A 138671-nucleotide genomic window follows, 5' to 3' on the forward strand; every position below is an offset into this window, starting at 1 on the left:
CGTCTCCCCAGGTGCAAAAACTAAAAGCAGGTTGCCTGTGCCCTCCACCGGCCGCCCACCTTAACTGTTGATCCCTTTTAGGGATCACGGGAGTCATTTAGTCCCAGGGGCTGGGGCCTTCACCCAAACCCCGCCCTTTCTCAAGATGGGCGGCTGTGAGAGTATAAAACTTATAGGGGTGCTCAATCAAGCATAAGGAAGTCAAAAATCTGAATGTTCCCTGCTCTATGTCCACACCAGGGCTGCCGACATAACAAAACCATGTTGTCTCGGTAAGTGAACAGTGACGGTTCTCTGAACAGCACGTTATCTGTAACCAGGTCAACGAGCAGATTGTGGGGTTTATGAAGCAGGCAAACCATAATTAAATCAAGTGGGGGGGTTGCGTTTCTTTGTCCTGATGGGTATTATTCACCTGAACAGGGGAGCATTGATATGCCTTTCATGGCTTCTAAATTTAAATCATTTAAAAATTGTTTTTTTTGGCTAAAAGTTATGATAATAGTACTATTGTTTTGAAGTATTTTACAATCATTAAAAAGTGTGTGTTAATTCAAAATAAGTTCAACTGATATTTTTGCATCATATTATAGGAAAGATTTGTACAGGCCGCTAACAAGTTTGTCAATAATTTTCATTGCAATGGAAGTGAATATCCTCTCAATAAATATGTATGTTATACATGTATGGTTTGTGAATGCTTATGGTTAATGAATTAATTTTTTGATCATCGTTATTTTGCATTATAATTAGGATAATATCCATTCTTTTCATGCTGTCATTAATGTAATGCATTTCAAAACATTTATTAAATTTGTAATATAAATTTATCCATTTTTGATCCCACTTTTTCATTATAGGGTTGCAGTGTAACGTGTCACATAAATCAGTCAAGATGTTGTAATTGGATTTTTTTATATATTTATGTTGTCAATGAAGGAATAAAAAAGTCTTTAAATGTCTCACTGGTAATATTTTTAAAGCAAGAAACAAGAATAATTACAGCCATTATTTGCCTCATTAAATAAATGCAGCTTTGCCAACATTCAAAAGTGTTTTAAAAATATATTGCCTTTAGCATTTTAGTGACTGCGCTCCCTTTGCCTTCCAGAAACGTTTTGATATTTTCAGCAGTGATGTGTTTGGCAGCGGTTACGGCAGCTGCTCCTGTTGAAGGTAGGAAAGTGTTCAGTCATAAATGGTTGCGCTTTCCATGAATCTGCATGTTCCTCTGCGTTCTTTGTGAGCAGCAGGCAAGGAAGAGCATCTAATCTCAGGGATCCTTCTCAAACGTTTATTAACGTGAAGGCTTCTGTTCCATCTAATCGGCTTAATAAGGGCATTGACTGAATTGTGACTATGATTTGAAATATTTGAATGTGTTAATGAAAAGATAAGTTGTTTTCTCTTTTGTCACACATGTTAAACTGTAACACTTTGGTCTATAAAATATGTTGTTAAATAGCCATTTTTAATTAATGTATTCTTGTCTTGAAAAATAGACAAAAGATTGACTTGTTACCTATAGTTATGTAATTAAGTTAATGAAATACTTGGGAGCTACTTAGCTGTAATTTTTCCAAAATTCACTTTGAATGATTGTCTATAGTGTTTAGAGGATTTGTATCTTGCAAAGTAACTGAGGCTGGCTGGAATGTGGCCCAGTCTGAATGATTGCCTGGGCTGGGACCAAGGAAGCCTTTAGAGAAACGTTCTGTGTGGGGCTCACACTTCACGGACAAGGGCGAGGGGCTATCAGTGTCCCCAGCAAGTTCCAGTTTCTCCCCATCACTAGTGTTCCAGAGACCACATTGTTATACATCAAAATGCAATGAAAAGGTTGATTAACGATGGAAACAAAAAACTTCCTGGCACGGGACATGATTTTTCTAGCCTTATGTTTTATTTTCAGAGAAAGAAGCGGAGGAATCTGATATTGAACGAGAAGAGGGTGAAGAAGAGCTGTCTGAAGAGGAGGAAGGTAGGTGGAAAGTGTCCCACCCTGGGCTGCTGAGGTCTCAGCAGATCTAGACCACGGGCTGCGGTGGCTGGACCAGGCACCTGGATGTCAGTTTCTCGAGCGAAATGTAGCCAAACTAAACAAACGATTGCCTGGACTGACTCATGTTGACTGAAACATGGATAATGGACTTTTCAACATATGCAGCTTGTGCACATCGCTGCAAATATAAACAGGTCTGTAAAATATAATAAAATGATAGGAGTCAAATAGATATTATAAAATAAATATAACAAAATTTAAACAATTTGTAATTTGATTTGAATTTTTTAACGATGCATGATTTTGACTTTATGTTGAACAATGGATTAAATGCAACTTTACTATCAATAATATATTTTAAACTAAGTGTTTAAATACCATTTAAAATAGACCACACATTCAGATCCTGATCCAATACTCCTGCAGGGTGATTATACATTAACTGCTATTAAATTCTTTTTTGTGCCACACGCACATAATTTTAAAATTGACAGCAAATAAAGTAATAGTCGAAAAAGGTAATGGAATAACACGTCAGTTTGTTTTTTGAGTTATAACCCAGCAGTCTTACAAACTGCCAACACTTCTCCTCTACGCCTTTGCAACACGATCTTCAGGAAGAAGGAAACATGTGAACAGTTTATGAACTGTTATCAATTTCCTTTTTTTTCAGATGATGATGACTCCAATATTCAGGATATGAATATGGGTGAGAAGTTAATAACTTGCCACCAATATAAAGATGCTCTCCTTCTTTTAGCTATTCAAACAATGAAGCAATTGAGGTTTTTTAATGCCTCTTAGCAATGTAATCACTCATTTTTATTGAGAAAAATGAGCCCTGACTGAAAAACTTTACTTCAGATCACTCTGTTTTTCATTTTTTGGTTTATTTCATTATTGCATAGAATACCAATACCAAATATATTACTGCATTCAGAATTTATTGGACATAGAAAGAAATGGGAGACAATTCTATGCAAGCGTAGAATTGTGTCAGCAACACAACACTAATCGTAAAAACATTTCCATTGAATAAGAAGATACATAAAATAACTTTAAAAAGATGATAAAACAACAAACACATACTATAATTTTATAATATTTTACTCTAAATGTTTTAACTATTTTAATTTCAATTTTAACGTTTAATTTAATCAGGTTTTAAAATAAATTGATGGCAAAAATTTGGTTAGCCATGGACACAAATGCATGTGTTCCAGGAGAAACTTGCTTGGTTAATGAGATTGGAGGGAAACAATTGAGAAATAGTTGAAGATCCATATTTGACAAGTAGATGATGCCTCATTAACATGTAGATTAAGCAATTTGCTGGACAGTAGCACTTTTATTATGGTGTGATGTGTGACAGGTCTGCACAATGTCACAGAAAAAGCTTGATACGGTTTTTACAAACTCCGCATTTCCATCCAGTCTTTGAATTCCTGCAAGTTTCAAGTGTTATTTAAATGAGAATTAATCAATAATCCCATTCAGTACATGCCAAAAACATGACTAAAGGAACACTTTATAATGTGCATGAAAAATGATTTATTTTAATGTAAACAATGCATAAATACATACATAATTACATGTGTTAATGTAAATGAAGTAAAGCTTTATATTAAAAAACGAAATGCACTGGGAAACCACAGTAACTTCAAAGACTGGTAGCATGTGTTACAAACATTTATTGCCTTTTAAAAACAACAAAAGTTTTGTCGTTGTTTTCCGAAGAAAAGCACATAACTTACTGATGTTTGCGTGGCGACATGCCCCCCCCCCACAGGACATTCAATAAAATAGCCATTTGGTGCTGTGGGACATTATGGAAGAGATTAATAAATAAATAAATAAAAATCTTTCTCTCAGGAATTGGAGGTCGGCAACCTTCCACGGCATCAAAAGATCGGGGTAAGTTAAAGCTAATCCACTCTTAGCCTGAACAGGTCTTTTATTCACTGCAGCACAGGTCTTAATTGTAATGAAGGGCTCACAGTGTGCAGCTGAAGCTGGTGAAATTCAAGGTGGTAAGATTAACTTGGATTTTACTTTGGTAAACAAAAAAACCTCTCACACTGGAACCATTGTATAAAAGACGTGGTATGAGTGACCAGCTTACTGCTCTACAGAATCTAATTGTAAAGGGATAATTCCGATATACTTCTATGATGACTTTTCAAAGATCACGTATGTGGCAATATGAATCCTCATTTCTGAGAAATCCTGCATTTCTTTCAAGATCCATCTGGTCCACAAGAAGCCTCATTGGAAGGTGACCCTATAAACGGTAATAGTGGGACCTTCTGAAATTTTACTCTATGCCAAATGAATTCGTATGACGCATCACTGCCAGTCTATCACCTTCAATTTCATGCGAGCATAAGTTTCAGAAAGGTGTCGCTGTCTTTCTTTTGCAGGACAGAAACTGATTGGATCTAGACCGTCACATGGGGGCAGCCATGACGGTGAGTGTCAGAGACCTGTGACCTGTGGAGAAAGCAGATTGCCTTGAACAATTAGATAAGCATTGTCTCTCCCCACCAGTATCCGTCATGGACTCAGCTGTGGAGGAAGGAAATGGTAAAAAAATATTGTGCACACCTGTGCGGTATCCTACTCAAAAATCACACACACTCACGCACCTCGAGTGCTGATTCACCATTGAGCTTTCTAATCAGATACCTGCTCTCCACTCTGCGCTGTGTCTCTGCCGCAGGTGACAATGGGGCGGACGCACTAGCTCTGGATGCCGGCACTGCTTTTGACGGTGAGAAGGCCGGTCTCTCTCGATCCGTTGTGTCTCCCGTTCCCTCAGTTTTTCACAGTTTTCCAACATGCTGGTGTCATTGTTGCCAGGCGCGGTTGAACATGCCAGTATGGCCACTCAGCTGGAGCCCCCAGGTACCCCCCCCCAACATGCCACACCAAGCAGTAAGACCTACAACACCCACAGCTAGGGGACGGCCATACTTTCACAATAACGTGATTCATTGCCAAGTCTTAGCCATACATCTCCTCACATAATCAGGATAGCACTTTATTCACACTATTTTCCAAAGCTGAGGATTTTGCCACTTCTTTGCCAAACACCAGTGGTGTGATTTCCATCCATTCAGGAGGTGAACCAGGACATATTCCCAGCATGATGTCTGAGGTCCACATGTTAGCAGAAGGTGAGCGAAACTGCCCGAAAAGTCGTCCCTCTGCAGTAGCCGCAGTACCAGTCAAAAGTTTGGACACACAAGCCGCCTACAAAAGACAGTGACAGTGTTGCACCCCGTGATTTGGCCAGAGAGTGAAGTAAAGTGCTCAGCATATGTGACACCTCCTTCAGGACAGCTGGAAAAGCATCCCAGGAGGCCACCTCATAAACTTGTCACATAGGAGACAGTAGGGTCAGCCGGTCCCTGGAGTAATTGGGGTTAAGGGCCTTGCTCAAGGGCCTGATCATGAGATCACTCTGCCAACCCAGGGCTTTGAACCGGCAACCTTCTGTGTCCCATCCCACAGAGCTGTGTCCCAATAAATAATTTACTTTTTTTGGTCAGTGCACTATTGCACACATGTTATTTTATAGTTTTGGTGTCTTAATAATTGTTCTACAATGTAGGGAATAATACAAATAAACCTTTCTATTGGTAGGTGTGTCCAAACTTTTCACTGGTACTGGAGGTTACTGCTGTGTTGTGTTTTCCCTAAGAGCTGGGACCAGCAGGCCAATTTAAATCCCGGCAGTGAACCATTGAACCAGTAACACAACAAATCATATTCACTAGGCAGTCAAAGAAAATTATGGTTAAAGGATCTCATTGTTGGTGTTAAACTAAGATATTACACCTGTCAAAGTTTGCCAGCTTAGCCATTTCAAAACCTCCCCTAAAATCACCCAAATACCATCCTATACACCCATGCCTTTTTTGACTTGACCACTATGCAATCTTGTTTAGCTAATCAATACTTCATTGAGTTACAAATTTAGTCAATTAATTAAGTGAGCTAGCGGAGAAAACACATGGAATGGCTGAGGTGCCCCTGAGGAGAGGTTTGGGAACCAAAGCCGTGTTCATCTAGCCATCCAACAAGATTTCAGTAAGTTTTTGAAGAAAGGAAGAAATTATTGGTAATCGATTCACGTAAGGGGCAGAGTGGTGGCTCTGAGGCTAGGGCTCTGTGCCGGCACTTGGAAGGTTGCTGGTTTGAATGCCAGGAGTGATTCTACTCCATTGGGCCTTTGAGCAAAGCCCTTCACCTGCAATTGCTCTATCCTGAATGTGACGTTAGCCTACCAGCCCTGCAAGCAGGTCCTCCAACTTCCAGGGGAAACGGGGGGGGGGCAGTAGGATTGGAAAGCACTGGAAACTTCACACTGTTCCATTCCATTGAAAGTAGTGTGGTGCTGAGGTATTACCTACCGCACGGCTGCGCTCAGGTTCCCATCCCTGAGGTGGTTCCTCATTTCCTGGGTGCAGCAACGTGTCGTCATCGGCATGCGCTCCTTCCCTCATTCATGCAGCGTGAAAACTCTGGTGTTGATGCATTCTGTGGTTACTGACAGCATGTTTTGCATTCTGTTGAATTCCAGGGCCTCATCAAATGACACACCAAGCTGAGATATACTCCGCCGGTAGGTACAGAAGCTTCCAATGTTCGTTTTAGGCCAAAGCACAACAGTGACACTCACGCAAATGTTACTGTACACATACAGATATTGAAAGGACAGCATGATTTAGCTCAGATCGAATAAAACACGCACTAGGGTGACCTCAAGTGAGAAATCACAGTATGATTTCATTCAGATCAAATAAAACATGCACTCGGATGACCTCATCTGAGAAGTCACTGAAAAGACTGTTCTGTCTGAAAAGCCGGTCTCATCTTTTAGGGAGTGGACCCCCTTTGGGCTCCAGCTCTCATGGGGATCTTACAGGTGGGATCATTTATTAATGCTTGTCAGATATAGTGTTGTGTCATGGTAACAAGCCTCTTAAAGGGGAAGGCTGCGATGTGCGTGTACCTCCTGCACCGTACTGTTCACCTTCTCAGATTTTTAAGGATCTATTCGTTTGTATTAGGTGGATTGTGATATTTGCCTTATGTTATTGACGTGCCACTTTGCACAGGTGCGGAGGCGAACGGTTCGGAAGGCCCAGAAACGGAGTCCAATGGTAAGGTGGCACCGGGAGGGCGGTAAAAGTGCCCACGCCCCCCCTCGTGCTGCCGCTTCGACGATGTCACCTAAGCGGCACTCGGGTTTCACTGACACTTTGTCGTTTCACAGGAAACAACCATAAGCTGCTGGTAGGGGGGTCGTTGGCTGGACACGCAGGTAAGACATGGGGGGGGGGGGGGGCTTTGCACATTTGACATTTACATTTATCTGTTTACCGGATGCTTTTCTCCAATGTGAGGTGCAAGTGAAGCAGACAGAACAAGCAGTGTTGCCCATTTCAGGTCCAGAAGTTACACATCCAGACCAAGATTATGTTACTACCAACCAGTTGAGTAATCTGTGACTGTGACTCTTTATGCTCAACTGGTTGGTTGGAACAAAATCTTGGTCTCGGTTTGTAGCTTCTGGACCGGAAATGGGCAACACTGAGTACAGGCATACTGCCGTCAAGGAGCCAGCTTAGCTACAAGTGCTACAAGGCTGATCGACCAGAAACAAGTGCAAGATCGTTGTGGTGGAAAGAAATATATGAGCATTGCTAAAAACCTCGCATCAGGAATGCTATACACACAAATATAACCCAAGAGGGACTCCATTCAGAAATCAAGTCTGTGTGCAATATACAGCTAGAAAGAGCATCCTGTAGTCAAGCAAACCGCTTCATTTGACTGGTGGGCATATTGGAGTTTGGGCAATGTCAACGATGAATGGCTGATCTGGTTTTCTGTGTCTGTACAGTCTCTGATCTTCCCCTGGCTGATACCTTCTATGGCGGATATCCAGGTACAGCAGAGACACCTCGGCCCGGGAACACAATCAGAACCATGCACACACGCCCCCAGAAGATCGAATGCATTCCATATGTGCCGGCTTCCGTGAGACAAAAACATCTGGCTGTCGTTTTCATCGGGGGGCCTCTGACAAATGAGAGATAATCGCTTCTTTAAAGAAAAAAAAAGAATACACGAGAATTACGATGCACTTTACGGTTAGGTTAGCAGGATTCTGACATGCTCTAATTGCATGATAGAATTCTGGGCGTTAGCTTATGCTAACCACTACAACGAGTCAGTTGAATGACGTTAGTATTAATATAGCGAGGCGGCTTAACTGGCACATAGCTAAACGGATAAGCAAGGTAGTTCAGCATCTAAACATCTGCTTGTGTTGGATCCTGTGGGCCTCCCAGAACTAGGCGTGATTTCTGTGTTTCTGCACACCTGCCACATATTTCATACCATCACCTCTTCATACCATCTTATGATTACTCAGGCGAGGCATCTGTTATGAGACATACTGGAGCGGTAATTGGATCTAACTTAAAACAATGTCCTAATATGTTTCAGATATAACAGACCATTATATTTCTGACCCCAATATGGACTTGTCAGGTAGGTCCTGCTTAAATTAAAAAAGGGTTATAGTTCCTGCTAACTTGACCATGTGTCAGAATAATACTTTTTCATAATTAAATCCAGGACGAACGTAAATGCCCGAAATCTTAATCTTTTTGAACGTATGGTACTTTTATAGATTGAAAGCATGAATGATGTTGAGTGATTGATCTCCTCATATGCCCATAGATTACGATTTGATATTTTTTCCCGTAAGCTGGTAATTATCTCTGGTCTGCGAGACTAAATAGTTGAGCTGCTATCTCAAGGCTGTTGTCCGCGTGTAAGGAAATTTGGTTTTAATCAGGCCGCTATTTCTCGCTGGTCTTTAATTCCAGTCCTTGGCCTCACTCCAGGAGAGCCCGCTGGTAGCAATGCTCAGTCACATGCTGCAGGTACTTGCTGGCACTGCACTCTCCACTAGGAGCCGTAAATCTCCCTGCCTCCTCTCCATGTGTCGTCTCTCACAGGCTTGACTTGCTGTACCGCACCTGCGAGACCGTTTTCAGACTTGTAATCATGACAGAGATTTCAGAGCGCCGGGCTAAATTTACGGCCGTTTTTTGGGCCAAGGTATCATTACATCCATGTGTTCCACAAAGCCTTGAACCCCGAGTATCAGTTTGCATGTCTGTGCTTATAAAGGAGATTGAATGAAGATTTTATCCTGAAGGTCATTCTGACTCTTTTCCCTTCACACGTTTCAGGTGGTTTCACTGGGAATGACGCCCTCACTGAAAGACTGGGTCAGTTGCTACCTCCGAGACTTATGTTCACTGATGTAGGACAATATGCACAGGAGAGTCTAACTGAGTTGGAGAACATGTCACCACCTTCAAGGGACACATAATGAGAAAGACTGTTAGAATCTCTTGCCATCATATTTGTTTATATCATTGTAAATTCAGATAGATCAACTTAAGCCAGGATATGTTCATTATACATATGAGATTGAATACAAAAGATGCCTAATTAATTATGTGCACCATAGTGATTCACATTAGAATCATCCTAAGATTGTATTTCTGCCAGTAAAGAGATTTAGAAGTAAAAAATATCAGTCTATAAGAACAAATTGGTATTTTGTTCTAAAAAGATTCCAGAAGCCATTTTGCACATTTTATCACATTTTTCCAAGAAACAAAGCAGTTATTTTTAATTTACTGCTGAACCGTCAAACCTTGGAGAGAATTCCATGGAAATATGAAACATCTTATTTCTTGAATCTCGTTTTTTTTTGTCAATAACAGGACTTGCTGGAGACCTGGGCATTCCACAGATGGCCTCTACAGGTTTACTGCATATTTACCTATACAATGACTGACCTATAAATTTGCGAGTTATGCCTTACAAGGTTGTATATATACGGCAAATTCTCACTCCTGTCTGTATCTACAGCCCATCCATCAGAAGGTGAGCACACACCTGTGAATGTTTGGCACATTTATTTATGCAGATTGTTTATTATTTTTTTTACATCTAATCACTATTGTTATCTAATTATTTATATGATTTTCATAATGCTTAACAGTTGCAGTGTTACACAATTCTCTCTGATAAATGCATATATAGAAAGAGTTATTTTCAAAGACTCATTTTCAAGCAAGCACGGGACTGGTCTCTGCAGGGGCCCCATAAGGGGCAGGGGGGGGGGGGGTAGGGGTGGGGGATTAGGACGATTCGAAGGGCCCCTGAGTGACAGGGGCCCTAAAAAATTGGAACATAACTGGATTGGTGTGGATTGGGGGGCCCTATATGATATGCTTGTATGGGGCCCAGAATGTCGACCCCTGGTTTTCTGAAACATTATTGTGATCTTTTCATTATCTGTATCTTTGTCTTCAAATATAAATATTTCTGTCCAGCAGATCCCAAGTTAAGAACGTCCGTTAACAGACAACTAAAATCTGTCATATTAAAAATCTGAGTTAAATACATTGGTTCATAATAAGAATACACATTGTACTTTGTGACAGTCATGACAACATTGCATGGTTTCTGTGGTTCGTCAGCTCAAGGTGCAGTACAGTATTTTTCCAACTTAAATACAAACTCTACTTAAAGACAGGCATGGGGAGTGAATCTCCTTTGTCGCTTGGGAACTGCCTGTAACTACATTTTACAGAAATGATCCACAGAAACACCCAGTGCTTTCTTCCACCCCTCTGTCACCAGGCTCCAGAATTCCAGGCAGTTTTAGTGACCATTTCCACTCCATTAGTTATACTGGTAAGGAGGATATTTCAAATCCGCGGCTTTAGACGATACGTTGCACCTTCTGATCGGATGTCTTCAATTAAAGAAATTCTTGCTTATATTTGTTTCTTGGTAACTTAGACGGTGGGGATCACGCTGCTGTGACTGGTGTCCATGGTGCCACGACAGGTAAATAAGCACCGACTGACTGGATAATCCTCAGTGTGACTTGTGCTGCATCCCTCTCCAGGAAAAACAGCCCGAAGGTGCTATTATCCATCCTTCTTCCAACCTCTTATCCGGTGCCTGTCCCAGGCAGAGGTGGACATTTCAGGTCCGGAAAGTAAAAATCCAGACCAGGATTTTGTTTCAACCAACCTGCTGAGTATAAAGATTCACAGCCATATTTACTCAGCTGGTTGGTTGAAACAAAATCCTGGTTTGGATTTTTACTTTCTGGACCTGAAATGTCCACCTCTGGTCCCAGGCAGCACAGGGCACAAACCCTTCTCCCCACACAGAATTCCAGTCCATCACAGGGCACAAACCCTTCTCCCCACACAGAATTCCAGTCCATCACAGGGCACAAACCCCTCTCCCCACACAGAATTCCAGTCCATCACAGGGCACACTCATGCACACATGGAAAAATTGCACTCTATAGGAAATTTAAAAGCATCAGTTTGGAATGTAGGAGAATGCCTGCATACCCCCACACACTCCAGCCCCACCCACAGAGGTGTGAGGAAATCACAGTTATTCACGCAGAAAGAGCTTTTCAGCATAATAAGACTAGAAATCACAAAAAAAGAGAACCTCACCCAATTCCTAGGCAGTACCACTAGATGTTAATGGTGACTTCTTCGTTGACTGAAGTGTTAGGAATACTCTATTATTATAATTATTATTGTTGTTGTTGTTGTTGTTTTAAAGATCCGCATGCAGAAATGGCCATGATATCACATACCGAATATCTGAGTACACATGATCCAGGTACGTTCATGTAAAGTCAACAAAACAAAAAATATAAGATTATATAATTTCCTTGACTCCTGGAGTCACTGTATCAAATCATGGCAAAAAATAAGGCGTTGAAAATGGACTGTTCTAAATAGTTCCAATTTAAAAAGACATTGTGTTTAAATTGTAGAGGGTGGCTCTGATGTAGTGCATATAGAGTCATCAAATCCCAATGGTAAGTGATGACTGATATCCCTATTTCAGTTCTGTTTTTAAAATACCGAGGAACTGCTGATGGACATTATTACCAACATATACAAACAGTTATCAAATGGTACCAAACTTGCTCTCGAAACATCAACTTGTTTTTTTCATTAGGAAATGGTCGCCAAAGACCGATCACAGAGATGCACAATAGAGGTAATCGGTTATTTTTTTAGCATAGCTGAAGAAACTTTGTTATTCCACATCAGCTAATATATTCTGTTTCACCATTTACAGGAGATCAGCCTTTCACTGACCATCATGACAGAATAAGTAAGACAAGGGTTCATATTAATAATAATAATAATTATTATTATTATTATTAACAATCTATCAACACTGTCGTGAATAAGCAGATGTCTGAGAAGTGTGGTACTATTTCCACACAGTTTTCTTTAAACCCAGGCATTAATTCAGGGTTACAAACTGAGTCTAATCATAATAATGGTGTCGTATTGTGAAATTTATGCCTTATTATTATGTGGAAAAAGTTACCATGGATCCTGCATGGCCACTTCTGGCTGCGTTAAAAAAGTCAGCGATGGAAAATCTGCAGGCTTCCATCACCCCAAAAGACATCAAAAAGGGGAAGAATCTTTAACTATTCCAAAAACTATCCATCATTGCCCCCCCCCCCATGCACACAGGTGACCTGCACAGCGCTTCACATCTCAGTTCAGCAGGTGAGTTGAGTGGCTGCTGTGACATTTTCTGAAACACCTCCCGCGACGATGTACTTGACGGTGTTGTTACAGCGGGGGCTGTCTTGCTGCGTATACGCCAGTACTGTGTTTATTTTGCTTTGTTGAGAGAACAGAGCTTTCGTAACACAGAGGCCTTCTGTTCACCACTCACAGGTGGAGGGAGTCCGCACGTCAATCCTCACACGGGCACCGATGGTCAGTCTTAAAACATAAAAGTATATTCAAGTAAATTTAAACAATAAGACCTGAAGTTCCCTTAATTTCTATCAAATGTATGCATGCAGCATGCGCGCCTGTCCAGTAACACGTGTCGCTGTTTCCTGGGTTTGGCAGTGGCCCCGATCGCAGGAGAGATGAGTTCACTGAATGCACTTTCTCACATGGACCATTCAGGTAGCATCACTTCTTTCACGGTGACACCAAGCATGTGCTTCGGTTAAAATATCCAAGAAGCGATTTCTCGTCCCCAGTAGTCACTACACTTGTTACACCCATTTCTTTATACTCAACAGAACCGTTTATATTCCCCTGACTGTGACTCCCAATCTTACTGCCCTTGCTGACTGACATAGAAAAGTGTCCTGTTTCAATAGGTTTGAGTGGAGAACCTGTGACCAGTTCCCACCTACAGCTGGAAGTAACTGGTAAGAGACAATGATATGGAGTTTGAGGATACTCCAGGGAAACTAGCTGGCACATTCATTTCTGATGATTTAGTCTTTACATGAACCTTCTATTTTGAAGAAGGTTGGCCTCAAAACATTTAATAAGTTTTGCAAACATGCATATAATAATATATATTTTTACTAGTCTGAGTTTGGTTTCTCCCGGAGTTCATTGAGCAAGCCTGATGTGTCCTTTTAAATGTGTAACTCTCTCCCGCCAAATAAATGTTTGGCTTTTACACTGTAGCTCCAGGCTCTGCATTCAGCTCCAGCACACCAGATATAGGTATGTATCCATAAATTTCCTCACCCCCGGAGGTGATTTTCCAGTGTGCTGTTTATGGCGTTTGGACAAAGTTGCAAGGAGATAAAGGACAAAAGCCAGCCAGCTTTTTTTATGCAAGTGCGTTGCTAGGAGAGTTTATTAGGATCACTTTCCACTCCACAAATGTGTCCTGAGCGATGAGAATAGCTCTCAGAAGAAGCCATTGCACAATACAGAATATTATCCTGCCTCAAACTCAAGAAGGAATTACAGACATTCGAACTGAAGATTTTTAGCCAAACATCCCACCAATCAGGCAGCACCCTGTGACCCCGCCCCCCACTCTTCCTCCCTAGCCTTCAGTGGAGAACCCGTGACCAGCAACCAAATAAATTCCACAGGTCAGTGGGCCTTTCATACATCTATCGACCTATTCATCTTCCAATCACTTATCCTGCTCAGGGTCACATGGGGGCCTGGAGCCAATCCTAGGCAGCACAGGGTACATGGCTGGGGTGCACCCTGGATGGGATGCCAGTATATCACAGGGCACATACCCACGCAACATGGGGAGACACATAAACTTCAGGAAAACAGAGCGGAGGTGGGATTCAAAGCCCAAACCCTGGACATGTGATGCCACAGCGCCTCCCTGTGGGCCTTTCAAGGTCCAGCCACAGGCCTAGACCATGGTGCCAAAGACTGGCCAGCGGCCAACACACAGTGAGAAGGGAGGAAGGTTTATGAATGAAATAGGCCTTACAGGTACTACACCAGCAAAGCTTTAGCGCATACACCATTTACCCAGCAAAGGGTTACACCACTTAGTGTCTTTCTAGAAACATTGTTCATTCTGGATTCATATTCATTGTCATAGATTTTACTGTCCATGCATTCATTCATGTTCAGTGTTTACTATGGTTAAGCAATGGTTACCGTAATTAAGACTGATTCGCGTTCAAGCAAAGGGCATCGATTATGCCTTAATGGTCCAGGGTATTTGTGGTTTGTGAGGTCCACGCTGTCATCTTCCTGACTTAGGGGGGGCAGAGCTGCACGGTGTGCTCTTTCAGACTGGATCCCCAGGTGGGTTCGCCCCTACATGGTCGCTACACCTCAGCTTCTCAGCACTCACAGCCATGCTCATGCCTCATGGTAGGGGGGCGGGGGGCGGGGGCGTCCATCTCACTGTTCTGAGTGTGGTGTTTCAGTTACAGGGAACCCGCTTAAAATCTCCCCCCACACGGACACCGTTGACGGGGGTGAGTCCCATCACCAGGACTCCTTGGCCGCTGGCCTCTATCTGTCCTGTGTATGTCCACCTAAAGGGGTTTGGTCGCTATGCTCTTTGGGCGTCAACCCAATGCTCAATGCTGATGCCGTCATAATTCCTAACCGTTCTTTCTGTTCTGTTATAGTTTCTGCTGATCCCCGAGGAACCAATGAAGGTTTCAGTAAGTCTGAACAACCACGTCCCACACACTTCAGGAGTTACTACACAAATAACAGAAATACTAACAAAGGAGAGAGGAATCAGGTCACACTTTACTTGAGGGGACATGAATAATATAGTAGTACATGCTTCACTTAATGCTTACTTAACCAGTAACTAAGTGTTAGTTACTAATCCCATGTTCATTCATCATTAATAAATCATGACAGTTCATTTATTTCATTCAGGCACCATACTAGTTAACAGTCAATTAATTAGTTAATAATGGTAAGACTTCACTTGAGGGGGCAAAAATTACTCAACCCATTTACTACTCAAGAACAAATCATGAACTAATATAGGTTTCTCCATGAAATACATGAACTGTCCTGATTGAATAATGATGAATGAACATGGGTTCAGTACTTAAACACTTAGCTACTGGTTAATTAATGAATTTAGTAAATGTGTACTACTACATTATTCATGTCCCCTCAAGTAAAGTTAGCGGGAATCAGTATAAAACCCAGCAACATGTTTATTTCTTGCTATTATGTTTGGCATATAAGCTTTTTTAACAGATGCATTTGATCACAGAGTATCTCTGCTTCAGTAGGTCATCAAGACACTACGATGCAGACCCAATCAGCTGGTAAGTTTAATGGCAGTTTAACGGCAAAATCAAGTCCCTGGTCACGTGACTGATGCTTTAGCCCACAGAGGGCTCTGATCATCCCCCCTGCCCGAGCAGTTGATCAATAGCTCTTCGTTTTTTCTCTGTTTTGCCTGCTTTTTTCAGTTCCCGCAGGTGAACAGTACATCACTTCTGGTCAGGGTCCTCAAGGTGAGATCTCTCGTTTTTTAGGCTTGTGTAGCTACACTGAAACCACTCCTCTCCAGACAGGCCACATGACTTGCTCCCTCCCAGCTCTCAGCACATTCAAAAATGAACCAAACAATTAAGAGCACTGAATACTTGGTTCAGGTCTGTTTGGAGACTGGCTGCACGATATTACATTGTGATTTTATGGCACATGCGCAAAAATCACCAGGCCTTCATATGACGGGTGTAAACATTTGTCCAGTCGCTGAATGAGTTAGTAATCTGTATAAATTCAGCATATACTTATGTTAAATAAACATGTCGGACTTAAAGCTGCAAAAAGTACCACCACACCACCGATGTCCTTTTACCTTGTTTATCCACAATATTTAATGTTCATCAGATGTTCTGGCTGCTGATCTGTCCCTTTCTTCACCGCCACTTCAGTGCTCATCCCTTCCATGATTTACCAAAACAGTCATGTGTGATGTGCTCCGCTAACTGAAGTTAATAAACATAAGGATACGCCGAATTTATACAGATTACTAACTTTTGGGTGTCACAATACACATCTGATTAATATTTTAGGCATACTACTAATCCATACTACTAATCCATACTACTAAACCAAATTGTGGGTGTAAGTAAACATTCGTATAGTGCTGAAAAGCCGATGTCTAGACAAATGTTTATGCCCGTCATCTAAAGCCCTGGTGATTATTGCGCATTCGCCATATCGCAATGTGATATACCCCTAGTTATGAGTTGGTAGGGAGCAATGATGTAGACCAGGAGTAGGTAAACCTGATCATGGAGGGCCGGTATCCAGCAGGCTTTCTGTCCTACCGGATGAGTCACTATCTGCCTGAGATCAGGTGTGGCTCATCAGAGACCAGGTAGGATGGAAAACCTGCTGGATGCTGTTACTCCGGGATCAGGGCCTGCCAAGCTCTACTGCAGACTGTCTGCGGCTCCCTGAGGGCTGGTTAGAGAAATGCTGACATGAAACACTAAGACGCCCATTACATGAAACCGAATAGTGTAATTAAAAGCATAAGGGGATTAAAAAACAAAGCATTTTAATTAGTCAAAAATATAGTCAGAGCTGTTGCAGTTTCTCCAATAAATATGGCTGTCGTCTTGATCTGATTCTGCCTGGGTTTTGTGCTGTGAAACTTGCCAGATGTTTGACATATCAGGTGGAGACTGAACCATGCTAAGGTACAGTATGAATTACAGTGTGTTGCAGCGAGTGCTGGCCCTCACTCCCTGTATTTCACATGCCTTTCGGCTGAAAGAACGAAACGTGAGGCCGCCGTTTCTGTAACCACCCACAGGTGCAGAAAATGTGGAACTGGAGGATACCTGCTGACTTGCACATCAAGCCTCGTGTCAAGATCATACGCTACAGATTCCAATGCAAGGAAGAGTGGATGAACAGAGACCCCCTACACTAGCGACGAGCATTTATGTCCGTTCTGCCGTTTAAACACTAAGATAAAGAGCAAGTTCACTAATACATCTGTCCATGCCTACCCTGCAGTTTACTTTTGTCTTACATTGAAGATTTTGGGGATTCAGAGGGGAGATTGCTTTCTTAAGAATGCAGAATGGAAGGTATTGTCATCCTTTCTGACAATTTTGTGCAAAAATGTTTTTACAGTGCCTGCAGATACTGCATTTCTTTTGCTTTTAAAAAAATATTTGAGAAACATTCATTACTGGTGTGACCAAGAGTTAATTGCCAAATGAGTCATTTTAAAATATGCTTTAATTAATCATCTGTCTACACCCTCAACCTCCACACACATCCTGTTCTCCATCTCATGAGGGCTCAGCTTTGTCATGTTGTTGGGATTTTAATTCAGTGCCGTTATTCCATGTGGGTCTTACGAGTAGTAGCTGGTCAAATTAGTCAGTGGGAGGGCTTGCTACATCTCTCCCGTCCCCAGTGCCTCAAACCAATTAGATATTATCCGGTTGCTCATACATAGATGGTGCCTCAAGTAAACGGCATTGTGCCCTTATGTCTCTGGGCCTTTGGGCTTGATACCGGCCCGACGTGCGAGCATCCTCCCGTAGCCTGCAGACATGCCGAGAGGCTAAACAGGTGTGTCAACTTGTGATGATGTCATTCCAGAGAGAGGCTCCAAGCTCACCTTAACTCTGAAGGGGTTGCACAGTTCTGAGAAATGAATGAACAAATGACATGAGCTTGTTACACGTGAAACCATGGTAACAGGTTCATTAAGGTGCATCAATGAATCGCTTAACCTTTAGGTGACCTCCATTTATGACAACAGAAGTAGTAATGGTGGGGTTTTTGATCCGTATGTCACAGAAGTAATGTAAAATACCAGTTACATTACTGCTTGTTTGTGATTTTTGGATACAGAATTGACTTGACACATTTCCTCTGGAATGACTACAATTAAAACTTCAACCACTGTAAGGGGTCAGACAAACCCCGGCGTTAGGTGCTTTCAACTTGCGTGTTTGCCATATTTATACTGTACTGCTACTTTTCAAGTGTTGTTGGCCGTTACAGCTGTACACGTTCTGTTCTTACATGTTTGCATGTAATTTTCACTGAATAAATATACCATACAGTACAGAGGTTTGGTGATTTCAGTCGGGCGACTCCATCCTGTCACACGAGTCTATAGCTGGTGTCTTACAGACATATCGGTGACACAGAACGCTTTTTTGGAACTAACATATCCCTGACTGGGGCGGCATTGTGGTGCAGTGGTTAGCACTGCTGCCTCACACCTCTGGGACCTGGGTTCGAGCCTCCGCCTGGGTTACGTGTGTGGAGTTTGCATGTTCTCCCCATGTCGTCGTGGGGTTTCCTCTGGGTACTCCGGTTTCCCCCCACAGTCCAAAGACATGCTGAGGCTTATTCCCTGCCTCATGCCCTTAGCTTCCAGGATAGGACCCAAACCCCCTATAACCCAGAAGGATAAGCGGTTTGGAAGACGGATATTCCTCAGAATGTCTTTTGAACAAATGGCAACCTTGTCAGTGTATAGAGCAATTTATTAACCAATAACCACAAACATATTTCTAAGTGTTAAGCAAGCATTACTCTCCGGGTGGCGCTGTTAGCCAGTAAAATGAGCATTCAGAGTCCTTCTATCAGAGACTTCTCTTCACTGACATAACACACAGGAAAGGCAGCCGTCCCACTCTCTGTTTGAATCCTTAAACAGGAACAGGTGAAAGAGAGGACACAAAGGTTATCAAGAAAATTCTGAGGACATTATAATTAATTTATGGTCAAATGAACACTTTTACAAATAGTGGCTGGGCTAAACCGTGAATGTATATATTTTTAAATTCAGAACTAATAACTTAAAAACATAAATACAAGATTGACTATATCAATATATACTTAGTGGCCACATTATTAGGTATAACTAATGCAATCAGCCTGGTCTTCCAAACAGCAATTGTCACTGGGTACACACACCACAGAGACAGGGACAAGATTTCACTTACTGACAATGACAACCACCATGATGCCGGATATAAGTGATTCTGAAAGTGGTGAGACTTGGTGGCAGACAGGGTGATTTTACAATTAATCTGAGTGCACAACTCATCAGTCCTTAAAGTGGTTCTGGACTCAAATGAGGGTCCGTTAACCAGACTACATAGGGGTGCCTAATAAAGTGGCCAATAAAGCGTTACTTAAAATACAGATTTGCTCTATTACACTATTTTAAAACATCGCTCGTGCCTGTATATAGTGATTACAATTCTGTCCATGAGTGAAAGTTTAATTTGAATAGGAACGCTGGGGAAAAGCACAGATAATTATGAAAAGAAAAACAGAATAATCTGCTTAATACTTAATATTGAAAACACTTCAAAAGCAAACACAGCTGTTAGGAATCTCAGCTGGACATACTGGAGGAAGGGGAATCTTAAAGGTGAAATGTTTGTGTTTTTGCTGTGCCAACAGAAACAAGAATATAAGAAAATTGGTGAAATAAAACAGCTCTTACTGACTAGTAAAAAGACCTAAACAGTTGTTCTTGCTTATAGAATTTGTCAGTAAGTCTGTCCACACTCCTTCCATTTGATGTCATTCTACATGAACATTTTGAACAAATTTACCCGACTCCTCACCGCAAGCCAGTCCCGATGCTTACTTTTGAAATATGCAGACCATAATATTTAAAAGTCGGAGGCTCTTTTAGGTTTCCTGGAAAATTGGGCCACAGTCAATTCTACTCAAGCAGATTTAAACAGCCAGTTTATGGAATCAATTGTCAGTCCGGGAATAATTTTACCGTGGTACACATGGAATTCACTTCATTCACTTTCACTCCATCTGATAGGTAACTGCCAGCACAAATATTTCAGATGTTCTGTTTAATAGGCATAACAATGACAGCAGAATAAATTCAGTATTCAGGGAGTGCATTTCAGCAGTTGTAGTAATCCCCCCCCCAAAGGTCATCTTCAAAACATTCACGCAGGAAATTTGTTCGCTTAAAAATAATTCCCTAGTACTGCTGAAAAAGCCAACCGTAAATGAGTCAAATCCAAAAAAAAGAATGAAATGCTCAACAAAAACGCTTAAGTATATTAAACAATATTTATGTAAAAATCAAAAATACATTAATATTATTAACACATTGTAAATATACAAGCAGCACTGGATAAAAGGGAAAAAAAAAAAACATGAACCACAAAGAACCGGTATATATACAGTGGTACCTCAGAACTCTAACTTAATCCGTTCAGAACTCTGGTTCAAATCCTAAAAAGTTCGAGCCATTAAGAAAAATCGAATTTTCCCCATAAGAAATAATGGAAAACCAATTAATTGGTTCCTGGCCCCAAAAAATAATTACACCTAAATATGTTTTTTTTTTTTTTGCATTTAAACACAAAATGAACCGGATAAAACAAGACGACCATTTTTTTCTTAATGGCTTCCAAAACGATAAAGAATGTATCCCAACACTACCCCTGTCCTGCCCTGATCGTCCGCTCCTTCCGTGTGCCATGCCCCCTCGATAACCCCGTGTGGAATCCCCGTGTGATCAGCTGTTTCTCGTTGTTGTCATTAGTCCTCTGTATTTAGTCTGCGTTTCAGTTTGTTTCCCCAGTCCAGTCATTGTAATGTCATTGTGTTGTTCTGCCTGTTCTGAATTAAACCCTGCGTTTCCCGATCGCTTGAGTCCTGTCCCAGCATCCCCAGTCCCGGCTCAGCAGATTGTGACATCATCAAGCCATGCCCCAACACTAGACTATGCCATGCGGTCCATTGTATATTTTTATTATTAGTCTGTATTCGTTAATTTGTTTGTAAATCGCAAACTTTTAGGTTTTAACTACTGCGTAACTTTTTGGTGAGCAATGGCTACCAAAATGATATAAAGTACAGTGTATTACCTAATATTTCCAATAAAAAAAGCACTATCACCAACAAACAATGCTATTACAGTGAATGCGATGCTGAGACTGAAGCGTTACCCTTTATTTCCGCAGAGAGACGTGCCGCGTGACTCATTTCCCCGCACATACAAGTTATCTTAGGTCAGCGTTCACGGTTCCACTTCTGGATTCAGATCGAGTTCTAGGTCATTTTTTTTCGGAACTGGTTGGTTCGACTTCTAAGAAATGAGTTCTAGAACTGAGGTACCACTGTATTTGCCAAGAGTTATATTGAAACTATTTCAATACAATCATGTTTACTTGAAACTTAATATAAACCAAGTCTTGCCCACATGCGTAATGAGATACTCATACAAGTGTTTCCACACAATGACATTTATTGGATGGCTAATTTTGTTATTGGAAAGTTAAGTGTATATATATCAGTGATTTATCAGCAAGTGTGGGAACACACGCGTGTGCACACACATGCGCACACACACACGCGCAGACATAGCAGCAGTCACACGTCCCAGAATTCCAGGGGGCCGGGAGTAAGAATGTTTAAAATCAAAGCCCTCAAGTCGGGATTAGCCTGTTTGCAGAAAGCAAATGCACACACCCCAGCGAACAAGTGAGAATAAATGAGGAAGGGAGGACCCTGTGAAATCCACGGCGGCCGGGGGGAGACTGGTCACCACGAGCCCCCATTACCACAGAGCGTGCATCACTCACCAAGTTGGCGGTCAAGAAACGAGGGAAAGGAAGGATGACCTATACTCGCTTTAAAAAAGTAATGTATAAATGTATGGTATATAACAAATATATACAGAGCTCTGCGTTCAAGGGGACCCCAAACTTTTTAAAAAACCACGCTCCCTTTATACTCTTTGCAGTTCATCGATCACGGTACGGTTTAGCTTACAAAAATAGTACTCTTTAAACACTCCGTCTGTGACATTATATCTAAAATAAATACATTTATTAGGCTAACTGAGCCATCACTAGAAACGTGTTCGTATACCTCTGTGCACAGATGCTTGAGAACTGAACTGGGAGACTATGCAGAGGAAAGGATTATTCGGCACGCTACGCTAAGAGTCCGCGTGTTGTCTCTGTCTCCTTAATCCCAAATGCAATACCTTTTCTTGGTATTTAAACATATGCAAAACAAATAACGATGATGACCCATCCTTGCATAAAATGGGTCCAAGTCGTACTGTACCTATGCTTCTCCGTCGCCCGTAGCAACTGTAACCCAGCAGGAAGGGAAAGCAAACTAGCCACTGTGTCCGGATATTTCGGAAGGATTATGACCGGAGAGGGCTTGGAAACTACGGCTGCAGTCTAGCGGGCTTAGCGCGGCACAAAGACTCAGAACCCGAAGTGTGTGTTAAGTAAGCGGTTGTGGTTTTTTAGGTGTCCCCCAAAAGGAGCCTCAGCAGAACCAGGCAGGCAGCCCCTCCTTTAACACCCGTGTTCGACTTCCTGTCCCCCATTTCGCCGGCACGGCAATGACGATCAGAACCGGCTGGGTGCGTCCACACGCCCGACACACCGACGCCCCACCTAGGACAGCTGGGTGTCTTCGGTGACGTTGCTCTGGTAGTCGGAGGAGAGCAGGGAGCTGGCGGGGTCCTCGGCATCACTGCCGAAGTAGGAATCCCCTTCCAGCTCCAGGAGAATGGGCAAGTCCTCGCCGGCGTTGTCGACGCTGACCGGGTCCGCCAGGAGCACAGGCTGGGCGGTATACTGGACCAGCTGCTTCCCTGCACCACCCAGGGAACACAAGCACCCCTCACTCTCAGCAGCTACACGTTGCCATGGTTACAGGTAACCCCTATTGGGGGTGCCCTGGACTGCCAGAAATAGCCAACTGTACTTACATCATGTAGTACTCTGTGCGACCCAGAACACAACTTATAGACAAATCTAGAGCCAGAATGAGTTTAGCTCTAATCCAAGGGGATTTAGTGTCCGGTCATTTTCATTACAAGAGAATCCAAAAGACACCTAATCTACGGCAGAGGTACACATTTCAGGTCCAGAAAGTAAAAATCCAGACCAAAATTTACTCTGTGACTGTGACTCTTTATACTCAACTGGTTGGTTGAAACAAAATCTTGGTCTGGATTTTTATTCTGTGGACCTGAAGTGTCCACCTCTGCCCAAGAGTGTACATGGGTTGGCCACTGGGTTTTTTCCCTTACCAGCATCACTGGGACTGGTACTGGTCTCAGCTGCCTTTTGATCTTGAACCAGCAAGTCCTGAATCTTTGGGGGGGGGAAGGGTAGAGGGGAAAAGGATCAAGAGTTCAAAAAAGTATACACAACAAAGCGTTGACTGAAAGATTATTAGATGCAGGTTAGTCAAACACACTCACGCTTGCAAGACTTGAATCCAGATCTGGTAGGCTGAATTCTGTGTTAGACAGTGAAGTGCTGAAGATCTGGAAAAACCCACAATGTTAAATGATAATTGGGGGAAAAACTACAGCAGCGTTTCTCAACCTGGTCCTCAGGGACTCCCAGGACTCCCTGGAGCAAAAATGTGGACTGTCTGGCAGGGAGCAAAAATGTGGACTGTCTGGCAGGGAGCAAAAATGTGGACTGTCTGGCAGGGAGCAAAAATGTGGACTGTCTGGCAGGGAGCAAAAATGTGGACACTTTTTAGTTTTTTTTAATGCAGTCGCAGATTTTTGTAAAAATTAATTTCCCTTTAATTTCCCAGGACTCCCTGGAGCAAAAACGTGGACTGTCTGGCAGGGAGCAAAAACGTGGACTGTCTGGCAGGGAGCAAAAATGTGGACTGTCTGGCAGGGAGCAAAAATGTGGACTGTCTGGCAGGGAGCAAAAATGTGGACTGTCTGGCAGGGAGCAAAAATGTGGACTGTCTGGCAGGGAGCAAAAATGTGGACTGTCTGGCAGGGAGCAAAAATGTGGACTGTCTGGGGGTCCCTGGGGATCAGGTTAGGAAACAGTGAACTACAGGATAACAATGACATACTATGGCTGCTGAAAAGGATCAAAAGGCACCTACGTCAAAAAGTGGAGATGGGTCGAAATTGATGGACTGTCCATTCAAGATTGCCTGAAGGTTCTCCAAGCCAGTGTCGATGGATTCCAAATGGTCGGCAAGCTCACTCCTGATGGGTTTACAGGGGAGTACAAAACCATTAACGGGTTTAAATAATCAATAAATCAACAGTAAAAAAAAATTAAAAATCCACAAAATAATCCACGTTTAAACGATAGTGTTTCTATAAATAGCCACATGGGATGGCATAGCAAATACAGACATGTGTACCGGGACCCAGCTGGACCTGAGAGACCAGGCTTATCTCTGACAGACCTTCACAACATAGGAAGCCAGGAGTCGTGACAAAACCTTTATACACCTCTATCTCAGCCCCAACATCTTACCAACAATGCTTTAGCGCACAAAAATGTAATCTGTTAATGCATACAGACGTATGAACATTCCCAGACTAGCCTCTGACTTGAAAACACTAATAAAAGAAATCACATTTTTAAGGAGAGAATGCCACATTATAGCTGGCTCCTCCTTCTCCTTTCCCTGCCCGAATCCAGATCTGCTGACCCAGCTGTGTACTCAGCTGTGCCAAGCCCTCCTAACAGACGCCAAGTACACATCCCACAGTGGGGGTCACGTTTCATGCTCAAACGGGGGAGCCAGGGATGACTGTAGCACTCGAGCTTCCCCCAGTGCACGCGGCTTCGCCAGCGACAGGTGGCGATAGAAACAATGTGCTGATTATTCTGCGGTCAGCCCCCAACCCCCTCCCCCCCCCGCCCCCAATGGCCCAGCTAAACGCGGCACTGCTAACAAACTGGAATTCCCGCATGCCTTTAGGGGCGGAGCCAAAATGCAACTCCCCAGCCAATCAGATTCTTCGGACACCCCGGCGAATCACTCGCAATGGCGGTGTGACAATGACAACCGTAGACCTCGAGTGTGTCTCTGAACGGGCTCAAAGGTTGGGGCGGGTTCCATCTACCATATTAGCTAAAGACGGCCTTGCCAGGACAGGCGTGATGACACCGCGGGGGACAAGTGCCGCGTGTGCTGTGAGGGGCGGTACGAACACAGAAAATGCTGACCCCGGAGGCGCTCTGGGATGAGGGGAAGGACTTGGGATAACACAAGAGATTCCCAACATCTGTGGGGATCTGAAAGACAGAACAACAAAGCAGCGGTTCACAGATTCGACAGGACTGTGGGGCAGCTGCACAGCTGACAAACAGAGAAGCAAGGCCCCTCCCCTCCCCCCCCCCCGGGCACGCTCAGATGCACAGCGGGCCGCGACGGGTCACGGAACAAAAGGCGTCCCAGTCCAAAAGGTGGGCGGGCCAACATCTCGCCTCAGCTAGTCTCTGATCTGGGAACAACCAGTTGCGTGTTCCGGGTGGGAATCGAACATGCCTCTGGACCTTTGGGATTGAAGCTGCCCATCACTGTACACAACACAACAAGCCTACAACTGCAGGGAAGCGATACACTGCTGAAATCGGACCATGGCCCAGTCAAGCCGGAACACATACAACGGACCTGTCGCGTCATGGGCCGGATTACATAAATAAAAACAGTTTGGAGGACTGATTTAAAAACACTGTACAAATAGCACCTACGGAACACGCAAGATCCCAAAGCCATTAGCGGTGTTTTCTGGTAATACTTCAAGTGTTCCTTAAATGTGGTGTAATACTTCCATGCGAACCGTAGAGGGCACTAATCATTATCTGGAGCATTGCCACTGCGGGATAACGCAACCAGTTGTGGCACCTGCTGGACAAAAAAAATGCTTTACGAAAGGCACATTATACAAGAAACCGAATTAATAAAAGAAATAAGCAAAAATGATGTTTATTTTTGCCCTGTCATGGGTTATTCCCCGCTGTGTGACTGTTGTTTCCGGGATAGACTCTGGATCCTTGCAACCCTGCACAGGGTAAGTGGGTATGGGAGATGAATGAATGAACGGATGTTTATTTTTGAAAATTAGTTGGCAAGGAGATTCAGCAGTGAATAGGCAGGTTTGATCCCTTGGGTGTCAATGATGGAAAGCACATTCCTGGTGTGACAAAATGAGATTTACCCAAAAACTATTTTACTTGTTGATGCCTATCACGAAGGGGAAAAAAAATCCTAAAGATTGATAAAATAATAAAAGTCACACACAGGCTAGACAGGGGGCGCTGTGACTTGCGGCTCTTGATTTCTGGCCCGGGGCCTAGGTGTTTGCGGTATGGGGGTCTGGTATTCCATCCAGAGTGTCCAAAGCTGGTTAGGATAGACTCCAGACTCACCGCAACCGTGCTGGATATAGGGCTGACGGAGATGGATGGACGATGGATGGATGGATGATTTATATACTGTGAGGAAGATAAACCTGCTATGGGTGCCCTCAGTCCAACACCGACCCGTCACCCTGTCTCAACACACAGCCGCATCCGACTAAAAAGCCCCGTGTTTGGGTAATACGCATTGTAAAGTGATTAAAACCCGGCAAACTGACTGGCTGACGACAGATAATCTGCTTCCAAACAACGGACCGGCTCCCTGCTTCAGGCGGGGACCAAGCAAAGGAGCAGATGTCCTGGATAGGCTGGCTGAGACCACCAAGGGTAGAGAGAGTGGCGCGCCTGGTACAACTGCAGGCCGGGGGGGGGGGTGTGTGTGTGGGGGCGAGGCTCTTACTTGTCTAGGCGGGCCACACTCAGACACTTGGGCCCCTGCAGCTCAATGGGGGCCGGAGCTGGCGCGGGGGTGGGGGTAGGGGTCGGCGTTGGGGTTGGGATGGGCTCATTGTCCTGCAGGATGGAGTTGATGAAGGTGGTGGGGGACAGAGGGGTGTCCGCAGGAACGCAGACCCCCACCTCGCCCACCGGCTCCTCCTCGGGGCTGCAGGCAGGACTGCCGGGCTCTTCCTTAATGTGCACCAGCGGACTCATCCTGTAGGGGGCGACCAGGGACACATGCTTCATTGCTCACCCTTACCTGCTAAACTTCCTTAATGATGACCCTGATCACAGAGCTGACGCTTACTGCGTTCACCAGCCGGATTACAAAATACCCCAGCATGCACACACGGCACCGACCTCTCCTCCGTCCACTCATCAGCGATCTCACTGGGGCTGGACTGTGACATGTCAGTAACATCAGAGATGATTGGGCCTGATTTCATAGGATCATCCGACGAGAAGAGGTTTGCCGCCCCGAATGTTGTGGGTGCCTGCAACATGCAATTAACAACAACATCATGATTAAGGTCAGGAAACGGCAGTTAGCCTCTCAACAAACAGGCACACTCTGGACACCTAAAATAAAGATAGCGGCCCTACCGAGAAAGCTGAGGTGCCCTGCATGTGCTCCAGCGAGTACTGCCGGCTGAACTTGGGCATGGAGTGGGTTGAGCTGCTGTCGTTCAGCATTAGGGGGCTGCCGAGAGAGCAGGGGCACGTCAAACCCAAAGCCAGCCAGCTCCAGGGCTCGGGAAAGGCCCCGGGGACGGAGAACGGTGGGGACTTACATCTTCCTCTTCATGCCCAAGACTCTGTTGGACTGAACCAGCGTAATCAGGAACTGGATGAGCTGTGGGGACATGAGGGCGGCGGAGAGACGGACGTTGAGTCACGGGGCGGCCAAGCCTGACGCCGCTGACAAACTACGGAGCAGGACTGTAATCACGGCACAGCTGCAACCATCGCCCATCCATGCTGCTAGCTGCTAGAGCCTCACTGCTCCGTGGTTCTGTGTCTGACTGACGGGCGTTTTGCCCTCGGTTTACCTTGTTGACGACTTTCTGCTGCTGGGAGTGTTTCTGCCGAAGGGTGGCCACCTCCCTCCAGAGAGCTTCGTTCTCCCTACGGAAAAACAGGGTGGACGTCAAGCAGCCGAAACGCCGGGAAACTTACGGTACAGGCAACAGCGTGAAGCTCTAACTTCAGAAGCACAGGATACAAGCAAAGTCGTTTTAGGACAATAATGCTGCTCACTGTTCCAGCAGCCAATGATTTTACACGTTTGTGACTTACCACACGCCAACAAGGACGGCTGCCATTGGCTATAGGCTGCAGAGGCCCAAGAACTTGTTAAGCCCATATTAGAGGCCTTCCTTACTGTTCTTTTAGTAGATCATGGACAAGACCTCCAACATGTCACCAGGAAAGTGAAGGATCAATTTATCTGCTGGTTTAGCATTTAGCATCACCTGTCCCTATGGGCCGTTACTCTCCACCTTTGGATCACTACCAACATAGCTACATGCAAAAAGCTAAACTGTAAAGCTAAGGTCATACTTAAAGGCATCGAGTGTTGAGTAAAAAAAAAAAAAAGAAAGATCTTTTTTCCTTACCTCCAAGCCATTGAAATTTACCAGTTTAATTTCAGCATTTGCTAATCATAAACATGCACTTCCTACATGGCCCTCTAGGGGGTGCTAAGCACAACCATGCCGCTGCAACCCCTTCGCAATTTGAGGAATTCTAACAAGGCTGATAAAATGTCCCCGGCTTTTACGGTACAGGAAAACAGGGCACGAAAGATTTGAGGGATACTTCAGAACGTTTATTTTGCTAAGTTAATGGCTATCGAAAGATCTTAGCGGCCTTTATTTATTCAGCCTTTTAGTGTGGCCTTGAAAGCGCTGCCTTCCACCTGGCCCTCTTAAAGTCAGTCCCTGGGTCCTTTTAAAGCTGCCTGCTGTGGGCTCACAGGCCGTGCCGTCCTCCGACACACACGGCTTGCATTAAAAACGGGCCCGGACGGCACCGATGCAGGCGGACGAGGCCTCCCTCCTCGCCGCATGACGACAGGCACCTTTAAAAACAGCCTTTGCCTTCTCATGACATCCTGTCAGTAGTCTGTAGCTTTTTTTCCCCCCATCTGCCTTCCCTTCAGAATTATAGTTTTCCTGTCAATCAAACCACCCAATGAGTTGCATGTGTGAGTCGGGAATAAAACTAAATTCAAATTGATACCATGTGCAACCATTATGAGGAAAAAAATAATTGGTTTACAATAATATAGGTCTTTTCAATATGTGGGACAGAGCTTTTAAATAGCCTGGCCTCCAAATTGTACCCTAATCCTCTACTGAGCCCGCGTCTTCTTAACCATGAAGACACGCGGCTGTGGGTCAAAGGTCATTTGGTGTGTAAAATGGCGTTCAGTCAGGCCAAAGTCGGACAGAACTCCAACTCAATACTGCTACAAAGAAAACAGCGAAGGGAAAGCCAGGCTCATTTAGTCTGTACACTCCTCTAACCTGTCAATAATTCACACCAGTAAACAATTGTAAATATTTTATGTGATGCTGTGCTTCCATTTAGTTCAGAATCAATTTTTGGAAAAATACAGAGAAGCTACCGGGAGGTGTGCATTTGTTAAGATAGGGTGACCAGATAATCCATGTCAGGGAGGGGACTTTGAGCTGGGACAGGGTTTCTAAACTACCATTTCAATTATGAGGACCTGGATTTCACTTAAGCACTGAGTTCTTGCTGTGTGCTGATTGGTCAGTCTCCTATAATCGTGCATGTGTCACTAATGCTAATGTGAAACAGCTGGATGAGTCTTTCAATCAAGAAAACACACCAGTCAAAGCACAAGAAGAGTTGAACTATTTAGCCAAGCACAGGAGACTTTCAATTTGAAAGTAGTTTGTAAAACCTGAAGTAGCTCAAAGTGTCCTCCCTGACATGGATTATCTGGTCACCCTAGTTAAGATGGCAAATTTCAAACAGGCAAAATGTATTTTCTGTAGATTATAAAGAAGCTGAAACGGCTGGCGCCGTATTGCCTCCTCAAGATGGCTGGTAGTAACACGACCGGGGGTTTGCAAACAGTCACTGATTGATCACTAATCGACAAGAGAGGCAGATCTGCCAATGGCTAACGGTTTTATAGCTAGTAGGCAGTGAATGAGGAATGAGGAATGAGCAGAGGTGAGAGTGGGGGGGGGCTGCCTCAGATGGGCCATCCTACATCTTTCTTTACTGACCTCATCAGGTGGCTCTGGTCTTTCCCGTAAAAGTGGTCCGAGAGCCGTGGGCGACCACTAATAGCTCCTCAGACTGTCAACTCTTGCCTGACCCCGTGGTGGGGAAAAGGGGGGGTAGCCTGGGGGTGTTTATGGGGACAGGTGCGGATTCCGAGGCAGCCGGATGGTTGCCCCCCCCCTCCCTTTGGTATCACGTTCCCACCTCCCACGTGGGGGTGCATCCGGCTGCGCCGAGCTCGCTGACCCCTCGCCACGATGTTCAGAAGCGACTGATGCTCGAGTCCCAGGGCTCGCCATGTCCAAGCCATGAATCTGCTCGCGTTACTGTTGATGAGCCTAAAGTCCGACGGGTCCGACTAAGTGATACAGCCAAATGGAGTACAGAGAATGAAGGGGGATCGATGGGATTAAGCAGAGAAGCGGCTCTGCGGTGTGGCGTTAAATATGCTCATATAGACACGTTTCCTGACATGCAAATCACGGCTGGTACATCACCATCATCACAATTGCTCTCACGATTACTAGACTTTAAGAACATAGTTATTTTTTATTGTATCCGTCAATTGTTTGAAAACTACTTTAATAATGACAAATCTGGCATGAAGATCCAAAAACACAAATGACAAATCAGAAGAGGGTTATAATGTGTTTATTTCTGACCGAACGAGGGGTCGTGTGCGAGATGCACGCGGACGAGCTCGCTGATGACCTAAGTGACCCTGACGTCATTTTCCACAGCGTTTCCCCTCAGCCAGACACCCGGCGTGTCAGAGGCATGCCGAGCATGCAAGAGGACAAAACCCACACAGCAAAACAAAGAACCGCCGCGGTTACGAGGGTGACATCATCCGCACGCCGGCTCTTCCGGACGCCCTGTCTGACTCGGGCCTCAGGGGCGGCGCTAACGAGGTGGGAGCTGACACAGGCACGCTGACGACGCAAGAGCAGCTGGACACTGCTGGGAGCACTAAAACGCCCGTCCTTTGTAGCGCAGCGAATAACTGCTGCCAGGGCTAAACGCTACTGCTAAACGCAGAGTCACCGAACCCCGAAACGCGTGCAACTCACGCAGACGCCCTGCTGCATGGATGTTTGCGCTGGTTTCAAAAGGCAGATGTTCAGCAGGGTTTTTAACTTCACCAACAGAACTGCGGATAATGATACTTTATGTGCCAGATGGACATGCATATAGGAATTCTTCAGATTTCACATATCCCATACTACTGTTGAGAGAGCAAACCTTGGGGTCAGAGCGGAGGGTCGGCCATTTTTCCAGCACCTCTGGAACAGTTTCTGGGATTAAGGTCCCAATGGTGAAATGATTGTTCTATCAGCCATGGGAATCGAACCGGCAACCTTCTGAACACACTCACAGTCTCCTACGCACCGTCCGCAGCTGTAGGCCAGTTGCGAGCGAGTCGCGGTCACGGCACTCAGACAGAAACACGCTTACCGACACAAACAAACCATCCATCAAATGAAACGTAACGAAATACTGTCTGAGCAGCTGGCACAATAACCTGCCAACACCACCAGAAAAATCAACTTCCAGCTTAAATCGATTTTGAAACTGCGGCCTGGACCCCCAGCTGGCCAGCCCCACCCCGCCCTGGGAATTCCGGGTCTGGCCACTCGCTTTAAATAAACGGCTTACGTGGCTTTAACGCGGCAGACAGCGGCTCCCCTGGGAGGTGTCCTTACGTCTGTCATTGCTATTTCTGCCGCGTGACAAGGGGGACGAGCCGAAAACACAGAACAAGACCATATCTTAAGCACAGGCCTGGAGCGACTCGCTGGGGAAGCCCTCGCGATATGGGAATCCAGCGTCCATCACCCTGCTCCAACAAAATAATCTACTGGGAAGCCATTAAAGAGTTACCGGGTGGGTGAAACTATTACATAGTTACTGGGTGGGTGAAACCATTGAACAGTTACCAGGGGGGGGGGGGGGGGTGGGTGAAGCCATGAAAAGGTCACCACCAGGTGGGTGAAACCATTAAATGGTTACTGGCTGGATGAAACCATTACATAGTTACTGGGGGAGGGGGGTGAAGTCATTAAACGATTACCGGGTGGGTGAAACCATTAAATGGTTACGGGGGGGAGCAACTTACTGTTTCATGGTGATGATCTTGGAGTCAATGGTCTCCTGCTTTTCCCTCATGACCTGCACGTCACTCAGCAGCTTGGACACATCCTCCTGGCTCATCTTAAGGTCCTCGTGCTTAATATTAGACACCTGGGGGGAAAGGCCAGGAAGATGTTTGAAACCATGACAAGCCTGTCCTGGATCCGGCGCATGATACGGAAAAACTGCACGCAGCGTTTCGTTACGGGGCCAGTGGGTCGACCAGCTGGGAGCTGCCACGGCGCTCTCTCATTCCCGTATGGCCCAAGTGTCTAGATGGCAAAACCGTCCAATGAAAGCTGACGCAACATGCACTTCAGTGGCGGCGCCGTCCGGCGTCATGTCAGCGGGACATGCAAGCCGGCGCTGTCTTTAACCACGTCTGATGGAGAACCTGCACAGCCCAGAGTGACCCGCACGGCATCCACGTCCATCCCTCCCCTTCCCCCGGTGAGGATATCGAGCGTGGGAGTTTTGGTCAGCGATAGCAGCACACGTGACAGGTTTCAGCATGGTTCACGTTGACCCCTCCCCTAAGAGTTCGGCGCAATGGAGCGGGACGCCAAGCGTGGCGACGCTCAAACGCCTGCAGATGTGTCACAGAGTATCGCTGATGTATGTGGTATTAAAACCATGAGAGGTAGGTTCAGCCAATCAATGCCTCCAACGCAAAATTAATTCAAGGACGACTCCAAATGAAGAAAATGAGGGAAAACGCAGCAGAAACTACATGAGTTGACGCGGCCCAACCCACATTCAAGCCCACTTTTCTCAGCAGCCTGTTGACATAGCCTGCATATCGGCCATCCATGTGACCAGTGCCCACAGTTCAGGGCCTACATGGCCTGGGGATGCACTTTCTCGTCTCCGCCACTCTTAAACAGCGGGAGGCTTGACGGATTGGCACTCACGTTGGTAACCTTCCTCTTGATGTTCTCCAGCAGGTGCTCCTGGCCCCGGATGAAGTAAGGATGCTGGAATTCCGTGTCGTCCTTCTCTGGCTTTACCAGACCCCCCTGCTCGATGTGAACCACTTTGCGGAAGCCGTCTGTTGGAGGGGGGGGGGTAGGGGGGGGCAGCGAAAGCAGTTTTAAACCTGCTCACTGGCTCGGGCCGTATCAATGCTTCCATTTATGATAAATCATCCGGTTTAATCCGCCCGCGTTTAGACTTTAAATGGAATGCCTCAACAATGGAACAAATCAGGAAGAATGAGAGAGACAGAATTTGACAAGGACTCACACATATTAAGCTGCCGCACAAAGCTCGCCATGTTGTTATGCTTGAAGTACTTAGGAAGGACTTCCTTGGAGAATCTTCCTTGATCAAACACATGGAAGCTGTTACCATTCTGCAAAGAGGAAAACGTAAGATTTAGATAAATACAACCACAACAGAGCACGATAAAACTCTCCGACTTCGAAAGACTCCATGATTGTCCTCATGTTACATGGAATACATGATTGTATTAGGACAAAAATATAAGGGACATAAATGAAGTTTTTAATATCCCAAACAGAAAGGCTTACTGAGTAGACCCACAGCTATACTACAATTATCTCCTACAAACTTTGTTAAAATAGCAGACGTGGCCTGATGCAGCATATTTCTGAGTTTTACATGCAAACAATCCTGAAATACCGATTTGCCATTACAAAACCTTCAGCTTCAGTGTGAATTCGTTTTCGCAGGAAATACCACAGTTCAAGTCCCATGGAGTCTGATGCGTCGAATAGCTGTTTTACTGGACGGCCACTATGTTTGTGCGGAAAAGCACTGTTCACCATAACTGATGAACTGAAGCTAAGAAGTTTATCCTTCCTTTACAACAGTATACATCACTGACAGTAATCGATGCAATATTCTCAGCTGCCAGTGATCCCACTATAATTAGGTGTTTTAATTAACACCAATCCATCTTTCTGGAAGTCAGCACATTAAGGCTAAAACAGCTTTCGTCGTCATAACAAAGAGGCCAAGTCACAAGAGCAGGAGCAGAGCTGTCATATCAACACCAAATGTTCCAAAAGCCTACAAATTCACTTCGCCAAAATGGGTTAACGTGCAGGGAAGCTAAATGTTACAGTACAATGTTAACCTGCTGTTTAGCGAGTTACACTGTGGAGTGTGACCTGCAGGATGGAATACAAAATGTCCACAAATATGGCCCTCCATTCCAAATACATGCCTTGTTTTCAGTTCTCTCAGGTAGTTAGTTTAATAATGGCTGATTCTGATTGGCCAGAGACTTCACACCCAGCTCACAGGTAAAGGAAGGCTTGAGAACCTTGAGTGCTTGGACTTTGAGGATCGTTATTTGAACAGCCCTAATATATATGAATAAAACTGTAAACCTGGGTGAGGGTACTGCAGAGGTAAAAGTGATGCCTCATCCCTCCGGCGTTAGGGATTCAAATCCCACCTATATAAAGATGTATAAATTGCATGTCTTCTCCATCTCATGTTTGTTTCCTCCGAAAGACAGTAAGGCAAACTGGGGTTGTGAATCTCCATAATGTGCTTTGTGAGGGACTGATACCGCAGCCTGAGTTCTCTCACATGAGCCTATGCAAGACATGTGACTAGAACGTAGCTGGGAACACTTCAGAGAGTGGCTCAGTGGATAGCAGTCTAGCCATATGCCTCCAGGGTAGGGGGTTCGAATCCTGTTTCTGTGTGGAAGTCAAAAGTTTTCCCCTTTCCAATGACCTGAAATTAGGCTGACTGATGAATCTCTGCCCTATGCTGGCTGGGATTGGCTCCTTTTCCCAGATAAGCAGCGGGAAGGTGGATTCAAGATGTTTTACAAAAGACTAACCCTAGAGTTAACCACTAAAACCAAAACAAATTCTTAAAGCAAGAAAGCTTGAGACTCAAAAACATGTTGTGTTGCCATAAGGTTTTGCCTCACATCTCTGGAACTCGGGTTCGAGCCTCTGCCTGGGTTACATGTGTGTGGAGTTTGCATGTTCTCCCCATGTCCCCATGTAATCTCTGCTTATATTTTTCTATGTTTTATATTCTACGCACCATGGGGAGGGCTGGGTGAAATGGCATTTCGATGCACGGTATACCATGTATATTGCTGTATTGACAATAAATCCCTCTTGAATCTTGAATCTTGAATGTCGTCGTGGGGTTTCCTCCAGGTACTCCGGCTTCCCCCCACAGTCCAAAGACATGCTGAGACTAAATTGGAGTTACTAAATTGCCCATAGGTGAGCATGTGTGAGTGTGCCCTGCGATGGGCGGGCTGGCGGGCTGCCCCCCCCCCCCCCATCCTGGGTTGTTCCCTGCCTCGTGGCTCCAGCCCCCCCGCAACCCAGAAGGATAAGTGGGTTGGAAAATGGATGGATGGTAGCACTGACTTCATTACTTCCCACTATGGATGCTCTGCACCTTACGGTTGCCACTGCTAGCAGACAATGTGTAACTGTGCAGGCTGCGGGTCAGAGGAGGACTGGTCTGTATAAACAAGCAGAAGCACAAGGAAGGGTCAAGGGTGATGTAAAAAGTCACTGTCACATCAGCCAGGGAACCAGAATAGAGTTTTCGGAGACCCCTTTCTAAAAATGACCTCTTCAAGCCAGTGGTTAGGGGCGCTGCTTCCGCGGCATATCACGTGCATTCTGTTAGCCTGTATCGTATCCCCCAATGTTAGAGACAGCTGTTTAACTAAAAAGGAAACAGCTAGTTTAAGGTGTCATAACTTTAGGCGAAATTATGGTAATTCTAGCTGACGTTAAACTAGACCGTGACGCACTTGGTTTGACCAGGTTAATAAGATACACGTATGACTTCTTTTGACGACTCTCACACTGCTTGGAGATAATAAATTAAGCCATACTGGCATTTTTATCCGAACATGTAAAAGTGTCCAGTCACCATGTTCCCCATGAAAAACTAGCGATGTCACACCTCCTTTTGGCCTTGACGCAAACAAGTGCTTCCTTAAACTGCCACCAACTTAAAATACTATTTACTACGTTTTAAACGGGTAACTGGGGGGATAAATAAACATAATTATGGCACACGAAGAGCTTGCAGTAGTCAGTGTCTGGGTCAGCGGCACATATATTTCCGTGTCGCCGTTCGGGCTGTTTGATCATTTTCTCCAAATTGGTGATTTTTAAATAAAAGTAGCCGGACTGTTTAGGCAGGGGGGTTGGGTCAGGACGTGGGTCTCCATCTCGCTTACCGGACTCCAGCAGATGAGCGGGTCGGTGTCCGGATCCTCCACCAAAGTCCAAAGTTTGGTGAGAAAGGCAGGGACATTGCTGCCACTGAGCAGAACCGTACCGGCACCGCCTGCGAGGTACTCCATGCCCGCACGACGCAGATAATGTCAGGGCGCTTCAAAAGCTGCGCGCTGCTATAAGAACGACAAGCAAAGCCGGAGTAGAAAGGAGCAAAATTCAGCAAAACATCCGCACGCCCGGTACTTCAGCCTAAAGCGATCAGCCAGCTAGCATAGGCTATAAAGCGTACGATGCTGCGACCCTGCGCCGTAAAGTTGCCCACTTTCCACTTTTACACAAATTCCTCGGGTCAATCGATCCAGCGACTTTCATCTGGCAAACGGCGAACAGTGGAAAATTCCATCGAAACGACAGTCTTACAAACTGCGTAGAAACGACACAGCCAGCAGCTTCATGGCGGTCGCCATTTTGTGACATCACTACTGGAAAACGAAATGTATTTCATTAATAGTCACAAAAATACAATATAAATAAGACATAAGCAGAGAGACACAATCAATTTATTTTATGTCAATGATATTCTAATTAAAATACATTTTAAAACAATAACAGCAGTTTATTTCTCTTCTGAACTTTGACCCTTACCCAGGCTCCAAAAGCAAAAAATAGTTTTCGTTTAAACAATACGATATTGAAGTATTACCAAAAAAATGGTACAACGTTATCGAGTGTTGTATTGTCCGCTGGTAATTTGTAGCTAAAATAAATACGTAGTGCGTTCATATGCTAAACTTTGACCTTTGCCATTTGACCCGCTGCGGCGCCCACGTGGTTAGCGGTCCCTACAGCATGCCTGCATCGCGGTCTAGAGTCACAGAAGGTACTGTGATGGACACAAAAGAGAAAAGTGGCAAAAAAAGAGTTGCCGAAGAGGACGATGATCAGGTACGACTTTATGTTAAGTATGCTTATGATTTTATATCGATACTGGTTGCCTATGTAATTATTTTTTCAGTTATGGACAGTTAAGCAGTTAGCTACCCAGCTAACTGGTGCGCACACCACTGCTTATATATGCTTATTTACTGCTACAGGCATTTAAAACAAAGCATTTAATGTAATCTAATGTAATGTATATGTGTAGGCTTACATCTGGTATACAGAAGCAAAGGACTAAATCGTAGCGTAAACCGGATTTATAAAGCTTGATGTCTGCTGTCTCTTTTAAGAATACAGTATTTGTGTTTTCCAGCTGTCTCTCTTCAAAATCGAAAAAGATGGATTCCCTAAAAAGTTGGAGAAAGAAGATAATGATGACGACTTGTCTGACAGTGAAGAGAGTGTGTTTTCAGGGTTGGAGGACTCTGGAAGTGACAGCGATGATGATGATGATGATGATGATGATGATGATGATGATGATGATGGTGGTGTTGGTGGTGATGATGACGACGACGACGACGATGATGATGATGATGATGATGGTACAGTAGAGGAGACAAAGGACGCTGATGAGGAATCCCTTGGTAAAGATAACGAAGAAGCCACTATCTTAAAAACATCAACAGAACAGCCCTTCAGTGAAAAGAGAGAAGCCAAACGACAGGTAAATTCAGGAAAATTCTGTCTACATAAGTTTGTAATAATGGCACTTTTGTGTTGCTTTTTTGGAACGTGTTATTCACATTTATAGTAGTACCTTTAGGTACATTTTTTTTCTGTTAACCAGGAAGCAGGTTTTGAACATACAGTGTAGTACAGGAGTGTCAGACTCCAGTCCTGGGGGGCCAGAGCCCCACACATTTTTGGGTTTCCCCTCATTTAACACACCTGATTCACCTCCTTGTGCTAATTACCACACAGCTTTTGGGCTGAATCATTTGTAGTGGAACATGGAAAGAACTAAGCTGCACAGGGCTCCGGCCCCCTAGGACTGAAGTTCGACACCCCTGGTCTAACACCATGTTTGTGTATTAGACCTCATATATGTTTTTTTTTTCTTTTTAATTTAAGTATAGTTTATGCGATAATCCATTATATTCAAAATCTGCCATTTCTGATGTATTTGGATTTCATTGTAATGAGTAAATGGGCATACTGCTTAATTTTATTAATGAAAGGTAAACATGTTAACAAATATTGCAACATAGATATGTCTAGTAGCCGCCTTAAGGTATGACAGTTTTGTGCATTACATTTATTTATTGAAAGTACATCTAAAGTATGAATTACGTAATATATGTATGTTAGTATTGTAAAAGATCTGGTGTTCCTTAAATGCAGCAGCTTTTAAGCACATAACTGACAGACTTAAAGCCTTTCCTCCTGGACTTTAACATGCCCTGGTGCTGTGTTGGCACTGTGCCTCATGCCCACAGGGATAGGGGTCTGAATTCTTCCCCCACTCTCTTTCCTCTGGGTAGTCTGGTTTTCTTCCGCAGTACACATTTGCAGTTAGGTTAATTGGCATTTCTTAATTTCCCAAAATGCATGATTGTGTGTGTTTTCTTATATATGGATGGAGCAGGATCCCATCTAGGCTTGAGCCCTGTGCTGCCTGGGATAGGGTCCAGGCCCCCCTGCAGCCTTGGCCAGGATAACTGTTTGGAGGGTGGTATAATATGGTATGGTATAGTATAACATGGCATGGTATAATATGGGATGGTATAGTATAGTATGGGATGGGATGGTATAATCTGGAATTGTATGGTATGGGATAGTATAGTATGGGATGGTATAGTATAACATGGCATGGTATAATATGGGATGGTATAGTATAGTATGGGATGGTATAGTATAACATGGCATGGTATAATATGGGATGGTATAGTATAGTATGGGATGGGATGGTATAATATGGAATTGGATGGGATAGTATAGTATGGGATGGGATGGTATAGTATAATATGGTATGGTATAGTGTAGTATGGAATGGGATGGTAGAATATGGAATTGTATGTTATGGTATAGGATGGTATGGTATGGGATGGTATCTCTGCTTCTATCACTCTGTCATCATCTTCATCATCCTCCAGCTGAGGCTGCATGACAATGGAAAAAAACACATTTCCAATACATTTTTGTGATACTGTAATATTTATAAAACAAAAGGAGCTGAAAATTGACCAGAAATAAACTTTAGTGAAATAGACCTTATTATATACCGATAGTCTGTCAGATAAGTCACTCGTTGTGCCAACAGCCACAAAGCAGTGCTGGCAAATCACTTGCTTCTGTGTGAGATTTTCGTTCGAATCCAAAATATTTCCCTGCAGCGGAAGACGAATGTCTTTCGGTGACCAGTCCTTGTTCCTCACTAATTTTGTTAAATTTCTCACATGTGCCACTGTCTGGGAGTGAGTCTGACCGCAAGGACAAAAATTATTATGATTGGCTCAGAGAGCATATGCAGAACTTATGCAAAAGCAGCGGAAGCAACCTTCAGACTGATTTATTAAGATATGCTACATAATCTTGAAATGGAACAATCCTTAAAATTGCAAAGCTTGCTTGTTTTTTATGACAGTAAAAATGTTTTAGCATAATTTATTGATTGTCTCATCACAGCTGACTATCACAGTCCTTGCAATGTAACGGTTGCATCTGCATAACATTGATGTCGATATTAAAATTACACACGATGCAGCTCTAATTGATACAAAATGTTGTATCAAAACTAAAAAAGCGGTAGATTGACAAACCCCTGTGCAGTCAGAGCCTTTGGCGTGTGGTTTTGACAGATTGTCAGTTTAATTTATACAGTCGCATTTTTTTGTGGTTGCACCCTTTATCTTTTTTTTTTGTATGCTTCACCTCTTCTAGCTTTTATTAAAATTGAGCTCTTAGTCAAACCACGTCTCTGTGCCCACTATCGCCCCCCTGTGGTCAGAGTTCTGGATGAGCCCAGGTGCAGGTTGGAAGATGTTTGTTTGCTGGAAAATCAATTATTTTATAAGTAATAACCTACTTTACCAAGCCTTGATATTGATACGCATGCTTCTTTTGACATTGAACAGACACTTTGCATTTTGAAGACGCAGTGAATCAGAGAAATACTTTGAAAGCATGTGTACCTCAGTAGAGGATACCTGGAATTTTCAGTTTCTATGTTTTTTCTTTTTTGCCTGCTTAAAGCTGCCTTTCCTTTGAGTGGATATAAATTATTTTTGGCAGTATTGGTTCCCTTGATGAATGGTCTGTTAAACGTATTCTTATACATGACTGTTTTCAAATACCTCTAAGACATGTACGCAGGGGTCTGTGCCGTAACATGGAAGCTGAAAACACTGCTGGAGTATTTTAAAATATAATATTTTACAGTTTCCCTGTCACATTCGCCAGGATTAGGAGCCTAAGATCCCCGCAAATGTGATAATTTGTCACTCGTACTTGGGCCCATTATTAAACATGTAAAATGAAAGGCACTGAAAAGTTACTTTGAGAAACACGACATTCCACGGTGACAAATATGACTAATGCATGACTGAGGCTGCTTGTCACGACAGAGATGGGATTTTGTGTGTGTGTGTATATACATATATACCAAAAAATAACTTTCAGTGTTAAAGATACAGTATGCACTTATACTAACAAATAACACTAATTTATGAATTGTATGATTTTATGAGATCCAAATCATTTTCAGTATTTGTATGTTTATGGTTACGTTTGCTTTCTGGAGTCAGGCACGTCTGTGAGTTCCTGTGATCTTTTGGCAAGTTTCAAAAATATCCCCATTTAATTGTTCATGGCCAGCTTATGAATAACCAAAATGGCGAATGCAAAATTGGCAAATCTGGAGGGGTGAGTGTGCTTGCTGGGTGGGCTTCTCTCTTCCTCTCTGGCCACGACCTGCTGGGATACTGGACAATGTCCTCTGTCCTGCTAGGTGTCCCTGTTCAGGCCCGGCTTCCAGTATCTGTCCAGAATAAGTTTCTCATTTGCCAGTTACTGGTATTAAAAAGAGATAATGACAATTTCTAAAACAGGAAAGGGCTGGATGTGTAGGATTAGGTGGATTTTGGCGGAACGTCATGTTTATCCTATTGAAAAGTCCTGGAACTAATTTGGGGCCTTGAAACCCCAATGCCGATGAGCCTTCGTTTGGGGGATGCGTTGTCACCCCCCCGCTGGTGTTGAATTTGCTCAGCTCCATCTTTTTTTTTTTTTTTTAAATCCGTGGGCTCAGCTGGCGAGGTTCTCCGGCCTGTCAGGCACCCGGCGGCTGGCTTTATGGGCCCTCTGGGAGGCCCCGCGGCCGCGTCCCAGCTCTGCTCCAGGACCATGAGTGGGCGGGGGGCTCAGGTTACCGGTGCTGGCTGTGTCTGTGACACGCGAGCGCCCACGCAGGAAGGCCGTCCTGCAGACATGTCTGATCCACTTCCACCAGCGAAGGGGCCTGGTTCCCGGCCCATTAGCTGTGCGAGAGGCCAGACCAGGCAGGGCCCGTTAGCCGTGCGGGGGGTAGGGCACGGCCCTCGGCCCCTATGCCGTGTACGGGCTCGGCCCTCGGCCCCTATGCCGTGTACGGGCTCGGCCCTCGGCCCCTATGCCGTGTACGGGCTCGGCCCTCGGCCCCTATGCCGTGTACGGGCTCGGCCCTCGGCCCCTATGCCGTGTACGGGCTCGGCCCTCTGCCCCTATGCCGTGTACGGGCACGGCCCTCGGCCCCTATGCCGTGTACGGGCTCGGGCTCGGCCCTCGGCCCCTATGCCGTGTACGGGCTCAGCCCTCGGCCTGTTAGTTGTGCAGAGGTATATTCGCCAAATTCAGCCCAAACCCGCCCACTTACTCAGGACCTGGACCTGTGTTTTCCTTTCCCAAGCGAAGCATAAGTTATAAGCCAGTAGCTTTGAGCGGAAAACCTTGTTCCTGTGTGCGGTTTCTCACGTGCGCGCCCAGGTGATGTCCACAGGCTTGTAGCGGGGTGGGTGTACGCCGAATGAGGCTGCTGGGATTCCTGAGCTGAACGTTAAAATGAACGTCAGAACGTTATAATGATGTTAATGTTAAAATGAATAAATGCAAAGTCAGGAAACACCACCTGACTAAATGCAGTCTCCCTATTTTTTTTGAGGATCTGTTGGCTTGTCATTCATCACTGGGGGCTGTTTGGGGGGGGGGGGGGTGGCGGCCTGTCCCGGCTGGAAGTTTAGCAGAGCTCTTACTTTCCATGCTTTTGGCTGGTTGCACATCATCTGGACAAGTCATCTGGCCCCAGGTTTTTATTTATTTTTATTTTTTTACTGTAAACAGATTGAGCCTCTTATCATCCCTAGACCTCCTCTGTAACACCACTTAAGGTTGCTGTCCTCCTGCTGGGCCCTGTGGAGTTTTACGCACTACGTATAAGTCCAGACGGTGCACAAGGGCCCCCTCCCATCCCCGAGCCATGGGGTGGGGGGTGGTTATCAAATGAGTACTCTGCGAAAGTCCTCAGAGCACTGGGGGATGAGGGGGGGGGGGGGCTCCGCTTTGAGTCGGGGGATGTTGCTCGAGCCCGCCGTGATGTCGGATTAACTAGACATCAGGGAGGAAGTGTTTCGGTTTGTACTCGACTCCAGGATCCGCTCTACCACGGGAGACGCGTAAATCAGCGCAGGTTGACTCACCTGCCTCTGAAGATTGGTCGGGGGGTGGGGGCTCATTTTAAACTCCCACCACCACCCGCTCGCCTGTCAGAGATGCGGTCATGTGACTCTCGGCTGGCTGAGCAGTGACTTGTTGTAGGGATTCATTCTTCTGTGCCTGGATGCCTTTAGGAAAATGACAGGTTTTTAGTGAATTGTGTTTGTCTGCAAGTGTAAATCACATCAGGAGGCCCACATACGCCGAAAGGAACAGATGAACCTCTGTAATTGCACAGCGGCCTAGAAATCTGGCTGTGCCTCAAAATGCAAAGCACGTCCTTGAAATGAGGCCATACTGGCAGCTTAATAAGGCCGGCACAGCTCCGAAATGGGTCATTCTCATCATCCCTGCATTTGTATTTTGCTTTTTTTTTTGTTTTTTTAATTGACCTTGATTTTTCGCAACAGGGTGAAAAAGCATCCGATGGAGGAAACGCTGTGAGGAAGGCAAGGGCTTCGCGAGCGAGAGGAACGGGGAGCGGAAAGTTGGAGCAAGCCCCCGGGCTGGGGGGGCAGTCCAGCGGGGCCCCCCCTCAGGGGGACGAGTATGAGCAGGACACTTCAGATGAGGAGGTGAGGATCCGGTGGGCTGGGGTGGGGGGCTGTTCGCTGGAAGCAATAACTAAACAAAACGGCATGTTTAAAAACAGGTTTGATTTGTCAGTGAAGAGCCAGTATAGGAATTTTCCTCTATGGTTTATAAAGTTAGGATTATGGCTGCATAGCATAGAGATAAATTGGCATCTATAGTGATCGTACTTAAATGTCATGACGATCTCGTAATTTTATGAAACTGAAATCCATATTCAGAGTTGCAAATGTGTACCTATGCCTGCTGCCTACGTTTCATGAGAGCAATTCTCATTTTGCAATTACGAATTAGCGTAATTAGCGAGTTTACCTCGTTCAGCTTACGCTTATGAATCATAGTTCATGCATTTACAACTTCAGTACTAAATTTGCGAATTGCTAGTTACTTGGGAGAAGTTGCTTGTCAGTGACCAATGGATTTTGACAAAGGTTGCAAACTCGTTGGCAATTTCTGATAAGTATAAACCAAATGGAGTGCTCCAGAGAGCTGAGGGGGCGGGGCTAAAAGCAGAAATTACCTTAATGAGAAGCTACAAATTAAGGTTCAGTGGAGAAGTGCAGCATATGTCCGGCAAGCCTTCCAGATATGGAATAAAAATGTTATGAATGAATATAATGGTTTATTACAATGAAAACAATATATAAAATTAACGATTAGAGTAACTGGTTATCTAAATACATTGGTTTCAGTGATATGCCAACAAAATGCACTGCTATTGGATTACATTGACAGTGACGTGATTAGTAAGCACACATTAGCAGCTGATTATCCAAGCTGTAAACTGTAAACCTAGAGTGTGACACGTGCAGTGTGCAGTGAATGTGTGAATCGCTGACGTTTCACTGCCTGGGTTGTATGATGTGGTTGCTACACACATTCAGAAAATAAGAATAATAATAATAATAATAATAATAATAATAATAATAATAATAATAATAATAATAATAATAATAATAATAAGAAGAAGAAGAAGAAAGTAATAATGTGATCAGCATCAGTTTCACTGATTTATTAATTCAGTATCAGGAATATTACATACAAATGTATCACTTATTGGTATAGATTAGGGCTGGGCGATATATTGATATTATATTATATGTGCACAATAATCATCAGAAACATTCGGCCTGTCTTCTGGAGCCCTTGTGATTATCGCGCATGCGCGATATATTATCGATACGATATCGGCCGGCCCTAGAATCGATCAAACTTTTCATGTCAATGCACCACTAGTTTTGGCCCCACGTTTGGTAGACTGTGTTTTTATCCTTGCCCGGTGTTTCCCGTAAGTTCATGAATAGATCAGTTTTAATGTCGTATATTTCCTTTGCTCGATTTGTGTGCACTGCTTTGATTGAATGGAGGTCTACATCTTTCAAAAAAAAAAAAACCTCCCCATAAAATATGTGGTTTGGGATTCCGCTGTAGGCTCTTTTTATTGTTTTTGGCTGTCTGCTCCCAAAGTGGACACCCCCTGCGGCGGCTGACGTCCGGGCATCTCCAGACCGTGTGGACGGTTTAACTTGTTCTCTCCTCACTGTTTAATTTACCGGGTCCGTGGAGAGCGGCTGACCTCGCCTCGCCTCGCCTCGCCTCTCCGCGCCGTCTGCATGATTCCCAGTCTCTGCCAACTTGCCTCGGATGAGGAGCATTTCATGACAATGTTTTGTGGGCAGCGGTGCTGGTTGGGAGGGTCGGACCAGCTCCAGCGTAGTCACGTTATGGACATGAGCTGTGAACTCTCTGTCGGGCGGAACTCCTCATATGTATGTTCATGAGGAGAACCTACGTCTTGTTAGCTCCTGGGCCTCTGTTTGGCTCCTTCACAACCGGTGAGGCGACGGTGCTGGATTTGTACTGGGCCTCGAGGGCTTCGAGCCCCCGGCCGCCGCCCCCCCACCCAGGCAAACGAAGGCCGACAGGCTTTCTCCCAGGAGAAACGTCTAATGTGCTCCTGACATGGAAAGATTAGCCTTCCCAAACCGCTCCCGTCAAAAATGTTTCTGGAAAAGGTTGCCAGCAGCCTCTCTAATGCATGTTCCCCCCATTCGCTTAGCATTTCAGGACTTCTCTGCAGGGCTTATTTGGTAAAATCCCCTTCCCCCTACTTTTCAGTGGAGTGTTTATTTTTTTTGTCAAAACTGTTTGAGGCGATTGAGGTGAGAGGAAACTAGGATCATTTGTCATCCGTGGTGTCAGACTCCTTGGCGATCTCTCCTCCCAGCAATATTAAATGTTTTTGTTCAGGAAGAGGCCCTATTAGAAACCTTAGAGTCTGGGGGCCCTTGCGTGCTCAGGGTACGCCCCGGTGTGCTGCTGTAGCTGCGGTGGTCCGTGGCCTGGTCCGGCTTGGCGTGTTCCAGACGAGCCCCCCCTGCCCCAGGACAGCAGATTGAATTGCTCCGGAGCCGTGAGCAGCCCTCGGCACACGCTGTCTACAAACAAAACCTCGCAGAGTTTCAAATGAGTATTTTTTATAATTTTTTTTTTTTATACATTTTGGTAATAAAGGGCTATTTCCTGCGCGCGGACTGAAAGGGAATACGTAAGCCGGCAGAACATCTCGCCGGGAGGAAGAGGTTTCTCCCCGCAATGGCTTTTCCATGTGGAGTGTGAAATGAATGAAGACACATTGTGGAATAGAAATCCCGCCCCCCCCACCCCGGCTTCCTGCCCCACGCGGCTACCGCTGCAAGGCCCAACGGCACGGGGGGACTGAATTCAGTAGCCCCGCGGTGGGAGAGGCGCGGGCGGGCCGGCCGGGGGGGCCTGGTGGCGGTGTGCTTAGCGAGCTGGCTCAGAATGCAGGGGGGGCGGATGCAAGCTCCCTCCAATTAGTCACTCGCCTGCTCGGTCCAGACAAGCCTTGGAGAAGCCAGAGGTGCTGGATCGGCTTCATTTAGGGGGGTCGTGTTTAGAACCCCCCCCAGGTCCGGACGGGCACTGCTGTTGTCCTGTATTTGGGATTTCCCGTACCCCAAGACACTTGGGTCCAGAGGTGTACACTACCCTTCGAAGTGGTTCGATAACCCTATAGAGGGGAACATGAAGCATTAACATAAATGGAAACCGTGTAAATAGCCACTTATTTCGACATGTAAAATGTGTGAGTATATATTTATACTGTGGATGTGTAAAATCAGATGACTTTTATTTGTGCAGTGAAATGCCTATAGAGGGCAGGCTACTATGTTTATAAAAACCCTGTGTATTTGAGAAGTACATCGTGATCCATGGGCTGGTTGTGCTCGAGGCCTCCTGGTTTGTTTTTGAATTCTCCTTGACTGTCGCTGTTTTGGTAGGTTTAATATCCTGTAGGCCTCGAACCCGGGAAGCCTGGGTGGCTGCCGTTGGCCTCTTGGCCCGGCTCAGACCCTGCCAGTCATGCAGAGTGACGTGTGTGTCCTTTTTGGTCAGACACACGCTGCTCATCGCTGATCTGCTTCTCCGAGGCCTCTTCAGCGTTTCCCTTGGTGTTCCCTCGGAGTTCCCTCTGCACACGGACCCGGGCCAGTAACAGAAGCCCGCGACGGCCCCCTCGCGCATCGCCGTGGCGACGTGCGCCGCGTTTTCCGACGGCAGCTGATTTATGGTCTGGATTTTTGGAAAGGAGGGAAAAAATAGCGATTAAAATGAAAGGGAATCTGCCGGTTCCAGGGGGAAACCCTACGCTGGCGCGTAAACGAGCCCGGGCTGAAGCACGCGGAGGTGCGAAAGGCGAGACACGCAGGCATTTAAATCAAATGGAGGCGAGGAGGAAGGAGCCGGGGGCAGCGGGGGCGCCGGGGTCTTCTGGGGCGCAGTGCTGGGCTCAGTTTGTGCGGGGAGAGAATGCCACTAATTCCTGGTAGCGCTGTTTGCGGGTGATTCCCCCCTCCCCCCCATGGTGGCAGGGTTGACCTGGTGTCGGTTGTGTCCAGAAGTGCCAGTCCTCTTCCCAGTTGGGGGTGTTTTGTTTTCAGTCCTGAATTATTGCAGGTCAGTGAGTGCATCTATTTCCATTTTCTTTTTTCCGTTCAGAATGTGTTGTGTGTGTGTGTGTGTGTGTGTGTGTGTGTGTGTGCGTGTGTGTGTGTGCGTGTGTGTATGTATATGAAACGCCGTGATAGCCATTATGTGTGTGCTTGTGTGTGTGTGTGAGTGAATGAGCTTTCAGCAAGAGGCCTGAATTCTGTTCATGTTGTGCCCCCCTAAACCTGAGCACGGCCTGGGAATGTCGGACTGTCGAATTAAGCAAAGGGGGTGTCTGTTGATAAGATGGGGCTCCCCTGTTCTGTGAGGTAAGCTCTCCCCCCACTGACCTCCATCCACCCCCCACCCCCCCACCCGGCCTGAACGCAGCACACGTCTGGTGCATGTGTGTATGTGTATTTCATTGTATTATATTTTATTTATTTTCTTTAAGGAATCGGTAATCCCAGAGTTTAATTTCGTGATTGGGAGAGCTCCAGGTGCTGGCGGGGTAATGATCTCCAGATGGGATCTAGAACGATCCCAAATTTCCAGTGCCGGCTGAGGGCAATAAAACGGGGGATTTTCACAGTTCCGCAGACACCCCTGCACTCCATCCTTGCAGGGTAATGGGAGTGAGAGCGACCGCAGTGCTATACTTTATGTTTTTATTAAAGGCCCAGATTGACAGCAGCAAAGGATTTTTCCAGCATTAAAATCCAGGCCCGGCCGGCGGGGACAGAACTTGCCGGGCCCCCTCTCCGGGGATTTCCCCTCTCTCCTGCTCTCCTCCCTCGGCCTGTGTCTCTTCCAGCGCTCCAGTCAGCTGCGGTGCAGGATCGTGAGCCCCGTGCGCCCCATCGAAAGCCAGACCCCCCCAGACCGGCCACCGCCGGGCCTTTTCTTCCTGCCTTGAGATCGAATCAATTAGGGTAACGGGGGGCCACTGGTTTCAATGAGACGAGGGAGCGGAAATCAAAGTCATTACCAGGCAGGGGGGGGGGGGATCCATGTGCGCAAGACTTCCATTGGCAGCTCCGAGAGGCGGGAGTACGGGGAGGGCAGGGGGCAGGCAATCACAGCCTCCATAGGCAATTATGGGAAGGTAGATTCTGTATGGGACTGCAGACAGAACTGAGCAATCTGCCAGAAGCGCCCCCCCCCCCCAAGATGCAGTGAGCCATCCTGTGCCCCGCCATGTCAGCCATATTGAAGGGGCTCACGCTACCGAGCAGGAAGTAGTCGGCTCCCGTCAGCCCTCAGCGGGCACTAAAGCTTCCTCCATGGAGACCTGCGCACCTCCTTCACCCAAGACGTCGCCTGCTTCTGATTTGGGCCCCGCACCCTTTTCCCGTAGACAGACTTCGAGGTTCGCGTCCTGCTTTATTCCTTTTTGCCTCGAGCCCATTTGGCTTAAATAGATTTTCACAAGGTAGGGAGATGAAAGACGTAAATGATTCATATATTTCTCGCTGAGCTCGACGTGGCAGGTTTTTTTAAAAAAAAAAAAAAAAAAGGTCTTAAAGAAAGGATTTTGTGAAATATGCCAGGAAACCGGGCAGTATTTGGTTTGGAGCCCTCGGACAGTAAAGCCTCAGCCTGGATCGCCATGTCCGCCTGCGTTTGAGGCCTTTTAATTTTTTTTAGTGGGGCGTCTAAATGAATGATTTTCTGGCTCGAGTAAGAGTGCAGTTGTTCCGATCGACGCCACGACCCTCGTTAAGCTCGACGGCTCGGCTGCCTTTTCACCGTCTCCCCAGGAGGACGGCCCCGCTAATGGCCCATTTTTGCCGCCCCCCCCCGACCTCGGCACCTCGCCCGCACTCGTCATCACTTGACCGTCTCTCCTTGCACTTCCAGATGCTTCCGGCTACCACCCGGCCCACGTGTATGGATCCAGCTGTCGACGGAGTCTGTGCAGGCTCATTAGCTTTCCCAATCTGACGTTCTCACCTGTACCCTAGTGTTTTTGTGGGCCACGACTCTCATCTCGGTTCACCAACATTTTCCTGCTGTTGGCAGATCCGGAATGAGCCGCCAGAAACTGCACAGTAATCCGCACCTTCCCGTGCCTGACCGTCAGCTGTGCGTGCTCGGAGCTGCCGCTCAAGCCCCTTCTCCCCCACCGAGCCCGCAGGTCGGCTGAAATCAATACCGGTCTTTCGGAATTGACAGTTCGGTAGTGAATTAGGTGGGATTTTGGCTTGTCACGGGGCTGTCAGCAGGAAATCTCCGTTTAGGAGTAGATTTAAATATCGCCCGCTCATGTTTTTCCAACTTGCCGAATGTTGACATAGAATTTTCACCCGGGCCGGACTCATCGCGTGCCGCTCCGGCTGTGTGAGCGGGACCCTGGGCCATGGTGCTTGGGACCCTCACAGGTGCGCGGAGGCGGGGGGAGGGAGGTGAGACGGACTGCCAAAGCAGCCACCTGTCGTTCTGTACTTTTTAGGACTTCCTTTCATCCGGTGTTCAGCTCCCAGCCGGATCGGCGCTGCCAGGAGGCCTGATTGAAACCAACTGCGGGTGGGGGGGCCGCTCTGAGCGGGAGGCGGCTTCCCAGGCGAGATCCTGGGGGGAAGGGGGGGGGGGGTAGCCGTCTGGCCCCTGCTAGATGCACTCGTCCGCTTCACTCTTCACTTTCAGTGAGGATCGTGCTGTGATTTATACTTCCAAAAAACAGGCATGGGGGGTACTATGCATGACGCAGAGACGATCAGTCTTCCCTATGCCAGCGTCCGTAAAGTCTGCCCATGTCACCCTCACGTGACAGATGGCAGCCTGCCCGACTTCTGGCAGACCCCGTGCTTCATTTCGGCTGCGCCGCCGTCGAGACGCTTTCCGGAGTCGCCAGGCAGGCGGGCTTTCACGGCCGTGGGCCGAAACCGCACTCTCCTCTGCCGTCATAAAGGGCTTGGGCGCAGGAAGCTTCGAGGCATCGTTAGACGTTTAATTTTCAATAAATAACGACCTCTATGAATGATATGCCGGATGCTTGGCCAGGTGGAAAATCATTCAGACCTGGACGGCCAGCAGGCAATTTCCACATGCGTCCGCAAAGGTGGAGCCCCCTGTGTGGGATTTCCGGAATTACTTATTTATCGGGTCAAGCAACAGACGACAAGCAGGGCTAAAAATGCTCAAAAAGCCACATAACGAGCTTTTACAGGACCGGTTTTGCCGTCTCAGAAACGATGAACAGATTTACTTTTATGGCCCGTGGGACTTTGTCACAGAATAAGACATTTGACATAAAACGTGGAGCTTTTTCTTTAATAAAATTCTTATGGCATCTTGCCGTGATGCCGCGAGCAGCTCAAGGTGACGGCACTCGTGTAGTTGGCCCTTCGTTTTGGGAACCTCACGGGCCGGTAACATGGGTCACGCCACAACATCCCCAAACAGGAAATGACTGGAGAGATGAGCCTTCAGAGGCCAAAGCAGCCAACGCAGCACAGGTTTCTGTCCCCCTCCCCAATCCCTGAACATCAGTAGCCGTCTACATACCATTTCCCGGGCCTTCAGCTCATCGTCGTTCCAGCATGGCCCCCAGTCAGAGCCGGCCGTTGGGCGGTTTGCACCGTTGGTGATGACCAGCGAGGGCTGACAGGTGCAGGCTGGCACAGCATTTAACTACAGGGAGGGTGGGGGTTGCCTGATGTTTTTCTTGGAATGTAGGTCGTTAAAATCCCCCCGTTAGAAGGACCACAAAACCCCAACAGCTGGCAGGGCAGTGCAGGGAGGAATGAAGCAGCAGGAGGAGGAGGAGAGGAAGAGCTGCTTTCCTGTGTATATCTGGCTTGGAGCTGTCGTTAAACTGAACAATGACGGCGAGGCGCGCTGACCTGTACTCTCTAGGGGTGATTTACAGATACGTACAGAGAGAGCGGGGCACGCTGAGCCTCAGAATGGCTTACTGCCCTCTACTCTCTCTCGGGGTGATTTACAGATACGTACAGAGAGAACGGGGCACGCTGAGCCTCAGAATGGCTTACTGCCCTCTACTCTCTCTCGGGGTGATTTACAGATACGTACAGAGAGAGCGGGGCACCCTGAGCCTCAGAATGGCTTACTGCCCTCTACTCTCTCTCGGGGTGATTTACAGATACGTACAGAGAGAGCGGGGCACGCTGAGCCTCAGAATGGCTTACTGCCCTCTACTCTCTCTCGGGGTGATTTACAGATACGTACAGAGAGAGCGGGGCACCCTGAGCCTCAGAATGGCTTACTGCCCTCTACTCTCTCTCGGGGTGATTTACAGATACGTACAGAGAGAGCGGGGCACCCTGAGCCTCAGAATGGCTTACTGCCCTCTACTCTCTCTCTCAGGGTGATTTACAGATACGTACAGAGAGAGCGGGGCACGCTGAGCCTCAGAATGGCTTACTGCCCTCTACTCTCTCTCTCGGGGTGATTTACAGATACGTACAGAGAGAACGGGGCACGCTGAGCCTCAGAATGGCTTACTGCCCTCTACTCTCTCTCGGGGTGATTTACAGATACGTACAGAGAGAGCGGGGCACCCTGAGCCTCAGAATGGCTTACTGCCCTCTACTCTCTCTCGAGGTGATTTACAGATACGTACATAGAGAGCGGGGCATGCTGAGCCTCAGAATGGCTTACTGCCCTCTACTCTCTCGTGTGATTTACAGATACGTACATAGAGAGCGGGGCATGCTGAGCCTCAGAATGGCTTACTGCCCTCTACTCTCTCGTGTGATTTACAGATACGTACAGAGAGAACGGGGCATGCTGAGCCTCAGAATGGCTTACTGCCCTTTACTGTCTCTCGACGGTGATTTACAGATACGTACAGAGAGAGCGGGGCACGCTGAGCCTCAGAATGGCTTACTGCCCTCTACTCTCTCTCGGGGTGATTTACAGATACGTACAGAGAGAGTGGGGCACGCTGAGCCTCAGAATGGCTTACTGCCCTCTACTCTCTCTCGGGATGATTTACAGATACGTACAGAGAGAGTGGGGCACGCTGAGCCTCAGAATGGCTTACTGCTCTCTACTCTCTCTCTGGGTGATTGGGGTTTATTTGCCTTTTTTGCCATTAAGTACAGTCTTTAGCTTTGATTTAATCCCCCTAAAAATGCATGTTTTATTTGCATGTGTTTAGCCAGTCCTGGTTTTCCTTTTGTTTCATTTCCATGACTTTTGTAGCCAAATAATTTTGACCTCATTAGTCAAATTCAAACAAAAACAATTTACTGGTAAAATTGAAGTGAATTTCGAGTGTACCATCTTAAAGAGGCCCATGGACCCAGTGTCCCAGTGGATGTGGCGTGGTCTGTCACGGCCCCACGCAGGACTTGGGTAGTTCTGTAGTCATTCTTCTGCTCTGTTCTTGGATGCACACGACCTCTGGGGGGTGCTGTGAGGCTGCTGTTTTGCATGCTCTATTGGAGGCACCCCAGCTGATCTGAAGGGGGGGGGCACACAGCCCTCCAGGGATTCAGTCAGTCAGGGTGCATCCTGGTGATGGGGGGGTAACCACATGGGGGTGCCGTAGTCAGGTTACACAGTAAATGGCAAAATTTTAATTTACCTACACAGCTTTCAATTTATATTTGAGATTAAGTATTGTTAAACATGTTTTAATGCCAACACACTGGTGTGATTTGCTCAGTAAGTTGCCATGTGTCTCTGTGTGTATGAACTTTATTCATTTTATTGTGACAGGTTACAATTCCATGTTTCCACCAAGGGCCAGACTTGTAATGCATTAACATCAGTATCACAGATATTTCTCTGTTTGTGATGCCGCCGTCTCTCTCTTCAGGGAGGCCAAAGCCCAGCCTGGGGTCTTTGTTAGAATTCTGCACCACTGCAAAGGAGATTGTAGTCAGACTTGGTTTCCTGTCGATTTTGAGCCATAAAAGGTGTTTAAACCCCATTTATTGCCTCTGCAGGTATTTTATTTTTTTGCCCACGTTATGTTTTTATAAGTGGTGAATCTGGGGAAGTGCCAGAACGTCCGATGTTAAACCGGCGCAGTGTGGGACTCGGTTACGTAGCTCTGGCCTGCTCACCGTGCAACTGGCCAGGCCCAGAGGAAGCTGATGGGTCTGGCTGTATTTGCCCACTATACCGTGGCATTGTGCAGTATACGGGGGCATTGTGTAACCCCAGGGGGGAGGGGAGGGGGGGGCGGCGCACAGCACCTGGATGTAACCGTGGCAGCCGGCTGGTACACTGGCCCGCGCTGCGCCTGAGCAGCAGACCTGCCCCCACCCCTGGCAGCTGTCCGCACACTTGTTTCTGACAGATACCGTGGGACCGGGGAGAGGAAAGGTGGTTTAAACGGCCAAATCATATAGTTCACAGTTCGCAGAACATATATTGGGCAAGATATCAGCAACCGAAACCAGATGTCTGTGCTGAAACGTGCAGCGTCTGCGATGAGTCTGCACACATGTGAGGCCAGGGAAATGGCCGGGAGGAGCTCCGGCCGCCGTCAGTGCTGGGGGGGCAAAACGGCATTTAATGCGCATCATTAATGCACAACACAGCAGCAAAATTTTTCCCCTTATAGATGCTGCTGGATTTGATTAGTGTGGCCCTTTCTTGCGGTCGTTGATCATTTGGGAAGGTGAAGAGTAGCTGAGTAGGGAAGGGAGGTTGAGGTGTGATTTGCGTCCCCCTCCCCCGCCCCCCGAAAAGGAAAAGTGGACGCGGAGTGCAGCATTCCTGAGGTGCGCCTGTTTCCTCTACAGCCAGACTGACAGTCTGGCGATGGGCTGTCAGCCAGTGGTCCTACCTGCAGATGCAATCTACCCCCCCCCCCCAGCCCACCCCAGACACACAGCTGGCCGTTTTAAAGGCCCAGTTGGGCTGGACCCGGGCCGCCTCGCCCTCTGCCCGGACCCGGACCCGTTCCCCAAAGCCCATCCTGCCAAGCCGCCTGTCGGTTGGCAGTTTGTGGACGAAGGTTCGTTTGACTCCGGATGGTTTATCGCGTTCAGCCAAATGTGTAATTCTGCAAGCCGCAGGCTTACAGGATCACAAGTAAGGGAGAAATTATCGGAATCCAAACTAAGTGGCCTCACCCAGCCTGTTAGACGAAGCCGCGATGATGTACGGTTTGTTTTACACATTATCGGGAGGGACGTTTGTCAGACGGTCTGTTAAATGATCTCAGATGACACGTTTCATTTGCATGATATGTATCGCAGGTTATCCTCTGTGTTACCATTATTTTTCACAGGCTGCAGTGTAATATTTCATTGACATTACTATTTTCCATCCTCTTTCTGTGAGCTTCCTTTTGTGAGCGTGCGTGTTTTTTGTTTTTCTTTTTTGGGTCATGCAAATGGCGGTCAGCGAAGGGGCTGTTAGGGGCCGAATTTGAAAGGCAAAGATGCCACCTGCTTTGTTTGCCGGTCGCCGACACTCCCCAGTGGGAGCTGTGTGGAATGTGAGGTGGACCTGTAGTCCGGCTCAGGTGGATCCGGCCTGTCCTCCCGGCCGGAGACCTGCGGGGTCAGGAGGGCGGCGTTCCGAGCCCGGCGGGCCCCGAAGAGTCCCCGGATAAGCGCTTAAGCAGCAGCCTCCGTGCATCGTAATCCGGAGCTGGCTATGCGCTGCGTTACCGCGCTTTAGTGTTTTTCCACTCTGGATATCTCCGCGCTCGTCCTTTTTAACCTCGTGTAATGTCGCAAGCGGGAGTGCGGAGAGAGACGTCCGCTGTCAGGCGCAGGCGCCGCAAAACTGTGAAATACACTTGCTTTTATTTAGATATTGTTGCATGACACAGGCAATAAATATGTCAAAATGGAACGGCTCTGACCGCGAGCACCGGCGGTAATGGAAATAAAAAAGGCCGCGGGTCTCGTCACGGTTCTGTTTCTCATTTGGAGACGGGGGGGGGGGGGGGGGGTGGCGTGTTGCGTGGCCCCTCGAATCGCTGCGGCGACCAGCTAGGCCGAACGTTACGGTGGGAGAGGGCTCGGAAAACAGAAGGTTCTCCTCCGGCTGGGAGAACAGTTTCTCATCCTCCTGTCACGTCTGCGCACGTTTATCTGGAAAGCTTCTGGCCTGATGTTCTGGCAAAAACAGGGTGGGAATAAGACAATCGGGCAGACATGGGAACAACGACGGATCGACTTGATTCCTCGGGGGACGGCAGAGATATTGCATCTTTATTTTGATCAGTACAAACCCATTAATACCGGATAACAGGATTTTAGTTGTCATTTGCCGGGAAACACAGGAAGCAATGCTGTGTGGCAGGGTTGCTGGGGTGGGGGCTTTCGTGTCCCACTTGGTCTGCCTGCGAGCGCGTCCCCAAGACCTCCTGCTGGCCGTCACACTCGGTGCGGTGCAGATTCCTCCATGTGGAAGCACCGTCCTGCATCCATTTGTTTATTTTGCATTTTACCTCTAGTGCTCGGTTCCCAAAGTTCCCGGTTCCGAGGCGTTTCCACTCACGTCCGTGGAAGGAACCTTTTCTGGAGTTCATGGATCAAACTGAAGCCTTCGATTCACTGTCTTTTCACATTTACTTGATAAACACTGGAAGACAGGGTGAAGCTGTGGGGGGGGGGGGGGACTTCTTTAATAATACACCAACGTACGAATGTTAACAGGATCTGGCGGTCCACAGCTGTCTCTCAGTCCGGGAAGTCCGATGTGCAGGCCATCCACAGGCTGATTGCTTCGCTACACCATTGCGTTCAGGAGTTTGTAATATGTATTTAAATATTTATATATTTATATTTGCATATATACAACCGGTGGGCGTCTGTGCGCCTCCTCCACAGTGCCGGCGTCCTGATGCAGTCCCTCGCTGGCTGGCCGTGTGTCTCGTCATTAACTCCTCAGCGCTGTTCTCCGTTCTCTGTCTTTGCTCTGGAAGAGAGGGAGAGGAGTTAAGCGGCGAAGCCTGAAGCAGCACGGCAGGTCCGTTAGGGATTCGCCTCGTGTCGCTTCCATTTTGGAAACGGGTGTCTGTGAGGCTATGAAACACCATCCACCGTTTTTTTTTTCGTTTCTCCCACCCCGTGTTTATTCCCTCCCTCTTTCTGTGTTGGGTCTCGTCTCCAGCGCTTGCCCCGGTTGCGGCCCCGCCCACCTGTCCTCACCTCTCCCCGTCTCACGGCACACCTGCTGTGGCGGCAGCGGCCGCTGGAATGCCCCGGGTCCTAGAGCCATGGCGTTTAATGTCAACACGCGCCACGTTGGCCAGATCTCGCCATGAGACTAATCACACATGTAGGGAAACCACCAAGGCTTGTGCCAGGACTATGTCTACAGTTCTTTTTATATTATATATATATATATATATATATATATATATATATATATATATATATATATAGTGTGTTGATATATGAATATATATAAAGGTATTTGAGAGCTCAAAAAAACTGTCTACAAAACAATTCAGAAATCTTTTTCTACTCTTTCCTTTTTACATTCTCCCTTTTGTTTATAAATAATGTCCAGAATTACTATCGCCAGATGTTGATTTGTTGATTTCCGCCCCCATCCGCCCCCCCTCCCCCCCCCCCCCAACACCACCTTCAGGTGTCACCCAAGACTTTTTAACACAAATATTTAGTTTTTGTCTTTCCTGACAGGTAACGTTGGCAGATTGGTAAATGATTGCACTGAGAGAGCCTGTCAGCTGTTCCTACTTTGTGTATCTGGGGGGTGGGGGAGAGACCTTGGTTTTTTGGGCGTGTAACTTTAGCCACAGCCCGGGGGTGTTATTTAAAGCAGCTCCTGGTCGCAGCCCGGTTCCAACACGGTCATGACCCCCCCACACCGAGCCATTTTCTCATGTTCGAAAAGCAGTCGGCACCAGTGTCACCAGAAGAGATTTTGAGACGGAGCCCATTTTGCTATGCAAATGGGTCACCATTTCGATGTTCAATTTCCATATCTGCAAGCTAATCTTGGGTGTTGTGGGACGGCCCGAAGTTCTAGCATAGCCACGCATGGGGTACTTTTTTACCCCCCCGGATGGGGGCGGATGGGTTATATTCTCATTGAATGTTTACAGCAGCGCTAACTGGCCGTGCGCCGATATTGTGAGCGCCCATAGCCTCCCTCTGCCCCGTCACCAGTCTCCGGCACTTCCAGTGTGCGTGACAGCCTGGGGTGGCCCATCACCTGTCAGGAGCCGTTAACAGGAAGGAATGCAGCCCATGCGCTGGAGCGTGGCGGCACTCGCAGCTGCGCATCTCCCCGCAGTCAGATGCGGGGAGAATGCAACTCCGTCTTCCTTCCAGAAGATTCCGTGACGGAGAGCAGTCAAACTTTGTGTCGGCCCGAGATGCTCTTGCCTGAAGTGCCTGGGTTGCATGGCGATTATTGTTTGGGGGGGAAAACAAAACTCTGCCAGACCTGACCGACCCCAGGAGAAAGAGCGGGTTTATCGCTATCCACCACATGAGTGCAGAGTTAACGGCTAGAGGTGACCCTGGTGTGAAATATGGTATCTAAGCAAATATTTATATTCGACTTTTGATCGACTTCAGCATCTGTTTTTATTTAGGTTTTTCTGTTTTATTTCAGGGAATGTATAAAAATTAGTCTTGGCTTTCTGCTACTTTTCATAGAGTAATGAGTGTTAAATAGGAAGGGGGGAGGGAGTGCGGTTTAAAGTGGGGAGGGGGGGGTTTCAGCTTTTAACCCCAACATCAAAGAGAGCCCAATCTGTTTCACATATCATCCAAACAAAAAAAAAAGTATAGACAAGGACGTAATATGGGAGGAAAAAACACTTAAAAGGCCATTATCTCGTTTTGGGGGAGGGGGGTTATGGATGGCGTCCAGCTATAGGGAATATTGTCCATCGATATACCGGTTTTTAATCATGTGGCTTTGAGCATGGCCACATCTCTACGTGCCTGAAATAAGGCGACTGCTTCGATCCACCAGACTGGATTTCTGTTATCAGAGCGCGATGATGCTCCCATTAGCCGTAAGGACTCCCATACGGAGACGGGCTGGTGGGCCTGGCCAGGCGCCTTCACAGGGGAAGGGACAGGCCATCCGGCCCGCATCAGGCACACGTCAAGCCCCACGCGCGACTGGCTGAAGGATACGGCATGATGCGAGTGATTGGTCAGCGTGTGGGTGTGGAAATAGTTTGGAACCAGCTTGAATGAACTCACCATCAATCCCATCAGCGCCTTTGATATCTGACACGTTGCTATTGAAGTCAAACCGATTTGTTACCCAGCGTCTGCAACTGGATTTTTCAGTGGGACGATATAGCACCCCAATAAACGGCCTTCGCGGCCGTTAGTTTGCCGTGTTTAATCTGGATATGGTCACCGATGGACAGCCCGTTAGGTTTTACATGAACATACAGGCCAACAGCATCACGCAGCCGCTATTTCACATGCAAATCTGACGGTGCCTGATGTGTTTGACCAGGATTTGTGTGTGTGAGAATTGCGTTTAGTTTGGGGGACAGGAGGTACTGGGGATTAGAGTGTTGTGGTCTATATGCAGTAGCTGGGATTAGATCTTGGATCGAGCCGCACAATCTTCCCAGGATGAGGTGTTTATATCCCTTCTACTTAGGCAACACTTCGCATTTAGAAAACCCTGAAACCGTCACTGCACCTCTGGTATTTTAGTGAAAAATATACACATCTATTTTGAGCATGTGCTTTTATTTAATTTTTTATTTTTGGCGGATTTCTTTCGGAACTGGAAAATTAAAGAGAATTTAAGATTTCTAACCAGTCGAATTTGTCTTATTCTGTCAGATGAGTTGTACGGCTTAAACGTGCTTATTATTATTATTTTTTATAGGAACATTTGAAGTTTAACGGAAAAAAGTTCAGATTGCGGTTATGAATAGTCAGAGAGCAAATCTCTCCTAGCTGACTTTAAACGCTTCAAGCATATGGTGCGTTTCAAATTTAACCCCCCCCCCCCCCCTTCCCTCCACCACCCTTAGCTTGTAAATTTAAATTGCACTTGGGTCTCTGTTTTGGGAGCCTGTATTTTGTGCTCTTCTCAGTGCAGAGCACGATCCGTCATTTTTAGTTTTTACGCTGCTTCTCCCGTTACACGCGTGGACGGGGCTCTGGCTCCCGAAATCCTGCGTCTGATGCTTCCCCCGTTTATTACGGTGATTCTATATTTTGATACGAGGTACAAAGTGTACTGAAAAGTATAACACACCTTGGGCTGGCTTGTCTTATCTTGTAAACAAGAGCGGGGTCCTGTCCCCGGCTGTCCCCGATTCAAGCAGGCCACGCTGGAGCTCTCTGTGCCCAATAACAGTGCATCTGAGCTGGACAGACCAACCCCGTTCCCGTCCGCGTTCCCTGTTTTGCCTCTCCACAGCGCCACGGGGAACGTTTCAGTTTCCAATATGTTTGTGCAGTTTTCGATTGCATGTTTTTTTTTTATTATATATATAATTTTTTAATTTTTTTATTTAGCTTTACAGGCTAAAACGAGAGGTTAAGATGACCGGATTTGGACTTGGTTCAGCTTTCACAGGTGACTAAGTTGTGTGACACACTCCCGGGCGCGTGGCGTGTTAAATTTGGCAGGATAGACATTTATTTTCAGGAGTGTTAAACACTTTTTTTCCCCCCTACGCTGGGACTTTGGCAAAAATAAGTTTGTGAGTTTTTTTTTTTTTTTTTTTTTACCCCGCATGGAAAATTTTGACACAGCAGCACGGTTCCCTTGAATGTGATGGCGAAGGAGCGCGGTGTTCTGGTGCTGACCGGCACGCAACGGAGCCGGGGGTGGGGGGGGGACTCACCATCTTCCGCTGGTTGCTCAGGCAGAAGGTGCAGATTTGCTTGGGCTGGGAGATGTCGGCGTCCCGCGCCGGGGAGCCGTGGTGGTAGTAGGAGGAGGAGGTATGGCAGGGCTGCCCGTCTCCACACGCCTCGCCCACCAGCAGCACGTTGCCCAGGTGTGAGATGTAGCTAGATGCCAGGCGCAGCGTCTCGATCTTGGAGAGCTTGCGGTCGGCCGGCTCGGTGGGGATGAGCGTGCGCAGGGCACTGAAGGCCGTGTTCACGCTGTTGGTGCGATCGCGCTCGCGGGCGTTGGCCGCGTTCCGTTGCCGGCCTTCGCCCAGCTGCATCTGTGGCACCACCAGCCGGCTCGCTGCCGACTTCCTCTTCCTGCCCACCTTGAGCTCGTACCCGGAGCCATCCATCCGGAAGGACTTGTCGTCGGAACCCGAGCTCTCGCTGCCGTTCTCCTCGTCCTCGGAGAGCATGTTGATCTCGGCGTAAAGGAAGCGGCCCGGTGCCGGGCGCACCATGGCGAAGGACATCTCCGCGGCTAGCCGGCTGTTGCGCGGCGGGGCGGCTCTCACGCAGCGTTATCAGTTAGGAAATAACAGTAGCCCCCCCTACTCCGGGGCCGGCGGGGCACCGCGTGGCGGACGGATGGGACACAAGGGCTCCGCGAGCTACTCCTGCGACCTCACAGCTTTCCCGCTGCTCATGACTGGGCGGTAAATCTCCCGTGAGACACAGCTCTTTTCTTTCTCTCCTCCTGTAAAAGTGGCAGTCTGGCAGGAGGGTGGGGGGGGGGTGCCGGGGGGCCGGCTCTCTCGGGGTCTGCCTGCCGTCTCTGTTCCCCTCACTCTGCCTCCTGCCTGCCGCTCGGAAACACGTGTGATTTCTGTCCGGGGCTCTCAGTTTGGTTAGACTTTATAGCCGGTGGGAGGGTCCGTCGCCTCCCCCCCCCCGCCCCATTTACAGCATATGCAAATCCCAGAGCTGCCTGGCTCAGCCGGAGTGGATCCACTCTCTTACTATCGGTTCTCTTTTAACCCATTAAGTGCCGGCTGTCCTGCGGAGAGGATCCAGTCTGAGTTTAAGGGAGTTTTTACTTAGAGCTGCTTATTTTGGATTCTGTCTTCCTTCTGATACCTCGGCGCTTTTTATAACCACTTCAACGCTCGCCAGCATCCTTTGGGTCCCCCAGAGTGGCTGATAGCCTCTCTCCCCCTACCCAGTGGGAAAGCTGCTTCCCCCGAAATACTGACAGACACACACCTCCCAGGGATTCCCGTGATGTCACTCAACCTCGAAGAGGGAAATCTTACACGTTCACGGCATCAGCTTTCGTTTGGTATCCTAACGCAATGATAATTGAACAGCTGTAAGAAATAGATCTGATAAAGAACCTTTAACTGTTACTGATGTTTCATCATGAAGGCGCACGTGAGATTTTTAGTTTGCCCATTATCCATCTCATATCTGCCTTTAGTCATTCTTCTGTGAAGCTACGATCCTGCAGTCCGCTTGCAGAAGTCATAACCGAGACTCATCTTGCCGTGAGATCATTTTAGGTCATCTTTGAAAGTCGCCTGTTTAAAAACATGCAATCCCTGGTCCTGTATCAGTTTATGCATTTAGTTCCCTTAAACTGATTTTAATTTTCTGGAGAAGTTCAGATGTGGGGAAAAAATCTGCATGACACAGCAGAACGCATCAATTTATTGCTGACACGATTTGGCATATAAAGTTTTTATTTTAATTTTTTTTTAATATGTATTCTGCCTGGATTCATTGGAAAATCTGAAATTATTTAGTGGCTGCCCTTTTTTTCCAGATCCTTTTATTATTATATGAATATCTGACATGTAAGGTCAGCGTCCGTCTGCCGGCTTAATGACGCGGGCTTCTCCAGCCACGCTCGTCCCGTTCCTCTGCAAATGACAGCTTTCGCTTCAATTAATGACGAGTGAACTCCCTCAGCTGTAAATCAGCTTAAAGCACAGCTGCGCCCCCCCCCCCCGCTGGGTGCTCGATGGGTCAGCGCGAGCCTCCGGGCCGGATCGGCACCTCTCATGTGCGAACAGAGGTGTTTGGAGCACGTGGAGCCCCCAGTTTGGTGCGGTTGATTGGGCCGGTTTGCGGTGCCTGGTGTGTCCCTTCCATCAGACCAGCTGGGCCTCCGCTGGCTTCTTCCCTTGCGGTGGGAGGGGCTGGTTACTGGCAGTGGGCAGTAATATTTATGGGGGTGGGTGTTCCGCGCTGCGTCTCTTCTGAGGTTCGGCTTAGCAAATAAAATATAACATATTTCATTTTTTTATAATTTTATTTAACGCACCGCTAGTTACCGGTTCGTCCTCAAACTTGCACCATCATAACTCCACCACCCCCCCCCCCCCCCCCCGTGCTCAGTAAAAATTTAACCTTTTCACATGTAGTTAATCTTTGTCTTTGATTTGTTTATTTGAATTCCAGAATGTATTCGAATGGGATTCAGATTTGGCCATTGTTTTGGACGTGTCAGATTTTATTTACCAATATCAATGAAGACATAAATGTAAATCCGTCTGTTTCTCCCACTGACAAGTGTTTTAACACTCTTTATTCAAAATAAAAGTAATGCAGGATAAAAAAAAATTAACTACATTGTGAACTGTGGCAGTTTATTAGGAATGATGTTTAGTTTAATTCCAAATAAAAGGCATAAAGATTAAAGGGTCATTTTATTACACACAATAAATCATTTGTTGAGTTTTAAATACAATAGTAGTGAAATGTTTTCCTCATGTAGAAATACGTCCGGTTATCTTGTTCCATATATATCCTTTTTTTTTTTCTTTCTTTCAGACCAACTGGAAGGAAATCTAAAGTTGTCTGGGTTCCTTTTCCCTGTGAAACCAATTTCAGGCCTGAATTGTTTTTACCACTTGCTGTCGCTGTGCTGCTCTCCATGGACCCCGAGTATCAATTTGCTGTGACGCGGAAATATCGACCATCTTTTATTCGATGCTCAAATCTTGAGGTATATAAAGTAGTCTCACTTTCAGATTTAACTCTGTTTGCAACCCTTCTCTTGATGGAATGCCTTCACAGGATTGGGAAGAGGGCGGGTTTTTAGCGAGTCAGCGTACGCTGACCGAAAGAATTTTTTACAAACAAAATAATTGGGTCTGGAACATTTTAGCATTCAAGCTAAAAGATGGTTAATAAAATAAAAATCCCGGGCTGAATTAATCCACACTTGCTGAGAATTAGGGAGAGGGTGAAATCTGCATATAACTCTAATTTATAACTTTAAATATGAAACTTTCCATTTTCTTAACATTAAAAAAAAGAAAAACGCAGCTGTTGTCTGTAACCTTTCAGTGGCGACCGATTCGTAAAATGACATCTTCCATTAAGCGCGTTTTAAGAGTCACAGTGCCGCCTTTAGATGTAACGTTTTGTTACCTCATAAATGCTGACATTTCGGAGTAACAAATGACAATGCTTATTATCTCTGTCTTAGTAGGCTGCCCCCCCCCCCCACACACACAGTCTGCCATCTGATTATAATCACTTTGCCGCTCTGACATTTAATCCATACGGCCCGCGGTTTAAAAAACAAAAGGCCGAAGCCAGGCGTGGGTCAGAGAGCTGACAGGATATGATCCCCAGCACCAGAGCGGCCAGCGACTGAATAACGCTCACTGGCCTGCCGTGCTGTCCGGGGGGGGGGGGGGGGGGCTGCAGAGGTGTCTGGAAGTGTCCCCCCACTCCTAATTCAAAGCAGACATAGGAGGAGTGCGCCTGGGAATTGCAACCTGTTTTGGGCCCAGGAAAGCAATGCTGTCAATTAATGGGGGGCGGGGGGGGGGGACTTGCACTCACACAAAAGGAAAAATGCAATTAGATCCGTCTTTTGTTCTCAGATGAAATTGCTCTTACTCCAAGTTTTCCACCGTTAAAGTATATTAGGCCTTATTTTATTGTGTTCCCCTGGGCACGCTTACGGGGTATTAAACGTATAAACAGGCTTCCCGGACGACATGGCGGGCTTCTATCTGAGTGCTGCCTTCTGCCGAAAGACTCAATAACACTTAGAGTTTACATAAGGGGGCGGGTCCGAGCCGGGGTCTGTACCGCGCGCGAGGCTGCGTGGCCGCCTTCTGATGCTCTCGCGGGCTGCGGCGCGTACGGGTGCACTGACCATTTTACTGTGTTATAGTAAAGTTTGGGATATTAAGCACAATATTTATGTTCCGTTTCCACTATGAGCTGTAAATGCGCCATGAAATGTCTCCGTGAAAAGAGGGGAACACCTGAAAGATGGGGAGTGGGTGATCTCTGCTCGGCCCTCTGGCCCCAACAAACCCCGCCCCCCCCCCCCCCCCCCCGGTCCTGGGATGCTTTTACTTATTCAAACCAACGAAGAGATTTATTGGCCTGTTCATCTATGTGCTTGGTTGATGTTTACTGTAGCCCTGTGAGGTCTTGTTGCATCACAGTTTCATCAAATTTGCATCACTTTTTTTTCTTTAAATCCCAATCGAATATAATTGTTTTACTTGTAGATGCCCCCAAATACTCCTCCTAGGCCGTTAAATTCAAAGAGTAACACTTTACCCGATGGGGCACAAATACTTAGTAATAGCTCAATCACTAATGAAGTACAAATCATGAACAATTATACTTGCTACTCTAGATAAAAGATGCATCATGATTCATTAATGATGAACGAACATGGGACAGTATTTCCCTTAAGTTATTCATGACTTGTTCCTTCAGTAGTTCATAAAGGTTTACAGAATTAACAGCAGTAGTAACTTCTTGAGAAAAAAGATGCGTCACAATTCAGTAATGATGAATTAACAAGAAATCAGTATGTAACTAAGACTTAGTTTGTGGTTAATTAATACATAAGTAATAGCATAATACTGTGTTATTTGTGCCCCATCAAGTAAAGTGTTACCATAAAAAGATCTGATATTTTACTGGAAGGTGCTGGAGGACATCATATTTTGAGTTTAAAATTGTGACGTTTGTCTGATATCTATAAGTTTGCCATATTAGGTTGTCTATAAAATAGATTTGTGATGATGTAATGAAAGTGAAAACCTCCTCTTTGGAATGCTGTGTGGATAGGATTTCTTCTCTTAAGCGGGGCTACACTGGTCTTGGACATTATTCCATAGTCATTTTCCAATTGAGTCTGGCTTCTGTGCCAGGCAGTCTCTCTCTCTCTCTCTCTCTCTCTCTCTCTGTCTCTCTCTCTGTCTCTCTCTCTGTCTCTCTCTCTCTCTTTGTCTCTCTCTCTCTGTCTCTCTCTCTCTCTTTGTCTCTCTCTCTCTGTCTCTCTGTCTCTCTCTCTCTCTGTCTCTCTCTCTCTGTCTCTGTCTCTCTCTCTCTGTCTCTCTCTCTCTCTCTCTCTCATTAGCCGCTGCTCGCCATCAGTCCTTAATGGTCCTGCTCAGCCATCAGCAGGCCTGCATCATACTCATGGTCCTGCAGACGGTGACAGTCCTGTGCAGCTCCCCCCCCCCCCCCTTTGCATACTGACATTCGCCTGTACCGCTGCTGATTTTTCTATAGGTTATTTCATTTTCACCCATGATTTTTGTATCACTTAACCTCTTATGCTTTACAAGTGCTGCGCTCTCATGGAGCCCGTTAATATAATTTGCTTGAATTCGCTGTAAAACTAACTGTGGTCAAAGCATTTTCCATGGCCAATTTTGCAAATTGAATAAAATTCATATTTTCTTTGCTTTGGCGGCTAATGTGTTTAGCGCTCAGTTGTGACATGCTAAAAATTAAATCAGCCAGACTCTCGAGATTTAAAACTAAAAATATTCTAGAATCTTTACGTCACGTTAAAAAAAAAAATGTATTCATTTTACAGAGGCACCTTATGAGATCGAAGGTAGAAATCAGAGTCACAGAGGGAGTGTGGAAATGGTCTTTGGTACATGTGGATGTGAACACAAAGACCATAAGTGAACGGTCTGATCTAAAGACCCATGAACCCCAAAAGCCATGAAGTAATCTAGAGCTGCTGCTGTTTTATGATGCAGATGTAGAATGGACATTTGTGACAATTTATGCAGCATGGTAAAACAGTGGTAAAAATCCTCCCACCAATAAAATTTTAAAGTCCTCCTTTTAGTCATGGAAAAGAAAATGGGTTGAAATCTGTGGTTTTTCCACTAACTGATTCAAGTTGGGACGTTTCATTACGTGTGATTAGACCTAATGGTGATATTGAAGCCATCTGTGGACATACGGTCTTGATGACAATGTCCACAAGGAAATGACGAGAGGAGCAAGACAACCATAACTCAGTCGGGCAAGTCAGCATCATGCACAGCGCTCTAGTGAACTGGCCTTTGCTATAATTGGCCTGTTTAATTAGTGTTGAATGAAAACTACAGTATTTTAATGTGGGTTTTAATTTCATTTATGTATTTTTTTTTTTTGTCTGAGTGTTGGGGGATTTTGCGTGTGTGTTGCGCTGCGTCTGTCTCCTCTCCGTGCCAACCGGTAATTGGGGGGAGGGTGGAACGGCCGGTGGAGGGTGGTCCTGAGTTCCCAAAGGCCACCCCCGCTTCCCGCCTACAGAGACGGCAGTAATGACAGACGGGTGTCGGGCCCGTGTGATGTACAGGTGGTGTAAGGCGAAACCCGGGCCCACCCCCCCTTCCTGTCCCGAAAAATCCCGAGCAAACAGACCGTCCATAAACGTCTGGAATATCAAGCACACTTCGCTAATAGACGTCTGCGCCGTACGGAGACCCGGAATGTTGGGCCCAGAGAGGGAAGCACATCCGCGAACAGCTGCTGAAAGCATCGCACCGGCCCGTCGCTGCCTTCCGGTTTCCCTGCCCCTGCGACGCTGGTTCTGTTTTCACGAGTTAAATCCGGGCAGCGGCTATTTCAACAGGCTGCAGGGAAACGGGGCCCCCATCAATCCGTTCGCCGTGATCCCTAATTAGTGGACGACCCTCCGCTGCGATGAACAAGCGTGACATGCGGTGACATTAACAGCGTTTTATCGCCGTTCGCAGAAGGGCAGCGAAGGACAAGCCCCTATGCTCACTTCTTCCAGAGAAATAAAGCAGGAGTGAAATTCGGTATTTAAAAATTAAGAATTTTAACGAAATGGTTGTCATTTCTCGCTAGCCGACGCCAGTCGGGTCCTGGAGAAGGCCGTGTAGAGGCATGTGAACACGTTGGTGTGACGTGTGTTTTAGTACTGCCACTCCTGGTGGAAACATAACATGGTTTACTGGAGCACATGACGGTGTTGGTGAGAGATGCCCATCTCCTGCTGTGGGGGGTGGAGCGCAGCGCAATTTCGTGCAATAGAGGTTTTAGATAACTGGCCGGTCCTGCTATTCAGGATGCCTGAAATGGAAAAAAATTATAATAATAAAATATGCAACTGGGATAGAAGTGGCCAGTAGTAATTAATTTGTCCTGTGAGGATGCCAGCTCCCCCCCCCCCCCCCCCACAATCCCCAAACCCTCAAGGCTTTGTGGATATTTTGACAGACGCTTGTTCCAGGCAGCTCTCTCCTTCCAGTTAACCCCAAGAACTGGAAATGCTGTGCTTCCAGGAATGTGCCTCCCTGTCCAAAAAAAACGTAAAAACAAGCGCTCCTGACGGCAGGTGGGGGGGGGGGGGGGGCGTGTGCTCGCAGGCATGAAGGGAGCCACTCTGGCAGGTGAAAGTCTGCAGCTTTGGGGGGGTTCGGGATGTGACCTGAGGAGCGTATCTTCTCTCCCCCGCTCTTGTCTTCCTCCCCTCTCTCCCCCTCCTCCGCCTGTCTTCCCATCTCCCTCTCCTTCCTTTCTAACTTCACAGGTTAGCACAGCCATCAGACGTGTTAATCAAGGTCCAAGACTCTTTTTGTTGTGTTTTTTTTTTTTTCTTTTCCGTGCCGAGCTGCGGAATAAGGACCGGGATTATTCACTGCTGCATGGTGAATTCGCTCTTTGCTTTTCCTGCGGCGGATCCATGACGTGCCGCAGCCCTGCTTATGGGGTCGTGGGCCAGGGCCGAGAAGAAGCGGATCGGGTGTCCATGGGTTACGGAGCGTGCTTAGTCATGTGACAGCGAGCCGGATCAGTGGCTTACTGATGGCGGCCACCTGGGGGCTCTGCTTGGGGCCTCTAGTTTCCTTGTTGTTGACAAAATATGTCACAGATGGGTTAAAAAAAAAAGATAAAAAACACTCTGTCAAACATGCAGCGCAGATTATCACCCCTACTCTCCAAGATGCTTTCCCTCGGTCTAGACGGGCTCCGCTTCTGCCCATTAACCAAATGGGTGTGAGTGACCCTGCACCCTTTCCTCTGTATTCCCCTTCCTTTCTTCCAAAGGGTACAGCAGTGATGTAATTCCTGTCTGCCAAACTGGAAGGAGCAGCCCTGAGTTGGGCCCAGGAATGCAGGGAAATGCGACACTTTAAGCTTTAATCGGAATCAGTCAGCATCCATATTTCACGCTCCTTACCGGAGGAGAGAGACTTACGGGGCTCCATAAATCCAAACGACAAACCCACATATCTTGAAGTAAAGTTCTGTGTGCTGGAGGATGCTAGAATGATGGGAGTGGCATTTTTGATGTGTCTGAAGCTGCTGCCTTTGTTTTTTCTTTAGAGTTTATAATCACCGTAATTTTCAGTGGACGATATTTCTACTTAAAACAGAGAATTCAGTCTATTTTCCTGTCAGCTTGAAATTTATTTACATTTTCTCTCTCCTGTAAACAAAACAGCTGAGCTACCTGGACTGGCACCCCCAACCCCAGAATCGTGCTCGATGTCCGGGAACGTTCTCCTGCTTTTACAGTCTGCTGAAGCCGTCTGAGGTCGCTGCAGCCCCTTAAACCCGGCCCGCCACGCCTGCATGGTTAAAGGCAGAGGCCGTAAATGGGGGCGGTGTCCCGGTTTTGGGGCGCTCCTGAGACTCCGCCTCCCGGTGACAGTCCGCCGGTAGCTTTCACGCCGCTCCTAGCCGCCTAACGGCCGGCGGTCTCTCCATCTCCCTGTTTTTTTTTTCATAATAAAGGATGAAGTCACGCTCTTCTTAAATTCCATGCTGCAATCCTCCAGCTATCTGGCAGCCAAGGAATTCATCCCGCGCAGGGGTCAGCAGCACAGAGGAGCGGAAAAAATGAGGCCGACCGCGGCAGCCGTCTGCCAGCCGCGGCATCCTGTCAGGCCGCCGCCGCGCTCTCGCCGCTCCGCGAGGCTCCCGGGCCTTCTGCCCGCCAGTGCCCCCATTTGGACCCGTTCCCAGCGGCCCAGCCCGCCCCAACCCGGCTCAGAGAGGGGTCCCCCCGCCCCTTGGCTCTGCCCATGTCATTTTCGTAGTTTATAATGGCCTGGAAACAGAGAGAAGAAAAGCCCTCGCTGCTGGTGATGTCGTGGTGATGTGTGGTCTCTGTTCCGAGTGCTTCTGATACATATGGGTCAGCCGCGGGGCCATAGGTGAACCTTATTTTGTGTATATTGTGTCAACCATTGTGTCAATATACAATCACTAAAGAACAAAGAAAAATGGGCAGTGGTGGCTTATTGGTTAGAGAAGCGCACTTGTAATTGAAAGATTGGAGGTTCGACCAGCAAGGCACCACTGAGGTACCCTGAGCAAGGTACCGGCCCCAAGCACTGCTCCCTGGGCGCTGAATTAGCTGCCCCCTGCTATGTCACATTGTCACATATGGGTTAAATGAAGAGGACACATTTCGTTGGTGTGTCAACAATGACAACTAATCACTGGGGGGAAAAAATTATGTTGGTATTATTATTATTATTCTTACCATCATCATCATCTATAGTAATATTAATTATAATTTTTGGCGAAGCCTCACAGTGCCTTTGCCGTTATGGGGTGAGGTCGCAGCCGGCGTGAGTCCAGGCCTTGTGGTTTGATGTCAGGCCCTCATACCAGTCAATTTCAGCCCCTGGTGCCCAAACCATTATCTGCCCAACTGCCACCCAGGAAATGTACTTTACAAGTTCATTTTACATATTTTTTTCCACAATTTATATATACATACGCACACACACACACACAAACATACATATATATATATATATAGCGGCTTTTTTAACATGAATGCTTCAATGATACACCGTCTTGGCTTTTAATCACTGGACCTTAAATTGCATTTAGTTTTTAATTCATCAGTATTTCCTTTACTTGCAGCCATGTTCTGTAGTCTGTGGATGGATGGATTTCTGTACGTTTCTTTTTCCTATTGGTATTCCGTCCAGCTACACCTCCCCTCTGTGACCGCCCTTCATTTGATTGACCTCCTTATTTCGGCGAGTCTGCCCTTACCGTGAGCGTTTCCGGCCCATCGGTCAGGGGTCATGTGACACGCCGCACACCGTGTCCTCGCCTCTGTCGGAAAAACGTCTGCCGAGGAGATGATGGCGAAAGCAGACACTGGCTGACGGTTTTGTACGGCCCGCTTCCTCCCCGAGGGCGAGTGAGGGGGTGAGACTGCTCGCCGCGGGAAATTCTATACGGGCCGGGGTCCCGTCGGCGGCTCTGTGTGGCGGAGGCTGCCCTGTACACACGGCAGCCAGTCGAGGGAAGCGGGGGGCGCGAGGTCAGGAGACGGTGTCGCTACCGGCCACTAGGGGGCGGGGCGGAGCGTGCCAGGTGCACCCTGTCACCCTGGGACCCCTCGTCGGCTGACACGTGGAGCGGGGCGTCTGAGGCAAGGCCCATCTGGAGCGGACCCCTCCAGGGTGCAGGCGGGGGTGACCTTTTCGAAAACGTATACCTCTACACCACATCCAGAAGGTCGGGTTTCCAAGCAGGAAATGTCATATTAGTGCTGATGGTCTGGCCTTCATTTTTTTTCTTTAATATTTCATTCATGGCCGCTGGTTCTGAATTCCATGCTGGGACAAGGAGACCTTCGGCTGGTCACTGTGTCCTAGACACCCCCCCCCCCCCGCAACACATGTCATCTAGGTGTGAAAGGCTCACGCCGCAGACATGGTCTATCCAGCGTGGGGCCTGTTTGGACGTGATGTCGCCCCCCCCCCCCCCCAGTCTGCATTCAGAATCGCAGCCTTCAGTCTGCAGTCTGCCTCACGCGCAGGTGTGTCTGTTCCTGATTGGCTCTGCAGAGGCTCTGATGCAGCCAGTAATTGCTCCAGTGTGGAAAGGACTCCCCCAGAGTGAGGCCTAATCGGCGTGCGGGAGGCGTGAGGGTGGCTTTGGTAAACTAGGCTGTGGGTGCATCAGAACCGAGGTACTATTAACCCCCAACGGATCCCGGTTCTTCCAGGACATCCGCAACACGGTGGGGAACATCCCCATGGAGTGGTACCAGGACTACCCTCACATCGGGTACGACCTGGATGGGAAGAAGATCTACAAGCCCATCAGGAACAAGGACGAGCTGGACGAGTTCTTGGACAAGATGGAGAATCCGGATTACTGGTGGGTCGCTGGGTCTGGCCGGACCCTCTTCTATTGCCTTGGATTGTCGGATTGTTGCATCCTCAGTGCTGACCCCCTCCTTCCCTCAACAGGCGCACGGTCCACGACAGGATGACCGGCACAGACATCCGGCTCTCAGACGAGCAGGTGGACCTCGTACACCGTCTGCAGAGGGGACACTTCGGGGACGCAAGCTTCAACGAGTATGAGGTAAACCCCTACACACACACACACACACACACACTCTCCGCCACCCCGTCCGCCTCCATGCCCTCAGGCTTTTATTCTGTGCAGGATTTTATTGGCCTAACCTCAAAAAACTGCTCTCCTCCGCATAGGTTCCCACATAAGCTAACCTCAGCCTGCACTCCCCATCTGCGCACCAAACGAAGGCGCTCTCACACTCCCCAGCCAGGGCGGGGGTGGGGGTGGCGGTGGTGGAGATCTTGCTTGTTTGTTAAGAATTAATTTCTCAGCTGTTTGTTTGAGCCGAGCCGTGTCACAGTCGTGGTTTACGAGAATGCGTAAAAGCCTCCCCCGTTATGTCATACATCAAGCAAGGATTATGGGGCAGCTTTCATTAACACAAACATTGCCCATAAAGCCCTACCTCTCTTAACTCGCCGGAAATATGAGTAATACTTCAGAAAAAAGCATTTAACCAGCAGCTTTAAATTTCATTCTGGGCTATTAGGAACGCACTACGAGGGTCCTTAAACGTATTAGCTACCTGCAAATTCGTTTTGCCGCCTCCGCAGTACGTTTAACGTTACAGGAGTGTCTCGAAGGTCCTGACACAACAAATGTTCTCATTGCTGTCGCGTGTGGGTTTGAGCTGGGTTGCTGGGGGAGGGGGGGGAATGCTGTGTAAAACAGGCCTTATTCTGACTCTCCCTCCCCCCAGCCCTATGTAGACTTCTTCTCCAGCGAGACGATGATCCACCCGGTGACCAACAGGCCGGCAGATAAGAGAAGCTTCATCCCGTCGCTCATCGAGAAGGAGAAGGTGAGTGGTGTGTCACGGAACACAATAAGCGGTGCTCTAACATGGCGGCAGGCTCAGCCTGGGGACTCCTGCATAGCAGATCTGGCAGCTCGCAGATATGACCTCGAGATGATGTTTGATAGGTCGAGCTCTGACGAAGACCAACCACCCGGGGCGGTACTGCTCGTTGCGGTTCCGCTCCGTCTGGAAATTGCCGTAATCAGATCTGGCCCCGTTTCCATCGTGTCTGCCCACGCATCCAAATCTGTGACCTACTATATTCTCCATGGGTCAAAAGCCCAGAGTTTTTCGTGATGAATGAAGCTTCATTTTACAGGCCTTGAGTTGTGTTTATTATTATTTTTGTTGATGTTGTTGTTCTTATTGGTATAGGTCTGCCATTCTGTGTGTCATGCATTGTTTTTAATGTCGGAAATTTTTAAAGTGGTCATAAATGGGCTAAGAATGATACAAAATTTTCACGTTTCAACCGTTTTGACCCTTAACAGCTCCCATATGTGTTGTATTAGCCATAATGATTCCCACATAGTTCTCAGTGTGGAGTCTGATGTGCAGCCCTTTCAGAAATAAGATGTGACCCAAGGTGAAGTTGATGGGTTTTTCCCGGTATGGCAGCGGCTGAGGAATCCGTTTAGTTTTCTCCGGGCTTTTCCACCCGGGTTTAGCCGCAGTTGCTCTGGTGGACCTCCAGTTTCTCACGTTGTCTCCAAGATCCGCCCTCATCCCCTGTGCCTTGCAGGTGTCCAAGCTGGTCCACGCCATTAAGATGGGTTGGATCAAGCCCCGGCAGCCCAAGGAGAGTGGCCTGCAGCTCTATGACCTGTGGGCCAAGGAGGACCCCAACAGCATCCTGGGCCGACACAAGATGCATGTTCCGGCACCCAAGAGCAAGCTGCCGGGCCACGAGGAGTCCTACAACCCACCGCCGGAGTACCTGCTTACGGAGGAGGAGGTGCGGTGCCCCCCGCTGCAGCAGTAAAAGCAGCAGTGCAGTGTGGAACTACCATGCCCACTCAGCCATCATCATCAGTACTGCTGACCCTCACTCCCCCTCACCTTTGACTAGGACCGTAGATTGTAGCAATGGTGACAGTACAACTTGAAAGTTGTGGTGGGCCTATCCCAGGACGCCCAGGAACTTCAGTGTCCCCATGGCTCTTTCTCTCTCCTCTTCCTTCTCCAGAAACTGGCATGGGAGCAGCAGGACCCCGAGGAGCGGAAGCTGAACTTTCTCCCCCAGAAGTTTGCCTGCCTCCGCACCGTGCCCGCCTTCTCGCGGTTCATCCATGAGCGCTTCGAACGCTGCCTCGACCTCTACCTCTGCCCCCGTCAGCGCAAGATGAGGGTGAGGCCCCCCCTTCCGGCCACTCCGTATCATCTTTCCCAGTTTTCCGGCCAAGTCCAGCTCAGTTCTCCCTTTTTGCCCTCCGCAGGTGAACGTGGATCCGGAGGACCTTATCCCTAAACTACCGAAGCCCAGGGACCTTCAGCCGTTCCCCACGGTCCAGTCACTGGTGAGTCCTGCAGTGAAGAGATGGCACTGGAATGGGATTTCACAAAGCCTGGTTTAGTGCTGAATGGTGCTGGGGTGCGTGTGCGCTTGCACTTTGAGGGATGTGTGTGGACAACACTCCTCCCCAGCCACAGCTCCCAAAAGGCTGCTGGTTTCCATGTGTTTGTGCTCATATCCCTTTAATTGGGGAGGATGGTTTTTGCAGCACTGCTCTGCCCACTCTACCCTGACAGTGATGTGCCTGACTGCTCCTGATTGGGCCTGACCATGCCTGACTGTGCGTGATTGGGCCTGACTGTTCCAGACTGGGCTTGACTGTGCCTGATTGGGTCTGACTGCACCTGATTGGGTCTGACTGCTCCTGATTGGGTCTAACTGTTCCTGATTGGGCCTGACCCTGCCTGATTGGGCCTGAGCGCGCCTGATTGAGAATGTCTGCGCGTGATTCTTGACTGCTCATTATTTGTTCCTGACCGGTCCTGATCTCACATAAATGCTCCAATTGATTGCTCCTGACCATGCCTCATCACTATTGTTTGCTAATGATCATACCTAATTGCTCCATCTGGTGTTGACTGATCTCTCCTAACTGTTCCTGGTCACACCTGATCACAACTAACTACTCCTGACCACTCTGTACTGTTCCTGATTGTCCTTAACTGCTCCTGACTGCAAAAGATCACACCTAACTACTCCTAACCTTATCATGCCTTACTGTTCCTGACTGCTCCTGATCACTCATAACTGATCCTGACCACTCCTGACTGCTACTGATTGGCACTGATTGTCCCTACCTGCTCCTGACTGCACCGTATCTACTTGCTCTTGACCACTCCTGATCTCAACTAACCGCTCCCCATCAGTCCTGATTGTGCCTGACGGCTCCTCATCGCTCCTGCCTGCTTCTGATTGTGCCAAACTGCTCTTGCCTGCTCCTGATCATCCCTAACTGCTCCTCTTGTCACCTATCACCAGGTATACAGAGGCCATACTAACCTGGTGCGCTGCATTAGCGTGTCTCCCAGTGGGCAGTGGCTAGCTTCTGGTAAGTGCCACCCCTCCCCGAGTCCTCGTCACTCCCTGGGGCCGCCTCTGCATCACTGTGGTCTCCCACAGTCTCAGTGGTAACTGACTGGCCGTTTAAATCATCCTTGCAACACAAGCCATGATGTCACGCCATTGGCCCTAAGATCCGGATTAGCCCCAGTGACACGCTTTTGAGGGTGGTGAGTGGTGGAGGGGAGTGGCCACCTAGAGAACGGCAGGGGGTTGGGTTACATTTTTTGCGTTTGCCAGCCAATAGTCTTAGTTGCTACCTGGGGCCTAATTTTTATTTTTTTATGGTACTTGGCAGCTAACCTGCAGCGACCGTGCCTTCCTGAAACCCTGCAGACGTTTACGACCCTACATTAAGAGTTTGTAGATCGTTTATAGTCAAATTTGCGCCGGTGATTCTGTAAGGGGGTAAAATAAACAGTCAACATAAGATGGATTTAATTTATATTTCCCAGTTTCATTTCCCTGAGCCCTTAAACAGGAGGGTGGCTTTCAGTGGGGTGGGTGGTAATGGTGCCCCTTTTCCGTAAAACCCAGAATAAAAAGCGAGTTGTGTGCTTGTATGTGGGCCGGTAGCCTGTGGGACTGTGTAGACAGTGGGGCTAAGAAATTAACCTTATTACTGCGGTGAAATTTGGTCTTTCTCCTCCTTACCGTTTCTTATGGCAAAAAAGCGACTAGTAAAAGGATATCGGCAATCGGGAATTCACCTCTGACACCGTGGTTTTCCAGCCGCGAAACCAGGTTTGACCTCTGCCATACGGGAAGGTCGACGGCAGGGAAACCCTCCTTTCAGGCTTAGTGATGTCGGTTCGTTCTTCGTGTCAGAGTGTAATGGATGGCCAGGGGGCCGCGGATTGTGTTTCTCCGTCATTTTCCGTCGTCCTTTCTTGGTGTGGAAGGTGGGCCTCTCATTCGCCTACCTTCTGAGGTGGACGTCTTGTGGAGTTCACAGTTGGTGAGATGCATGCCATCTGAGAAATGACAAATTACCCGTCTGTTATCACAAGTCATTCATTCCCCCCCCGCTAGGCAGGCCTGTCAAGCATTGCCCCCCACCCCCCCCTCCCGACCCTAGAGAAATCACTGTACAATCCTAGTACCAATCAAAATCCACCCTAGCCTTCACTCAGCTAGTTGTCAGTAACTCCACCACCCCCCCCCCCCCCGACCAGCACTGTCTTGTCAACCTCCTGATTCCTCCCAGGAATCTCACAGACCCCTTGGTGTTTTGGTTGGCGGGTGCAGGAATTGAAGGTGCAGGCAATGCGGTGGCTGGGGGGGCTGGCCCTCCATGCAGGGGGGGTAGCAGCTCTCCAATAACATCCAGTCGGTTCTGACAAGGTTCCAGTGCCACGACTGGCAAGGGACCCAGGCTGCAGAACAAACAGTTTTTATACCAGTTTCATCCTGTGAAAGAAAGCTCCAACGTTCAGGAAAACAGGTGCACGCTAATATCAGTTGAGGGCAGATGTGCCATTCCCACCCCCCAACCCCCAGAAAAAAAAAGGTGGGGCCCATCTATCGTCATGCGGGGCATCTGATGATGAGAAACGGGCTGGTGGGAGCTGGCAGTAATTAAAGCGACAAGTATTCCATAACAAAGGACTTCATAAAGCAGAGACAGAAAACCACTACAGTCGCTGCAAGTCCTTTGTCTTTCCATAAAGTATATTAAAGCACAAATAAAACACTCGTTCCCACAGTAAATGTGCAAGTTGACAACCTCCCAGGAATTTATATATTAAATAATGAATTATTTCTCCCCCACCCCACCTCCCCAACAGCTCTGTAGTTGTTTTCCAATCGTGTGAAATTTTGCAATAATTAGTTCCGTATCGGCCAGGGGCTGCACGCAGTAGGGGGATGTTAATAAAACATGCTGGACCGCTTTGAAGACCCTCCAAGCTTGCTCTGCCTTGGTTGTCTCGCTGGCGCTGTTTGTTGCTCCGAGCAAGATGCCGGAGTTGTATCCGACATCCCTCGAATTGAGCTGGAGAGGGCCGTGAAGTCGCTGAGCCAATAGCAATAAACCTGAACTATTTCGATATAAATTTGTATAACGGGAAAGTTCAGCGACATCATAAAACAATTTGCTGGTTGTCATATTTCTCCGGACGGCGAGCGGCTCCGTTCCCAAATGCTCGCTTTCAGGTTCGAGTCCATGCAGACGCCGGATTAACGGGCCTCGCTCTGGGATTTTCACGTGTGGCCGATTTTTGTTACGCACGCACTCCGAGCCAGTGACAAACAAGCACTGCCACTCCAGCATGCATTCCGGGTAATTATGCGGATGGATGCGAATGCTCTATCCTGCAACGGCTGCGTCCAGTTTTATAGACTCTCCGCGCAAACCCTCTCATGGGGCTCCGTGGCGTGTGGGGGGGGCGCGGCAAGGTTCCTCGAAAGCAGAAGGCCGCTGACTTCCATGCAAGCACTGAGTTGGATTGTCTCAGAGGGCAGGAACTTTGCAAATTGTTGTTATTGTTTTTTTCTCTCTTCCTTTCATTGTGAATCACCTATTCGTCTCTCCGTCGCCGTTTCTATCCCAGGCACGCTTCTGGGTCCTAGAGTCCCACGGGCGTGAGCCCTTTTAAAAGTGCCAGGCGTTCCGATGATTTACAGAGCTGGTGGAGCGAATGACACGTCAGGAAGGGCAGCCGCGGGGCTGCCCTCGCCACCGCTCAAATACGGAAGGGTGTAATAACAGAACAGTTGCTTAGAGACACAACTACAAATTACCGGAGCTATGAAAAGGTAACTGAGGGTCAGAGGCAGGCTGCGGAGGACAGCCTGTCCCTTACAGTCACGACAGCGACAGTGTGGCCCACAGCCCAGGCTTTTTGGCTGCGCTGCACATGTCATGACTGTAAGGTCCATTGGTGCTTGAGAGAATGGATGAAAATTTAGCCCCTCATTTCCGTTTAGTGATCGGTTTGTCGTGTCTGTCTGTCCTCCTCCTGCCCCTGTTTCTCTCATCGGTGACAAACCTGCCACTCGATACATGTCACTAAGCCCCCGCCAGACACTGACCTTAGCATCAGTCATCGAAAAACATAATAAGGTGGCGTTTGGATGCCATAAAACTAAAAAAAAAAAACACGTTTAGGGGGGAAAAATCTTTACGGCCCAAAACCACGGCACGCGCTACAAAGGAGCATAAATCTCACCCCCTACCCAACTATTTTGAGCGTTTTCATATTTTCCACAGTCTCGTGCCCGTGCCTGAAAACTGTCGTGCTGACGACAGGATGCGTCCAGTTTCGCCCCTTTTTCGGCAGAGTGGCGCAGGGGCTCGGCCGGAGCTGCCCTGTTTGCCTCCGTCGCCGTTTCCACGGCCGACCACAGCTATGTGTGCCAGACGGGGCTCGCAAACCGCCAGCGGGACTGGCCTCAGGAGCACCGTCTTTCTATATCTGTCACCCGGCAGCTTAATACTTAAAAAGTGATTATGGTTTCTGGGAAGCTACACCCCACCCTCCGCCAGCGAAGGCGCCGGGCACGCGGGGCCTTTCCCACTCGTCCACGCCATCCTGACTGGCTGTGCAGGTATGGACATGATGGAGATGCCGGGAAATGGGCATCGAGATGGGCTCATGGCTCGAGGCATCATGGTGGACAATGGAACGCAAATAGGGGCCAATTCCACTCTAATTCCATTTGAGGACTGCTACATATAGATAGGTGTCAGCGCACAGTAATGAGTATTTGTCAGAATACTATCGCTAATCACTAATACACCAAATGATAATAAGGTGATTGTTTTAGCATGTCTTAGTATGTTCCGGAACAAAAATGCATCCCTTTTCCTCCTTGTATCTGCTTGAATTGAACTGGTGTATGTTGGAATCTTCCAGTGTAGTATTTGTAAAAAGGTACTGTGCCCAAGACGTCAAGGTGGGTGATAAACGGCTTGCCTGCTTGGCCTCCCGCTCCGTCCTACAGTCCATTGTTTCTGCCTCGCTATCAGGCTCTCTTCCACTCCATTGATGGCTCCTTCAGCGCTAACCTAAAACAGATTGTATTTCTTCTTGTCTGCTACCGGACGTGCATCCTTGACCTCTTACTGTAAGTGAAATGTCACAAGTACGACTCACCGGATGCCATTTGTACTACAACCGTAGTGAGATGTACCAGCTTTTGACTTTCTCCCTTGGTGATAAATGGTGCCATGACTTCAGGTTCACATCCAAGGCTGTGGAAGGACGCTTTTGACTAGATGTTCCCCCTTGGTTTCAGGCTCTGATGACTGCACTGTGCGGCTCTGGGAGGTATGCACGGGCCGCTGCATGAAGACCATAGAAGTTGGGGGAGCAGTGAAGAGCATCGCTTGGAACCCTAACCCAGCCATCTGCCTGGTTGCCCTTTCCTTGTAAGAATCTCTTACCCTATGGCAGTGTTTTCCAATCAAGCTCTCGGAGACCCGCAGACAGTGCACATTTTTGCTGGGAGCTGGGAGGGAGTAAAAACGTGGACTGTCTGGCAAGGACCTAGGAGGGAGCAAAAATGTGGGGGCTCCCTGAGGACTCAGTTGGGAGACACTGCCCTGTGGTGCTTGTACTACCATAGAACACTTTTGTGTTATTTTAGCCCCCTCTCTCCTGAAAAAGACAAGCATAATTAGACGAACCCTGAAGAGATATACATACTCCTGTGATGGGGTATTGTGCTTACCCCACTGTCCTGGCTTCCTTGCGTTTGTCAGCAACCAGATGGTGTTGTTGCTGAACCCCGGATTGGGAGACAAGCTGGTGTGCAGCACGACGGACCAGGTCATTGCCTCCTACGTGGAGCCTGAGGAGGAGAAGGAGCAGTCCGTACAGTGGCTGCTTCCCGAGGACCAGGATGTAGAGAAAGGTGTCCGTCTCATCATCAACCATCCCAAGGTACCATCGGAGCTCTGTTAGGAAAACTAGGTGATCCTGGCTCTGTAAGGAGATGGGAGACATTTTTCTGGTGTCCTCATCAAACCTGTCTTTGTTTTTGCTTGTACAGTCTGTCCGGCAGTTGACCTGGCACAGCAAGGGTGATTACCTGGCCAGTGTCATGCCAGACAACAGCAACACGCAGGTGCTGATCCACCAAATAACCAAGCGACGATCTCAGAACCCCTTCCGCAAGAACAAAGGCCTGGTCCAGTGCGTGTCCTTCCACCCCATCCGGCCCTACTTCTTCGTGGCCACGCAGCGGTACATTCGCATCTACAACCTCATCAAGCAGGAGCTCATGAAGAAGCTTTCGGCCAACTGCAAGTGGATCTCCAGCATGGCCATTCACCCAGCAGGTTGGTGCGCTGGTTTTAACATTAGGTTGGGTTTTGTCTCTAAGTATTGACTCACGTTGGGTTTTAGGTCGGCTGGATGTTGCGCAAAACTCGGGCGTCTTATAACAGCATTGTGTCATCCCTTACTCATCCTGGTCATACCTCAGGCTCATTTCAGTCAAAACACTTACCATGTCTTTGGAAAAACTTGCAAAGGACTTTGCATGTTTGTGTATTTATTCAAGATTTTTTAATTAGTTGAAGAAACACAGTCCTTTTTTGTTCAGGTCTATGTCACATGTTGGGGAGAGACCCCCCTGCCACTCCTCTAGTTATTATGCATCGATTAGCTCGGACATGTGTTAGCACGTGTTAGCATGCTTGCGGTAGACTTTAACCAGGCTGACTCATTTCTAAAGGCGACAACGTGATCTGTGGCAGTTACGACAGCCGGCTGGCATGGTTTGATTTAGACCTCTCCACAAAGCCGTACAAAGTCCTTCGGTGAGTAAGTCGTCTAAGTTTCAAATGGACTTTAAAGGATTAGTAAGCAAGGCCTGCCTTTCGTTGACCCTGACTTGGTCTGTCACGTGGCAGGCACCATAAGAAGGCCCTGAGAGGGGTGGCATTCCACAAGACCTACCCTCTCTTCGCCTCCGCCTCGGATGATGGCAGCGTGATCGTCTGCCATGGCATGGTGTACAAGTGAGTCTTCCGGCCCAATGGCATTTGTTCTATCTCTCAGTTCCAGCCAGGAATGTTCCTCAAACCCTGTGGTCTGAACTGGGCTCGAGGGTCGTTCATTTTTAAGGGTTACAGTAGAAGGCCCCCAAACCCGATGTCCAGACCCTCACAGATCCTCATACCCAAACTGTTATGTTGTGTTTTTCCAGTTCAGACATTTCTTTTTTTTTTTGGCTGAACCACTCAAACCAATTTTCCAATATTGTACTTTTCCTTGAAATTATAACCTACGCTGCTGTAAAACTCAAGTTTAAAAACTGTTCCCCATGCCAAATTGTAATGAGATAGGCCTTGCAGCAGCTCGTGCCAATCATAAAGGCCTGACCTTGTCACTGTCCGTCCATCTGTCTCCATAGCGATCTGCTCCAGAACCCCCTCATCGTCCCAGTCAAGGTGCTCAAGGGACATACGATCACCCAGGACCTGGGCGTTCTGGATGTGGCCTTCCACCCATCCCAGCCGTGGGTCTTCTCCTCCGGAGCCGATCACACCGTTCGCCTCTTCACCTAGACCGAGTCCCTTTTTCACCCGCCCACCGTGTCCTTGGAACCCAGAGGCCTGATTAACAAATTGCAACAGAAGTTCCTCTTCATGTCAGCCCCCTGTCCCAGAAGAGCAGAAAACGCCATATAATTGATTCCTGGTCCTAATACGAGCGCATCAGCACAGTCAGAGAGCACAGGTTTTTCCGCCAGCCTGCCCCGGTGTAGCCGCAGACGAGAGGCGTGTGCCGCACCGGGCTCTCGGACTTAGCTATGAAAAATGTGATGTTCACAGTAAGTCCTGCCAATAGAAACAGCTACAGAGAGCAGAACTGAACTTGTCCTAAATGACCGCTGTCTAGCAAATGGATGTACTTGTTCCCTCTTTAATTTGAAAAGGAAGAGGCCTCAATTAGCAGGCTTGGGGTCACTGATAGGATTCGGCTGATGATGGATTGTTTTTAACCCTGGAGTTTAAGCTTTTTTTTCTGTAAAGGAAAAAGTTTTTTTTTAATTTTTATTAAACTCTCTTCCATAAAGTGTGCATTTCTCTCTTTTTTTGTTATTGTAGTACAGTGGGTCAAAGTGGATGAAGTTAAATAAGAAACATTTACACGTGTGAAGGAGTTCAGGAGCACCACTCATTTCCTTTTTTTTTCTTTTTTTACCCCCCCCCCCCCCCCCCCCCCCCATTAAGCCTGATGAGTGAAGGCTGTATGTTATACATCATGTTTAGTCAGACTCATACACCTGCCCCTCCCCTCCGGGCCCCTGAAGCCGCGAGTGGGGCCCCCGCCCAGCCCTTGGCCGCTCCGCCTCCCTAGAGCCGGGGAATCCCGCTGCCCCCGCCATACGGGCCTCGCCACGGCCCTGTGCTGTTTGTCACAATTTATTGCAGCGAGACGGATTCCGATTTGGTAATTGCTCCGTAATGACTGCCTTGTCCCGAGTTATTTTTAGAGCGTGACTCTGCCTCCTGACGGACGGCCGGCTCGGCCTCATGCCGCTGGGTCCGGCCTCTCAGCCGTTCCCACATTTCATTCCTCTGTGTTCGCCTTGGCCAGCGCCTGTATATTTAGGTTTGGGCCTGGTGACGAGTGTAGTCGTGTGGTTTCCCCCTTCCTTGCTTTTTGGAGGTTTGCATCAGCGCGGCTGTTACGAACGCTCCGGAAAGACGAGGATCCGCTCGCTCGCCCCTCCCCAGCTACGGTTCTGGCCTTTTCCGCCAAGCGGCAGGCCCTGAACGCCGCCCGGCCTGAGTTCATTTCACACCGTTGTACCTTTAAGAGAGCTGCTTGCCATACAATTGCCTCAGAGCCTGAAAGCTGGTATGCAGTCAAATTGGCACAGTGTCAAATCGCATGATCTCCAGGCCATCTGGGTCACAGCCCTGCTGAGCAAGCAAATAGATAACAAATGATGCCATTTGCACATACAAATTACTGCCAAATCCAGTCAACGTACCTTTTGAATTTTACTGGTTCGGAATGACAGTGAAGTTTGTGTGTTCAGTGTGAAGTGGGGGCAGTAGGAAGCATTCAGACCCCTGTGAATGTTGATGTGTGTTTGTGTGTGTGTGCGTGTGTGTGCGTGTATATATTAAATTGTGGGGACCCAATGACCCCACAATGTGATAAAAATCCTGTTACTCTGATGTTGTGGGGACCATTTTTTTCAGTCCCCACAAGGGGAAACTCAATTTTATAAAAATCTATGACTGCAATCGAAAAACTAAAAATGCCAAAAGTCTTGTATTTTGTATGGTTACTTAAGGTTGTCATTGTTGGGATTAGGGTTATGCCCATAAGAAATGAATGTACCGTCCCCACAACGTTATGAATGTGATGTGTGTGTGTGTGTGTGTGGTTGGGGAGAGAGTTTTATGTATTTCTATTGCTGAATTTGATTTTGTATATCAATGTTCTTTATATTCAGAAACAATGAAGTGAAATATCTGAGGCATAGGAGGCCATTCTGAAAGTTTCTGCAGCCCTGAGTAATATGTTTGAGGATGGATAGAAAAACACTTGAATGCTACATTTAGAGGGTCCCCCTGCCTCGATGTCGCCTGCGTGTGAGCGAGTGATGCGAGGGTCCAGCCTGCCGGGGGCGCCTCCTCTCTGTCCCTCCCCCAGCTTCTCAAAACGGCTCCAAATCCTCGCCCTCCACCTCCTTTACCACATTCGTCAATTAACGCGGGCAGTAGCCAGAGAAACGGTCTATTGGTTGCAGCTGTCCCACTTTGAAGCCCCCCCACCCACCATCTATATTTCCATCCTTACTCACATCTATCTCAAGACCAGAAAGCCAGAAAGGAAATCGACATACATAAAATTATTTTTAATCAATGCTAGGGGGATCTCATGTTGCCCCACATATTAATCGGTGGGGGCGATAGGCGGTGGGGCGCAGAAGCTTTTTAAAACCGTTAAATTGGCAACAGACATGGGATCAGTGTAATAAATTAGCTGACAGGCCGCTGGTACCCAGAGCAACTGAGGCCCTTTAAATGCTGGGCGAGCGCTGAAATTCAGTAAGATGACGGCGGGGTGCCGATGGGGTCTGAAACGCCCCCGCTGAAACTGAAAGTGACATGGGCGGGTTAAAATTCCCGACGTCTGCGAAATGATACGAAAACTTTCGAGTGCCGACCTCTTAATGATTTCCTCGTCATTCCCTTAGCGCTCGGCTAACCCGCGGAAACGGGGCTTGCCGGCCGCCTCGGAAATACACGCGCACTTCTGATGTACGTCGCCGATGAAGAAAGCCGTCATAATCATTTCAGAGCTAAGCTCGTTCCTATTATTAGTGTACTAAGCCTAATATACCTCCGTATCTTTTAAAACATATTTTGGACGTATGCGGAGTGTGTATTATGACCCCCCACCCCGAAAATTCTGCGGTATGTTTAACCCTGGAAGTCAGCGGGAAATTACCCTGTCTCAGCTTACCTGACGTTTCACCACGTGCCTCATCGTGTTTCCCGACGAGTTTCCGATATGCCTGTTTAAAATAAAACGTCACTCGCCCATGACTGCGTTTTCTCAGGCCCAGCCGTGCATGCTTGACGCCCCAGTCCTGCTTTCTAACTTACTGAACCCAGCGACGTTGAGACACTCGAGCGCCGATGTTTCTCACTGCACATTCAGCCCGTGACACAGGCCGCGTGCACCCGCGGTTTTCCTGTCAGTGAAACCAAATAACCCGGCCCTTGCATCATGGTGAACAGCTCGAAGAAATGGAACCAGGCCTGGCAAAAGCGGAGGGTTTCCACTCATTTTTCCCTCCATTTTTTTTTCAGGGAATATGGTCAAAACAAACAGCAGATATGCATTATAGAGGCAGCACAGACTCCAAGTGTATAATTCCACATAAAGTGGAAAAATTAGATCCACATTAGCCTCGCTTATTTTCGAAGGCCCCGGGACATTTTATTTTAAAGCTAAAGGGCTGACTTTTTTATTTTTTCGGCATGTCAGTGCTTATCAGGGTCTCCTGTGCTGGCCTGTCCGCTTTGACACAAATTAGGCGCAGTTTATGAGTGACCCTTCGCTCTGGATCAGCTCTTCTGCCACGGTGCTTCCGAGCCGGGGATTGCGGGTGCCGGGATTTGGAGGAATTTGATCTTGGGGCCGTAGAAGAGAAGCAGGCATTCTGGGCCCTGGTGCCAAGCGCTGCTCCCTCCACGAAGACCAACTGCAGCTCTTTTGAGAGCTTGAGTCACCCAAAACAGAAGCTGCCAAGCACATTATTGACGCTGCAAAAATACATTAATATTTTCCTCGCTCTTTGCATCTTGCGGACAATATTTCTTTTCCTCCACGTCCCCGTCCCCCCCACGTCAAGACCACAGCTAGCAGATGAGTTTTTCCTGTCAAAAAGCCGAAATATTATATTTTAAGCACATTTTGATTTGGGAAAGGTTTTTCCAGTGAATTTAGGTATTCTATCCGAGCCGTGTCATAACTTTGAAAACAGCGTGTATGTTACACAGGAAAGCTGATTTGCGTCGTACCTCATGATATCTTGTCAAAAACATACTAGTAGCACAGAAAAATGAAATCTGTCATTGTCTTTGGTATGCTTAACCATCCCACTAAGTAAATCTGCTAGACAACCCCCTCCCCCCCAATCAAAACAATTATTGCACAATCTGAGCTTTTGATAGGCTAGCATTTCTGAGAGGCCACACCCCCTTCACATTACTGGTGGTCTTTAAGCAGGCTGAATCAGCAGTAATCATGGAGTGTGGCATACAGCCCACGTAAACGTGGAGTGCCTTATCAGCCTGCTCTTTCCGTTCCTCTCCCCCCACTCAGACTCTAAGGAATATGCACCCGTCTCCCAGTTAATGTCCTCTGGTTCCTAACTTCTGCATTTGTTCAGTTTTGATTACACCATGTTTTCCCATTCTGTTCCAGACCCTGCAATGCTGTGTGGCTGCCGCTGCCCCTAGGAGGCGCTGCTGCCTCAGCCTGCTCTGAGAGAGCGAGTGCCGGCTGATTCTGCTGGATAGAAGCCAGTCGCGTTCCATACCATTGGACGTGCTGGTCACATGATCATATACCCAGTTCGATGTCTGTGGATCTTTGAATGGAAAGCAGGACATAAATGTTCGACATTTATGACGAATAACGCCAAAATCAGTTAGGCATGTTATACTATCACTAATCTGCTTATATAATTACTGGAGCTTTATTGTCCCATTCGGAGGATGAACTGCTCCCAGAATTTGCTGTATATATATATTTATATATATAGCTTGGAAAGTACCAATTACATTTTTCCGAGCAACCTCTTGTTCCAACTTCCAAATATCTTCCGTTTTTTTTTTCTCAAAGAAGCTTCTCCAAACCTTCAGGCAGTAAAAGTCACTCATGTGCATCACCAGAGTGATTTTGAATGTCATGCTCCATATGTTAAGAATTCCTCTTGCAAAATGATTTTCGCTTACCATAACTAAAACAATGTCAGTATTGTTGAAGGATGAGCTCTCTGTAAATGCAGGTAGTTTAACGCTCCCATCTATTTGAATTCTTTGGGCCAACTCTACAATCGCTGCGTCTTAGCATTCAAGCGAGCTACTGACTTCAGTACTATTTGTTTGTTCGCAGTGAGTGTGTTTGAGCGCGATTTTATACACTTGCAGATTTGGTGAACATGAATAAATCACTTTTACAATGACTCTGCGGTGCCAAGCCAGAATGATTTCTCATTTGCTGTGGCTGTTTCTTTGTGAAGTTCTGGCAAGAGGGATCCCTAACCATCTCGTCAAGTTTCAAGACTCAGAATCTTTCCTACAGACGTTTCTGGTCAGGTTTGCGTTCAAACTCGATAACTACACAGATACTAGGCTAAATTTAGCGGCACTTATAGACAGCATAGTGCTCAGCATTCTGCCCTTCTCAGCCACGTCCTCTCAGTCTATGGTTTGTTCTTAACCACCAAGGGATCATCAAAACACCAACATTTAAAGTTATTCACGCAGAACAAACACCTGTGGTGGGAATATTATTAATACTACTCCTCTCTGGTGAGGGCTGACTTTCATCTTTGGCATTTGGTAGGCTCATTCTCTTATGTACATCGTGTGGAGTACTTAATGTCTCTTAAAGCAAGAAGTACGGTGGCCTGGAAATTAAAAAAAAAAAAAAAACAATTAAGAAAACAAAAACTTAAGCGCAAAAACTTTTGAGTGAATGCAAAAATATTATTCTTGATTTCTGGCTTTTGTGTTTATTTTTTCTTAATGTGCTGTGTTTCCCACTCAGGGACACCATAAAAAGAATTCATTAAATGGCCAGAGTTATTTGGTTGTCTTCGAAAACAGAAGAAGGATCATTTGGAGCGTGCTCTGAGCTGGAGGACGGGCGCTGGCGGATGTGAGTCCTCTCACACTCACTCAGCCTTGTTTGGTCTGCACCTTCCCCTGCTTGACAATGGAGCCCTTCTTCTACTTTGAAGACTTTGGCAGATGTGGGCTGACAACGTTCCCCGCGCGTCTTCTGGACCCTTCCGACCGGAGCGCCGCTCCAAGCGTGGGCTGCAGTCTTCGGATCCCGATACTCCTTGACCCCAATTTGCGGCACCTGCGAGTCCCGAACGCCGGAGTTTACAGCCTTTTAATTGGAAGAAAAACAGCACAATGGGCTTTTGGCAGCCATCTTTATTCAGATCTGTTACAAATTACCCCTAAATTAGGAACCTTTTTCATTTTGCGCCACATGTGCCTGCAACCTACGATGACATCACCGTCTCGCAGCCCTGCAGACAGTGGTAGACGTAAACCACAGCGCAATTGAGTTGCCTGTGCTAATTTAGAAGGAGAAAAAGGCAGGTCTCTGGTTACTTTAACCACCACATTTGATATGGGGGGGCGCCTTTGAAGAAAAGGCTGGAAAATGCAGGGGCCTTCCCCGCCGTGTGCGGGTAATGAGGAACCGTGGCATGACTCCCGACTTGGCCTTATTGGGTCCGGCCCGGCCCGGCCCGGCCCGGCCCGGCCCGGCAGCCCACACGGAGCCACACACCTCTGCCACCACAAACCATGGCTGTTTTTACTGTGCTAAACACACACAATCTGCCCTGTTTTATCAGCCAGGGTTTCTCAACACAGGTTATTTTAAAGACTTGAAGAATTAAGTGAATGGTTTTTCACGGATGTACTGTGGAGTTTATGCAAGAATAACAATTTAATAACTAATGGTATGCCGCAGAAACACGTCATTTTAATTTAAAAATGTTTCCTCTTTATTGTATCATGGTTAGGATGAGTCCGTCTAAAGATCATGTCACGGGATAATTTACTGTGTTGTGCCTTACGAGGTCTGACAGCAGTCTGACAAACAAAATACTTTCCTTGTGTCTGATGATGTTCCTTGCTAAAATTCCCCCCAAAAAGCTAGTCATTAGCAGGTATTGAGAAATTTGCCTTAAGAAGGTAGTTTAAAACGTCACGGTATAAACATTTCCATTCACTATTGCTTCATTTTTAAATATTCAACAGCTGCTAAACCTTCAGGTAATTTCTGGTAAAATTACTGGTGTATCTTTACTCTTCTGTAACTGTTAGTGAAAGTCAGCCATCTGTATTTATAAGACTTCCTGGAGGAATCTTTTTTTCACCCCATATTCATTTCAATTATTATATTCAGCACGGCGTTCCCTGTACCTTAAATGTGAACTTAAGCCTTAAAATATGCTTGAGCAGAGTGCCTGACACACTGAAAATTCCTGCGTACCCGATTCTGGCCACGCGTCCCACATTACGGCACTCGTTCTTAAATAAATTGACATCGGCATCTGACTGAAAACAGGATGTGGTGAGCGAGCGGGCAGATGACCAGCTTTCAGCACGGCTTCAGGCCCCCGCTTCCAGTCACGCTGCTGGAATATCAGCCGTCTCCCCGGACCGCACCGCCAACGGCGGTGCACACGCTTCCTGCAGCCTGTGTGTACCGCCTCAGCCGGCTAACTCCCCTGTAGGGGGCGTGGTATATCACAACCAAGACGACCCAAACCGCAAGTTCCCCATCAAGACACGACGGTTTGCATTAAGCTGTTTTTTTAAGACTATTATCTGCTTATTAATATAAAACTCGACATAAACCGACTCTACAAATATATATTTAAAAGTAAACCACTAATGTTCTATTTCTTACGTATCACAGTTCCTGAACATCTAGATGTAAGAATTTTGCTATCCGAAGCATTTAATATAAGGTCCTGCTCCAGATATCTGTCCCAAATAAACAAACACTCAGCCAAAAACATCATTTGACATAAATCTGGCACACTTCTGGTTACCCCATCCATCCGTCTTGGATAGCTGCTAGCCCAGCGCTGGTCCGCGGTGAGCTTGGAGCCCATGCTGGTTTACAGGAAGCCGTCTCCTAACCACTGACCCAGTACAGGATCATGGTGACCCCGGGGCCTATCCCAGATGACGTGCTGGATGGGATACTAGCACCTTTGCTTAATGACACACAGCGCTGTAATGGCTGGAAAAAGATTCCTCAATCCATGAGGGTTTATGGTCCCCCAGTTTCCTGAACTCCACTGATGTAGTAGTGTTTTGATATTGAGCTGATGCGTGTGGCTGATGTGTAAACTGTGATTAAAATTTCTGGTCAGGCCCTTGTCTGTGCAGCCTGGAGTCCACTTTGGTTGCGAGACATACCGCTCAGTCTCGATACCAAGAACGCAAAGACTGGTCTTGCTAATTTGTCCTCTAAGACTGAACTTGGGGTGCAGTGAATCATGGGATTGGTCTCATTTGGCAAGGATGCAACCGACGTATCCTTGGGGTTGGGGGCAAGAATGACATGATTTTTACCGTCCTCTGTACTTCTGTTCTCGAGAATTGGAACTGGCCTTTGGCGATGGAAGATGAGGTATGAGAAGACAAGTACGGTGAAGTATTCATACTGAGAAACACCCTGAATCTCCCGAACATGGACATAACCTCGAGACCCAAGGAAAAAAGTGTCCTTCAATTTTAGGTTATGTGTCTTTGGAGGAAATAAGACATCTTACAATTTAGATTTTTTCAAATTTATTTTTATTTTTAATTTCACAGCATGTCCTCTTTAGTGTACAACAGGAAAAAATATGTTTCCCAACATCAGTGAAAAGATAGATGCAAAGATAAAATGTCCACTACAATGGACATAAATGAATGGGTGGGGTCTCAGGAGGTTATGACAGACATCAGTTCAAGCAAACTAAATTAGCAGACAAAGGTCAGATTTAAATGCTTAGGCACCCTCTCCCTTACATTGCTTTCAGATCACTTCATTACGGGACCCCATAGCTCAAGGTAGTTTTATGTATGCCAGGAATTGCAACACAGCATTTCAGATACATGATATACACTTCAAATTATATATACCTACCCTGCGTCTCAGTTTGCGTTTAAATAGAAAGACTCAATGCTCCAGAGCTGGAAGAGAAAATCAGGAATACGTCTCATTGGCAGACAGTTGGAGGCATAACTCAAATCAAGACACTAAGTGCATCCCCCCCCCAAACACACACAAACACATTCAGCCCCGGCGCTACATGTACTTATTGTCCATTCTGACGTTTCTCTCTCTTCACCCCCTCCCCCACACACCCCCTTGTTGTAACCCCCCCCCGCTCTCCCCATGATTTATTTCCCTGAAATCTTCCTGCGCTGGCCTTCTGCTAATCCCCACCCCAGCTGTGGGGTCCCGGCCGGCTCGTAAATTCGAGATACTAAATCCTTACCTGGACAGTGTTCAGAAGGGCCACTCTTTTCAGGAAGCTGAGGGGGTGGTGTGTGTCTGTGGGGGGGGGCGGTAAGGGGGGGCAGTGCAATCCCAAAGCTAGCCTTCAACCGTATCACACCGGCAGAAATCCCTGTTTTTCTTAGGCAGACTGTCTCTCAGACTTCAAAGGCCAGACTCCGACACGTATCTGGGACACTTTTTTGTTTGTCTATTTATTTCCTTACTTATTTACCTGCATCAGTGATGGTGTTCAATGCGTCCGGATACCAGGTCGTGATCAGGCAGCATCCTGCTCTGGACGGCCTCGATGGGAAGCTGTTCATCAATCCGCCCTCTGTCTCCATTCCCTGGCCCGCCTCACGTCCGGGGCAGACGAGCCCATCGGTCAAACGTATCTGCTTCCGGAAAGGTCTGCGGCGGATCACCGAGAACCAGCCGCACGTCTGTGTGAGTGCCGCTCACACCGGTGAGCCAGTAAGAGCCTCCGGTGGCGTGCCCCCCCTCCCCCCCCCAGTGGGGCCCTGGCGTTAGCCGCTAGCTGAGCTGTAGGTTACGGTTTGGTGCGGTTTCCAGAAGCGTCCCCGGGACGGCTGGTCATCTGTTGTGCATTACCTCGCCGTTCGCCTAGCGGTAATTACAAGGTTGACTGAAAGTGGCCCGCTTCACTTACAGTATTCATAGCCTTTCGGTGGAGGCAGTGGGGTCCCCCTCACTCTTTGTTGTCAAAGAGTTCTGCCGCTCTGCGCCACAGAAACTGCACTTTCCCAGCAAAGCCAGGCCGGTTGATCTGACTTAAAGGGATCCATGTGACGCCCTCAGCCCCCGTGTGACCTCACGTTGCTTTAGCTGCATGTTTATTCCTCCAATATGTAGGTAGGGTTAAGGAACTAATGACAGGCTCTCCATGACGTTCACTGGGCCTTCAGTTACCCATCTGTCTATGTGTCCCCGTACTGCTCTGTGTTCCTGTATTATAAAATGAATTATAATTCATCCAGAGATAAAACTCAATTTTATAAAAATCAATGACTGCAATCTAAAAAGTAGAAATGCCAAAAGTTTTGGTTACTTACGGTTAAGGTTAGGGCTGGGGTAGGGGTTACGGTGTGTGTGTGTGTGTGTGTGTGTCCTTCAGTAGTCTGGCATCTCAGGCTACCTCCTGTTATATGCACTGTGCTTCCTAGGATAATCTCTGGGCTTATTCGGACCCTGTAGTGATGGATGGATGGAAAAAATGAGCATACATTTAAACAGGATTTCTAATTTCCGACATGATGAAGGATACATTTGTACAGGCATCTGTATATCGAGCACCGTGATTATAAAAAATGGTGTAAGACAGAATTTGAAGTGTTTTGATACGGCAATTGGGGAGTTTCTGTTTCTATTAATCAGCTGTCCGTGATTTACTGATGCTCGAAATATGTAAACAGTGAAATCACAAATAAACACAATTGTGGACAGAACCACAGTTTCGCAGAACCGGCCTGGGCAGAGCGCCGGTACCGTTTCTTGCACTGAGAAACTTCCCACCCTCACAGACTCCAGTCTCACGTGAACACAAACCTGTGAATATAAATAATTTGATTTTTTTACAGCAAACAATTATGTCAATTTACAGCGGCCGTAAACCTTGCAGAAATCCAACACCTGATGTATACTAAATTAAAAGCAAGCCATATTGAATGCAATCAATCTCGGGACTCTAAGAGGACGGCTCTCTTGTGCTGAAATAGACCTTCTCCTGGGGCCCTTGGGAGGCCAGTTAGAGTCAGCATCGCCCGCGTGGAGGGATCTACTGGTTCAAGGCTACGTGCTAAAATGTAAGGCAGATGGAGTCTGAACGAGTGGGGTGGGGGGGGGGGGAGGGGGGGAGTCTACTGTTACTGCAGATGAAGACGGGACGCGATTATCAGAGGCTCTTACCACAGAGTCTCAGGAGAAGGTAAAACAGACCAATGGTGGGGGATACTACTGTAAGATGCTCTCATGTGTCACTTGAAATTGGGGCCTCTCTGGCGCCCCCGTTCTGCCGGTTTGTGCAGCACCGACTGAAGATCTCCACATGAAGCTGGCGCGGTGGTCCGCGAACTCCAGCTGCGCCGCCAGGAAGCCTCCCGCAGACCGTGTCTGCACTGCCCCCTCTGACAGATGGCCAGGAAGACAGACAGCCCCCACCCGTCCAGACTAGCTGCCGGAAACACTGGATTGCCTCATCAGACGGGTGGGTGACATCACGGCTCGTGCTTAACACAAAAAAAAAAAAAAAAAAAGCAAGCGTGGGGAGAAGTGGCGATGGAGCTTCCGGGCTTTCCCACCCAGTCCACGGCATGGGGGCTGGAGAAGGCTGGAAGGGTGACATCTGCCAAGCGCCTGCTGAGGAGTTTTCACTGAAACAGAGGGAAGAGGATAAACATTTCAAGCAGCATCTGCTTCCAGTGAAAGAGCGTCAAACGGCCATAAACCAGAATTAGCCGGCAGGTCACACCAGTGCAAGATTTCATCGGCCCTGTGATGGTACCCAGTTTGGAGGAATCTCAGGGGCCAAGTCTTTATGGCCCTGGGGGCTTCTACTAACATTTGCAGCATTAATATCAAACATAAAATAACAAACTATAGCTCTATCCCCTCTCCTTGCGCGAGATGCAGGTTTCTGAAACCATTACATAGTTTCGTCCTTAAGTAACTGTCATAAAAAGGCACGTTTTTCAGGAAAGGAGAAGCCTGAGTTATAGTGTTTGGAGATAAAACCAGCAATTACGGGATTCGCTACGCAAACATTATCGCATGTCGTCACCATATACATGTCACCGTGCAGAGTGCGGCCCAGTGCAAACACATGAGCTCAGTGTGTCACACGACTTTGCCGGCTGTAAGGGTGGCCCAGTGTCCCGCCTGCAGATTCTGCTGATTTACACGCTGGCAGTGGTGCTCTGGGCATGTGCACCGAGGAGAAGTCAAATTGCAGTTAACACCTGTTAAAACACGCCAAAGAAAACGTGTTTCACAATGGTCAACAAGAGAATGCTCAATTAGATTGTAAAATGAAAGCAATAAAAGGCAACTTACTGGTCTGCTGGGGAGGGGGAGTGGGGGGTTCTATTGAAAATGCCAGAGATACGCGGTTACAGAATGGTCTGACACGATCACGACACCGGAGAGATTTCAAACGGTACTCGTGTGAAAACAAATATGGCCGAAAAGAAAAGCTCTCTAGTTACTTATCAAAGCACGATTCTAGAGATCGGCTAGAATTCCTTTCTCGGCAGCACCATCATGGTAAATATTTGAGTCCTTCCATTTCTTCCAGGCCTCGTTTGCCCTTTAGCACAGTTAGCATGGAGTAACAACTGGTATCCGGGACACTACTCCTGGGATGGGTTTCATCCCCCCTCCCCGATTAGCGGTAGCTGGAGGGGTGGGCCGGTTTTGTGCCGTAACGAAATGCCACCCCAACACTGGTGGTATTTTTAGGCGCTGACTCTGCGCCTACTCCGCTGTTAGTAATAGTAGCACGTTGCGTGTCAGAGGACGTGAACTGCGGCCGACCCCTCGGTTTTCCACGGCTCGCCAACAAAGGGGGCCTGACCCCTCCAGGGGACCAAATTGAAGGAAAACAAGACCCTGTCAGAGCCACCCCACTCCGCTGGCCGGGCCTGACTGACCTCGCAGACGTTTATTTAAGATGTAACCCGATTTTACTTATTTTATGTAATTTGTTATTCTTCCCCGTTTATTTTGTCCTGCTGCATGAAATGCAGAAGATTGTTTTTGGTGGCCCATGTCCATTTGCTTTCTTAAACGGTTCCTGGTTAATACTCTTACCACCTGTTCCATCTGCCCCTGCAGAACGCGGACGGTATCTCTGTAAGTCATCACCGGTGTCCAGCGGAAACTCGGAGAGCTTTATAACACCTGCTCATTAACCAGTCGGCACTTCTGGCAAAAAAAAAGAGAGAGCACTTGTGTTTGAGAAAACGCAAGTTATTTTTACCTGTCATCTCCAGTAAGAAATATATCATTTATGCCGGACGTTAGTGGTGTGATTCACCAACTTCCAACCATCGCTCTTTTTCCCCCAAACATGAAATGCTTCTTGCTCGTTTTCCCAGGCAAATCTCATTCGTTTCCTAATCAAGACAATGTCAATCAGACACAGCGGTAAAAATCACAGGCCCACGCTCGCGTGGGTTTAGAGCCGTCTTAGAGTTAAACATCAGGCCTTTCCTGACGTGAAGTGGGGACGGAAAATGTTACTCATTCCGGACCTGCGAAGTGATGGATGCCATCTTGACAGCTGCAAGGAGATGATGATGAGGTTGATGATTCCCCCCCTGGCCTGGGGATCCTGCCCCCAGATGCAGGCCCGTCTGCAGCCTTTCTGCAAGCTGTCTGATGTGGCGCTGATTACACCAGGCCTCCCTGATGTACGATTCCCTCCATGAACCCATTTCCTGGCTTGAAGGACTCATTCTCCTTGCGACGGAAGAACGACCAATGTAGCCATGGGAGGCAGGCTGACTGTGGCAGAGAAGAGGCTGCACAGTCAGGCTCGGGAAGAAGCCCGACTCGGAGGCCCTCGATCTCACCCAGTCTGTGGCCCGCCGGCCAGACCCTCCAATGTTCTTTGGCTTCAGGTGCCATTGCTTGGACCGTCTTTCACTACCTCAAGCCACCTCACTGGCCACATAGTGTAAAACCTTCACCATCTGTCATCTGCTCTGGAAGCTGCGCCCATCTTAACGAGGACTCCCGTCCCGCCGGCCATCTCGAAGTTCACGTGCTGTGACTCTGGTATGTTTCCCCTTTTATGTTTCTCTGAAGGATCACCAGTCAGTTTCGTGTTTTTGTAGCAGAAATTAGACACCTTCCAATGTTAAAAAGGAACAGGAAATTCCTCGATGTCGTACCCCATCTTCCGTCATCGTTTAACGGCACCGTAATGCAGGGGAGAGCTTCTCCTCACCATAACCACCCCGGTCGACTTGTAGTTGGTGCAATCAAGCCTAGACCCATTAATCAGTCTCTGGATTGGGGCCTAATTTTCTCCCAGTAGTTTCTTCTCGAAAGAGCATTATGACAATTCGGGTTTCGATGCCAGTAAATCTATTGGTGAGCATCAAAGGGCTGGCTGAGGAAAGCAGGCACGGAGATTTAGTGAAAACCCAACAGTGTCTCCTTTGAGGGGCTCCAAAGTAAACGGCAGCCTCTCTGGTCCGAGGCGCAATTTCCAGTCTCTGCCCGGTGCCAAGGAAAACAGAATGAATACTCCCCGTCCGGCCGGACCCCCCTGCGTTACAGTGGCACCGGTGATCCACCTGCGCTCACAAAGCCGCACGTGCGGAGCCGCATAGCGAACCGCGTTGCGAGCTGTCAGGTGATATTGCCCAAATCCAGCAATAATCGGCTCCTTCATAAAAATGCCTCCATGCTCATAACATAATACGTTAATAAAACTATTAATCCCACCCATTCATCCATCTTCTAATTGCTTATTGCTTACCCTAGTCGCAATCACTTGGGACACAGGAGCCCCTTCAAGGAAGCTCACGGCACGAGGATGGGGCTCCACCCTGGATGGGGTGTCAATTGCATGTAAAATTCACTAAATGCAAGTCAGTATATGATGTCTATCCTGTGCCCACCTAAAGAATACACTGTACAGTAATATAAAATGTGTTAGGCCAATATTTGGGATATGGTTCTGTATTAGATTTTAGTATTTATTTAGACAGTCAACACAGCAGGTACAATTTCTCCTCAAATGCCAAGATGCGTTTTTTATATTGCCCACATGGGGGAGCCAAACATTTTATCCATGAATAGTTTATGTGCCTTTTTAAGGTACGTTTTTTTCTTTTCTTTTCTTTTCCATTTTTCTGCAACGTTTCTTTTTATAAATGATCCAGTACATAAACTCTTCCCAAATACCAGCTATTCTCATTCAGGGAAAATGAGATAAAAAATCAAAGACAGTGTGCGAAGGCATCGTATGCATGTTTTCATTTCTGCCGTCATATTAAAAGATGAAAAAGTCGAGCCTTAATATGCAGTATAAATATGAGTATAAATTTTGTGTCGCGCTTTTTTTTTTTTGCACACATGCATAAGTCATCTTACATTTAATGCATCATTATGCTGGAAAAGCCCAGCCATTGTTCTGTGCGACTGAGCCAGGCTCTTGACAGCACACCGTATCTGTTTACTTCTCTCCCCATCTCTCCATCTTTTATATTTATATGAAAGGTATAAAATGTACTGTAAGCAATCCATGCTGGCACAGAGTACCACGGCCCGCTCTGGAACAATCCGTCAGGCCAAGGGATTGATTTCCGTGGACACTGCGTGCGGAAGCTGCCGAGCATCTCTCCCCGCTAGTCTCGAGATTAGCGATACGACGGCAGAAAACATTACTCAGAAGCAAAGTGAGAAAAGCTGGACATTAAACGGTGACAAACATGTGGATGCCTCTTCAGAATCTCACATATCACAACCTACATTTCTAAAAGCAAGGGCTACAAACCATTCGGTTTCCATACTGGCCAGGCACCCACACTATGTACATCGACAGACAATTAGGTCACTCCAAATCACCTTAGGTCACTCCAAATCACCTTAGCATATTTGGTACCACTTGACAATAAGACGACCCTTACGATCTGTTTGTGGTTTATAATCAAGTCATTAATAGACAGTTTCAACATTTTTTTTTATTATTAATGAATTACTACCATTTAAACGCGGGAAAGGGAAGCCCTGTTGAGTGGTAGCACAGATTTTTGGACTGTGGGGGGAAACTCCACAATGACACGGGGAGAAGATGCTGAATCCGGTAAGAGAACCAGGACCTTGTGCCAGAGGTACCGGCGACTAACCAGTGCACCACCATGCCACCCCAACAACTAACCAGCTATCATTAAATCAAATAGACAAATGACAGCTAAGTTATTGATGATGTTTCATGGCCGTTGCGGAAGTGGCAACTCGTAGAATCCTTTTATGAAAAAAACAGAGAAACACCTCAAACCCTAGAAACGAATCCGCATACATTCACTAAGGCTCTCCACAGACACCTATCAAAACCAGCTCATTCCCCTGCCTGTCTCTGTTCCACGTGATGGATGAAACCTTTTAGTCAATATTTTGTACAGCTTTGCTGAAGCAGAACTAAAAAAAAAAAATACCTTTTTCATACCAATATCTTTCTACAGTCTAGCAAAGAGAAGCCTAAGATGGTATGTTTGGCTCTGAGTTTAACCTTGTATTATGTATGAAATCAGCTTCAAGCTCAGCCTTTCTGCAGACATGAGTACATGCACATATGTGTGTATATATAACACACAAGCACACATGTGTCTGTTCTCAGAGGAGACGGGAGTTTGTACAGATGGACACGTGGAGGTCTGCTGCTGTAAATCCCACGGCACCAGTGGCGCTCAGGGAGCTCAGCTGAGTCAACAGCTACCCAAACGTCAGACAGATCCCAGGCAAGTTCCCCGGGGCTTGGCTGTGAGCTTAACCCCCCCCACAATGGCCCCCCAACCGCCAGCAGATCCTAATTAGGCCGCAGACACAGATTCGCCCGAGAGAGGTGAGCCGGTTGTTCTGATGACCCTGGCCTTCACGACACATTAACGTCAGGAGGAATTCCAGAGGAAGGAGGCCTTCGGTCCACGCAGACGCCGCTGAGCGAGTCACAGATTTACCGAAAGGCAATTCTGCAGTAACCTGATGGATGTTTCAGTTACGCTACGTTTCATAGCGTGATGTAGCATGAGTCAGTTACATGCAATGGACCCATTTGACTCTCAACGAGGGACACAGGTTCACAATGGCTAAATCTCAATTCTAAAAACTTGAAACCACCATTTTTCCTCATCGGACTACTCAAGGAGGCCCAAAAGGTTACCGAACGCAAGCATGGCTGTCCAGCACCGTTCTGCTCTGAACAAGGACGGAGTCACGGAGCTATCATTTTTCATAATCAGCAGACCTTCATCATCCATCATCGTGACATTTAATCCAAATATTCCAGCCACCCAGGGCTAGTTCTTAAAAGTGCCATCCAACAATATAAACTAGTCCACTGCCACATCGCAAAAAGTTACGCCATAGTTCAGATGAAATCATTTCAATTCCGAGTTGCTGAGGCAGGACTGTCAGTAATAAATTTGCCTCAAAATCCACGATGACCTTCTTTATGTATTTATTGTAAAAACAGCTTTACGGAAGAATCTTTCCAAAATTTCAGTTATAGTACGTGTTTATGGCATCGTGTCGGCGTAAAAAATCTCAAATACTTCAGAAACAATGAGCTAAAAGCGAGCTATAAAACTGCAATAAAACACTCTCTCGTCAATCACAATAAAATCATTAAAAATAACTATAAAACAAAGTGTAGCCACAAAAAAGCAAAGCTCCGGGTTAATTCTGATCTCCGGAATCGTTTTATTGCAGACCGTGCCAGAAGGAACGGCCTCGGAATGCCGAGAGCGCCGTGAGTAGGCGGATGAATAGATGAGAGGACGGCCATCGCTGTCCTGCCAAGGAATCGGAAACAGGTGCTTTTTCCAAAGAAGATCTGCCAGGATTATAAGTCAGCCACAGACCTCAGAAGCAAGAATCACAACGTGGTAAAGTACTAATAAGAGTTCGCTCTGTGATGATCAAATATGGAAAAAGCGTACATCTGACAAATTGAATTTCAGCTCCGACTTTTGATTTTTTTTTTTCTTGCTCTAGTCCACGGTTAAATATTTATACGGATTCAAGTCGTGAAATTCAGGACGTACTTTGAAATTCAAAGTCTGTGACAACAGGGAATCTGATTTTCGCGTATCACAGACAGAACTTTCTGTAGGTGCCCAGAACCCTATTTCAGATTCTTTCAGAACTCCACATACGAGCAGCTTTTGTGCTCATCTTGCAAAATCAGCCAGAATGTGGGGCTAATGTCTGCATTCGCTTCCCTCTTAGGTGGCTATTAAAGTCTTTGCCATTAGCGTGTCCTTTCGGGAATACTGCTGACTTGCCACTCCTAACCCAACCTTGTGTAATAGTGTCTTACTATCCAAAAGTTTAATAGTAAGTAACTTCACAGCCCATCTTGTCAATTGCCAATTACCTGTCTTTTACATTGACTATGGACAGTATTCTTAGGTTTCTAGAAACTTTAACCTTGACCAGGCTATGGTCCAAACACTAAATGCATAAAAAAATTAACTACAGTATAAAATATATTTTAATCATTAGAAAACTGTATTTGCTGGCTTTACATCTCTTTGTGGTGTAGTGTATACACAATTCATCAACAAGCACCAGCTTCCATGCAGTTCTGTCCTGTTTCACGCTAACTCTCTTCACGAGCAGAGTTCTCCTCAGTCGCAGCCCTTATCAATTCCTCCTGCTCTTTCTCAATCTGCTCCTGCTCCTTCACGTCCAGGTCTTGCAGCTTGACCTCAACATCTTCGGGAATCTCCACCTCCATCAGGTTCTCCATTCCAGGTTCTGGTTCATCCCCAATCAGGACCTGAGACAGGAATGCACAGAACGTATAACGTACTGCTTATTCCTGGGTGCATGATGTATTGGTCCCCATGCTAACCATCAAGACCCAAAAGCCAACAGCCACAATAGTGTGTGTTCACAACAGGAGCACAACAGTCAATAATGAAGACCAAATAATACCAGGAAAGCTATATTAAATAAATTTTCCATAAAGAAATACATTTAACTTCAAGCAAAGAATAAGGTACTACCCTACATATATATTACCATAGAATATATGTGCAATAAAACCAAATTAGCTCTCTGGCACAAGCATAAAAACACTCACTCTATAAAGTAACTTGTCTCATAAAACCAAATAAAATGGTTGGAGGAATGAAAATTAATGAAGAGCTCTGCATGATGATACAGTCGCTTGCAGTCATGAAATATATCAAGATTTAATGCAAGACAGTGTGACATCTTTTCCATGGAGCAGATCCCGCTAGACTGCCACCACACTGCAGAGGGGACTTAAGTTTTTCCAGCCAATTAGGGAATCAAAGCCATTGATTTCTGTAGAAAAACTGGATTCAATTTACTTGAAGATCTGTTCACTTACTAAGAAGAACAACAGACATAATTAACCCATAAATAACCGGCCCATGTCTGACTAAACCACTTTGGAAAATTCCTACTTTGGCTTTGTTACTCTTTCAGTATGATTCATGCAGTCGTTACCACGCTACAGTAAATCAAGGTGGAACATGGAGAACTTTCCGGATCTCGGGATCCCTGTTTTACCTGCACCAGTTTTTCACAGGCGGAGATGACAGACGGCTCCTTTTCCCATTTGTGAAACTCCCTCATGATGGGGTACACGTTCTTGCTCTTCAAAATCTGACGACCCGCCTTGGTAGCTGTTAACTGGGGGGGGGGGGGGGGGGTGGGGGGTGGGAGTGGAAACGACACTGGAAATCTCCGAAACAGGAGCCAATAGCGCAGGTTTAGGAAGAGACTCCAGCCTGTACACTCACACGATGCCGGCTAGACATGCAGGCTCCTACCAAATCAAAGATACCTGATTTAAGGGGTAAAAATTCACTTACCAGGAGAAGTGTTTCGATGAGCATTTTACGAATATCCGGGTCCTCCTCTCTCTTTTTATCTTCAGGAAGATACTGCAAATCCACAGGCAATCCTAACAAATAATTTCAAATGAAGTCTAATCCAACCAAAACATACAACAAACTCTTTTGTATCTTTAATGCTAAAGCTAGACTAATATCACTGAAGAAATTAAATCCTCATCTCTTTAAATAGCATCTGCCATTTAAAATTTACCTAGGCCTCGAAACCTGTGATTGTGTATTCATTTCAAGAACCAGCTGTTTAACACCTATGCAGTTTACACAAGTCTCCTGTAATAACTGCAACATACATTCACAGCCCCCCCCCCCCCCAACACACACTTTAGTTTTTACAGCAGAGGTGGATATTTCAGGGCCAGTAAAAAATCCCAGACCAAGATTTTGTTTCAACCAACCAGTTGAGCATAAAGAGTCAGTCACAGAGTACTGAACTGGTTGGTTGAAACAAAATCTTGGTCCGGATTTTCACTTTCAGGACCTGAACTATCCACCTCTGCTTTACTGACAGTCTACTAACCCCCAGCAGCACTACATAAACACACACTGCCCTCTACTGCACAGCCTTACAGTACCAAGGGGGACTTATGGTCTCCACTACAGAGAGCTATAGCTTCTGATGGTTGAGACCACGGTGGAAAGTTCAGGTTCACGCATGCTACACCTTCATTCTCCTCCTCCGTCAGCTCCTCCGGCCCTGCCAGCGGCAGCAGCAGGAACGGCAGGATGTCCACGGCGTCACTGAGCATCCACTCATGATAGGCTATAAGAGGAAGTTTCATTAACACATGCTGATCCTTCACAGAAAACCTGTTCATGGACTCAAAGTCTCCGCATTCTACCTGAATTAGCAGTCCTTCTACAGGTGGTAGCGGGAAAAAAAAAAATCCTTAGGTTTTAACTGAGATCTCATGTTTCCTACTCCATCACTGCATGGTCATGATAATGCCACTACCTATTTACACCCACTAACCGTGGTCAAAGCAGCAGTTTCTTAAAGTTCCAATGACTCCACCCCGTTTGACCGTTGACGCTTCATACTGCGTGTAGGGCAGGAGTCGCTGAACCACACACCTGAAGCACAACAAAGAGACACAGATCACCCTGTCACTCAACACCAGATTCACTCTTACTTTCAATGATCGTTTCCAGAATTATTTAGGCCAGGAATTACCTTTCCTTGTCAAGGATAAACTGCCTGGCATCTGGCAGCTGTGTGAGGTTTGACAGGAGAGGGCCCAGGTAGTGGAGGGAAGCCTTTTTATTATAATCTTCTGTGCACAGGATCTCAACTATTTTAGCCAGACCTATGTGCTCTTCTTGAAAAACCTTGAAGACGTCCTTGCAGGTCTTTTCGTGTCGTGTGAGGTTGGTCAGAATGGTGCAGATTCGGTCTGCAAACATGTATGTAGGGTCCAGGAGATTGGAAAACAAGACAGGCAGGATATTGGCATCCTGTACTAGGGCTCTGTGTAGCGTTTCATCCGCAGATAGGTTTATCAGGGCATGGTAGCAGTCTTTGACGATAGCCACAGAGGAGTCGCTGGTGAGAGTGAGCAGAGCTTTGAGGAAATCTGGTTTGCCCCGTAGATATCTGCAGCCGTCTTTGGTGCCAGTGAGACCAAGAATGTACTCTGTGGCCTGACCCTTTACATCCGGCCTTGTTTCCAAAGTTAGGAAATTTAGCAATTCTTTAGCTTCTCTGTCACTCAGCATCTTAAGTTGGTTTTATTTATTTACGATTTGATTGTTCATAAATTACTGATCACCTGCCAAGAGAAAGCAAAATTAGTTAGAAGCCAAATGACAATTACTACCGCAATCCAGGTGTTCCGGGCAATTCAGTTTCCCTATGTTTCCCCTGTCGCGCGCTGATTTGTACACGGTTTCGCTGTTGTTTTCATGTCTTTTTACGAATCTCTTGAGGTAAACAAGCCATATATTTTAAAACATTACATGCCTTTTCGATGTTTTTTGTTTTTACAGATAATACATGAAAGTATTTAATTCGCTGGATAGAGATATTTCTTGATGAAAACGGTATAGTATTGCTTATAAGACTATATTATTAGGGGAAACATAGAGAAACCGAATTGCCCGGAACACTTCTAAACGTATTTTTAAAAAGTCATAAATATCGCAATTGGTCACTATCACTCATTATAAACTGAGCTACCCCACACCGTCATAATATAATTCTGTCATGAATTCTAAAGCAGATTATAACTTGTATCCCTTCTCCGACGTGTTCGGTGACAGTAACAATCTATGGCTAAAACTCAGCAGTTATGTGTTACACGTTTCAATCATCATACACATGCCAGTTCGAATTAAACTGTTCATATTCTCATGATTGTAACATTAAATTATTTAAACGCATTTTGTATACAAAACACATACCCATTTGTCATATAAGTATTATACTGGCTTAACTGTGGATACTCACATGTCTGCTCAGAAAGCAACGAGAAGGATAAACGCTGTTCCACGTGTTGAGATTGACACCATCTTCGTCCAATGACAGTATGACTTTGAGGCAGGGTTTCCGGCCAGAGTGTATTCTGGGAAAAAGAGTTTTTTTCTTTATGACCGCTCCTCCCTCCTGCTCTGATTGGGCGGTTTTTGTAGTTCGCGATCGGCGCGCGCTAAAATTTTAAAGGACGTATGCTTCCTATTGTAGGTAAAGTAAAAAGTATGGCATATCATTTGGTAATTTTTACTATTTATCACTATATTTAAATACGAACTGTATATTTAAATTATACACCAGCTAAACTACCAGCATTTTCTTTAAAAAATCTGTCGCCTCCGTGTAAGCCAGTGTGTACTGTACATACCGGGTGGTTTTGCTTTTGCCTTGACTGCTATCTTCTCAACAAAACAGACGATTTTACCACTTATAGTCGTGCTGGTGAACATAAAAATGCCGCATTACTGTGTCAGTAGTTTGTAGTGTTTGCGACTGTAATTCCGGAGAAAATGGACAGGTACAACGATGTCAAGGTGCTGCTGAAAGGCTGGGAGCAGTCATTCCTCCGTGAAAACCAAAGGAAACCGAACAAGGTGAGGGGCTCATACGGCATAATGGACCCTGCCACCACCGTGACAGAGCAGCTCATGGGCTGTTTACATTACGGTAACATCTGGACCTTATGCACCTTTTAGAAGCGGTTGTGTGCTGCATAATAATATTACGTAATGGTTGGCATCCATAGACGCACTCTGTACTTTTACAATCCTTAAGTGTTATTCTATTATTGTGTGTTTTTTTGTTTATTTGAGCTACCCGATGTCTAGATTTCCTTCGGGATCAATAAAGCATCCATCCATCCGTCCATCTATCTATGAATCCTGTCGAATCTAATCATCTACATTGTTTATTTGCATCTTTTCTCAATGGGTGTTCTTTCTGGCAGGATGACATAGACAGTGCCCCAGATGAGACAAAAAGTAAGTAAATTTGTGTTTATGTATGTTAATTGTATGAGGATCATGGTCTTCCACCATCTTTTTTATGGGTGGTTCCCTGGCATTATATTAGTGACACTTAAAGCTTTGCCTGCAGGACTCTACAAAGAGTACAGAAGGCTCAAAGAGGAGAGAGAGGCTGCTGGACATGACCCCTCTCTGGACAGAATGCGGGATCAGGCTCCTGAGAAGGTGACTGACAGGGAACAGCCAGTCTGTGATATGGCAGCACTGTAGATAACCCAGTGCTGTTGCATTCTGTGCCTGTGAAAATCTAGCCTTGAGACTGACAGGCATTTAAAGGTGTACACCGTTATATTGAAAAACAACTTGCGTAATTTGAGTGAACTCCTTCGTCCTGATCTAAATCTTTCTTTGCAGGATTCTGGCTCTTGGGGTTCTCACCTGAACCGTAAGAACAAGCCAATGGATACGCCGAAACTGACCTCTAAGGACCGGGAGTCGCTCCAGACCTCTGCCCAATACTTCGGGATGAAACTGAAGGCCAATTTGGGGGATTCCATAAAGGTTCGTTAAGAAAATGTGTTTTTCCTGTCAATATATGGATAAACCATCTGGTTATTGGTATTTCTACGTTTTGTCCCTTGGGGAAAATGACCTCAGTAGGCAGGCAGTGTTGTAGTTAGACAACCTTTTCACAGTCATGTCTGTTAGCTGACTTTCTTGTTTTTTCCCAGCCTATGTCAGCTCCTGCTGCGTACTGTCTGGTGTGAGATGTACGGCTCTCTTCGGGGACATTTAGCTACTATAAAACACCTCCAGTGTCCTGTGTTTTGTTTTGTTTTTAAGAATCAGCAGCCCTTGGGATTGTAAAAAAAAAATTAAACCTCAGCCATTTTGGGCATCATTTGGACATGATTTGAATTTACAGGAGAGAAGCGTCTCCTTGAAGAAGTCCTTTACTCCACGGAGAGAGCCCGTGAAGTCATGGAAAGACGGCCCTTACCCAAGTGCTGCCGCAGACGCTGGGGCCCCCTCCCTCGGGCCTCCAGTTCTCCTTCCAAACCCCCGGGCCCCGAGCCCCGTGGCTGATGAGGCGCCGTTTGAAACGCTACCAGCCTTCGCGCCATCCGGCGACTGCCAGCCTAAGGCGGGCACACCAAACGCGCTGGCAGAGCGGGCGCAGCGGCTGCGGCGCTCCATCACAGAGCGGCTGTCTTCCGTGGACAGTGGCTGGCTGAAGCGATGTCAGGTGTTCGATGAAGTGGCGGATGAGGAGAAGCCAGCTACGGGTAATCTGTGTTCCACGCCAAGGGCGGGAATGACGGTGTCGGACGGCGCCAGCGAAAACACGCCGGCCGCCAGCCCCCAGGTCGCCCCGGTGCCACGGGATGACTCGACTCCCCCACAAGAGCCCGTGTCCAGGACCGTGCGAGAGCCACCGCCTCAGAGGGACAAGTTGCAGGTCGGTCACGTAATGTCTCCGGCAGGAAAGGCGCAATCCGAGGCCAGCTTGTGCGGTTACCCATTAAAGGCCAGAGTCGGGGAGGGCGATGGGGAAAGCAGACGGGGCCCTGGAGGCGAGGCATGCAGCGGCCAGAACATCACTCCTGTCAGTGGTGCAAAAGATTCCCGTTTGAGGGCCAGAAATTCTGGGGCGGGAGAAGTCACTATGGGCGATTCTTCCCAAGGAAGAGGGTCAGAGGTGAGGTCAGAGAAGGAGGGGGTGAAGATGAGGAGAAGGAAGAGGCAGAGGGAGCCTGAAGGTGAAGCAGACAAGCGAGAGGGTGTTGGGGAGGCAGAGGGTACTGATATAAAAAGGAGGCGCACTCGGAAGGGGTCTGCAGAGGGTTCGAGTGCACCTCGCGCTAAGAGGAAAAAGGCCAAGGAGACAGAGGATGAAAATGGTGACCAGGATGGTCCTGCCGGGCAAGAAAAGGTCAAGCAGAAGCTTAGGATGCCCCAGGAGAACCTGCTGGGGGAAGTGGATGAGGAGGACTTCCGCAGAGGTTCATCTCAGCTGAAGAAGCCAGTGAAAACGCGGTAGGACTCGGGTGCAAACGACCATGGCTGTGAGGTCGTGTTATGCCATGCGATGGTGCAATCTGTGACTGTTTTTTTTTCTTTTTAGGACCAACAAGAATACAGACGGCAACTTCGTGAAAATTAACTTGAAGAAAAAGTCTCACGTGAAAGGCTTCGCTCTGAGGGGGGCCGCCCTTCGCAAGCAGGTCAGTCAATGTTTATGACTCCAGGGGGGTCTTAAACGTGCACGTGAATGCGTGCATGAAGACTGGGGAGAGTGATACACACAGTTTATCTGTAACTAACTTAGATTTGAATTATTTGTTGCTAGTTTTATATTACTTTCTTGTTGAAATTTGTGGCATTGAATTGGTTTTTATTACCGTCAGCAGTGTTTTTGTTACTGGTCTCTATTTGTAGATAGAAACCAATTAGAATTAAATTTTATAGCTAGATACTTTAGTGAGCAGTTTGATTTGGGGGGCGGTACAGTGGCTCAGTGGGTAGCACTGTCACTTCTCCTTCAAGGTGGAAGGTTTGAATTCCTGTTCTGCTGTGTATGTCTCTAAAACTGCCTTTAGTGGATGACTGTGTGTGCCCTGTGATCCTGTCCACAGTGTACAGTGTAGCCCAGCCATGTGCCCTTCGTCACCCAAGATAAGCTCTACGCCCTTCAACAAATCCGACCAGCGTTAATGGCTGGAATTTGGGTTTTGTCCTTAAGCACTCTGCCCCCTGGTGTAGCAGAGTGTAGTTCAACCTGCCCCTGCAGATTTCGCTCATAGAATGTGTTTTTGTCCCAGATGTACATGCAGAAATTCCAGCTGAAGGGGGAGCACTTCGGAGGGGGGGCGGGCAGAGGACGCGGAAGATTTACTGGGTTCAGCCGGCAAGGGGACAGCTGCTTCCGGTGTGGAGGAATCGGTCACTGGGCCCAGGACTGCCGCGGGCAAGGTGAGGCCACTCCAGCAGACCCAGGCCAGCACGTGTGGCCCGGGCCCAGCGCCGGGACGGAGCGTCACGCGATACCTGGAACCCGAGCCGTGCTAATTGCTCTTGACCTCGTTCACTGTAACTGGAGCCACACTGGTTCGCTGAAAGCGGCTGTTCATTTAGTCACGCCGATGTGAATTGTGTGTGCGTGTGTGTGTGGGGGCTGACTCTGTGTGTGCTATTCCACAGGGGCACTTACCGTTTGTCAGCTTGCGTTAATCAGTGCAGCCAAACGCCCGGGGCCAGAGTCATGCACTGCCTCACTGCCGGACCTCTGCTTCCACAGCTCCGGCCCCCACGCCGTGTGTCGAGGCCTCCCAGGAGGTGCACGACGCGGAGGAGCCCTTCGAGCTCCCCACCCTGGAGGAGGTGGCGAGAGCCACCGGCACCCTGCGCTGCGAACTCCCTGGTTAGTGGACGCCGGGCCACGCCGCGCTGCCACTTTCACATGGCAGGAGAGGACATCTCAGTGCAGTGGACTCCTTTTAGTATACTGCAATCCTGTTTTATGCCACAAGGGGGCGCTGTCCTGGATAACCCCAGTTCGGGTTGTTTTATGTGGACAGGATTCCAGTCCATCGCAGGGAATGCACACACACCATGACCAGTTAGGAGATACCACTGACTTCATTTTCCACCACTTGGCATTTATCTTTACAGATTGTCCCTGATCAACTACCTATGTTAGTTAAGACAACTCGCGCTTACGACAGAAGTTTTTTAATTAAAAGAAAGTAAAAATAAATTTCAGATGGCCGTGTGCCTGCCAGCAGCACGTTACCCAGTGTGTGCTATGTGCCATATGGTGGTTGCTGCGGGAAAGTACTGTACTGTATGGCAGTGTGACCATCCATGCCTCACATGCATCTCCCAGCCTCATTCTCACTTCTAAAAGTCAGTGCGATTATCCTAATCCGACATGCGTCCATTTCAACGGACGATGTGTCTATTGGAATGGATGTCTGTACTTATTTAATACTGGGTGGTCCTTGGTTCTGCCTAAATCCGTCATAGTCTTATTGTCATCTAAAATTTCTGTCTTCAGCTGGCCTGTTCAGGCAGCAGTATAGAGCCTGAGCAGTTAAAGCAGTTCATAACAGACCAGGCCATTCCGGTTTGTATGTAAGACGTCTGGATCGGAGCTGTCTGGGGCCGACTGGTCGGCTGTGATTTATGGTATATCACGTACAGCGCCGATTCCAGTGCTTTCTTGGACATGCATAATTGTACGCCTGCCAAGAATTACATGAGACAATACGTGCGTCTGCTGATTAATATCGCAGATCCGGAGTGTGTTTTTCGAGATTGGTGTGCCTCGCTTCGAAAGGCATCAGGTGACAGCCCGCGAGACCAATAGCGCTGGAAAATAAGATGAGAGAACGCCGGCGAGCCAGCCCCGGGCACCGACGCTGCAGAGCGCCGCGCTTGCAGAACGTAGTGCCGCGTAACAGTTTCCACGAGACGTCAGCACAAATGACAGGCGCAGGCCTGATTAGCATACGCTAAAACCGCATCGACCCGACCGGCTCATTAGCTGCTCTGGGCCACGTTGGATTTCAATATATTTTTTTTATTTTTTTGCTACCCACAAATGCCTAGAGGGTTCTTAAAGAGGAAGCGGTGCTTCACATGACCTTGAGTGATCACCGCACACACTAATGTGACACAGACCACGTTTTATTTAGAACCGGTTACGTTAAGAACCGTCAGTTTCCATGCTAGTCTGCTAACCAGAATTTCATGCCTCCCCCAACACCCCCAGCCACCCCTGGATGCAAAGAGGAGACTGAAGACATGAATGACAATGGGGGAGAGGTTCTGTTGAACGTCATCCGGCCTGACTACGAGAGGCCACAGCCCCCACCTCCAATGGAGCCCTTCTATGACCTGGGAGAAGACGGCAAAGTTAGAGGTAATGTGTTTCCAAAGCACCCCAGCTGAAATTCTCTGGTGATTCCCTCCTCCCCGGCACCCAGGAACCCGCAGCGAGCGTGTGGACAGGCGTGCCCTTCCAGCTGGCACTCCCCTGTCCCACATCTGTCACGTTAAGCGCTTAACACAAACACCGGAGAACGTGGCTCAGGTTCTGCGTATGTTTTCTTTGACACGACGGCCCACTCGCTTTCGAATGCATAATTTAAAGAATAGATCCATGTAATCTGTCTCCATCACCCTCCTCGCCCAGGAGACGGCACTAAAGTCTGCGCCTCCAAAAATATAATCGGCTTTGGCTAATGCTGCATCTCTCTCCCGCCGCCGTCCTCGCCGTGGGAGCAATACGGGCTCTCTCGTCTCGGCGATGCGGCACACTGCTGACTCCCACTCTCTGTATCACAGCCGTCACTGCCGAGGTATACGAAGCCCTTGCCGACTTTGGCTACAAGTCCTTCAGGCCCGGACAGGAAGTGGCCATTATGAGAATCCTCTCAGGTGGGGGCCCGTCAAGATCCGGCAGCGTTGAGTGAATGTGCTCCGGCAGGAAGGAACATAGCTTGCTACATAGCTTGAAGGTTCTGTGCAGGAGTATAATTAGTGCACTGTAAGTACTGTGAGACTCATTAAAGATAGACCACTTGTTGGATATTCCCAAGTGAATTCTGATAGGAGTTAGCCTCCAGTGGCTGGCCTGGGGACTCGTGGTGATTCTGTGTGTGTTTCATGCTTATTTAGGCCTGTCTACTCTGGTCGTCCTCTCCACCGGAATGGGCAAGTCTCTCTGCTATCAGCTCCCGGCTTATCTGTACGCCAAAAGGTCAAAGAGCATCGCGCTGGTCGTGTCCCCGTTGGTGTCGCTGATGGACGATCAGGTATCATGGCTGTCACTTTGCGACGGTTCCTTCTCCAGTAGATCCCATAGCCTCAGTAATCCTTCACCCTGTGGATCGACTTTCCAGCTCGGCAAACAGTCTGTATGACGTCGAGGGCCGTGCGGATGTTTCTGCTGGACCGTGGTCTTCCCTGCAGTGACATTTCAGCGGCTGTGATTTAACTCTCCCCTTTTTCCGACATTCACACCCACAGGATGAAATAAGACCCCCCAGCACAAACCTTGCCCCATCTGCTGTGCCTCTCCCAAGTTTACTAGGGATAAATAACACCTAATACGGGATACCAGCCTATTCCCATGTGGTGAATGCTGCAGAAACCTCATATTACATGAGGGGCTTGACCCTCTCTAACTGAGTCGGCTATCCCCATACATTCTCGCCACGGCACGGCACTTTGCGTTCCCCGGCAAACCGCAGCTAGAGCCTCGTTAGGGGAACGCAGCGCGCTTTTTCCATGCAGGCCGGGCCCCAGATCGGGAAACGGGGCCGCCGTCTCGGAGTCGCGGATCAGCATAATCTCGGCTTACTTCGTTAAGGCTCCTCATGGATTGCGGTCTCCGCCAAATGTTCCGTGTTAGTTTTAGGTGACACGTACATTTTGAATAGTTAAGTGGATCCATTTAGCATACACTGAAAGGAAGTGCAGTTGGTTTAAGGAAAAACTTGATTGTTTTTGTAATGCCTCATATTTTTTTTTTCCCTGCCCTTCTCAGTTATCTGGACTCCCCCCGAAGCTGAAGGCAGCTTGTATCCATTCTAACATGTCCCGGAAGCAGAGAGAGGCTGCTGTTGAGAAGGTTAGGGTCTCCGCTTGCTCTGTTTAGATTAGCATGGTTTGGCCCTGGTGCTGAGGCATGTGAAACACGGGCTGGTTCCACGCATATTAAGCACTTTATCATCTCTCCCTGTTTCTCCTTAACATTTTGCTTTTTAAAGACTTGCTGCATGTTCTCCGGCATATATCCGGTATATATGCAGTATTGTATCTCTATGCCAGGGGTGGTGAATCTGATCCATGGAGGGCCGGTGCGTGTTTTTGGTTTGACCTCTCAGTTTATTACCTCCTGCTTTATTATTGGCTGATTGAGAGGTCATCCCAAAAACCCGCACCGGCTCTCCATGGATCAGGTTCCCCACCCCTGGGCTATGCTGTGAGGCCCGTTACTTTTACGGTTAATGATGAGGCCTTTCTGTTGGGGCAGGTGAAGGCCGGCCAGGTGCACGTCCTGCTGCTGTCCCCCGAGGCGCTGGTGGGCGGAGGGCACTCGGGGTCCGGCTGTCTGCCCCCAGCCAGCCAGCTCCCCCCGGTGGCGTTCGCCTGCATCGACGAGGCTCACTGTGTGTCTGAGTGGTCTCACAACTTCCGACCCTGTTACCTGAGGCTGTGCAAGGTGTGAAAGCCGCTCTGGGCTGGATTATTCCGGTTGAAACCGACCGCGTAACCTGATTGATTGGAGGATTAGCTCTGATTGGAGCAGCTCTTAGTCATGGTCTACTATGTTTCTGTACTTTCAAAAAATACTGGAATCGCAGTGTCTTATATCATGTTACCTGTAAGCTTTGTATTTTATTTTAACACACAATGGTGCATTAAAATTAAATGACGCATGGGCTCTGACAGAGTTTGGCTTCTCTGCCCTCCTGGTGGCCGCGTGCAGGTTCTCAGGGAACGCCTGGGCGTGCACTGTCTGCTGGGCCTGACAGCCACCGCCACCCTGTCCACGGCCCTGGACGTCGCCCATCACCTGGAGATCGCCGACCAGGAGGGCATCGCCGTGCGCTCGGCCGCCGTCCCCGACAACCTGCAGCTCTCCGTCTCCACGGACCGAGACAAGGACCAGGTGATTATCGCGTGGGCATGCTCCTCGTCTGCCTGCCGTCTGTGTGTCTGGCTGTGACACGGCGCCTCTTACCCTTTACCCAGGCCCTGGTGTCCCTATTGAAGGGAGAACGTTTCGGCTCCCTGGAGTCCATCATCGTCTACTGCACCCGCCGAGAGGAGACCACCCGCATTGCTGCACTGCTGCGGACCTGCCTGCAGGGGGTGATGCTGAGGGAGTCCTCCCAGACGGTCAGGGAGGGGGCAGAAGAAAACCCAGTGGAGAAGAGGAAAAGAGTTCTGGGTACACCTCTATCCTATAGTATGGACTATATTGTAGGAGTATAAGTAGCCGATTAAAATCAACGTTATAAACTGTGATTCTAGTTAAATGGAAGGTTGCGAAAATCGTGACATTTGATTGGTGGGTGGGTGAACGGAGTTTTATAACCGAGAGGATGAATCTGTCCCCCTTTCCCAGCTGCAAAGAAGATCCGGAAGCCCCTGAAGTGGATCGCCGAGTCGTACCACGCCGGCATGTCGGCCTCGGAGCGCCGCCGGGTGCAGAACAACTTCATGTGCGGGGAGCTGCGGGTGGTGGTGGCCACCGTGGCCTTCGGCATGGGGCTGGACAAGTCCGACGTTCGCGGCATCGTGCACTACAACATGCCCAAGAGCTTCGAGAGCTACGTGCAGGAGATCGGGCGGGCAGGTCGCGATGGGGCCCCGGCACACTGCCACCTGTTCCTGGACCCGGAGGTGAGATTCCGGGAGGACGTCCAGGCCACCGGGGCTCGCGCTGCCCCCTGCTTAATAACACTCTCCGAACGCTGAGGTCCAGAAGGAATTCTTTCCTACTGAATTATGCTCTATGCCACCAGTGGGGAAATTAAGGAAATGGAAATGGAACGGAATATTCCTTGGAGTGCTGTGAAGTCAGCAGAGGTTGTGGTTACTGATCTCTCCCCTCGCAGGGCGGAGACCTGCACGAGCTGAGGAAGCACATCCATGCCGATACTGTGGACTACTTCACGGTCAAGAGGCTGGTGCAGAAGGTCTTTCCAGCCTGCAAATGCCAGCAGATCCACCAGAAGCAGCAAGACCTAGTGAAGGTAGTCCCCCCACACCCCCAGAATTTTCTCTTAAATGCCCTGCTTATTGTTTTTAATCCAGAGGACAAAAAAATGTGGTCCACTGGCCTTCAGGAGAAGTTCTCTTTATTGGTTTCTAGGCCACGGAGGTGGACGATATGGAGATGCTGGAGCTGATGGAGACCTGCGATGAGCTGGAGTGGCAGACCGCAGTCACAGATGAGAAGATGGAGCCGAAACACCAATCAGTAGTCCCGGAAGGCCAGCAGGAAAAGGTCAAAAGTCATGAGGAGGAGACGGACAAAATCGAACCAATGGAAGCCACGGTTCAGCTAGATGGGGAGCAGAGCAAGGAGGAGAGCCTGGAGGCATGGCGGGTGAATGGCCAGGTGGAGAAAACAGACACACCCCGGGTGTGCCACACCCACGAGAGGGCCATACCCATTCAAGAGACCGTGGAAGCTCTGGATGTCACCGAAGAGGGTGAGTGTCCAACCAAAAGGGACGCCGTTCCTCTGGATATCAGTCGGGGAGCTCGCAGGCCGACCGATCGTCTCTCCTCAGGCCTCGAGACGCTGCTGTGTTACCTGGAGCTGCATCCGCAGCAATGGGTGGAGCTCCTGCACCCCACCCTGTCCGCATGCCAGCTGATGTGCTACGGAGGGCCCCAGCAGCTCCGCAAGCTCACCAAAATGTACGTAGGAGCGGCCTGGCGTGCCGCCTCCACCATTAAGCAGGGCCAGCCGGGTGCTGGTCAGGGGGAGGCCTAGGAGAGAGATTGGTATCGGGGGTGGGGGACACAGTTATCTAAATGCAAAGAACTATTTGTTGGAGAGGCCCCGAAAGAAGCCAGATTAAATATTGGGGGTTAAATGCCCCCTCCAGATTCTAAGCAGATTCTATGTAGATCTTCTTTTTGTAAATAGCACTGTGTCTGTGTGTGTGTCTGTGTGTCCCTGTCCCTGTCCCTGTCCCTTCTCTCCGCACAGCTGTCCGCCTGTGGCCGTGGTCCTGGCGCGCCGGCGGCTGGCGGGGGAGAGGGTGGAGGCCTGTAACTCGCTGCAGTTTGATGTGGTGGAGCTGGCGGACACCATGGGCTGGCAGCTGCCGCTGGTGAAGCGAGGCCTCCGGCAGCTGCAGTGGGGCTCGGACGGAGGTGGGGGGGTCCTCGCACTTACTCACCCTCCCCGCTATGCTTTTATTCGCTTTACCGCAGAACCGGGGGAGCCGCCCAGATAATACTGACGGAGAATCATGAAATACGTACCTACAGATAATTTAATGCAAACCTATAAAACTTTATGTCCCCCTTCTTCAGACGTGTTTTGCGATTCATGTTCATTACCCTCTTACTTCTAGAAGGTCAGGTTAAACTCCCTTGTCTTTTAACCGTCACGCCACCTGCTGTTCCATTAGCCTGATACACACTGCCCGGACAAAAAAAAGTCGCCTTTTGAATTTATGTCAGCAAATACTTAAGAGCCAATGACTGGATCATTATTACAGCTCAGCAACGTTATGCAGCAATAAAGTAAAGTATCTGAGTACCTGAATCTACTGAATGGCCAGGTTACACCTCCATCCATCATCAATGGATTTGTTTCTTCCCTGTTGGCATGGGCATATTCCAGGACAAGAATGCCAAGATTCAATGGGTTTGAATTGTCAAAGAGTGGTTCAGGGAGCATGAGGAATCATTTTCACGTATGACTTGGTCACCACAGAGTTGTGACCTTAACCTCACTGAAGGTGTTTGGGATGTGCTGAAGGAGGCTTTATGGAGGTTCAACTCACTTATCAATATAGGATCATGGTGAGAAATTAATGCAAATCTGGATGAAAATAAAGGGTGAGATGTTGCAAAAGCCTGTGGAAACAATGCCGTGACAAATATGCGCTATAATCAAAGCTAAAGGTGGTTCAACGAAAAATTCTAATAACCAGGCAGTATATTTGTGTAGTTTATTCCTGCATGTGTGTTAAATCAGTTCAGTAGGTAATGCTGAACATTGCGATTAATGTATATCTCTCTATGAAAACTGCCAACCTCTCCAACCTCCAGGGCCTTATAGCACCAGCAGGAGCGGCATCCTGGTGGAGTTCTCCAGCCTCTCCTTCTACTTCCGCTCCTACGGTGACCTGACCGCCAACGAGATGGACCGCGTCTGTGAGTTCCTGCACCGGCGGGTGCTGACCCAGGAGAGGACCCAGCTGTACCAGCTGAAAGCCTGCTTCAGGGCATTCCGAAGGTGTGGAGGCCTGCTGTGCAGGGTCCCGTTCTGTCTGTGTGACGGTGTGCATGTGTAATGAGTCCGGTGTGCCTGCCCAGTGTCGCCCATCGGAGCTGCGGCCCTTGTACAGACGAGTGGAATGAGGAGAGGAGTCTGAAGCTGAAGGCTTTGCTGAAGGACTATTTCGACAAAAAAATGGACCCCGACCTGATTAGGAAGTTGGAGGAGGCTGAAGAGGAGGATGATGATGACGACGAGCTGAATAAATGCAAGGTGAGTGGGCGGGCTGGGATCTCAGGCATGCTCATTACCGTCCAGGATCAATTCTATCTCTGGCTCGCAGTGCGATTTGATCCATGAGCCTTTATTTCCAGATGAGCGACTGGGAGGATCAGATCCGCGCTGACATCCGAGGCTTCCTCACCAGCCACAGTGACGAGAAGTTCTCCGGGAGAGCTGTGGCCAGGATCTTTCACGGCATCGGTGCGTTCATTTCTTTCTTTGATTTAAAAGTAACGTCTATAAGTTGTCACACCATCCAAACCGGGTCAACAGGAAGGAGATGGCAGCGTTACTATCTGACTAGGTACCTCTGCTCAGCCCCTGCTTCTTTTCCAGGGAGCCCCTGTTTCCCAGCTCAGACCTTCGGCAGGGACCGACGTTACTGGAGGAAATACATTCGCTTTGATTTCAATGAAATTATCCGTCTCGCCACCCAAGAGATCATCGGCACCAAGTGAACATCATCAGGCACAGACTGACCATGTGGACGGTTCTCTTTATGACTCTCACAATTTGAGGAGACACTGCCACATTTACAGTACAGGGACTTATTTGCTGCTAGCAAATATCATGAATGTGATTTAGGTTTTTATTTGTGTTTTTATATACAAATTGTGTTGTATATAAATGTCTGCTGTGAGTTAATGTAATGTAATGTGTCTTTGACAGTTAAAGGTATTTTATTAAATAAAACAAGTGTTTATCCTGTACTCTATATTTGTACCTATTCCTGAGTCTGAATGACTGCATTGTTTCACTGAGTCCGATTAGATTAAGCCCACAGACCAGACTTTGCTGGTGCCCCCACCCAAACCGTGCCTCCCTCGGACTAGAACCACCGCGCACTATAATTAATAACGGGGTTTCACAAATCCTATATTCCCTTAAGGTGTCGAAAATTAAAAATCTGCAAGTCGACCCTCCGTGGTGCTTTTCCACAACCCTGGGCGTCGCACTTAATTAAAGGCCTCGCCGCCGGAGAGAAGAGGAAGGGCGTGTCGCGGATACCCGCAAATACGCGCGCACGGTGAGCGGCGGCTGCGGGAAATCTGCCGGCGAAGGTAGGGAGGAGTGCGGAGGGGAGTTCTGTCACACTGATACTGAAAACCATTAAGACCGTAAAAGGCTCCGTTTGCTGCTAAATTAGACAAAGGGATTTGTGCATATGTATTCATCTTAATACAAAGATACTATGCTGATTGAATGGTGCGTCACAGAAGTATAGTCTGAACAACAAACTCTTGTTCAGACTCTTCTGAGACCGGCTATGAATAAAACGTATATTAGTTTCAAAGTATCGGCAAATAAGCTTTGAAACGGGAAAACATCAAACCGCCGGGAGATGATCGTATTGTGGTTAATTTACACAAATGTGCCACGTCAGGAAATAACTTTTGGTTGCTTTTTCGAAAGAAAAACGTTTTCCTATATCTTTAACACAAACAGGTGAATCACACGATTTAGGCCCTTTTGAGGAACAATGGAGGAGTCTGACATTGAGGGTGAGTAGCCTTATCTTACGGGCAGGTCTAAGTTAGTTCTTCCAACGCTTAAGCAAGTCAATTTTGATGTTAGTCGGATCTACCTTACCATACCATTCAAGATATCTTATAATAAAAAAAGTACTATAATCCAAATATTCTTCAGTGATTTTAAATATTACCGTAGTCGACATTTCACTACATTACCTTCTCGTTGATGTACCTCATAGACTGTACTTTTATCTAGGATGTTCTTTAATGCTGTTCCGGTAATCTCAGATGGTCCACAGACCGCAATGCCAAGGCAGTTCTAACAATTGCTTGCACAAATGTGCAATAGAAATGTTAACTGTTGTAATGTAAACGGTCTGTTTTACCATCCAGAACACCATTTGAATTTTAAGATTTGAAGCCTTAGGGCTTAGGAATTTAATTCAGTTTTTTTTCTGGCCTATAACTGCAAGAAACAATTGCCCTTAATACTGTTTGATGGGTACCGTTCTCCCTTATGCAAAAACGATGTAAAATGATCATTTATCAATGTCTGTCCATTTGCAAGATGGTGTATCAGTTAGGGCTACTTTTCTTGGCCCTATGTTTTAATAAGTCCTTACTTTGTATGTAAGCACTAACTAGTCTGAAAGGCTGCTGCTGCAGGCGTCATGGGTGGTCAGGCATCATGATGGAGTTGCTGATAGCCTCATAACGGTTGGCTGTCTTTCTAGAGGCGTCCCAGGCGCTAATCGAGGCAGCCAATGACCGAGACCCCATGGTCCAGGAGCAGGTCAGGAAGTCCATGCTGACACTTGGGAAGAGGAAACCTGACAGGGTCCTGCCCATATTCCAGAACTATCTGCTCAAACACCCCAAGGTTGTTCAACCTACTGCCTACGAATTGTGAATAGTTATGAAGATACATTTTTACAAAATATTATACAGTAGCTAAAACGAATAGTGGACAATTGCAGAAATTAGCTACAGTTTTCATGTTGGAGATCATTTATGCTGCTGGTGCTGCGTTTTTGTGATAGGTCTTTTTTTTTTTCTTTTCAGTTTAACGTTCTTGTAAAATAGTGTTACTAGTTTAATGTAGAATATGGTCTGATTTAACATTGTGCAGAGTTCTTTTTAATACCATACTTAAAAATCTGAAATTATTAAAGGGGCTTTTCTTGTTCAGAAGACCTGCACCTTTTGAAAAGCATTTTATAAATCGCAAAATCGTTAAAACTGTCATGGTTTCTCTCTCCAGTCCTGTGCATCGGCTCACATGCTCATGTTTCCGGCAGCTTCCGGTTGCACACCGAGTGGCCGTCCTGCAGACCATCGAGCTCATACTGTTGTCCAGGATTGATGAGATCGGCTGCCTCAGAGTTAAAAGCATCGTGTCTCTGGCCTCCGATGAAATGACCAGATCGAAGGTGATGCTGGTTGTTAAATGTGGCCTCAGAATCTGCGTTCCACACAAAGGAACGCAGGGATGTATTCATTAATCCGCCTGTAGACATCTGTAGAGAATCTCCCCTTACAAAAATCATGGTTTTTCTAATTATCTGCAGTACAGGATGTTACTGCATATTGTAAAATGTATTCCTACTCGGACTGTCATCCAATACCTCTCTAAAATTAATGTGAGACAAAAATATTACACATTCGTATCACAGAAAAGACGCTGCCATTGGTACCGTGTTAATAATGGAAATGTGGGGGCTCAGTTGGTGGCACGTTTTCCTCACACCCCCCCCCCCCCCCCCGGGGCTGAGGATCTGAATGCTGCCCCATGTCTGTTTGTGTACAGCTTGTATGTTTCCTGGGATAGGCTCCAGCCCCCCCCCCCCCCAACGAATCTGTACTGGAGAATTGGCTGATATATGTATGGATTCTACTACCAGGTCCAATGTTAATGCATATGCCCGTCTCTCTCTGACCAGGAAGTGGTTCCTGATTGGCAGCAGGCGGCTAGCAATATTCTGGTTGCCGTCGGCAATAAGCACATGGGTGACATCATGGAGGAGATGCTGAGCAAGTTCCAGCCGGGGGTGCTGCCGCACTTCTTCGTGGTGCAGACGCTGGCGAGACTCGCTCATTCCAACGGTGGGGCTGTTTCTGCTTCAACAGACGATGCCCCTGGAACAGTCATCTCCAAGCAATCCTCACTGCCATTTGCATAAATCTGCAGTATAAATGTAAACTAAGTGATTAGCACTTTCTTATTATCCAGAAAACCCATTTGAATCTTAGGATTTTAAGGCTTAGTAATCTTAACGCTTTTTCTGCTATGGAACAAACGCTGTTGATTTTTCTCGATAATGGTGCGCTTTACTTCTTTAAGCTAAAGAGAAACTTTAGCATTTAGCTTTATTTTCTTTTATCTGTTTGCAAGCTGTTGTGTGTGAAACTGCATTTAATTGTATAAAGGCGCTAATTAAGAGCGCTAACTGGTGCGAGTGTCACGTGACGGCCTCCGTGTTCCACCCTGCAGTCTACGGCATGGTGCCCTTCCTCAGCGCCATCCTCACCACCATGCTGCCCATGTTGGGCATGGCCAAGCAAGATAACATGAAGTGGGTCTTCTCCTTCGGTGAGTCCAGAGGTTCTGCAGAACATTTCTAAGCACGTCACTGGAGAAAAGGCACTGACAGCCCCCCCATCCCCCCTGCCGGCAGCTCTGTCCCGGTTCAGTGAGAGCATCGTGGAATACTTGGCCAACCTGGATAAGGCCCCAGACCCGACAGTGAGCAAGGCCACCTTCTCGGGCGAGATCTACGCTGCCTACGACATCCTCTTCTGCAATTGGCTACAGAGCCGGGAGTCCAAGGTTCATGAAATTGGTGGCACATGGGAACCAATTTCTTCTAATTGAATTCCTGCTCCTCAGTGGCTTCTTTCTTAGCTGGATGTCATGAGAGCTGGTCTGTCCTGCCAGCTGTATGCCATTAAGGAAGCAGACTGGTGGCATTTCTGACTTCACTGGCGAGATGAATTATACAATCTCCCTTTCTTGAGGTTGCATCAGGATGAGTTGTCACTGCCTAAGACGTGTTTGAGTTCAGCTCTCATGAGCGCCGTTGACTCATTTCCTGAAGGCCTCTAGCTCTCCTGACCTTCGTAGGCCGTTCTCGCCCTGGACAGGCTGCTCTCATTTTCTTTCCCGCATGTTCAAGGTGCGACTGACTGTGACCGAAGCTCTGGGAGCCATGACTCTACTGATGGCTCGGGATAAGCTGGAGGAACAGCTTCCCAAGCTGATTCCCGCCCTCTTGAACCTGTATAAGAAAACGCCTGATCACTATATAATCAGCAAGGTGAGTCTCTCCGCTCATCCCACCAGTGTATGCAGTCTGGAGTAGCAGGCCTCCCACTCTATTGATGTATGATTGGCCGCTTAGATACCAGTTTAACCCAGAACAGCATAGGGTCTTCTTGCTGATACATGGAGGGCATTTTACTGGAGCAGTTCAGGTCAAGTACCCGGCTTAAGGTATTACAGCAGGACGTCTTCTATGAGTTGCCCACAAGCCAGAAACCCTTAGGTTATGAGCAGATGCCTCTCTCTGCCGGACCGGTGCCTCTTCCGTGGTTCTGTCCTTGTCCGCCGGGCCGTCACCGCGGCCATGTTATCGACCCGCAGAGCCTGTGCCAGGTCCTGGACGCGGCTGCCAGCACGGACGGCCGGTTGCTGAGGGCCCTGGCTGACAGCCTGCTCCTCACCCTGCACCAGCAGGTAACGGTCAGTCCCCGGTGTGTAACGGTCATAGGTGTCCTGTGGTTTGACCTCAATTTTGAACACGGCTGTTTCCATGAGGAAGGTGCTGCTCGTTGAGCCAGATTTTAGCAGACTGATTAATCCTGTTTTTTTTTCCCCCACATGCTTCGTTGTGTAGATGGCTTTTGGCAAAAGAATTTAATGGGCTTTTATTGCAGCGTATATATAAGGTGGGATTAAAGCAATTTTATCTATATGTCTATCTGACTGTCTGAGCTAGCGATCTATCTCTGTCTATCTAATCTATTTATCATCATTTTAATGACAATATCTGTCATTGCTCATTAATAACATTGGTCTCTCCACTCTACTTGCAAGGTGTCTTTGCCAGTAGACTACAACAGCCCTGGAACGGTGAAAAACCACAACGAGATACTGAGGTGCTTCAGTATTTTGGGTAGGTGCTTTCATCTGCACTGTAACCCCTCCCATGATGAGAAGAGAACAGTGCGTGCATGCGTGTGTGTGTGTGTGTGTGTGTGTGTGTGTGTGTGTGTGTGTGTGTGTGTGTGTGTGTGTGTGTGTGTGAGGTGTTGTCAGACTGACATTTCAGTCTGAAACCCCATGTTACTTGCTTTTCCCGGCCCACTGCCTAATTGGAGCGCGGCCGCACCGCTAATCCCCAGCCGGCTAACGAGCCATTGTTTGCTTTCGGTTTTGCTCCCCTGGTGCCCTGCTTTTGGGCTTTTGAGGGCTTACATGCACCCTGCCTGGGCGCGGGCCTTTTCCGCGCCTCTGTACCTGACCGAAAAGGCCGATCGCTTGTCGGAAACCGGACCCCGTGTTGCGACTTCACGGGGATCTCTGCGGGTGTATAAGCGGTTTGGGAGCGAATGCCGTGAACGGAGACCCAAACAGAAACCCATTGTTTCCCACCACACACCCGCCCCCCCCCCCCCCCCCCAGCTGACACCTTCCCCGACCGCCTGGTTATCTTCGTGCTGCAGAGGCTTGAGAATGGCGGCGAGCGTAACCGCGTGGGCTCCCTGGCCGTGCTGAGACACCTCGTCAACACCTCCTGTAAGCCCCCAGGCCTCTGGGCCTCACAGTCCAGTAATACTGCTGATATCCACCCGGTATTGCATTTCCCCTGTATTTATTAGTACTGTGACCATTGTGTAACCTTATTTTTAACGTAGCTTCCATTATGGACACAAAAAAGGGGCTTATTGTCACCAGCCTGCGGCTGCCGCTACTCGACACCAGCAACAAGGTAAAGTCCCAAGAAGCAGATGTCTTTAGGGCTCATGGCGGAGGATGTTCGATATGGGTAGCGGGGGGGGGGGTTTACAAAGTCCTCTGACCTGATGTTCTGATTGATAAACGGCCTTTTGGAGGGAGGCATGGCAGGCAGGGAATCTAGGCCCCTTCCTGAAGGCATCACGCCCAGTGGTGGATTAACTTATCTGGGGCCCCAAGGTTGACATTGGCACGGACACTCAGGTGTTGCTGATTTAACTACCCGTTCCATTTCTCCTGAGGCGGGGCAGAGCCCTGATGTTTGCCAGGGCCCCAGGCTATAGCCTAGAACAGCCTGTGTATTATGCCACCCCAGTCTGTGTTGTGAAACGATAGATAAGCCTGAGATGATCTGAAACACTGCCCCCTACAGGTCAAGAAGAAAGTTGTCCAGGTGATCAGCGCCATAGCCCACCATGGATACCTGGAGTTGGAAGGCGGAGACATGCTACTGAGGTTTATGATGCTGCACTGTGCCCTTCCAGACGCCTGTCATGTACGTCTCCTCCTCTGCTGCCCCTTCTGGCCGTGTTATTGTTTTTCTCCCTCCGAGGTGCCACTTGGCATTTGTTTCACATCATGTTGCTTTTAAAGTAGTCAGCTTCCCTTCCCGCTGAGCTCCAGCGGTTGGAAGTCCACAGTCATCACACTTTTGGTGGGTGTGGCCTCAGCAGGGGCGGAGCCTGTCAGACCAAGAGGAGGTGACCAATGAGGCCCTCCGGAACATATGCGAGAAAACGCTGCACCTTCTCGCGACTACAGTGGGCCGCATGGAGGACGTGAGTCCCGCCCCTTTACGCCCCCTGCAGGAAATCACAATATAGCATCTTGCATTTGCGTTAACTGATTAGCACAGTGACTTAAGGTAGTGGTAATACTGTACTCTTTGTATATAAATACCATTTCTGGTCACTTAATAATATTACCTAAAGGTGCTCATATTCTGCAGTGTTTAACACTGTCTTCCCGTACCTGTTTCTGACAGTCCTAACAGAAAATGCACTGTAAAGTTTACCTTGTCTCGGTCCAGATGTGTCTTTTAAAGAAAAATGAGTTTCCCTTGTGGTGGGACAGGATTCTACCTCCCAAGCTACTTAAAGCGATATCTGCGATGCTTCCAACTTCACGGCCAAGCACAGCATGAATGTTCCTGCTTCCTCTTCGCCTTTGCTGGTTATTTTTCCTCTGTGGGTTCTGGCCCTTTCCTTCCGAAAAACAAAAACTGTTGACCAGAGCCGTCCATCATGTGACGGTTTTCCCATGCTCTCTTATCGCCACGGGAGACTGCTCTGATTGGCTGCGCTGCAGGTCAGCTGACGGGGCTGGCGGTGATGGGTGTCTCCCCCAGGTGCTGTGGCCTGCGTTGCTTCGCTACCTGACCCCGGTGCAGTACGCTGACGCCACCGTGCCCCTTTGCAGTAGCCTGGTCCTGCTGGGTAACAGGAAGCGGGTCACGGGGGACCCAGGCTACATCGTCGACTTCACCAAGCAAGGTGCCGTCCCACTCGTCTCCGTTTTTCTCTTTTGCAGTTAGTCTGTTAGGCTGATAGTTGGTCACTTAATCCTTTGCAGAAAGTAACGCTGACAATGTGTACTCTGTATATATCTGTGTGTATGGATATTTTCATACTTCCACGTGCCGGAAGTCTTCCTCCACTGCTTCCCTCTCTGGTTTTCCAGACAGTCTTCCCTCACCGTACAGCATCATGGTCAGGCTCTGGGTAAGTGGCTCACGAGTGCCCCCCCTTCAGCCAGCGCCGTTGGGGGCCCAGGGAGCCTCTCCTGAGCTATGGCCCTTTTGGACCCCCCTCCCAGGTCAACGCATCATACCCATTCCGGAGCCGTGGCCGGGGGGCACCTTCACTCAGACTGCTGGCAATCTTGGCCCCCAGTATCCAACCCAGTTTGGAAGAGCTCTGGACCACAGAGGTCCCCCTGCTCCTGAACCTCCTGGAAGGTGCGCGGAGTCAGGCTCAGGACACGGCCTGCTAAGCCATCGATCAGTGAATGGTGTTAAGGCACTGAAGTCCACAGTGAAATGAGAAATAACAATAAAAACAGCTTAGGGATTAAATATAAGATTAAGATTAAGAAGAACTTTATTTATCCCGAGGGAAATTCTTTTGTCATACACATGCTCAGTGCAGTAAGAGAGACAGAGATATACATACAATATAAGAAATAGGAATATATATATCTAAGAAAAAAGAAATACAATATATACAATAAGAATGTTAGTTTACAATAATATACAATAGGATAGTGCAAAATAATATCAAGTGGCTCTAAGTAGTAACGATGTATGTATCCTGAGAAAATAAATAGCTTATCTGTGGTGATTTTAAAGTGTCCTAATATTGTGCAGAATATGATGCATATGATAGCATATGATGGTGAGAAGAAAAACAAACATTGAGCTTGTTATCAGTCCTTGGGAAATCACTTACAGAGTGAGGAGGAGTTGTACAGTCTTATTGCCACCGGTACGAAGGATTTCCTGTGGCGGTCAGTTCTGCATTTAGAGGCAATCAGTCTTTTGCTGCGTGTGCTTCGCTGGTCCATCATGGAGACGTGCATGGGGTGAGAGGGGTTGTCCATAATACAAAGAATCTTTCTCAGCATTCTCCTCTCAGACACCTCTACCAAGTTCTCCATATACATATACAGCCCATCTCTTCAGCACCCAAAGGGTAGTAGAGTTTGTGAGACCCCCCCGGGGACCACTCTGACCCCGGTGTGTCTCTGTGTTGGTCTTCCAGAATCCACAGTGGACACACTAAACAGGAGGACATGGGAGCAGAGCCTTCTCAAGGTTAAACGTGTTGGTGTGGTGTTTGGTTTTGATGTTTGAGTCAACAGTAACTTGAGCAGCTGGATGGGTTTGTCGGTTGCAGCTACTGTCCAAAACGCTGGTGGCAGTCATGGACGCCGGGTGGTGCTGTCGGCTGGTCTCTGAGATGTCCCTATATTTGCCCACCTACAACGGCTCCCTGGACGAGAAGGTCGGTGACGGCCGCTGGATCAGACGGCCCGTTTTTCTGAAGAACGTCGCCTCCTTCACCCAACTTCACCTCCGTCGCTCCATCCTGATTTGGTCGTCGCGCTTTCCTCCGCTTAGAGCTTCCTGTACAAGTGCATGGGAGTGACCCTGCAGAGATGCTGTGACTCGGGGGTGGTGAAGGAGCAGCTGCGCATCATCCTGGCCACCGCGTGCCACAGCGAAGCCATCGAGAGAGAGGTGCCCCCACAGGCTCCTTGGCGCTGCCCCGGGTGTCGGCCTCGCTTATTCATTGGCCCGCTCGTCGAATTAGTTTTGAAAAGCGTGGATATCAATAATTTTTTTTTCCCTTTCCGCTTTTCAAGCTAGTGTTTCTGCAATAGTTTAATTTTTGTTTTAAGAATTCTTTTTAAGCCGTGAAAAGAGATGGCAGATGACAGTAAGGATAATGTAAATATATTGTTTGGGAACCCTAAACTCGCTCATATGTGCTGTTTGGGGTAATTGGTTTTGCAGGGAGTTGCGAAGGGAATCGGGCTCTGTGCCAGCAACCACCTCGATGATACTCTGGCCAAGCTGGATGATTTCGCGAGATCCGATGCCTTCAGGAAAGCCTCGGGAATACTTGGCCTGCTTAAAGTAAGTTCCGTATGGGTTTGTTTTCATCTGGAGGGAAAACAGGAGGAATGTCGTGTACGACCTCATGGCGGTTCACGTTTTGGTGGACTGCCATCTCCATCGCGATCATTATCCAGTCGAATTGTTGAATAGAATCGGGCTGATTTAAATTCCTTTTTTTGTTCATTTATCACCTTAGAAGGAAATGATAGCAAAGTAGCCAATCCCCATCCCGTAACTGTCATCGGTCTTCAAGATTTTATCCATCTAGCAGGTGGAAGGTCATAGCAACTAGGCCGCTTTCATTTCCTGACTTCTTAACATTGCGGAAATGTCAGCTTCTGTCCTTTAAATATCCAAATGAAATGTCAGTCACCTGCTATTAACCTATACGTGGGAACTTGCTGGTCCCAGGATAAGAATGATGGAGACGTTGAGAAGATGAAGAGTACGTTGATTCTGTCCTATGGCTACATCGCTCTCCACGCTCCCGAGGACAAGGTTCTGGGCCGAATCGACTCTCAGATCCTGCGAAATATCAGCAAACACTTCAGCACCAAGGTAACGCCATCGCTAAGCTCACTGTGACATCAGGGTAAGTCTGAAGGCCAGTGCACTAAGGATTCAGTGTGATGTTGCGTGTTGTACAGGGCCAAGGGGTCTATCAGGCCAAAAGACGATGGCAGCCCACCATCAGTCACAAAGCTACAGAGACCTTGAGGCCCTGATTTATGATGGTGTAGAATTTTTTTTCTCTCAGATATTTTCAGTAAAATAATCAAACCCAATAGTGCGTTTTTGGTGGCTTCAGACATGCTGTGAAGTCGTAATATTTTCCTAAATGGTAAGGTAAATAGTAAAAATGACTGTGGTTTAACATTATGCTTGAAAATCCAATTTTACTGTCCCTGGAACAGCGAGGCTGCTTTGGTTGGCTGCGTGCTGAATGACTTCACGTTGCAGAACCTGTGGTTTGGCCACACCGGGTTATGGACACACTGATCAGACAGTCCGTGCTGTCCTCCCAGGCCGAGCGCCATCAGATGCCGCTATTTTTACCCAGGGCTGTTTGGCGGAAACTTGCAGATCTGCTCTACCTACGAGCCACCGATTCTGTATGTGTCATGCTAGACCGTTAGTGAGCGCGACGTTAATGTAAGCGGGGTGTCTTAATCGGGCATCTCCAGAAAATCAAGTCGTACAGCCCCCACGTTGCGTTTCTGCTGCAGTGATCATCTGTGGCTTATATTACACTATAATGCTGTTAAGACCGTTTTAAATTCATTAGATTCATAAAGACCTCTGTTTTTTGTAAAAGTAAGTAGTTATGCAGTTTAGTGTTTATGACTGTAGGTATATATTAGAATTTTTTTAAATGGAGGATGTCAGTTTTAGGGGAAAAAATTCTCCTGATTCTTGTGTTGTGTTCAGGTACTAGGGATGAAAGTAGAGACCAAGGTAATGAAATCTGTTCCCCCCCCTTCTGTGTCAGCTGCACGGTGGCAGTGCTTTCAGTTTGTCCTCCCTGAGATGCTGTAAAACGCTCCAGTGCACCAGCTTTATGTTCAGCTTGGGCTTCCTGCAGGAACACTCATCACCACGCGTTACTCTGTGGAGAGCAAACATCTGACTCCTGTTATTCTTGGATGGGCGGTGAAGGCTGACCTGCAAGAGGCCAAGTCATGAAGGGAGGCATTTCCTAAAAACACTCTGGATTTAATTCACGGGTTCCCTGAAGTGTGCGTAGAGCTTTCAGCCTTGTATCTGAGCTTCACGCTCATGTTTCTGATCGGCTAAAGGAAGCACCTGAGCTCCATGTTTGTCACAATTCATTCAGTTCATTTTTTGAACATCTTTTTAAAACTCATTTTTCCATTGTAGTTTGCTAGAGATGTTTTTTCTTCCATGATACATGTATATATTGTACTAGTTATATGTGGATATCAGAGAATATGTAGCCTTGTTTATACGTTTGAAGCCTCACTGATTAGCTTTAGCTTTTATGTAAATCAGAGCGCTCCCCTCAGCCTTCCTATAAATACATGCCGCCACTATTTCCCAGAAGGCTTTAGGTCGTACTCTAAGCTCTCCTGCTCTTACCGTCCCATCGCTGAGGTCACGGTCATTTCTGCTGTGTCTGTCGTTCAGGGTCTGTGAATGTGTACGCAAATGCCCCACTTACGCTCTCAGCATGGCCAGCTTGAACACTACTGGCTGTTTTTCCCCTTACTAATCTTCCAAACGTCTTTGCGCATGAGTGTGTGATCCTTGAAAGTGAAGATGTTTTGTTTTTTGAGAGCAAAGACTCCGCATTTTGACTCCCATCAGGACCTGACCCTGAAGATCAGCCTGCTCCAGAGTGTAGGCCTCATCGCTCAGGCCATCGGTGCCTGCGTCCGAAGGCAGAACTACCTATTCGCCCGCAAGCAGGAGCTCGTGGGAGGCCTCATGGTCAGTGGTGCATGCTGGGATGTGCAGGGTGACTGCAAGCTGTGGCAACACATGTGTACTGCTTAACGGTAGTATAGGCCTTGTGTACGGTGGCCTACTAAGATTTTGTCATGCCTTCCGTTTTGAAGGACATCATCAAAGCAGAACCCGCCGACGTCCTGGTGACTTCCGTCCGTCATCTGGCCATGACGGCGTGTGCCAGCCTTGTGTATCCTTCCATGGGACGAGGGATGGAGCCACACCTATTTTTAAGTTGGGTGTTCTACCCTGGTCTGCGACCCTGTAAAACCTGCCCACCAATGGCTGGTGGGTTATGGGTGTCATGACCTCAGACCAGACAATTAGCAGTAAACTTTCACACAAACGGCGCTTTAGAAGTGGGCCCAGTGGCCTCCGTGGAGCTCGTAAAGACTCCCGTTAAAACTGAGCTGGATCCGCCACTCTTAGAGCCTCACCGAGGTTTATGTGGTTGGGAGGCATCCTCCTAACCAGCCGCCATGAGGAACGTCCAAGAACTGCGACTGCCTGGCCTTTGACTCACGGGCCCAGCAACTTAGACCCAGCGCTGACTGAGACTGAGACCTGCGGTGTGCTGCAGACCTGTTTGAACAGTGTGCTGGGGCTGCCCCCCCTCGAGGTTGTGGACCGGGGAGAGGAGGACGAGTCCCTGGACTTGCAACAAAGGCAGGTGAGGGTGGTATAGCTCATCTTTTTTAGCATAAAATCTTGTCTTGTCTTGTGTATGTTGGTTGTAATGACAGTAATGTCCACTAGAGGGAACTGTGGTACTGCATTGCACCACACCTGAATAGCAAACAGATGTCCTGATTTATGAATGACTGCAGTTTAATCTCTCGCTAATATAGGAGCAAATACTTCCAAATAAATCTGTTTATCCCCGTCTAGCTGTTTACTGTGCTTGCAATGCTGGCAGATAGCAGAGTCGTCATTGGCACGTGGAGGGTGGGGATAGGAATGAAATTAATCGGCTGCGTTGTCACCCAGGGCCTGTATGCGGAAACCTTCAGTGCTCTTGAGGACTTGCTGGGGAGATTACTCTCCCGAAATCTGACCCCGGATGGGCTGCAGAGCATCTTTAAGGTAGGAGGAGTGTGCCGGGGGAGGGGGTGCAGCGCTGCGTGTTCCTGGCACGAGAGCCCGGCGGGGGCTGCCAACCCCTCCTCGTCGGCCTGCCCACACAGCACCTGGAGGTCTGGATGGGGTCCGAGCTGGATCACGGGCGGGAGAGGGCCGTGCGGACGGCCACGCTGGTGCTGGACTCCTACCTGCATAACCTGGCTGTGAGGGTGGGTGTAACGGGGGTCCCGTAACGGGGGTGCCGTGCTGGGCGGCGGGGGCTGTTTCACCTGTAGTCCACCGGTCACGTGGTGCCGAGCTCTGTGAGGTGGCGCCCCCTTCTGTTCCTGTGTTCCAGCAGAAGACGACGACCTTCCACAACATCGGCGCCCTTCTGGGACGGCTGGTGCCCCGCTGCACAGACCGCTGCTCCGCGGTGAGCTGGGCCGCCGGAGAGGGCCTGCGCATCCTGTTGCGCATCCAGCTGCGATACGAGGGTGAGTTTCCCTCCCCCATCCTGCGAGGAGGGTGCGGTTGGGTCGCTGCCGTGTGTCCGACTGGCGGGGGCTAAACACCCCCCCTCCTGTTTTCTAGGGTTTCCCCCGGAACACAGAGACGCAGCGGTCGACAACCTGCCCACCCTGTATGAGGGGCTCCGGAACCCTGACCCTGCAGCTCTGTGCCAGACCTGCTCCCATCTGGCCGAGGTACCGGAGCGGGCGGGGGGAGCGGGCGGCGTAGCGGGCGGGGGAGCGGCCGGCCCACTGAGCAGGGCTCCTCCGCACCCTCCTCACCTCCCTTATCATCCTTCTCCACATCTTCCTTTTCATTCTCATCCTCCTCTTCCCTCTTCTCCACCTCCTCATCCTTCTCTTCCATCCTTTTCCTACTCTTCTTTCCCTATCTCCATCTGTCTCCTTCTGTCTTCTCACCCTCCTGCTCCCTATCCTTCTCCTTCTTCCCCTATCTCCACCTCCTCTCTACCTCCTCATCAGCATCTCCTCCTCCTCTCTACCACCTCACCATCCTCCTCCCCATCCTTCTCCTCTTCTTCCCCTATCCTGATCATCTTCTCCTCCTCCTCAGGCCTTCAGCAGGCGCCTTACTCCTCAGCAGGTCGGACCTCTGATCCTGGTCCTGACAGAGGGCTTGAGAGACCCTCAGCCAAGCTGCTGTCTTGTGTCCGGTGTGTTCCTGAACACGCTCCTCATGCACAGGGGAGGCCGTCTGCAAGACCTGGTAAGAGTCCCGCCCTGCTTTACTCTGCAAAATCCCCCAGCCAGCCGAATCTCCTCTTTAAGATCCCCCAGTCTCATCAGTAGACAAATGATTTTGTCTTTCCTAAACACACCACAAGGGGGTGCAGTTTCCCTAGAGTGTGTTACAAAGAGCAGAAGTTATACAATATCTGAATGGAGCCAACTCTTCTATGTTCCTATACAGTGGCCTGCTTTACTGCTTGCAGTGTAATCAGCATGGTTTAATGGCTTCCAGGCAGGGAGGCCTAGAGCGACAGGATAACTGTCTGTCAGTGGATGACACTGATTTGGCAGCCTGGCCGGCTCCTTATCACAGATTGTAAAGGCAGCTGTTATGACGTTTGCGGGCCTGCATTGGTAGGAGTGTTAACAAGGTCAATGTATACCGAGCAACCAAAGTGGTCAACAAGCACATCCATTACATTTTATGTTTAAATCTCATTTTCTAGTTATAAGGGTTACATTAAGGTTAATCCATGACAGAAAGCCTTACCTCTAAGTCAGGCTTATTGAATACCTACTGAATATCCTGGGGATGCAGTGTAGAGTCATGGCATTCAAAGTTTTGTTTAACGGGACCCCCTAGGACTGATATGTCCTGATTTCCCCTCACCTGCCCTTACCACACACACACACACAGATTTAATTATGTGTACATATAATGTGTACCTGCATATATCATATAATTTATTGCTAAAATTTGCAGTAAATTTCTGCCTCCACCTCAAACCCCCCACCCAGTTCTTCATTTCTTTTCCTCACTTATGCCCCCCCCCGAGCATGAGTCCTCTCATCTTATGAGGTTTAACGAAGTCTTGATTTTGTCCTCATCGCTGTCCTAGTCATGGCCTTTAATATTTGAAGACTTACCTCATGCAGACGGAGAAGCTGAAACGTAAGGGTCTTGTGTGGGTGGGGTCCTCTTCTAAATACTAGAACTCGTGGCCATAGGTGGAAATTAGCGGGAGAACATTTTAGACTGAATTTGAGGAAGCACTTCTTTACACAGCATGTAGTTAGAGTATGGAATAGTCTTCCTGCTAGTGTAGCGGAAGCTAAAACCCTGGATTCCTTTAAATCAGAGCTAGATAAGATTTTAACAACTCTGAGCTATTAGTTAAGTTCTCCCCAAATGAGCTTGATGGGCCGTTTGTAAATATCTTATGTTCACGGCCTAGGTTCCCGAGATCATGGGGGCACTGCACCTGGGCTTGCAGGCCATCTCCGAGGACCAGGTGAAGACGGCAGTGGCTCACTCCATCCTAACCCTGGCTTCCCAGCATCTGCAGGTCGTCATCGACACCCTTATCTCCTACCCCTTGCCCTATGACAGGTGGGTCCCTGGTCTCTGTGACTTATGTTTGCTCTCCTGCGTGAGACTCCGGCCGATATCACCCTCGCACGCTTGCATCACGTCCTTCCCCAAACTGCAGCAGAGGGAATCTCGATTTCCTGTTGCGCAATGCGCCCCGAGAGCCGTGCCTTTTCAGCCTGAGTGGTATTGACTGTGGGATTAACTCGTCTGATTAAAACGCTCCCCGCAGGACCGCGATCTGGGCCCGATGCTCAGACGCACGGCTTGTTTGCTTGGAGAAATCCACCGGCATGGAATCTTAGCGGGGGCTGCTTATGAGGGGAGTGAAACATGCCGCGTTTATCCGTGGGAGGCCAGGGGTGAAATTTGAACCGTATGCCGCATTTAGGTGGGAGAGCAGGGAGCTGGGTGTGGGAGGGATGATGCACAGGTGGCTGAAGTGCCAGAGCTACAGCCGTCTGTCTGCCGTGCCTGCAGCAGCACCTGTGACATGTGGATGGCGCTGGGTGGTCACTCCGCCCTGGCCGGTCACATTGTGGAGACCTTCACTGAGAGGCTAGTCGCCATGGTGCCCTACACGGAAAAGAGGGACCCAGCTTTGAGGATGGGGGCCACCAAAGTTGCCACCGTTCAGCCGCTGGCAGTGAGTAGCAGAGCCCCCCCCCCCCCCCCGCCCAGGCTGACGTGCCCCCTCTTCCAACTGACTGGCCCTGTGGCCTCTCTCCAGGTGACCTGCGCCTTGCGTGAGATAATGATGAACGGTCAGATCGAGGCTGCCGTCACAGAGCAGTTCCCGCGGCTCTTCGTCGCCCTTCTGGTGCGCATGGGCTCCAGCGTGGGAGTGCAGCTCCCCAAGGACATCTGTACTGGGGCCACCAGGCCAGAGAAGAGACCATCTGGAAAGGTGCTGGGTGCCTTCGACGTGTGCGGGTGAGGGCTGGCAATTACAGCTGCCGAAAGCAGACCGATCACCTGGTACAGTGTTCCCCAGACCGTCCACATTTTTGCTCCCTCCCTGCTGTTTACTGGGAAGTGGAAGGTAGCAAAAATATGGACTGTCTGGTGGTTTTCAAGGACGGGGTTGAGAAACACTGACCCTAGCACATGGGTCAGCTCATGCGCAGTCATCCCTCTGGCTGCAGGATGGCGCTAGAGGCAATGCAAATCCTGCTGGTGCGTGCCCAGCTGGATGAGGTGCTCAAGACCCTGGACCTGCAGGAAGGGTGGGCCAAGATGAAGGAGCCGCAGCAGTTCATCGACGGGATCGCCCTGCTGGCCAAGTGAGCGGAGCACCCCCCCCCCCCAGAGCAGCATGTGACCGCATGATGTCACAAGGACTTCCTGTAGTGTGACCCTGTGTTTTTGTTATCCTGAAAACACCACTGGTGATGTGAGTGTTTGCTGTAAGTTTTTCTGTGTCACCATGATTATATGGTACGGTAAGGGATTTTTTTTAAACTGGGACTCAAAACTAAAGCTGAGTGATAATACTTTGTGTTTGTGTTTGTGTGTGTGTGTGTGTGTGTGTGTGTGTGTGTGGGGCCCGTTCCCTGCAAAAGAGGACATGTGTGTGTTTAATCATGCCCCTTTAAGCCGGAGATAAAAGCTAAAAATAGGACTCGTTGAGTGTGTCAGGGCCGGCTCTGCCCCAAAACGGGCTCAGCCTTTGATGGAGGCCTTCTGTTCCCTGAACGCCGTGACCTGCAGCGTGTGACCGTGCAGGTGTCGCTTTCCCAGCGTCCTCGGACGCCCCGAGCTCCCGGCTACGACGACTCAGACGCCTATCAAAGGTGGCGCTCAATCAGGTGCCTCGCTTGGCTGGGTCTCCTGGCCCCCTTTTCAGTTTCCCCTGAACCAGCAGGGTCGCCGAAGCTTGCCGAGGGGTCGCCGCCGGGTCCTCGGCCGTCCGGCACTTCGCATTCCTGCGCTTGCTGAGTCGCTGCGCCTGCCTCTTGCGGCAACTCAAACAAACTCTGTTCACTCCTATGCCAAGCCTGCCCTGACCCGTGTGTGTACAGAGGCTAGGTTAAACACTGGGGAGGGAAGGAGAGCTGAAAGGCCTTTTGTTAATTTACCAGACGATACATCAAGCAGAGCATGGCTCGGTGGATAGCATTGTGGCATCCAGCCTTGCAGGTATTTGCTTGCTGTGTGTGTCCGTGGAGTTTCCGCATTCTCCTCGTTCTCCTCAGCCCAGACACATGCCAGAGAGGTGGACTGGTGTCCCTAAATCACCCCTGATTGTAGGACTGGTGATATCGCCGGTCTGGCGGTCGGCCCCCAGCTAATTCGTCTTCTGTCGTGCCCCAGGCAGGCCAGGGACCCTGCAAGTGGGTGAGCAGCCTAAAAGAAATCTGATGGATGAATATCTGGCTGAGATATGCAGAAGTTTCCGGGGAACAGGGAGTGTAGCTCTCCACATTGTGTTGTTAAATTAAGTTGAGAACTACTTTCCAGTTAGGTGCTGATATTAGCTGGACTTCGCTGGTGAACATTGATTGATGATTCACTTCCTGCTGGGGAAATGTGTGGATCCTCTGGTCCTCATACAGAACGCCTGGCAACCTGCTTCAAGGCCTGATTAAAAATTACTTTTTTGGGGGGGGGAAGTGTACATCTTTTAAGATAAGCTTCCAGTTTCAGTGTAGTTATAAAAAAAACTTTAATGGCCACAGAATCACATGTAGTCTGCAGAGCAGTATCGGCCCACAGTAAAAATGCTAAAATGGTCCCACAGAGAATTATGGGTAATGAGGGCAGCTGGCCCTGGGGCATTTCTATCTGCTCGTGGAGTATCAGGGAGGTTCCCCTTTATTTGAAAGAACCACAATGGCGGGAGAAAGAGAGATCATCTAGGGTTTTTTCTGTCCAAACCCAGTTCGCTGAAGATCTTCATGGACTCTGGGCAGCTCAGGTGGATGATGTTGATTCTTATTGGTGGTTATAAAGATGGCAAATTTGAGCTGGCCCTGAGCCAACGAGGTCGTCTGTAACTAAATTGGCATCTTGACGTCGTAAGACAATTTCAAACGTGTCTTGGGGTAGAGTGGAATCCTGAAAATGTGGTTTAATGACTCATCATAGGTCAGACTTTCTGAGATAGGAAAGGAATTAAAGCTAATTTAAATTGCAGCAGTGTTGTATCCTCATTAAAGTCCGAAGTGAGTGTAATTTCTTTCTTTTTCAATTTGCTGAGTTGTCCTCATACTGTTAAAAATTAAGGACTTAAGTAATTTTTCCCTGGCAACCACAAACTGAGTTATGTTTCTCATTGGCTATCTCCTCTCTTCAGTCGGCCCCCATTGGCTGAGAGTACATGGTAACCTACCCATATGTATTTTAGTGCCACTCTTCACTATTAACACCCAGCCAGACTGTATTTAGATCTCAGGTTTTTATTAGTACCTGTGTGTCCCCCTCACAGCGCCATGGCAACGCACGCAGGCCCCCGTCTCCCAGCCATCATCCAGCACCTGTATCCCACCCTCACCAGCATCTATGAGTGTCAGAGGACCACGGCGACAGCCTTCCTCTCAGAGGTGAAGGATGGTGATTGGTGGTACGGTGTCCGCGGCGACGTACCAGTCCGCGATATGCAGTATAGCACTGTAGCCAGTGAGCAGGGTGAGGTTCTCCTGCAGATCTGCTAGGAGATGTAGAATCTCCACCTCAGCAAGTGCAGTGCCAAGACGGGTGGTGTTTGGTGGCAAGGTAAATTAACAGGATGTCCTCACAAGCCGCAGATCAAGTCACAGGGTTGACATCACCGCCGTGCCAAGTGGTGATCTACATCCTGAACAACACCAATTAGTTTAACGATGAGACACAATTCACTGTACACAAGCTTTGACCTGTTCAAAATGATGAACCTTTTTTTTTTCCCTCTTTTTCATACACTATCCACTGATATCTGACCTGGGGTCAGATAGTCGGAGTGTTGTTCTTGACAGCAGCATCAGAATGTTGTTTTTTTTCCCCAGAATATGAAGTTCCTGGTGATGTCATCCATCTCTCCATCTAAACACTAGTCCCGGTCAGGGTCGCAGGGTGATGATGTCATGTTGTGGGTGACTGGGCGTGGCCACCACAGGGTTGCCCGCATGGCAGTGCCATCTTTGTGTCCTTTCACCCTCTTGGCCACAGCTGCTAAACCACCGGGTGGCGACGGAGATGATGATGACGGACTCGCTGATGAAGAGCATGATTGCGCGCCTGGCTGACCCCTGCGGTGCCGTGCGCATGCTGGCCATCAGAGGCCTGGGTAACATCGCCACTGGATCCCCAGAAAAGGTGACAACAAGTCCCAATAAATCCCTGACAAACCATTTCTGGTTACGGAAGCCAGATGCTAGTTCAGAGACTTCCTTATTGGAGCAGTAGCTGCATATAATCATGGTGGCTGTGTCCGAATTCAGGCACTGTATCCTTCGAAGGACACAGTTTTTTGAAGGTGCAATCTTTGTAGACTGTGGTCTTCGAAGGTCAAACGGAAAGAGTTGTCAAATGGGACGGTCTGGCCTTTGGATAATTTCCTAATTGCATCACCAGCTGTTCCCACCTTTTACCCTTGAGTCACGAAGCACTGCTCCTATTGCTTAGCCAGGACACGCCCACTTCACTTCTGTGCAGTGCATCCTGGGATATTTTGGGCTATGAAGGATCCATATGGTAAAAGGACGCATTTCTAGACTGCATTTGAAGGAGCCTTCGAAATGGGACAGCATTGTCGCACAGTCGTGATGTGTTTTGGTCTTCGAATACAGCCTTAGAAGGATTTCAGGAGAACGTAAGCACAGGGTCACACTACAGGAAGTCCTTGTGACATAATGTGGTCACGTGCTGCTCTACATTGCCCCCTAGGGGGGTGGGTGCTCCTCTCTCTTGGCCAGCAGGTTGACCCCCATCGACCCACTGCAGTAGACCTCCAGACAGTCTATATATTTGCTCCCTTCCAGCCCCTAGCACACCTGAACCAAACAATCAAGAGCGAACTAAGCAATCAAGAACATCAAATACCTGGGACAGGTGTGCTGGGAGTTGAGGACACTGCCTTACTGGTGCCAGATGAAACCACCATCCTCTTCTAGACTTTCCCCCATAATCATAATTTGCAAAGTGTCTGTATTCATATCATCATCCAAGAACACTGCCGTATCATCAGGTATCCATGGTAAAAACTGCATTTGATCAGTGTCCATCATATTTGCCATGTTGACCCCTGGGTATCATTAGAATGTTTTCCTAGCAAGAATATTTGAATTATGAGGTTCTGTCCCAAATATCTTGAAACTCTGGTGGAAAATAATACATTTAAAAACTGAAACTAAGTGAAGTTTCTATTCCTGCCTGTCAAAGCAAACTCAGTGTCCTCCACTAAACCGCCGGCCAGGTCATCAAGTATGCCATGGAGCTGCTGGCTGCCTTGAGCTCCGGGATGGAGGAGAGCGACGACCCTTCCAAGCGCATCGCTCTGGAAGCCATGTCGGGCCTCTCCAAAGTGCTGCTCCACCTGAACAAGAACGCTGTGCGGATGCTTTTAGTCTACATCTTGATGAAGATCAAGCCCTTCCTGGAAAGTGTGAGATGACTTTGAGTTGCCGTTTTTAAGTTCTTGAGATGTTGAAGTTAGCCGTGAGAGAAAATGATGGCCCTGGCTTGATTCTGCTCCCTGTTTCGACAGGAATACGATACTGTCCGTTGTGCTGCTGTACTGCTTTTGGGAAATCTGTCAAAGTTTGGGTCAGGAGAGCCAGTCTTCAGAGACCAGATCCACAATGTGCTTATGAGTTTACTCCTACACCTCAGTGACCCGAGCCCAGACGTAGTCAAGGTGAGTGGAGAGAGGCACACAGTTCGACA

General features: G+C 47.9%; 7 protein-coding genes across 29 annotated transcripts in view; 4 read left to right on the top strand and 3 right to left on the bottom strand.

The window, feature by feature from the left end:
• Positions 1-200: 200 nt before the first annotated feature.
• LOC111843851 (uncharacterized) lies at positions 201-18481 on the top strand. 10 transcript variants are annotated; one of them, XR_011984989.1, is made up of 39 exons: positions 201-272; positions 1112-1176; positions 1913-1981; positions 2676-2711; positions 3875-3916; positions 4245-4292; positions 4423-4470; positions 4550-4585; positions 4722-4772; positions 4862-4906; positions 5122-5178; positions 6588-6629; positions 6888-6932; positions 7126-7170; positions 7284-7331; positions 7914-7958; positions 8522-8566; positions 8908-8964; positions 9277-9315; positions 9820-9861; positions 9968-9982; positions 10745-10798; positions 10907-10954; positions 11699-11758; positions 11916-11960; positions 12104-12145; positions 12227-12262; positions 12637-12672; positions 12847-12888; positions 13027-13086; positions 13287-13337; positions 13606-13644; positions 13980-14024; positions 14665-14709; positions 14835-14935; positions 15042-15077; positions 15669-15707; positions 15855-15899; positions 17216-17270. XR_011984989.1 is itself a non-coding variant. In XM_023811784.2 (39 exons), exons 1-39 carry the CDS (start codon positions 214-216, stop codon positions 17333-17335), a joined length of 1920 nt encoding a protein of 639 aa, XP_023667552.1. In that variant the 5' UTR covers positions 201-213; the 3' UTR covers positions 17336-18481. The 10 variants fall into 10 exon arrangements, 7 of the variants coding, with proteins under 7 accessions (XP_023667552.1, XP_023667553.1, XP_072561955.1 ...); XM_023811784.2 differs by having other exon boundaries at positions 15672-15707; positions 17216-18481; XM_023811785.2 differs by having other exon boundaries at positions 14835-14885; positions 17216-18481.
• Positions 18482-20241: 1760 nt separating this feature from the next.
• hsf1 (heat shock transcription factor 1) lies at positions 20242-37096 on the bottom strand. 4 transcript variants are annotated; one of them, XM_023812058.2, is made up of 14 exons: positions 36619-37095; positions 33663-33771; positions 33332-33468; positions 32407-32531; positions 28079-28154; positions 27821-27882; positions 27633-27729; positions 27390-27523; positions 26989-27243; positions 25392-25460; positions 24310-24415; positions 23654-23719; positions 23480-23543; positions 20242-23038 (listed from the first exon to the last, which is right to left on the bottom strand). In XM_023812058.2, exons 1-14 carry the CDS (start codon positions 36742-36744, stop codon positions 22839-22841), a joined length of 1626 nt encoding a protein of 541 aa, XP_023667826.1. In that variant the 5' UTR covers positions 36745-37095; the 3' UTR covers positions 20242-22838. The 4 variants fall into 4 exon arrangements, with proteins under 4 accessions (XP_023667826.1, XP_023667827.1, XP_023667828.1 ...); XM_023812059.2 differs by lacking the exon at positions 36619-37095 and adding an exon at positions 35495-35664; XM_023812060.2 differs by lacking the exon at positions 25392-25460.
• A 175-nt stretch (positions 37097-37271) lies between these two features.
• Positions 37272-82567, top strand: bop1 (BOP1 ribosomal biogenesis factor). Its single transcript, XM_023812056.2, has 16 exons — positions 37272-37564; positions 37872-38222; positions 43654-43818; positions 71807-71961; positions 72054-72171; positions 72866-72967; positions 73707-73919; positions 74151-74312; positions 74401-74481; positions 75456-75525; positions 79776-79908; positions 80242-80422; positions 80532-80820; positions 81219-81303; positions 81397-81504; positions 81900-82567. The coding sequence occupies exons 1-16, from the start codon at positions 37403-37405 to the stop codon at positions 82051-82053; spliced, it is 2529 nt and encodes an 842-aa protein (XP_023667824.1). The 5' UTR covers positions 37272-37402; the 3' UTR covers positions 82054-82567.
• Positions 55915-61403, bottom strand: scxa (scleraxis bHLH transcription factor a). Its single transcript, XM_023812061.2, has 2 exons — positions 60537-61403; positions 55915-56644 (listed from the first exon to the last, which is right to left on the bottom strand). The coding sequence occupies exons 1-2, from the start codon at positions 61059-61061 to the stop codon at positions 56606-56608; spliced, it is 564 nt and encodes a 187-aa protein (XP_023667829.1). The 5' UTR covers positions 61062-61403; the 3' UTR covers positions 55915-56605.
• Positions 82568-100499: 17932 nt separating the features above from the next.
• Positions 100500-104440, bottom strand: hgh1 (HGH1 homolog (S. cerevisiae)). 2 transcript variants are annotated; one of them, XM_023812053.2, is made up of 7 exons: positions 104357-104440; positions 103085-103679; positions 102884-102984; positions 102575-102673; positions 101872-101963; positions 101567-101689; positions 100500-100805 (listed from the first exon to the last, which is right to left on the bottom strand). In XM_023812053.2, exons 2-7 carry the CDS (start codon positions 103624-103626, stop codon positions 100626-100628), a joined length of 1137 nt encoding a protein of 378 aa, XP_023667821.1. In that variant the 5' UTR covers positions 103627-103679; positions 104357-104440; the 3' UTR covers positions 100500-100625. The 2 variants fall into 2 exon arrangements, with proteins under 2 accessions (XP_023667821.1, XP_023667820.1); XM_023812052.1 differs by having other exon boundaries at positions 104311-104357.
• Positions 104441-104475: 35 nt separating this feature from the next.
• On the top strand, positions 104476-117308 carry recql4 (RecQ helicase-like 4). Its single transcript, XM_023812051.2, has 24 exons — positions 104476-104973; positions 105327-105360; positions 105476-105570; positions 105760-105906; positions 106271-107382; positions 107471-107570; positions 108168-108318; positions 108644-108766; positions 110120-110269; positions 110695-110787; positions 111028-111164; positions 111899-111982; positions 112388-112576; positions 112844-113026; positions 113110-113308; positions 113486-113763; positions 113979-114116; positions 114236-114578; positions 114660-114789; positions 115085-115251; positions 116158-116344; positions 116425-116599; positions 116701-116809; positions 116945-117308. The coding sequence occupies exons 1-24, from the start codon at positions 104890-104892 to the stop codon at positions 117064-117066; spliced, it is 4530 nt and encodes a 1509-aa protein (XP_023667819.1). The 5' UTR covers positions 104476-104889; the 3' UTR covers positions 117067-117308.
• Positions 117309-117398: 90 nt separating this feature from the next.
• Positions 117399-138671, top strand: part of LOC111843947 (maestro heat-like repeat-containing protein family member 1) — a 23398-nt gene continuing 2125 nt past the window's right edge. For 2 of the 10 annotated variants that reach the window (XM_072706110.1, XM_072706115.1), the window contains exons 1-39: positions 117399-117669; positions 118055-118110; positions 118815-118960; positions 119379-119510; positions 120021-120183; positions 120572-120670; positions 120756-120907; positions 121254-121394; positions 121721-121813; positions 122174-122252; positions 122762-122875; positions 122995-123068; positions 123468-123590; positions 123766-123873; positions 124443-124587; positions 124775-124815; positions 124910-124985; positions 125728-125906; positions 125989-126096; positions 126213-126332; positions 126609-126731; positions 127125-127271; positions 128142-128168; positions 129039-129161; positions 129290-129369; positions 129711-129849; positions 130167-130262; positions 130364-130468; positions 130597-130735; positions 130833-130945; positions 131325-131477; positions 132676-132830; positions 133290-133455; positions 133540-133742; positions 133955-134092; positions 136237-136351; positions 136956-137102; positions 138202-138390; positions 138493-138642. In XM_072706110.1, coding sequence (XP_072562211.1) covers positions 118089-118110; positions 118815-118960; positions 119379-119510; positions 120021-120183; positions 120572-120670; positions 120756-120907; positions 121254-121394; positions 121721-121813; positions 122174-122252; positions 122762-122875; positions 122995-123068; positions 123468-123590; positions 123766-123873; positions 124443-124587; positions 124775-124815; positions 124910-124985; positions 125728-125906; positions 125989-126096; positions 126213-126332; positions 126609-126731; positions 127125-127271; positions 128142-128168; positions 129039-129161; positions 129290-129369; positions 129711-129849; positions 130167-130262; positions 130364-130468; positions 130597-130735; positions 130833-130945; positions 131325-131477; positions 132676-132830; positions 133290-133455; positions 133540-133742; positions 133955-134092; positions 136237-136351; positions 136956-137102; positions 138202-138390; positions 138493-138642 — 4623 coding nt within the window. In that variant the 5' untranslated portion in view covers positions 117399-117669; positions 118055-118088. Of the gene's footprint in view, positions 117670-118054; positions 118111-118814; positions 118961-119378; positions 119511-120020; positions 120184-120571; positions 120671-120755; positions 120908-121253; positions 121395-121720; positions 121814-122173; positions 122253-122761; positions 122876-122994; positions 123069-123467; positions 123591-123765; positions 123874-124442; positions 124588-124774; positions 124816-124909; positions 125052-125727; positions 125907-125988; positions 126097-126212; positions 126333-126608; positions 126732-127124; positions 127272-128141; positions 128169-129038; positions 129162-129289; positions 129370-129710; positions 129850-130166; positions 130263-130363; positions 130469-130596; positions 130736-130832; positions 130946-131324; positions 131478-132675; positions 132831-133289; positions 133456-133539; positions 133743-133954; positions 134093-136236; positions 136352-136955; positions 137103-138201; positions 138391-138492; positions 138643-138671 lie in introns of all 10 variants that reach the window. The other 8 variants (XM_072706116.1, XM_072706117.1, XM_072706113.1 and 5 more) reach the window with 8 other exon arrangements.

Source organism: Paramormyrops kingsleyae, chromosome 23 (genome assembly GCF_048594095.1).
Source record: "Paramormyrops kingsleyae isolate MSU_618 chromosome 23, PKINGS_0.4, whole genome shotgun sequence".
NCBI lineage: Eukaryota > Metazoa > Chordata > Actinopteri > Osteoglossiformes > Mormyridae > Paramormyrops > Paramormyrops kingsleyae.

What these genes read in the sequence shown, in the direction of transcription:
- hgh1 (XM_023812053.2), bottom strand. Translation starts at nt 103,626, where the DNA reads ATGCTGAGTGACAGAGAAGCTAAAGAATTGCTAAATTTCCTAACTTTG. An exon ending in GACGGAGGAGGAGAATGAAG is followed by an intron (nt 101,964 to 102,574) that starts GTGTAGCATGCG and finishes ATTATTTGTTAG; the next exon opens with GATTGCCTGTGGATTTGCAG. An exon ending in CCTGTGAAAAACTGGTGCAG is followed by an intron (nt 100,806 to 101,566) that starts GTAAAACAGGGA and finishes TTCCTGTCTCAG; the next exon opens with GTCCTGATTGGGGATGAACC.
- recql4 (XM_023812051.2), top strand. Translation starts at nt 104,890, where the DNA reads ATGGACAGGTACAACGATGTCAAGGTGCTGCTGAAAGGCTGGGAGCAG. An exon ending in CCAGGACTGCCGCGGGCAAG is followed by an intron (nt 108,319 to 108,643) that starts GTGAGGCCACTC and finishes CTGCTTCCACAG; the next exon opens with CTCCGGCCCCCACGCCGTGT. An exon ending in ACGAGCTGAATAAATGCAAG is followed by an intron (nt 116,600 to 116,700) that starts GTGAGTGGGCGG and finishes CTTTATTTCCAG; the next exon opens with ATGAGCGACTGGGAGGATCA.
- bop1 (XM_023812056.2), top strand. Translation starts at nt 37,403, where the DNA reads ATGCTAAACTTTGACCTTTGCCATTTGACCCGCTGCGGCGCCCACGTG. An exon ending in CCCGTCAGCGCAAGATGAGG is followed by an intron (nt 74,313 to 74,400) that starts GTGAGGCCCCCC and finishes TGCCCTCCGCAG; the next exon opens with GTGAACGTGGATCCGGAGGA. An exon ending in TGGGCAGTGGCTAGCTTCTG is followed by an intron (nt 75,526 to 79,775) that starts GTAAGTGCCACC and finishes CCTTGGTTTCAG; the next exon opens with GCTCTGATGACTGCACTGTG.
- hsf1 (XM_023812058.2), bottom strand. Translation starts at nt 36,744, where the DNA reads ATGGAGTACCTCGCAGGCGGTGCCGGTACGGTTCTGCTCAGTGGCAGC. An exon ending in TGGATTCAAGTCTTGCAAGC is followed by an intron (nt 23,544 to 23,653) that starts GTGAGTGTGTTT and finishes CCCCCCCCAAAG; the next exon opens with ATTCAGGACTTGCTGGTTCA. An exon ending in TACCAGTCCCAGTGATGCTG is followed by an intron (nt 23,039 to 23,479) that starts GTAAGGGAAAAA and finishes TGGGTGGTGCAG; the next exon opens with GGAAGCAGCTGGTCCAGTAT.
- scxa (XM_023812061.2), bottom strand. Translation starts at nt 61,061, where the DNA reads ATGTCCTTCGCCATGGTGCGCCCGGCACCGGGCCGCTTCCTTTACGCC. An exon ending in TGAGCAACCAGCGGAAGATG is followed by an intron (nt 56,645 to 60,536) that starts GTGAGTCCCCCC and finishes CCTCTCTTCCAG; the next exon opens with AGCAAAGACAGAGAACGGAG.
- LOC111843851 (XM_072705849.1), top strand. Translation starts at nt 214, where the DNA reads ATGTTCCCTGCTCTATGTCCACACCAGGGCTGCCGACATAACAAAACC. An exon ending in CTCTCATGGGGATCTTACAG is followed by an intron (nt 6,933 to 7,125) that starts GTGGGATCATTT and finishes CACTTTGCACAG; the next exon opens with GTGCGGAGGCGAACGGTTCG. An exon ending in CGCCCTCACTGAAAGACTGG is followed by an intron (nt 9,316 to 9,819) that starts GTCAGTTGCTAC and finishes TGTCAATAACAG; the next exon opens with GACTTGCTGGAGACCTGGGC.